This window comes from Musca autumnalis, unplaced genomic scaffold (genome assembly GCF_047663935.1).
Source record: "Musca autumnalis isolate F117 unplaced genomic scaffold, ASM4766393v1 scaffold_3, whole genome shotgun sequence".
NCBI classification, from domain to species: Eukaryota; Metazoa; Arthropoda; class Insecta; order Diptera; family Muscidae; genus Musca; species Musca autumnalis.
Genome location: NW_027411866.1, coordinates 219,382,322 through 219,509,400, shown reverse-complemented (window position 1 = coordinate 219,509,400; position 127,079 = coordinate 219,382,322). Strand labels below are relative to the sequence as shown.

At 37.0% G+C, this 127,079-nt stretch overlaps 4 protein-coding genes across 8 annotated transcripts; 3 read left to right on the top strand and 1 right to left on the bottom strand.

Moving 5' to 3' along the window:
• Window positions 1–5,579: 5,579 nt before the first annotated feature.
• On the top strand, window positions 5,580–30,092 carry FucTC (alpha-(1,3)-fucosyltransferase C). Of its 3 annotated transcripts, none has more exons than XM_073976882.1 (3): window positions 5,580–6,892; window positions 24,243–25,764; window positions 29,348–30,092. In XM_073976882.1, the coding sequence occupies exons 2-3, from the start codon at window positions 24,872–24,874 to the stop codon at window positions 29,784–29,786; spliced, it is 1,332 nt and encodes a 443-aa protein (XP_073832983.1). In that variant the 5' UTR covers window positions 5,580–6,892; window positions 24,243–24,871; the 3' UTR covers window positions 29,787–30,092. The 3 variants fall into 3 exon arrangements, with proteins under 3 accessions (XP_073832983.1, XP_073832985.1, XP_073832984.1); XM_073976884.1 differs by having other exon boundaries at window positions 5,644–5,742; XM_073976883.1 differs by having other exon boundaries at window positions 5,795–6,200.
• Window positions 30,093–35,741: 5,649 nt separating this feature from the next.
• On the top strand, window positions 35,742–40,571 carry stnA (stoned A). 2 transcript variants are annotated; one of them, XM_073976879.1, is made up of 4 exons: window positions 35,757–35,942; window positions 36,252–36,341; window positions 37,147–38,452; window positions 38,517–40,571. In XM_073976879.1, exons 3-4 carry the CDS (start codon window positions 37,177–37,179, stop codon window positions 39,668–39,670), a joined length of 2,430 nt encoding a protein of 809 aa, XP_073832980.1. In that variant the 5' UTR covers window positions 35,757–35,942; window positions 36,252–36,341; window positions 37,147–37,176; the 3' UTR covers window positions 39,671–40,571. The 2 variants fall into 2 exon arrangements, with proteins under 2 accessions (XP_073832979.1, XP_073832980.1); XM_073976878.1 differs by lacking the exon at window positions 36,252–36,341 and having other exon boundaries at window positions 35,742–35,942.
• Window positions 38,770–71,122, top strand: stnB (stoned B). Of its 2 annotated transcripts, XM_073976875.1 has the most exons (8): window positions 38,770–41,874; window positions 52,225–53,298; window positions 53,361–53,529; window positions 53,609–53,860; window positions 54,303–54,338; window positions 63,860–64,041; window positions 70,157–70,367; window positions 70,444–71,122. In XM_073976875.1, the coding sequence occupies exons 1-8, from the start codon at window positions 39,711–39,713 to the stop codon at window positions 70,583–70,585; spliced, it is 4,230 nt and encodes a 1,409-aa protein (XP_073832976.1). In that variant the 5' UTR covers window positions 38,770–39,710; the 3' UTR covers window positions 70,586–71,122. The 2 variants fall into 2 exon arrangements, with proteins under 2 accessions (XP_073832976.1, XP_073832977.1); XM_073976876.1 differs by lacking the exon at window positions 54,303–54,338 and having other exon boundaries at window positions 39,711–41,874.
• A 36,015-nt stretch (window positions 71,123–107,137) lies between these two features.
• On the bottom strand, window positions 107,138–108,104 carry LOC141397129 (farnesol dehydrogenase-like). The gene is made up of 2 exons (XM_073973055.1): window positions 107,498–108,104; window positions 107,138–107,376 (listed from the first exon to the last, which is right to left on the bottom strand). Exons 1-2 carry the CDS (start codon window positions 107,735–107,737, stop codon window positions 107,200–107,202), a joined length of 417 nt encoding a protein of 138 aa, XP_073829156.1. The 5' UTR covers window positions 107,738–108,104; the 3' UTR covers window positions 107,138–107,199.
• Window positions 108,105–127,079: the final 18,975 nt, after the last annotated feature.

Genomic DNA, 127,079 nt, shown 5'->3' with positions numbered 1-127,079 from the left:
TTGTCGAGAATTAATAATGATGCTTCACTTAAGTCGTGGTTCGTCGTTGTTGCTGCAACATTGTTTTATTTTGTGTTTGTAAGTTCATTTTCTGCTTAATTTGGCTCTGGGTTTACCTCCAGTTCTAGGAATGTGGCTGCTTCGATGGGATGTAATCAAAGATCTACCGGAGTTAGTTGAGTAGGTTTGGCAGGGCAGTTCAACATGTGCAGTGTATCGTGCGGGCCTGTGTGAATGTTATTTAAACCCGTTCATCTATGGTTCTCTCTTGTAACTTTGGACCTCTCTCTCTCTCTCTAGATCATGAAGATCCCTCCTGACAGTCCTGGTGATTAGGTTGGCTCTCTCGATACTGGAAGAATCTTTGTCTTTTTATACAGATAGCCCACTGAAGAAATGATGATGTACCCTGTTGCATTTCTCAGGGCGGCATTCTGACAGACTTTAATATTTTCCCATAACGTTGCACTTATATTCGCTGACCATACGGGCACCGGATAGCATATTACAGACAGACTCCCTTTTGCGCGTCTTGACTCCCTTTTGCTCGTCTATAAAGACCCTCTTTAGCTTGTCTATAAAGGCTCTCTTCTGCTCGTCTATAAAGACTCCCATCCGTTCGTCTGTAAAGACTCCCATCTGCTGGTCTATAAAGTCTCCCTTTTGCTCTTTCTTTTTTTCCGCTCGTCTATAAAGAGTTACTTCTGTTCGTCTATGAAGACTCCCTGTTGCTCGTCTAAAAAGGCTCCCTTTTGCTTGTCTATAAAGAATCTCTTCTGATCGTCTACATAGACTACCTTCTGCTCGTCTATAAAGACTTCCTTTTTCTCGTCTATCAGAACTCTATTCTGCTCGACTATAAAGACTCCTTTGCGCTCGTATATAAAGACTTACTTCTGCTCGTTTATAAAGACTCCCTTCCGCTCGTCTATAGAGACTCATTTCTGCTTGTCTATAAAGACCCTCTTCTGTTCGTCTATAACGACTCTGTTTTGCTAGTCTATAAAGACTTCGCGTTCACCCATAAGAACGTTAAAAACTTGGGCTTGGGCGCAGGGTTAGTAACCTTCCCCTAGAAAAAGCAGCCTACTATGAAAAAAATCCCTCAAAAGTTGATGACCCCCGCAAACGTTTTAAAGACCATGACCTGCGAATCTGCACCTGGAGTGTTCGCACTCTTTATAGAGAAGGTGCAGTTTACGCATTGGCAGATGTACTTGAAAAGTATAAGGCCGACATTACTGACAACAACACCTAAAGGTGACGCACTGTATTATAGCTGCCATGACATAAAGCATAAGTTTGGTTGTAGTTGGTCGGTGGTTGAAACACCTGGTCTCCAGCTTCACACCAGTAAGTGAAAGACATGCTACAATTCGAATAAAAGCTAAATTCTTCAATATCAGCTTTATTTGCGCTCATGCTCCAACTGAAGACAAGGACGAACTGACCAAAGATATATTTTATGAGCGCTTAGAAGAAACATATGACCGTTGTCCTGCCCATGACATTAATATTATTCTAGGCGATTTTAATGCCAAAATTGGAAAGGAAAATATCTTTGGCCCGGAAAATTCAGTCTCCACATCAAAACATCTGACAATGGTATGAGGCTGATAGACTTCGCAGCGGCAAAAAACATGGTAGTTAGCAGCATCAGATTTCAATATCTCGACATCCATAAGGGCACCTGGCTGTCTCCAGATCAGAAAAACAAGAAATCAAATTGATCACATTGTGATAGATGGAAGACATTCATCGAGCGTGTTGGATGTGCGTTCGTTCCGAGGAGCAAACATAGACTCGGACCACTACCTTGTTGCAGCAAAGGTACTCACCCGGTTGAACGTAGCCAACAAAGTACGAACAGATACAGCACGAAAGTTAGACATCGGTAAGCTGCAATCACAACAGCATATTCCACTCAACTAGCCCAAATGCTTAATCAAAGTGCTCCTCATCCCGATAACATATCAGCGCAATGGCAAAGTATTGCCCACTCCATGCAAACAGCCGCAAAATCCATACTTGGATGTCAGAGATCTCCACCAAGGAATCCATGGTATGATCAGGAGTGTCGTGCTGCTACCGAAGAGAAAAATGCGGCATATAGGGCTACTTTACAATCCGTAGCAACGTGTAGCGCACGAGAGAGATATCGGGAGAAAAGGAGAGAGGCGAAACGTCTTTTCCGCAGGAAAAAGAGGGATATGGAAAAGCGGGAGTGTGAAAAGAACGAGATGTACAGGAACCAGAATGAAGTCCGGAAATTCTACCAAAGAGCTAAGCATCAAACTGATGGCTTTGGTACATGCACATCCTCCTGTAGAGACCAGCAAGGTAATTTGGTAACTGATACAGATAGTGTGCTCAGAATATGGAAAGAACATTTTTCAAAACTGTTGGTATCCAATAGCAGCGAAGACGACGAAGATACCACAGACCCAATCCCAGAAGATGGTATTGAATGTATACCGCCCAGCCAAGATGAGGTAAAGAAAGCAATAAATCGGCTGAAGAATAATAAGGCAGCAGGACCGATGGCTTACCAGCCGAGCTGTTCAAAACCGGAGGCGACACGCTGATAAGGTGTATCCATCAGCTAGATAGCACCATCTGACAGGAAGAACGAGTACCCGACGATTGGAACCTGAGTGTCCGCAAGAAGGGAGATAAAACTGTATGCTCTAACTATAGGGGCATAAATCTACTCTCTATTGCCTACAAGATCGTGTCAGGGATATTGTGCGAACGACTAAAGCCTATGGTCAACGGGATAATTGGACCATACCAATGCGGCTTTAGACCTGGCAAGTCCACCATTGACCAGATATTTACCCTGCGGCAAATCCTAGAAACGACCCTAGAGGTGCAGATCGACACATACCACCTTTTTGTCGATTATAAAGCAGCCTTCGACAGCCCGCTGCGTTAAACGTTATTCCAAGCCATGTCTGAATTTGGTATCCCCGCAAAGCTCATCCGGCTTTGTAAAATGACTTTAACTGACACCAGGTCCTCAGTTAAAATAGGAAAAAACTTCTCCGAAGTGTTTTGTACCAAAAGAGGTTTCAGACAAGGAGACAGTCTTTCGTGTGATCTTTTCAACATCCTGCTGGGTCTGTCGGTAAGCGGTGAGAAGACCAAGTTAATGGTGTCGACGCGCAATGCGTCCATTGAGATCGAACCAACTGTGGAAGTTGGTTCCTATAATTTTGAGGTAGTAAAAGACTTCGTCTACCACGGCACCTCCGTAAACACAACAAACGACATCAGTTGTGAAATAAAAAGAAGAATTGTATTTGCCAACAGATGCTACTTTGGTTTAAGTAAGCAGTTTACAAACAAAGCCACATCTCGTCAAACAAAAATAACGCTCTACAAAACACTGATACTACCCGTGCTGATGTATGACTCCGAAGCCTGGGTACTTGCGCAAGCAGACATGGCAGTGCTTGGTGTGTTTGAGAAAAAAATTCTTCGAAAGATGTACGGACCAATCTGCGTTGACGGTGAATATCGACGTCGCATGAACCACGAGCTGCATCTGCTATACAACGACATCAATACAGTTAAACGTATCGAGATGCAGCGATTGCGTTGGCTACGCCTTATCATATGCGTAGAAATACGGACCGCTTGGCGGTGCACGCAGAATTGGCAGGCCAAGGAATAGATGGAGCAAACAAGTGGATGAAGAGATGAAAAGGCGCGGTATTCCAGAGTGCGAAGCAACAAATAGAGAGAAATGGAGGTCTTTTCTTAGTTCGGCCCATGGAACAAATGTTCTGTAATGGGCCAGCTAAGTAAGTAAGTAATAAAGACTTCCTTCCGCTCATCTATCAATACTTCTTTCTGCTCGTCACGGTGCTCTTGAAACAATTTTAAATGGAAGGTGCTTACACCTCGGAAGTATTTGAGGATTCTGAAACTACAATGTTTATAGATGAGAAAAATCAAAAAACAAAAAAATCGCCGGAGCGCTTTTTAAATAAATCGCGATTTAAGTTGACATTTTTAGGGGTTGTTTAGGGTTTCACGATTTAGCTTAGAAACCGCAGGTCCTATCAAAATGGGATTGAAGAAAATGTTGTACCTATAAAAATTCTCTACAAGGTTGACCTTTATGGTTTTCTCGTCGATTTTACCGTTTTTGAGATATAGAAGTTCAAATTGGGACGATTCAAATTCACTTCAATTCTGTATCGCCCCCTTATAAAACAATGTCATGACTGCAAATTCATAACTTAAACTTATATATCTGAAAAAATGTTACAACTAAGGATAAGTTACTTAAGCCAGTCTTGTAGAGAATTTTCACAGCTTTAAGATTTTCTCAGGTCCCATATCGATAAGACTTATCGTATTCAAGCAAAATCGCGAAACCCTAACAAAAAAACCTAAAAATGTAAACTGAGCTTCTTTATCTCAAAAATGGTACCGGCTGGGAACAAATGATAAACGTCAATCCTCTAAAGAATTTTCACAGCTACAAAATTTTTTTAGCTCCATTTCGATTGGACATGCGGTTTCCAAGGAAAATCGTGAAAACCTAAAAAGCACCTAAAAATGTGAATTTTGACCGCGATTTATTTAAAAATCCCAACAGCTATTTTTTCTTGTTTTTGGATTTTTCTCATCTATGAGCACTGCTGTTTCAGAGTTCACAAAAACTTTCCCTGTGTAATCGGTTTTCATCAAAAGTTAGTTAAGGCGCACCCTTTATGACCTTGTTTTATAAGGGGGCGATACAGTCAGTGCATTGTCCCAATTTGAACTTCTATATCTCAAAAACGGCAAAAACTACGATAATACCATTAAGGCCGATCTTGTAGTGAATTTTCATAGCTACAACTTTTTCTCAAATCCCATTTAGATAGGACTTGCGGTTTCTAAGCACAATCGTGAAAACCTATACAACCCCTAAAAATGTCAACATAAATCGCGAATTATTTAAAAAGCGCTCCTGCGATTTTTTTTTGTTTTTTGATTTTTCTCATTTATAAACATGGTAGTTTCAGAATCCGCAAAAACTTCCGAGGTGCAAGCACCTTCCATTTAAAACTGTTTCAAGAGCACCGTGTCGTCTATAAAGACTCTTTTTTGCTGATAATTCGTTTTTGTAATTATGTCGTAGACAACTTAGCTTTGAAGAACGTCACTGCTCGATGTTTATATTGGATTACTTAAGGGCCAAAGTATAAATATATTTTCCTGAGACTCTAGATATATATTCACAGGACTTCATATGTGTAAGTCTTCAACACCAGAGAATTTGATTGGAGAAGCTCCTTTTATATTTCCAGCGTAGAATCAGGCCATATAAAGTTTGTCCTTCTGTATTAAACCATGCGAAATAATCATTTTAGTTTTATGTACAAAATGAATACTAAATATTCGAGTATAATTCTAAGTCGATATAGTCACGTTCTATGTCCCACAAACACCCCCGAAGGTATAATTAGAGACTTCTTAATTCATATCAATGATTGCAACGCGATTCCAAACAAATCATACGACCCTCGTTGACTAAATACAATGTGCATATAAGCTAAATAAGTTAGCCTGCCAAAGAATTCAGCTGTAGTCAGACAGTCAGTCAGCCAGTCATACAGGCCATCCATCCATCCAATCCATTCATTCACTTATTCATTTACCCACTTCACTTTCACTTCGAGGTTTTTTGTTCGGGTTTTGTTATTCTACTGTGTTGTTTATTTAGAATATAGAATGAAAGTGTGTGTGAGTGTGTGACTGTTCTGTTTTGGACCTCACAAGTCAGTTGTGGCATGCCGATTAGTAAGCATTTTAACGTTGAAGAGTTAACTAACGGCCTACCACAATAAAGAAGTGTTCTCTCCTCGGTTTTTTCTTCTGTTTTGAACTTTAGTTTGATTTTTTTTAGTTCAAATTTCAGTTCTTGTTGTTGTTATTGTTATTGGTGAAAAGGCAAATTGTTGCTACAGAGAGTGTGCCGTGATTGCCGTGGTTAATTTGCACGCAATTTAAATGGTGTGACAGGTTCAATGAAGGATACAAAGGACATTCGTTGAGTGGTGTCAGCTTTTAATCGCTTTGTGGGTTAATTATAACCAATGTGCCTTAATTTGCCAAATGGACTCCAGAAGTGACCTATATTCAGTGATTTGTTGTTGTGTTTATTGGCAAAATACCAAAACACTTCGTCATACTCTAAATAAGTAAATATTGAATGTAAACGGAACTAACTAAACTATAGTATATTGCAAATACAAAAACAAAACAAAAAATCTAAAACAAAATTCAAAGTCACAGCCAACAAAAAGTGATTCATTGTAGCGAATGACTTCACTCTTTCGCATTCAAAACAAAACATTATTTGAGAATTCAATATAGAATTTATGAAGCTCTCCCTGAATACTATTATAAGCAACAGAATAACATTTAACAGTTGATGTGGAAGCTAGCTGAAATTCTCCTACCACAAAAAACCGCGAATCAAATATCACCAAACAAAATTGTTGCTGTTGGGTTTTTATTGATTTTCGTTATTTGGTGAACGACGTGCCCAGGGAACCCACTGTTTGCCGCCACCATGATATTTATCTTTGATTTGTTAAAACCTCTACTCGTTTATGGTTTTGTTGTTATTTTCACAATATTGACTCACATTTTCAAAACTATCGTTTATCAAGTGCACTCCATAGATATTTGAAGCATGTGTGTATCATCGTCACTTGTTAGCGTTCGAGTTTTGTTTTGAAATTCTTGTTGGTGCTGCTTTTGCCGGTCTTATCAGAACAAAAAAGTGTAAATCGCTTAAAAATAAAGATGTTTTCGAAAAGTGTTAAGAGAATGAAACAGCACAAACAAACCTACACTAACACACCCACACGTATTCACATGGAGAAAGGTAAAAAATAATAATCATCTTTTAATCGTAATTATATATTTTGTATGACATTTATAAAGAACGAAGACATGTTGATATCGAACACTAGCCAACAAATCAGCTAAAATAAAGTACAAAATTTTAAATGTAAAATACAAAATATAAACTATAAAATATAAAACATAAAATATAAAGAATAAAATAGTTAAATAAAAATATAAAATACAATATATAAAAAATAAAATATATGATATAAAATATATAATACTAGCTGAACCCGGTGCGCTTTGCTGCCCCGACTACGACTTTTTAATATTTTAACGAATAAATATAGGAGATATGAAGGCGTTATATACCTATTCAGGGTTGTTATGGAGCTACTATGGTATTTTTGTATGTTTCAGGAGGTAACACTCCTCCGAAAGCCTTTCCGCCTATAAGTATTCCTAATGATTTAGATATATCATAATAAAACATAAATCTTAAGAAGTCTCTCAAAGACATGATACTTAATAGATGTAGCCTTGGTCAATCCCTTCCCGACTATAAGTACTTCTGTAAATAATGATGACTTTTACTGACTGCTAAGTCTTCAAAATTTCATTGAAATTGAACATACGTAACAAAAACATGAAATCGACCGAAAATATGTATATATAGGTAGCTATATTCCTATATGAACCGCTCTCGATATAATTTGTCAAATTTATTTTTAGACCAAATCCCGTCTCACATTCACATTTTGTGCATAAAAACAGAAAATCAGCCGAAAATATATATGGGAGCTATATTCTAATCTGAACCGATTTCGGTATAATTTGTCCCATTTATTTCTAGAACGATTTGCGTCACGCTATCCAAATTTCAGTGAAATTGGACATATACAGCGTGTTTGGTGCAAAAAATGTGGAAAACCGGCCGAAAATATATATTGGAGCTATATCCAAATCTGAACCGTTTTCGATATAATTCGGCACATTTATGCCTAGACCAAATTCCGTTACACATTCCAAATTTTAGCGAAATTGGACATATATAGCGTGTTTGGTGCATCAAATGCGGAAAATCGGCCGAAAATATATATGGGAGCTATATCCAAATCAGAACCGATTTCGATATAATTCGGCACATTTATGTCTAGACAAAATTCCGTTACACATTTTAAATTTCAGCGAAATTGGACATATATAGCGTGCTTGGTGCATAAAATAATGAAATCGGCCGAAAATATATGTGTATGGGAGCTATATCCAAATCTGAACCAATCTCAATATAATCTGGCACAGTTATTTCTAGAACAAATTCCATGAGAAATTCAAAATTTCAGCGAAATTGGACATATATAGCGTGTTTGGTGCATAAAATAAGGAAGTCGGCCGAAAATATATGTGTATGGGAGCTATATCCAAATCTGAACCGATTTTGATATAATTTGGCACGTTTATTTCCATGACCAAGTTCCGTCATACATTCCAAATTTCATCGAAATTGGGCATAAATAGCATGTTTGGTACATAAAATAAGGAAATCGGCCGAAAATATATGTATGTGGGAGCTATATCCAAATCTGAACCGATTTCAATATAATTTGGTAAATTTATTTCAACATCAAATTCCGTCACGCATACAAAATTTGGAGATTGTATCTGTAACAGTTCTAAAGATATTTGCATACAAAATCTAAATTTTTTGGAGGTACCTCCGGTTTTGATGCTATATCTCTAGGTCAACGAGAAATTTCAAAAAATGATATAGCCTATTTTCATTCCAGACCATGTAGCAATGTACCCTAAACATTTCAGAAAGATCTGTTCAGCGGTTTTCGAGTCTATAAGGCACAAACAAACAAACAAACAGACAAACAAATTTCAATTTGATATATATAGAAGAAGATATAATATAAAACATAAAATATAAAATAAAAAATATAATATAATATATAAAATATTAAATGGAATAATTAGTTTCCTTTCGTGTATGAAGAAGACTTAATACTAAATTTCAGCAATTTCAGCAATGTGAGGCACATAGAACGGGGGCTATTTCAAAACGTCGATCTATACCGACAAATTTCTGACGGAAAATTGTTAGACTCAAAGAAGACTAAATACCAATTTTCCTATATTTCGGTAAGAGAATGTGGCTAAAACTTAAAAAATACCGAAAATCATGAAGTACGCTTCTATGGGGATATAGGAAGACGTGGACCTATACTGATAATACTCTTCTGGAATATTTTATAACCCTTGGAAGACTAAATAACGAATTTAAACTCTTTCGGTGGGATATTGTCGTCACCATCTTCAGCATTACGAAAATCGGGAGGTACCGTTCTAAGGGGGCTATATCGAAACATGGACCTATACCGACGAATTTTAGTCGGAAATGGGGCAATATGAAAGCGTACAGACAAATTTCTGGCGAACAGTTTTATATCACATTGAAGACTAAATACCAAATTTCAGCCATTTTGGTGGAATATTGAAGCCACAACCTTCAAAATACGGAAAATCGAGAGGTACCTCTCCATGGGGGCTATATGAAGGCGTGGACCTATACCGACAAATTTAAAGGGGAAGTTTGAGTACCCCTAACGAAGTCTAAATACCAAATTTCAGCCATTCCGGTGGAATATTGAGGCCACAATGTTCAAAATACCGAAAATCGGGAGGAAATGAAGCTAAAACCTTCAAAATACCGAAAATCGGGTGATACCGTTCTATGGGGGCTATATGAAGGCATAGACCGATACCGACAAAATTCTAGGGGAAGTTTTATACCCATAAAGCAGACTACGTACCAAATTTCTGCCATTTTGGTAGGATAATGAAGCTAAAACCTTAAAAATACCGATAATCGGGAGGTACCGTTCTATGGGGGCTATATCAAAACGTGGACCGATATATCCCATTTTCAATACCAACCATCCTGCAAGTAATAAAAACTTCTGTACCAAATATTGACTATCTTCAAAATTACGAGCTGCATCTTGATTTCAATAGACGGGCGGATATACGGACTAGGGTGTCCAAACAACCGGTTTTTTAAAACAAAACGGTTTTCGGTTAATTGAAATTTTCAATTTTTTCTAAAACCGGTTTTCAAAAATGTTTAAAACTGATAGCCGGTTTTGTAAAAAAGGTACAAAATTACTCATAATTAAAAAATTGATTAAAAATATGCGGAAAGGGGTAAATTCAGTATAACGACTTCGTTATCATATGATTATTTCATAATGAAATTCTACCCCGAATTGTGCTCTAAGAATAGTAAAAACCCATACATATATAAAATTGTGTACCCTCATGCGTTGAGAACCTCAAATTATCGTATCGGCCAAACATGCATTTTGTTATCGTTACCCTTTACAACCTTAAATGTGACGATTTCTTAGTTTACTGTACTAATTCTACGTTGTGTACTACCTTGTGATATTACGTATACACAGTTTTTTCATAGATCGTTCAATTGAACTAGATTGGACCAACTACATATACATTTTACACAAAATATTTTTCAAATTTAAATGTATCTGACATTTACAACTTTGCCTGTACCTTGTGTTACTTAAGTTTAGTTCACTTTCAAGAATACAATTATAATTTAATATTAAAAATATTACTATTTCTTTAAAACAGGTTAACCGACACAAATTACTGTTTTTTCGGTTAATCGATAAAGACGTTTTTGGCGAAAACCGGTTTCGATTTTGTAACTCAAAACCAGTTAACCGGTTTCGGTTTTGGACACCCTAATACGGACAGACTTAGAATTTTACGCTGATCAAGAATATATATACTTTATAGGGTCTCCGATGAAAATTTCGATGTATTACAAACGGAATGACAAATTTAATTATACCCTCCATATTATGGTGGAGGGTATAATCAGTAGAAACTTGTGCTTGTGACTTGTTTCCATGGCCTGAACTGTGAACTGTGGGGTAGGTACCAGAGGGAGTGTGCCGATATGAACCATGTTCAAACTTAATCTAGGTTGGAGAGCTATGGTGCACACAAACAACATACATACGTACGCTAAATCAACTCAAAATTTTATGAAACGGATTTTGTTCAAACATACTTGGATCTAAAACAATTACGTTAAGGGTATAACCAGTGTTCGAATTTGCTACACCAAAAATATGCTGTTGCTATGCTACGCTAGTTTTTTATTTCAATAGCAGAAGCTATTCATGTGCTACAAACATTGAAACAGCATAGCACATAATATATGCTGCAACTTGAAATCTTCACAGCACATAGCATAGCATAGTCAACAAAATCAAAAATTAATGCATTGCTATGCTGTGCTGTTTTCAAAAACAAAAACGAAAACTTTTGCTGTGCTATGCTACGAACGTAAAAGTAGAATAGCACATGGTCAATGCTGTGCTGTGAAATCTTCATTGCACATAAAAAAGTACAAATGCGGGCGATTTCCACGTGTAGCTCTTTCAATATACATTTCATTCTCATTCCTCAGTGTAAGGCAATGATGAACACAAAGAGAGCATTTATGGCGAATCGCACGAAAACGTAAAGGCGAGTGCTCATTTTGCTCATCTATGGTGTAAGGAAACACTGAACAACTTTCTGTGTCTTTACTGAGTACATATTAATGATGCTAACCTATGTCGAAATGTTCAAATGCAATCGTTTTTTGATTTCATGACTGCTGTGAAATTTTCATAGCCCTAGCATAGTCAACAGCATTTTATGTAAAAATATTCGTAGCTCAGCACAACAATAGTTTTCGTTTTTTATTACGCTGACTATGCTATGCTATGTGCATAGGACAGCAACAGTTTTCGTTTTTGAAAATAGCACAGCATTGCAATAACATTCGTTTTTGATTTTGAAGACTATGCTATGCTATGTGCTGTGAAGATTTCACAATCACAGCATAGACCATGTGCTTCTTTCATGATCGTAGCGCAGCAACAGTTTTCGTTTTTGTTTTTGAAAACAGCACAGCACAGCATAGCAATAGCATTTGTTATTGTTTTGGATGATATGACTACCCAGCAAACCAATCGTACCGACATCGTAACGAAATCGTTCCTTTTGTCTGACATCAGACATTTAATTTGCTGGGTATGTACTATGCTGCGACACTTTCACAGCACCAGCTAGACCCTGTACTATGTTGTGAAAAACTAGAAAAAAATCCAAACACTGGGTATAACAGCTTTCTAATGTTGGAAGTAGTTAAATAGGTTTGCTATCGGGAAAGACCGAGAAGCCTATAGTTTCAGATATCGCAAGATATCCTGATGATTTGTCTTATTTTTTATATCCTACTCCACAATGTTGGAAGGGTATTCATTATAAGTTTTTTTTTGCTAAAAATTCATTTAACACCGCGAAATATTCGTCGTAGACCCCAAATGATATTCCAAAATTCATATGTCGACAATATAAAGCGATTTTGAGATGTGTGCCCGTGTGTAAAAATATAAATCAAACTTCAGGCTGCAATTATGGACCTTCAGACCACAATAGACAACTTTTGTTATTGGTTATGATCGTAAAATATTAAGGGGTTGAAATGGACCAAAAAGAAATTTTTTATCCGACTTTGTATCTGCTCTGTAGATCGCAATAATAGTCCGATCAGCGCTAAATTTGACATAAGGCTTGGGTTTATGACAGAAAAAAAGCTTGCAATTTAATATGATGATCAGACAGTATTTAGCGGGTAAAATGAACCGAAACTTGTGTGTGAAAATTTGTGAAATTTTTAGTATATATACAGGTATTACAGGTAGATACATACCGCCCAAGTGAGTTATATTTGGAACACGATCTCTCGGCCATTGGTGCCAATTATACAATTATATTGCAGATATAGTTCGCAGTTATAGTTTAATTTTGACAAATTTTTGCACGAGGAAGGAGTTTTGGTCAAATGGAGATGGCAATAATTTTGCATAATGGGATAGTATGTAACGTGTGAAATTAACTATAACTCTTGTGGAAAATTATCCAAATTTAATTTTTGGTCCATATTTTAATTTCTAGGGTCCGGCAAATTACGAAACCTGAAAACCAGCTCTTGACCTTTCACTAAACTATCGCTAACATATGAATGGGATGAATGAATGGGAATGATATAGAATTTGCCAAATTAACAGGGAGTTTTTTAATTGACAAATTAACAGGGAGTTTTTTAATTGATACAAATTACAATGATGTACGGGGTCGTGTTACCTTTTGTTCAAATGTAATGTAATATCTCGAAATATTGGTGGTTTTTTCATTGGTCGATTCGGTGAACATCATCGAAATCTATTTCCAAAAGTCTTCAATATAGTTTTTTTTTTTTAATAGCCAAACAGGTTACGTTTCCAGTAATGGTGTATGTTTGTGATATATATCTGGTATGTTATCGTGTATATCAACATATGTATGACCGGACGGCTAGACTATATCGCAATCATACAGAATAAAATCCGTTGAAAACTTGTGCCCAGGGGTAGTGGAGTAGGGTATCACATGCTCGGCTCAGTCCGACTATATCTTTCTCTTACTTGTTTTTTTTTTGTTTCCGTACAAACAACTAAGAGAGCTGATGAGGATGTGGCGGTATTTGAAACTATACTCACCCAGCTATTCCCGAAAACAAATCAATTTAAATACCTCCTCCCACTTTAAAACATCAATTTCTTCTTATCTTAACAGAGCCCGCACTACTCAATATTGTTGTTCTCCCACTTGCTGGTCATGGATCTTATGCTACAGCGAAAAGCGAGGTCTCCTACATAAATTGTGATTTTTGCCTTAAGACCCTTACGACTAACTCACTGTAGTACTTATTGAGTTTATCAATATTGCAGTTCTCCGGTACCCAATAAAATTTATCAACCCTATTATATATGTATACCGTGGCCACTCTACCTTCACATTGTTCCACAACATCCCATACGGGACAAGGGAGACTTCTCTCATATCAATGAGTGCACCCCGATTCATATTTAGCTCAATGATATGGGACCTACTGTTTATCGCCGAGTCCGAACGGCGTGTCTTAAGACACCACTTGTGGAGAAGTTTTTCAAGGCTGAAATACTCAGGAAATGTCGCCAACATTACTGAGGGGAATTTTTGCCACCGTTGAAAAATGTTTGATGTTGCTTGGCCGGGGAATCGAACCCCCGACCTTCTACGTGCAAGGCGGGCGTGCATACCATTGCACCACGGTGGCACCCACTCTACCTTCAAACTCCGCAATTCTCACTAACAGTTCTAAAGCTTTCAGCATTGAAAAATTTTCTGTCTAAAAACACGGCAGTTGTCGCTAAGTTTGCAAATTGTTCAAGTCTTGACAGTATATAACACAATATTTAAGACTTCTCGTTCCCTCTTCCATATTCGATCCATTGGTAAAAATTGGTAACCTTTAAGGGATTGGCCTGCAATGTATCCACACATTGATTTGCGGAAGGTTAATAGCAGCTATATTGAAATCCAGAGTCTGCGAAATGTAGTTAGTTCTATTTGGTTAGCTATCTGTTGCAGAATGCTTGCATGCCCAAGCCGTAAGAATCGCCACAGGTGTAGCTCCCTGAGCCTGTAAGCATCCTCAGATACCTGATACTGAACCTGCATATACAGGCGTAGAGTATTTTGGACATCGTATAAGGTCGCCAGAGAAGTGCTTTTTAGCGCTGCGATGCAGCATTAAAAAAAAAAACAAAATTGCAGCGATATATTTAAAAACACTAGCAACTAAAGCTATCGGCTTAGCCCAATCGAAGTATAACTTTGTACACTTTTCAGATTACAATACATGAATAGTAAACCAAAACCAATATGGGTCCATTTTTCCCTTTAGCCCCCATATAGCGGTACCACCCAATACCAGGTATTTTGAGGATTTTAACTTAATTTTTAGCCCGAATTGGCTGTAATTTGGCATTTGGAGTTCCCAATGGTAAATAAACTTTCCCATCAAAAATTGTGGAGATGGGTCCAGGTTTTGATATAGGTACCGTTACATTAGCACCCGATTTCAGACATTTTAAAGTTTTGTCTTCATTTCGCCCTGAATTGCATGTAATTTGGTTATGGTCGAAACAAGTAAAAAAGTATCAGGCGGCTTTGCCGACAGAGATATACCCTCTGTCTGTGTGTCCTTTTTGGAATTTGCCGACAAAAAATATAACTTTGTTATGTTTTTCGACCTTTTTATCCAATTATTAAAAATATATTTAGTTTGAAGCTCAAAAGTGTTGCGGAGGATGTATTTGAAGGCAAGGACAGACATAGTCCATTTTGGACGTGGATCTTATTGTGGGAGTCCTTCCTATTCATAGATAAGATATTGTGACCACCAGTCATTTCAGTTAGTCTGAAAGCAGCGGGCATTTTTACAGCATTCGGGCTATTTTCTCGGGAAGCATGGACTTGCCCCTGAAAATACTTGTAAATACAAGTTTTTACAACAAAAACCAAGGCGAACTTTTCCGAAATTTTGTGTGGTAAGTACCCGAAGGAGTGGACCGACAGAGTCCATATTGGAACTTTATCTATGTCTGGTAGAAATTTCACGATGTGTAAAGTATGGACCAATTCAATTGCTATCTTTAAGAGTTATCGTTCGCACATTTTTTTCCGAAAATTTTCCAACTTTTGTGCGGGAAGTACCTGAAGGAATGGACCGATATGGCCCACCTTCAAACTTAGACTAAGTTTGCACAAAATATTACGAAGGTTAACTTTTGAATCAAATCGTTTCATCCGTTCCAGAGTTATCATGCGCACCAATCAGACAGACAGGCAGACGAACGGACATTGTTAAATCGACTTCAAATTGTCTGAAACAGATTTTCTCCAGACATACTTGGGGTCTAAAACCATTATGCCCGTACGAAAGTGTATATACCCTCGTTAGTTTAAATGATGAGGGCATAACAATTAAGTTACATTGTTTTATTTATAAATGCACTAAAAACTAGATAAACGGCAGGTATTTTTATTTTTATTTTATTTTCTAGTTTTTAGTGCATTTATAAATAAACTTAATTTTTATACCCTACACCACTATGCGGAAAGGTTATTATAAGTTTGATTTGGCAAAAAATCATGTAACTATTATGGACCGATCGTCACGAAATTTTACATAAAGGTCGGGTTCAGACCAGAATATACACCAATTGTTAGTGGTGATGATCGTGAAATATTTAGCGGGTAAAATGGACCAAATACATAATTTTTATCCAATTTTGTAGCGGCTCTGTAGGTCACAATAATAGTTCGATCGCCTCGAAATTTTAAATATGGTAAGAGTATATCACAAAGAAGGAGCTTGCAAATTGAGATGTTGATCAGATAATATTTAGAGCGTTATATGGGCCACAACTGTTGTATGAAAATTGTGAAAATTGCTCAAAACATTTGCAACTCCGATGCCTATATCACATTCAATCTATTTTTAGGGACATTTTGAGTTTTGAAATTTTAATCAGAAGAAGGGGGCAAAAAGCTTTCATGAGGATTACTTTTATGTTTACTTTTGATAGACAAGTATGCCGAAAACAAGACATGTCCGATTTTTAAGAAAAACTTAAATTACGACCAGAAATTTTTATCAACGCTTTGCTAAAATAATAATTTTTGAAAATTGTGGATCCAACGAGGTCTAAAACTAAACATAGGAACATCACAATATCTAAAACAGAGCTGGATACCACGTAAAAAGAACTAAAATCGACATAAAATGGGAAGAAGATGCAAGGACAACAACATCTACTGCAGGGGATGATCAAAAAATTATACGAATTATTAAGCAGATCTCTCAGAGGTCATCAACAGATGTTAAAAAAAGACTTGACACCGATAAATCTATACAAACATCTCCGATACATACCAAAGACACCGGTATACCAAAATAGGCAAATTTTGGGAAAAGAGTAATTTCCGGGAAAAATGGAATTTTTCATAGAAATTATTCAAAAAATGTGTGGTTATATTTTTGGAGTAGTGAAATCGAGTACTTCTCCTCGATATAAATCAATATTTAAGTTATATGACTTGAAAAAATTTGATTGATCACCAGAACTGAAGATAATAGAATTTGTCCCCTTATACGAAAAAGTTGACCCAAAATGTAGAAGGTGTTTTATATTGCCCTGGAGGTATTTTTATGGACAGAAATGGTACAGGATACATTGTTCCACAACATCCCATACGGGACAAGGGAGACTTCTCTCATATCAATGAGTGCACGCCGATTCATATTTAGCTCAATGATATGGGACCTACTGTTTACCGCCGATTCCGAACGGCGTGTCTTAAGACACCACTTATGGAGAAGTTTTTCAAGGCTGAAATACTCAGGAAATGTCGCCAACATTACTGAGGGGTATTTTGCCACCGTTGAAAAATGTTTGATGTTGCTTGGCCGATGAATCGAACCCCCGACCTTCTGCGTGCAAGGCGGGCGTGCATACCATTGCAACACGGTGGCACCCCAGGATACATGAGGTCGAGATATTTATCAGATCCAAGAACTAACCGGACAGGTAGCATGTCAAAATCTCACCAAGCATACTCCAGAATTGGCGTATAACAGAATGTTTTGGCATAATACCGCTTCTAAACGTATATATAACCACGTAAAACTAGTAATTTCTTGAAAATATGCTTAAGTTCTTATCGGACGCAATCAGCTATAGTAATCTAAATTCATATAGGAGGTTCCGGGACTCTAATCTGGACTCTAGACTATTAAATATCGAAAAAACCTTGGTATTTAACAATTATCCTTAGAGCACAGGATTCCAAAGGATATATTAACTTATTTAGTTAACTGGTTTGCTTTACGATGTCTCCCGATAATAAATAAAATGTTTAATTCACAATATATTATCAAAACAAAAATAATTTCTTCAGATTTTGAATAAAATTTTCTAGTTGCAAATGTTTTGAGCAGAACCAAAAGTGAGTCCGAGCTTTGTTTTGTATATTTTTTGTAAAATAAGTGAAATTTTTGCAAATTAATTTTTAAATCTTTAAAAAGGATTCAATAAACAATCAATCTACAAAAATATTGGCATTTCAAATCCACAAACTATCTCAGAACTATGTATATAAAATATGAACTAGTCATTCCAGTTGCAAATGTTTTGAGCAGCACTGTATGGGCCACAACTGTTGTATGAAAATTGTGAAAATTTTTAATATACAGCTTAAATCTTTGTTTCTGGAAGACAAATTTCGAAGACGATCTCTCGACCTTTCCATTGATGCCAATTATGTTGATGTACGAGGTCAGAAAACAGAGCCACAGCCTAACATACACAGTTATTTGTTTGTAGTGTAATCGTAAAGACGCTAGAGGTCGCAATTATAGCTCAATAGTCACGAAATTTTGCACGAGGTAAGAGTTTAGGTCGATGAAGTTGCCTACAATTTTGGACGATTATCTAATATTATTTAGCGCGTGAAATGGACCATTAATTTTGTATGAAAAATATAAAAATTTAATTTTTGTCCATATTTTAATTCCTGAAGGGCATACAAGGGTCACTTAAAAACTTTCTGGTCTAGGCAACTAAACGTACTTAGGACAGTTTCATATGCAACCATTTGTTGGGTTGTTTTCAGTGGCTTGATTGAGACACCTCGAAAACATGGTTTTGAACGCTTTTACAGCATCTTCTGCAGACGAAAATCGTTGATCACGCATTTTTTTCTTGATGTGCTGCAATCAAATGAAGTCATTAGATCCCCATGGCGCATGACCCATCAATTCCACGTTTGTCGTTTAAAGCACCGCGCAAATCCACAAGAGCCTATTTTGAACAATTGACCAATTTTGCTGCATCTAGCGAGAAAACTTCATTTTTGCGGCCAAGTGTTCATGCAATATCGAATGGAAGAAGTATACAAGGACGCCTCTATCTCACGGTATATAACAAGGCGATCTTGCATTATCCGTTCACTCACGGCTTATTTTTATTCTGGCACAACGGCCTCACGACCTTCGTCTCTTTTGCGAGTGTCGGCCACGATTGAATTCATTAAGCCAGTTTTTCATAGTGATATAGAATGGCCCTTTATCGACATACACAGATTAAATTTGATTTGATATCGAGATGCTTAAATCTGGTACTGCTAACTACCATGTTTTTTGCAGCTGCAAAGTCTATCAGCCTCACACCATTGTCAGATGTTTCACTGTGGAGAATGAATTTCCCAACTGTTGGACCAAAGATATTCTCCTTTCCAATTTTGGCATTAAAATCGCCTAGAATAATTTTAATGTCATGGGCAGGGCAACGGTCATAAGTTGCTTCTAAGCGCTCGTAAAATATATCTTTGGTCTGTTCGTCCTTGTCTTCAGTGGGAGCATGAGCGGAAATAAAGCTGATGTTGAAGAATTTTGCTTTTAATCGAATTGCAGCGAGTCTTTCATTCACTGGGGTGGAGCCTCAGCATATTAATTGTCCAATTGGATTTTTATACATGTATTGCAGCATGGGGTCGCTTAGTCACTTTTTGAAAAATATACTCGGTGTAGCTGTCGTTAAAGTTTTTTTTAATATTAATTTTGGTGAAGGCGAAGGCACTCACAGCCTTCTGACGTTTAATTTAATATGGGTTTTTCCGGCCAGGAAACATACAATTTTTAATGGTGGCAAAATACCGCTTAGTAATGTTGGCGACATTTCCTGAGTATTTCAGCCATGAACAACTTCTTTAAATGTGGAGTCTTAGGACACGGAGATTCCACAAAGTTATTTCTTACAATAAATTTATGTATTTGTTAAATAAAGGAATTTTGATGTGCTAGTAGCTAATTGCAGGAGTAGCGATGTAGTGTGTATCACATGTTCGGCCCCGTCCGACTATAGCATTTGCTTCCTTGTTATACCCTCCACCATAGTATGGAGGGTATATTAAGTTTGTTTTTCCGTTTGTAACGCATTGAAATACTCATTTGCGACCCTATAAAGTATATATATTCTTGATCAGGGTAAAATTCTAAGTCGATCTGAGCACGTCCGTCCGTCCGTCCGTCCGTCTGTGGTAATCACTCTAGCATCCACAAAAATAGAGATAGGACGCTGAAATTTTGGGAAAATGCGTCTTTTGTTTGCAGGCAGGTCAAGTTCGATGATGGGCTATATCGGTCCACGTTTTGGTATAGCCCCCATATAACGGTACCCCCCGATTTACGGTATTTTGACGTTTTTAGCTACATTTTCAGACTGATTTGGCTATAATTTGACATTTAGGGTTCTTAAGTGTCAACAAACATATATAACAAAACTTGTGGACATAGGTCCACGTTTTGGTATAGCCCCCATATAACGGTACCCCCCGATTTGCGGTATTTTGACGTTTTTAGCTACATTTTTAGACCGATTTAGCTATAATTTGAAATTTAGGGTTCTTAAGTATCAATAAACTTATATAACAAAAGTTGTGGACATAGGTCCACGTTTTGGTATAGCCCCCATATAACGGTACCCCCCGATATACGGTATTTTGACGTTTTTAGCTACATTATCAGACCGATGTAGCTATAATTTGACATTTAGGGTTCTTAAGTGTTAATAAACTTATAAAATAGAAGTTTTGGACATAGGTCCACGTTTTGGTATAGCCCCCATATAACGGTACCCCCCCATTTTCGGTATTTTGACGTTTTTAGCTACATTTTCAGACCGATTTGGCTATAATTTGACATTTAGGGTTCTTAAGTGTCAACAAACATAATTAAAAAATCTTGTGGACATAGGTCCACGTTTTGGTATAGCCCCCATATAACGGTACCCCCCGATTTGCGGTATTTTGACGTTTTTAGCTACATTTTTCAGGTATTTTGAGAATTTTACCAACAAGTTTTAACCGAATTATCTGTGATTTGAACATTTGACATTTGAAATTCTTAGTGGTCACCACACCTCTCCACCAAAAATTGTCAAGAAAGCCCCCATATAACGGTACCTCCCTATTTTCAGTAATTTGATGATTTTAGCTACAACATTAAACCGAACAAGCAGTAATTTGACATTTGAAGTTCTTAGTGGTCACAACATCTCTCCATCAAAAATTGTCAACATAGGTCCATGTTCGGATATAGCTCCCATATAACGGTACCTCCCAATTTTCAGTAATTGGCAATTTTAGCTACAATTTTGAACCGAACTAACTCTAATTTGACATTTAAAGGTTGTAGTGGTCACCACACATCTGCATCAACAATTTTTAACACAGCCCCAATATAACGATACTCCCCGATTTTCGGTACTTTGAGGATTTTACTTAAAATGTTTAACCACGTAGGTCCATGTTTTGGTATAGCCCCAAAACAAACCTCCCGAGTTTCCGAACCTTAGCTTTATTTTTATACCCTCAGCATTTATGCTAACGAGGGTATATATACACTTTCATACGGGCAAAATGTGCCTCATCGAAATAATGGTTTTAGACCCCAAGTATGTTTGGACGAAATGTGTTTCAGACAATTTGGAGTCGATTGAGCAATGTCCGTCCGTCTGTCTGTCTGTCTGTCTGTATGCCTGTCTTGCTGGCTGGAGGGCACGATAACTCTCGAACGGATAAACGGATTCGGTTCAAATGTTGGCTTTCGTAATATTTTACCCAAACTTAATTTAAGTTCGAAGATGAGCTATATCGGTCCACTCCTTCCGGTACCTCCGCCACAAAAGCTTGAAAATGTTCGGAAAATTTCTGAGCACGATAACTCTTGAAGGGAGCAACCGATTTGGTCCATGCTTTGCCCATCGTGAAATGTGTCCCATACTTAGATAAGGTTTCAATATGGACTCAATCGGTGCACTCCTTCGAGTACCTCCCACACACCGTGTAAGGTGTTTGGAGCGCAAGATAACTCTCGAACGGATCTGCTGATTCGGTCCAAAATGTGGCATCCGTAATATTTTGTCCAAACATAGCTTAAGTTCGAAGATAAGCCATATCGGTACACTTCTTCAGCTACCTCCCCCACACAACTTCAAAAATGTTCGGAAAAATTGTGCGGACGATAACTCTTGAAGGGAGTGACCGATGTAATCCATACTTTGCATATCGTAATATATCTACCAGATATAGATCAGGTTCGAATATGGACTATATTTTTCCACTCATTTGGGTACCTCCCACACAAAATTTCGGTTGATTTCACTTTAAGACCTGATCTCGAATCACTTTGATTTTTGTTGAAACGATTTGCATTCGCTACCTTCACTACAATGGTAAAAGTTTTTTTCAGGGGCAAGTCCATATCACTTGGTAAACAGCACGAAATGTGTAAAAAACCCATATGTCACCATATGTGGAGGTCGGAGTTTGGATATAATATGACGAAGACCAAATCGGTTAAACAATTCGAGAGTAATCGTGCTACTCTCGAATTGTTTAACCGATTTGGTCTTCGTCATATTATATCCAAACTTAGTTTCATGGGGCAATACCGGCCCACAAAATTCTGAAGAGACATTAAATACATTCGATCAGTCCGTAGGTGAATGTTTCACTTCACACTGGCTGAGGGTATATATCTGTCGGCAACACTTTTTTACTTATTTGGACGAACTTTCTGTAATTTGAAATTTAAAAGCCAACAAAAATTCTGCAACAAAAATTGTTCATACCTCCGAACTAGCTGTTAATGAAATTTGAAGTTCCCACGTTATGTACCGATTTTAGGTATTTTGAGGATTCTATCTAGAATTTTTAACCGAATTAGGAGTTATTTGACATTAAAGGCTCCTATCAAAAACTGTCTACATAGGTCCATGTTTTACTATAACCCCTATATAACGGTACCTCCCAATTTCTCGCCCAAAAAAATTGTCAACATACATAGTTAGATATAGGCACCATAAAAAAGGGCCTCCCGAATGAAGCATTTTATGTACATTATCTGATATTTTAAAGTACCCACTTAAATTTGGGGACAGGAATGAAAACTAATTATTCCATTTTAGTTCAGAATATTTTATGGTGGAGGGTATGAAAAGTTCGGCCCGGCCGAACTTAACGCTTTTTTACTTGTTTTAATTATGTTTTATTTTATGGCAGTCTATAGGCGAGCAGGATGAGTTGCCTGGTGAATAGCATACCCATCCAGAGTTTTACCGAAGCACGTATGTAGCTTTAGGTTAGACAATGTACACAGGAATTTCCTAATGATTTAAATAAATTCTGTGTAGGCAACTACCCTATTTCCTATTTTGTCAAACTTCCTTAGTAGCAATCACCACCAGAAGCTAGAGTAATGGTAAACGAACCTTGCCCTTGTTGACGAATTTCTTTATGGGACTCTCCCAATGTTCGAATTGGTAACTCTGCTTGATAACATTCTGTCTGCTCTAGAGCCGAATGGATGGATTCTAGTTTCACATTATTAAGTAAACCTTCTTTGTGAAGGAAGACAACTAAGGTGTAGTTCGATTTCGTCATGTTCTTTTCTATAACTTAATGTGGAGTTGTTTCAGTCGATTTCACTATTTGTGTGAGATCTAAATTCCAAATTCAAAATTCTCAGTAGCCACAAAACTTCTCCATCAAATAGTAGTTCGAGAATGTTAACTACATTGTTTACGGAAGTAGCGGTAATTTGACATCTGTGGTTCTTAGTGGTCACCACATTTCTCTACCAAAAATTCTCAATATAGGTCCATGTTTTGGTACAGCCCCCATATAACGATACCTCCCTATTTTAGGTATTTTTAGGATTTTATCTACATTCTTTAGCTACCTGTTATTTTACATTTGAGGTTTTCAATGGTCACAAACCTTCTCCACCAAAATGATCAACACAGGACCACACTTTGATATAGTTACCGCCATTTTGAAGACGTTTTTAAATAAAATTTCTTACCTAATTTAGGACCTTAGGATATAGGACAGGAAAGGAAACTAGTTATTCCATTTTAGTTTAGAATACTTTATGGTGGAGGTTATAAAAATTTCGGCTAAACTTAACGGTTTGTTGCTTGTTTGTTTTTCGTTTTTCTTTGTTTTGTTTTCGATCGGAGCATGGACATAAATAAGGCTGATTTAATATAATTGGCATAGTGAATCCCTAAAAACGTATTTCCCTTATAAATTATCTATATAAAAGTGCAGAACTCTCTGGAAATAGATGGTGTTCATATTTTCAGATTCGAATTCTACACCATTGTGACTAATAAAATAACTATTCAATAAAATCCAAAAAAATGACGTTAAATGTTATCTAATCTTTTTCTTTTTGGGTGGGAAATCAAGGTAACACAATTTCATGAAAATGTCAAATCATTGTAGGTGTGCTATTTATCATAAACATCGCTTTACTATAACCCATGAAAAGTGTTACTTGCGATAATAATCACTGTTACCGTTATTTACAGAACTTTTTTTCCATCGGCAAACAAATTGATTGATCGTGGCTTGTGATAGCAGTCGCCGTCGTGGCTATTGCATGCAATTTAATCATCAGCAAGGGACAACGATGCCGACGACCACGACGACGATGGCGATAAGGATTTATGACATAGCTGAGCAGAGCAGAGAAAAGACACAAATTGGAATGGTTCTATTTGGATTGTTGCACTAATGGTTAGTTTAGTCCATGTCAACAGCAACAACTACAACAACAGCACATTCGCTACCATTAAACACATACGTGATATTTAGCGCTAGATAAACACTACCTGCAACTTGCTCTACGCATAGCCAATAATCCTAGCAAATGGTGACGATATTTCCAATAGTCGACAACGACAACAATTCATAAACAACTACAACTACTTAACAGAGTGCTGATAATTTTGACAACAGAAATTACCAACAATGTGTAATCTATTTTGTTGGTTGGTTTGGTTGGTTAGTTAGTTTCGATAATGTGGTCATTAATACACAAAGTGGAAGCAGAAGGGTGCTGGCAAGGGTGTTGCGTCGTCGATGGCGGTGGCGGTGGCATAATTAACAAAGTACTTATTGCCTGGCATGGCATTCATCATTCAGTCGTAGGTATTCAATGGACATGTTTGCCAGGTCTCAAGGAGAACCGCTGTTACGGAAAAACACCACCGCGGCCATTATCGAAAACGACAATATTCGCGCGAATGCCATACAAATCGAACGTTACGAACAGATGCAACTGAAAAGAAAGTGTAGAACAAAAGCTGTGCTAGTAATCTTGACCCTGCTGTGTATAACGGGTTTCTTAACGTGGCTTTATATCGATCACACTGTACCGGAATTTAATCAATATCGTTTGGTGCAGAGTTTTGAAGAATTGAATAGCAACAACAGCACCAGTGATAATGGCCAACAGCCGCGCATTATTTTGTTGTGGAATACGTTCTTTGGTGATGAACGTTGGTCTTTGCCGGATGATTTAATTGATCCCTCCTATTTTCACAAGGAGCTACAATGTCCGGTATCAAATTGTGTCCTAACCAATAAACGTGACCTATTTCCCCAATTACAAATGTATGATGCCATTTTGTTCCATACCGCCCAACCATTTTCGGTAATAAATTCAGTGCCTTCACAACGCAACCCGAGGCAGTTGTATGTTTTCGCCCTAATGGAACCACCGGGTGAAACAAAACACATTTTATCAGATGAGAGGAATTTCTATAATTTAACCATGACATATCGTACAGATTCGGATATTATTTGGGCTTATAATTGGTTTGTGGATAAGGAGACGGGTATGCGGATCTTACCAACCGAATATCCTAAATGGCGTCCTGTTCCGAATATCTATAATGATACGGCAATTTGGAAGTTATGGCCAAATAAAACCAAAATGGCGGCATGGTTTGTATCACATTGTGAGACATTGTCGAAGCGTGAGCGGCTGACGGCTGAGTTGCAGAAGCACATGGAAGTTGATGTCTATGGAAAATGTGGACCCATGAGGTATGTAAATATATTATTTATTGTTTTTTAAACCGCGGAGAGTATATTAACTTTGTCATTCCTTTTGTAATACTTCGAAATATTCGTCGCATATCCTATAAAGTATATTCTTGAACAGTATAAAATTCGAAGTCGATATGACGGCTCGATATATTTTAAATTTGGAACAGAAGTATCCATTACTCCTTGAATGTTTGGTATTGAAAACGGGCTATATCGGTCCACGTTTTGGTATTTAAAAGATTATATCGCTATTATCTTACCGACATTTGGTATTTAATCTTCATTGGGGCTGAAAAAACTTTCCCCCAGAAAGTTGTCGGCACAAGTCCACGTTCTCATATAGTCACTATTGAACAGTACCTTCAAATTTTAGGAATTTTGAAGGTTTTAGCCAAATTATCTGACCGAAATAGTTAAAATTTGTTACCGTCGTAGGCGCTGTAAAACTTTCCCCAGAAAATTGCCGGTCAGATCCGCGTTTTAATATAGCCCTCATAGAGCGGTGCCATCCGATTTTCGGAATTTTTCAGATTTTAGCCCATGCTTCCTAGCATACTGGTCCAAAATCTATACGATGACCCACTGAAACGACTAGTGGGCGCCATATCTATCGTAAAGATATGACTCCACTTCCATAATGGACTATGTCGGTCCATTCCTTCAAGTACCTACTCCGCAACACTTTTTAACTTTATTCCTAATCAACATTTTTGTCGACAAGTTCAAATGTCCGAAAAGGGCCACAAAATTCTGAAAAGACCCCAGACATAGACTGAGGGTATATCTCTTTCGCCAAAACCGACTGATAATTTTTTATTTGTTACATCTTTCGGGCCATTTTCTCAGGAAGTATGGACTTGCGTTTTTATATAGCCCTCATAGAGCGGTGCCGTCCGATTTTTTTAGTAGCATTACCCTATTGAAATGGATAAAATTTGCAGAATATTCAACCGAAATTACGAATATTTGTGTATGTATTTAGCCACCGTTGATATAGCTCCCATAGAACGTTTTGATATAGCTTCCATAGAACGGTACCTGCTGATGTTCTATAGTTTGGAGGTTTATTCTTATAATCCCACTTACTTACTTACTTAGCTGGCCCATTACAGAACATTTGTTCCATAGACAGAACTAAGAAAAGATCTCCAATTCTCTCTGTTTCGTGCTTCGCTTTTTGGAATACCGCGCCTTATCATTTTCTAGCAGGATGTTGAAAAGAGCACACGAAAAGCTGTCTCCTTGCCTGAAACCTCTTTTGGTACAAAACTCTTCGGAGAGGTTCTTTTCTATTTTAACTGAAGATCTTGTGTCAGTTACAGTCATTTTACAAAGCCGAATGAGCTTTGCGGGGATACCAAATTCAGACATTGCTTGTAATACCTTTGAACGTAGCGGAGTGTCGAAGGCTGTTTTATAATCGACAAAAAGGTGGTAGGTGTCGATCTGCATCTCTTGGCTTTTCTCCAGGATTTGCCGCAGGGTAAATATCTGGTCAATGGTGGACTTGCCAGGTCTAAAGCCGCATAAGTATGGTCCAATTATTTCGTTGACCATGGGCTTTAGTCGTTCGCACAATATCCCGGACACTATCTTGTAGGCGATAGGGAGAAGACTTATGCCCCTATATATAGTTGGAGCATAAATTCAGGATGCTCAGGTTCCAATCGTCGGGTACGCGTTCTTCCTGCCAGATGGTGCTAACTAGCTGATGCATATTATCAGCGCGTCGCCTCCGGTTTTAAACTGCTCGGCTGGTAAGCCGTCGGCTCCTGCTGTTTACTATTCTTAAGCCGGTTGATTGCTGTTTTTACCATCTTCTGGAATTGGATCTGTGGTATCATTGTCTTCGCTACTATTGGAGAAATGTTCCTTCCATATCCTGAGCACGCCACTTGTATCTGTTACCAGATTACCTTGCTGGTCTCTACAGGAGGATGTGCCTGTGCCACATTTCGGTAGAATTTTCGGACTTCATTCTGGCTCCTTTACATCTCGATTTGTTCACACTCCCGCTTTTCCGTTTCTCTCTTTTTCTTGCTCCCGATATCTTTCTCGTGCGCTACGCGTTGCTACTGATTGTAAAGTAGCTCTATATGCCGCATTTTTCTCTTCGGTAGCAGCACGACACTCCTGGTCATACCATGAATTCCTTTGTGGAGGTCTCTGGAATCCAAGTATGGATTTTGCGGCTGTTTGCATGGAGTGGGCAATATTTTGCCATTGTGTTGAGAACTAGTGCTCGCATTAAGCAATTGGGCTAGTTGAGTGGAATATGCTGTGCCTATCTGTTGTGTTTGCAGCCTATCGATGTCCAACTTCCGCGTTGTGTCTGTTCGTGCTTTATTTGCAACGTTTAGACGGGTACGTATCTTTGCTGCAAAAAGGTAGTGGTCCGAATCAATGTTTGCGCCTCGGAACGATCGTACATCCAACACGCTTTGAATGTCTTCGATCTATCACAACATGATCAATTCTGCTAACTACCATATTTTTTGCAGCTGCAAAGTCTATCAGCCTCATGTCCGATGTTTCACTGTGGAGACTGAATTTTCCGACTGTTGGGCCAAAGATATTCTCCTTTCAAATTTTGGCATTAAAATCGCCTAGTATAATATTAGTGTCATGGCAGGGCAACGGTCATAAGTTTCTTCTAAGCGCTCGTAAAATATATCTTTGGTCTGTTCGTCCTTTTCTTCAGTGGGAGCATGAGCGCAAATAAAGCTGATGTTGAAGAATTTTGCTTTTAATCGAATTGCAGCGAGTCTTTCATTCACTGGGGTGAAGCTAGAGACCATATGTTTTAACCTCCGATCAACTACAAATCCGCAACCAAACTGTGTCATGGCAGCTATAATACAGTGCGTCACCTTTAGGTGTTGTTGTGATGCCTTTCCCGTTCCATCGTATTTGCTGTATGGCAGTAATATCGGCCTTGTACTTTTCAAGTACATCTGCCAATGCGTAAACTGAACCTTCTCTATAAAGAGTGCGAACATTCCAGGTGCAGATTCGCAGATCATGGTCCTTAAAACGTTTTCGGGGTTCCTTAACTTTAGAGGGGTTTGTTTGTATTTTCTTTCGTTTTTTCATAGTAGGCTGTTTTTTCTAGGGGAGGGTTACTAACCCGACGCAAAAACCCAAGTTTTTCAACGGGTGTTAAAGGCAGTTCCCAGGTGACACCACGGGGAGGTCAGTGTCCACTTGAGATGAAAGAAGGACCAAAAAAAAATACTGGGCTTTCCCATGTTAAAACCGGTCAGGACCGTTCCATGGTATCTTCCATCCCCTACGCCACCCCCATGTTTTGGTATAGGCTCCATAAAACGTAACTCCCTATTTTCGGTACGTTTAGGGATTTAGCTACATTTTTGTACTGAACTTTTTCCATGTAAAGGTACCGCCCAATTGAAGACATTTTTAGATACATATCCTGAAACTAATTATTGCACTTTAGTTCAGAATATTTTGTGGCGGAGGCTATAAAACGTTAAAATGTTTTTACTTGTTTTCCAATATTTTTTGACTCAAAGAATAAATAAAAATAATTATTAATTTTTTTCTCTTATTCTCTTTCCAGCTGTCCAAATGGTTCCCCCGAATGCGACAAAATGCTCGATGAAAAATATAAATTTTATTTCTCATTTGAAAATTCACTATGCATTGATTATATAACGGAAAAACTCTATAAGGTTATGAAACGCAACATAATACCGGTGGTATTTGGCGGTGCAAATTATAAGCAATTTTTACCTCCCCATTCCTATATAAATGTTGAAGATTTTGCCACACCCTCAGAGCTGGCTGACTATTTGCAATATTTAGCTAAAAATCCTATCGAATATATGCGTTACTTTTGGTGGCGCCAACACTATGAGCTGCGCTTCTATTCACCATTCTGTGAGCTGTGTCAGAGGTTGCATCAACCTCAATACTATCTGAAAACTCAAAGTTATAGTGACATAGAAAAATGGTGGTTAAAAGGTAGCTGTCGCTTTAAGTCACGTATCAAATTTTAGATTAATAATTTTGTAAAACAAACCAAAAAAACATTTTTAATAAATTATTTGTTTTCTAGCTTTAAGTATAAATATTTATAAGAGAAAAATGTATTTTTCCTCTTTTTGACTAGGTGAATTAACGCCATAAACTATTTTTAAATTTTATTAGTACTTTGCTATACAACACATGCATACATGCAACACCTTTTCTTGTATCGGCATATACTACGTAAATGATGTGATATAAAAATTTTATTTTTTTATGTAAAAGACGAAAAAACCAAAACAAAAAACAAAGAAATTTTATTACATCGGCAATAATTATTTGATTGGTGTTTTAATGGCTCTAATTTGCATTTAGTAAATGATTTTCGAATCACGTCAGAAGAGTGAAAGGTAAGTAGAAAGGGGAATAATTTGGGAAACAGTTTTATAGGTCAGTATTTTCTGTTAAATAAAAAGAACATGTTTCTTTTAACGTGTGGGCTTCGGTGAATCACAGCTAAGTGCTAACGGACTCATCCTCAGGCCCAAGATGATGGATAATTCGGATGAAATGTTTGAGGGCATACGAGGGCTGCACGAAAACTATACGTACTCAGGACAGTTTATCATACGACCTTGTTTACAGTGATATGAAAAAAATACTTTGAAAAATAAAATGGAATTTACTTGTGAGCATTTTCGTCCGATAATTTTTCACAACTTTCGACGTGGATAATCACGGCAAGAGTGCATCGATCAAATAAGGTCTTTGTATATTGATAAAGGGTCATCCTATAGCACTATGAAAAACTAGTTTAATGAATTCAATCGTGGCCTACACTCGCCAAAAAACGAAGGTGCAAGAAAATATTAAGCCGTGCGTGAAAGGGTAATGCAAGATCGCCATGTTATGTACATTGAGATAGAGGCATCCTTTGGCATTTCTTCCACCAACTAACACCTGGCCGAAAAAATGGATTTTCCCGTTAGATCCAGTAAAATTGGACAATCGCTCAAAAAGATGCTCTTGTGGATTGGTGCAAAGAAATCATTAATAAAAACGATCCGTGTGCTTCAAACGAAATATAGAAGATCGTCACAGGCGACGATTCGTGGATATATGCTTAGACACCTGAAACAAAACAGGAGTCGACCGTTTAGGTCTTCGAAATCGAGCCAAATCCAACGAAAGTTGTTCATGTAAGAAACACTTCGAAGCAAATGGTAGCCTGGGTCTTCGATAAAACTGACAGTGTGGCGACTATACGGTTTGAGAAATGTAGGACGGTTAATTCTGAGTGGTACACTACAATTTGGTTGCCTGAAGTCTACTGAGAAATTCGAACAAGAGAAGACGAATCATTCTACGTCATGAGAGTGCGAGCTCTCACACAAATCGATTCAAACCAACGCCTGTTTGACGGGACAAAACGTGGAATTGATGGGTCATCCGCCGTAAAGCTCTGACTGAGGATCCAACGATTTTATTTGATTCCAGCATATCAAGAAAAAAGAAGCGCTCAAGGAAGAAAGCAAGAAAGAAAGAAAGAAATAAAGAAAGAAAGAAAGAAAGAAAGAAAGAAAGAAAGAAAGAAAGAAAGAAAGAAAGAAAGAAAGAAAGAAAGAAAGAAAGAAAGAAAGAAAGAAAGAAAGAAAGAAAGAAAGAAAGAAAGAAAGAAAGAAAGAAAGAAAGAAAGAAAGAAAGATAAATAGATAGATAGATAGATAGATAGATAGATAGATAGATAGATAGATAGATAGATAGATAGATAGATAGATAGAAAGAAAGAAAGAAAGAAAGAAAGAAAGAAAGAAAGAAAGAAAGAAAGAAAGAAAGAAAGAAAGAAAGAAAGAAAGGAAGAAAGAAAGAAAGAAAGAGAGAGAGAGAGAGAAAGAAAGAAAGAAAGAAAGAAAGAAAGAAAGAAAGAAAGAAACGTTCAAAAACCATGTTTTGGAGGTGTTTGAATCGGAGTGCAAAAATGGATTCAATAATTGGTTTGAGCGCATAAATTTCGCATGTAAATTTCTAGGGTCAATTTCGTATATGTCACCAAAGTCATTTTTTCAAAAAGTCATTTTTTCAATTCAGTGATTGAAATCAAATAATAACGGAATTATATTCTTAACACTATCAAACCTCCAAAACCAAAAAATTACAATCTGAAAACAGCCCCCGGCGACATGCCAAGCTGCCAAAGATGTCATAATTTTCATTCCGTTTATTTCTGACATTCAGTCGTAATTAAACAATTTAAGTATTTTGGCGCCAAAACCTGATCAGTTGATATTATATATTTTTTTTAAAAATGGAAAATACGGGTAATATTATGTAAATTAAGATTATTATTACAAATGTAAATGTAATATTAGATATGGTCAATAATTTGTTGTGTCAGTAAGTGATGTTTTTTGATGTAGTCTGTGGTATCGTCCAGGTGTTCTTTGGAGTAGAACTTTCGGTATCGGGGTGCATTCTCGTAAAAATATGTATCTGGTGAGAGGTGACAATGCCGGCTAACAGATTTTGAAAAGAAAATTTGCGTATACTTGCGAATAAAAAAATTATCAATTTCCAGATTTCATAAAACTTAAACATTTTGATATTTTTAATTTTTTGTTGCAAAATCAGCGAAACCCTAAAGACGTTATAGACTGGATTTCTGCGAAATTTATTCGAGGTGTCAAAGACAACTTCGTGACGGGAGTTAAAAAATAAGTTTAACCAAAAATGGATAAAACATTGGAGGTCAAAAAATCGTGTATTACAATTTGAAAGCTAGAACAAGGTAATGATACAAAGAAGAGAGGGCGACCTAATGTGGATTATAGTAAAGGAAGAAAACTTGCTTCGGAAGTCTCCTATAAACACGGCAACAATACCAAGCTCTTGATACAAGCCGCCTCTGTTTCGGCCAATTTGTCAAAAGAAAAATATACAAACTATGTTCTCAACGAAGTTCGGTATCAACCAACTAAAATGAGAAAACAATTAACTTCGACAGAAAAAAATTATGAACTATATATCCAAATCTGAACCGATTTCAATATGATGTCTCAATAATGTATTTTAGATTGCGTCAGATACTTTAAATTTCATCACAATTGGACATATATAGCGTGATTACTGCACGAAATACCTAAAATCGGGTGAAAGTATATATGGGAGCTATATCCAAATCTGAACCGATTTCGATATAATTTGGCATACTTTTTTCTAGACCTAATTCTGTCACACATTTTAAATGTCATTGAAATTGGACAGAATTTGCGTGTTTGTTGCACGAAATACCTAAAATCGGGCGAAAATATATATGGGAGCTATATCCAAATCTGAACCGATTTCAATATAATTTGGCAAACATATTTATAGACCAAATCCTGTCACACGTTTCAAATTTCATGGAAATTGGACAGAAATTGCGTGTTTGTTGCACCAAATACCTCAAATCGGGCGAAAATATATATGGGAGCTATATCCAAATCTGAACCGATTTCAAAATAACTTCGCAAACGTATTTCCAGTCCGAATTCCGCCAAATATTCCAAATATCATCATAATTGGACAGAATTTTCGTGTTTGGTCCATCAATTACTCGAAATCGGGCGAACATATATATGAGAGCTATATCTATATATGAACTGATATCAACCAATTTGGCAGATTAGTTTCTAGGCCGATTATAAACATCTGCACGAAATTTTTAAGGTATAGCTTGCCCCTGTGATTTTTTGCCTAAAAACCTGTCATCGGCCCCATCGTGCACTGTATTATTTTGAACCACGCCAAATCGTGTATGTGAGATCCAATATGACACTTATATTTTCACTGCACCATAGCCGTAGGCCTCTCTTGTATTTTCCTATATAATATAAGCAACCAATGGCTTATCCTAACTACGTAAATTAAGTTAAAATTACTAAAAATACACAATTTTACAACTACCGATATGGGTTTTCTATAGTTTTCAAATATACTCGTATATTCACCACAAATATTTCAAAAGCCGTTTAAATGGAGCGCACAACACCTTTCGTATGAATTCATAACAAAAACCATCAATAAAATATTTGTATTGTCCCATCACAACATCAATCTAAATAAAATTTGTAAAATATGGCCCTAAACCATATATCAAAAACAAGGGCGGTTACGAATGTTAAATGATATGGTTACAGATTTCTTTTATTCAGAGACCCATTGTGAAATTTGATTTGGAACATTTTTTCTTTTTACCATATCCCCAAAAAGTAAAGGATTTTGTTAGATTTTGATCCAGTATGGAATTATGTAAAATGAACAGTCCAAAATTAAAACAAATAATTTCATTCTAAAATATATAAAATTTTAATCTAATTTTCTTAATGAAAAATAGTATACTTAGAGATATAGTTTATTCTGACAATCATAGTGAAATTTTGTGTAGAATTTTTCTTCTTTTGACACTTTTCACCTAGAACGAAGTTTTATATTACTTTCATGTATCAACACGAAAAAAGAAGGAAATTGCATCAAAAAAATTGGGAAAATTTTCACGTTTTTTCAGCAATATTGATACTGATATTTTCATGATATATGTATTATAGGTTTGAATCAAAGCCATCAAGTTCTGTACCTAACAAACTGCGAGACGAAGTTCGCCGGGTCTCCTAGTAAATTATAATAAATAAAATTCCCAGCAAAATGTTCGATGCCAAAAGATGCTATTCATTTTTGGATCCAAAGCATGGTGAAAATGAAATGTTATTTCCACCAATGCTTTGGCATGTCATTTTCACCAACCCTTTGCAATGACATTATCATTACGACGAGAGTTTTTACAACGTTGGTTGTGGTTTCGAGTCTCCGACAACATCAAGCCTATTTTAAATAATTAATCTTATATATTTAGAAAATGTGTATAAATAAAAACACAAAATTCATCTCTATTGGATCGATGGAATGGGTTCAAATGCTGATGAAAAGATCGGATCTTTCACGACTTCGTTTGAACCAATGCAAAAGATGCCATGAATTCACGTCATCGCATGGAATCCATTCCTTCAAATTTTGCTGGGTTATAAAGCACTAAGAATAAAAGCTATCGGCTAATCTTCGAATTTTATACTGATCAAGAATATATATACTTTATATGGTCGCAAATGATTAGTTCTATGTGTTACAACCAGAAAAACAAACTTAATATACCCTCAATACTATGGTGGAGGGTATAAAAAATTGTCTGTTTTAATTTTATTGACCTTAAGCTAAATGAACACAGGGAGAAGACGAGACCAAAGTACTCCAATGTAGTAATTAAATAGAAGATGGGATCGTACAGCGTGGCATCCAAAGTTGGGGATCAAAAACCGTCAGCTCCAGTTTAAGAGGTTGTAACAGTACACTAGAGACTTTTTGCCGGGATTTCATTCTTTATGAGAGCTTAGAGATTACTGGTATTGTACGATGCAAACTGTTTGAAATAGTGCTGACGTTGCAGAAAGTAATTAGTGTAATAACAATTTTAGAAATCGTTGCCTTGTATCGTTTAGTAAATATTCCTTAATTTTCTACGGCTTTAGTAAAAATTAATCTCTGGGCAATAGATCGTTAACCTTTTTGCTACTTGTTTTTGAAACCACACAATTTCAAATTTAACGGTAATATGTATAAATTTCCAGACATGCGCGCGCATTGATACATTCATTTACAAAACATTACATTCCTTGAACTTCATACATTGACATTTAGCACACTTCATTGCCTTCCACTCAATTTCCAAACTTAGAACTTGGGCATGCGCCGTGCATACGCCTTAAACATAAATGTCAAATGTCACCTGAGGTCGTTGTTAGTTTGCAACAACCCTTAAGGACAGCAAATGTCACATGAAAATAAAACAAGCAAAAACAATGGCTTGTAAATGTCAAAATGAAACAACCCCCACTAAATATGGCTTTTTCGAAGTACCATGAAAAGCTTTTTTCCACTAAGAAAACTTTTGTGGGAGCAATAAAGAAATTTTCATCATTCAGTGTAGAATTTTCCGATAACTCATACGTGGTGATACGTAACCAGTAACGAAAGTGGTATATTTTGACAAAGAAAAAAGTGAAAAAATAAAATTACTGAGGAAATTATTTGCAAAACAAAGTTTTAAGAGAAATTAAATTAAATAACATTTTTTTGAATTATTATTTACGAAGAGAGACGTAAGTTTTGGTTTAGTAAAATTAATGGAATTTTGCCAAGAAGGCGAAGGAAAAAAATGATGATGAACTGTAAAGATTTTCAAGGAAGTTACTTTTTTGTACTTGGCTTGCCTTGAAAATTAAAATGGATTTTTGCAATGATTTGAAAATGGAAAATTGTTATTGGCTTAGTAATTTTCATTTGGTGTGGTATTAAGTGTTAATAATTAAATTTGAAATTTGTGGGCTTAAATCGATTTTTCCCTTTTCCAAAGAAAAAAAGAAAGAAAGATTTTTTTCATTTGTGTCTCTGTGTGTGTGTGCCTAAAGGAATATAGATTTTCCTGTATCTGCTGTATTGTCCAGCGCCGTTGTTGTAATCTTTGTCGCCGTCATTGCCATTCCTAGAGCGACAAAAAAGTGCGTGAGTGTGCTTTTTCGTAATTTGCCAGTCTCTCAAACATTCTCATTCGTTGGCCATTTTTCTCATTTGCTTTTTGTGTTTCCTGTTCGCCTACTTTTTCGAAGTAGCGGTATTATTATGATTATTTTTGTGTTGTTATTTCTCTGTGACATACTTTGTGTCACACATCATACCATGTAGTACCATGAACTGAGAAAGCAACGAGCGACAAGGAACCATAACAGCAGCTGCTGGCAGTAGTGCTGCGGGGTGGTGGTTGGTTGTCTGCTTGAAAAAAAGAGGCAAACACATGTTTGAAGTAATGCGGAAACCAACCAACCAACCAAACCGACCTCCGCTATGTGTGGTGAATTCTTAAGTGAATCTATTATCTTCTATCAATCATTGTCTTAGAAACCCCTCGAACACGGATTTGTGTGTATTGGGGTAGGAGGAGGAGGAGGAGAAGAAGAAAAGAGGGTTGTGCATGCCTTATAAACGTTTGTATGGTTTGTATTATTGGCAAGGATAATGATGGTAATGCTGGCATGGGTGAGTTGGCTAAAAAAACAGAAACAAAAACTTCCAAGACCCTGAAAACTTCCTTACGCATTACATGTATATACATATAAATATAATGTCCTTCAAGGCTATGTGTGTTTTTTCGTTGATGTTGCCTTCATAATCCTTCCATGAATTATGTCCTTTGTAGATATAACCATAACACATTCACTCCTTTCCAATAAAAACATTGAAAAGAATTTTGAAAAATTTAAAATTTTCTTCAACATTCTCCTTTTTTTCTTTTCTTCCCCTTTGTAGACCGTTTTTCGATGTCTCCCCAATTAGAGAATGCTTAAGCTACCCAAAGGTTTAAAAAAGAAAAAGAAGAAGTCCAAAAAGGATCAAGAACTTTTCACCGAAGAAGAACTAGCAGAGTATAAACGCCAACTAAAGGCCAAGCAGGAGGCTGCTGCTGCTAAATCAGATGCCGGTGAATCCGATGCAGCATCAGATGTTGAAGGTTTAGCAACAACAGCTACAACATCAAATACTGCTTCGACCTCTGAGTTAGCGCAAGCGAACACTGCTGCTGCCAGCGCTGCTGGCCAAAACGAAGAATCATCTAACGGTTCGCAGGCGGCTCCATCTACTGCAACTGCCGAAGACGACGAGTGGGCCAAATTTAAGGCCCTTACCTCCAAGGTTGATACTGTTCTCCACAAAACCCAAGACGAATTAGATCACATCAAAAAGGAGTCCTTCTATCAACGGCTTCCATCGGCGGCGGAAAAGAAACGCCTCGAAGAGGAGGAGGCAGCCAAACGTGAAGCCGAAAGGCTAGAGGAGGAGAAACGCAAGGCCGCCGAACTAGAGGCCCAACGCGACAAGCTTGCCGAGGCTGTTGTTGAGCTCTCCGATTCGGAAAACGAAGACGAGGCCGAAGTTGATGACATCTTTGTTACCGAATACGTTGATGCCATAACCAGTGGTGAAATACAACTAGCCGTTGTTCCCGATTCACCTGTCCTAGACTTCGACGACGGTCCTGACCCATTTGACACCGCCTACGCCGAAAAAGTCATAGTTGGAGCTGACAAGGCCAAGGGTAACAAGAAATTGGTAAGCCTTGGGGCTGCCGTTGAGGTTCTATCGGGTCGTGTAGAACGTGAAAAAGCCCTAGAACTTGCCAAACCAAAGCGGAAACTACGCAAGGGTATTAAAAATCTTTTACTCAGTGATTCGGTGGAACTTGCCGATGCTGATGAAGAGGATTTCATTGCTCCAGAACCACAAATCAATCTCTTGGATGAACTAGATGATGAGATACCTGATGCCCCAATTGATTTAAGTGTCTCATTGCATTTGAATTTTATACAACCCAAAAAACCACCATCTGAGGAGGAGGAAGAAGAGCCAGAACCAGCATTACCCGATTTATCGGAATTTGATACCCTCAAGGATCCAGAGGATGATGAATTTGCTGAATTAGCCGCAGAATCATTGAACAAAAAAGAAGAAGTAACTGTTATCAAAGAAATACCCTTACCTCCGGCGGAGGTCCTTACCGAGCTAGCAGCAGCCGATTGGGCTGAATTTGAAACACTACCTGAGGAGGAAGAGAGTGGTAACATAAACACATCAGCACCTGTATTAACAAACACTAATTCTCTCCCTCTTTCCCCTTCTAGGTAAACCCAAACGTCCACCACCTCCCAATCTACCACCCGGTGTGGTCTGGATAAGTGACGACGAAGACGAAGACAACCAAGACGACGATCCCTTCAACACAAATTACGCTGAGGACGTAATCAAAAAGACCACAGTACTTGAAGAAGACGACGAATTTGATCCCCGCGCCGAGGAGAAACCTGCAGCAATTGTTGCAAAAATCTTAACCGAAAAGGCGGATATAGATCCATTTGACACCTCCGTTGTTGGGGTGATAATACAAGCTTCAAAAACCACACTAAGGGAGTCGCTAAGTGACGACGATTTTGATCCCCGGGCAGAAGAAGTAGCTGCCCCAGCACCAGCACCAACAACAAACAACACAAACAAGGTACCTCCACCCAGGCCACCACCAGTTGTACCACCCACACCCGAGGCCAACAAGGATTTCGATCCCGTACGCCGCAAGTCATCACTAAGTCTTACGCTAAAAAACAAAGCAGTTGGTTTCCTGGTACCAAATCCCGATTTATTGGGCGCCGCAGAGGGTGCTAGCAATAACAAGAAACCGCTAACACCTTACTACGCACCCAGTGAGGCAGGATTCAGTGAAAACCAATCGTCAGAGGATCCTTTCGATACCTCTTACGTACCCGAAAGCAAACCAACTGACGTTGAGCTCAAACACCTGGAACACGATCTACTTTCGAATCCCACTTTGAAGCATAGCATTTCGGATCCAGATTTTGATCCACGGGCACCACCCACACCAGTACCTGCTGAAGATTTGCTAGCCGTTAAGGAAGATATTGCCATAAAAGTCTTAACACCGGCCCAGGAAAGTAAAGATCTACCCGACGATTTAGCTGCAGAATTTGTGGATCCCTTTGACACCTCCATTGCGGCAAATATCAAACCAGGTCAGACAGAACTTAAACTATTGGAAAACGAATTACTACCCCAAAGGGAGGCAGAAATCACCACCGGGGTCTTAGACACACAAACCGACGCCCAGGAACTGGGTTTGGGTGATAAGGTTCTGACACCCCAATTACCCCACAAGCAAATTGTGGTAACTGAGGAAATTGATCCATTCGACACCTCAATTGCAGAAAATCTACAACCAGGAGAAACTGAAATTAAACTTCTAGAAAACGAACTCATTGAGCACTAAACGCTTCCCAAGACCCAGCTCAACAAACTTCTCAACAAAAATGGCCAATCCCTTTTTAATGGACGATGATTTGGGGGGTATGGATGACCCCACCGTCAATCCGTTCCTCATACAATCGGCCAGCACTGATGGCGGCAATGATGACAACCCATTTGGTTCAGAAGCAGCTGTTAATCCCTTCGCCTTTGGTGGTGATGATGGCGATGCGGAGACAGATGGCCAAGTGGCAGACATAGATCCAGCAATGAGCTTTTTCGGCACCACCATTGAGGCCGAAGATGATGCTTTAAGCATTAAATCCACAGCCGATGAAGAGGAGGATGCCAAGCCAAAAGGTCCTCCGCCCCGGCCTGTGCCACCCCAAACCCAAGAACTCATTACCACTGTGTCACATCAAATGGAGGAGGCCAGCTCGGAACTGTTGGGTCGTATACCGGCTACACGCTCACCCAGTCCTGTATCGATGCGTGACCTACACTCACCTAGCCCCACACCAGACAGTGGTTTAGCCGACCTCCTTGATTGTTCGGACAGTGGTTCATCGGCCAATACCCAAGGTTTTGCTGATGCTGATCTTATTGGTTCAGGAACAAATCCAGGTCTTGTTGACAATCCCTTTGGCATACCCACGGGTATAGGAAATATACAAGGGGTTGCGCCACAAGCATCACCTGCCAAACAACAACCTCCCAGACCTCCACCACCTAGACCTGCACCACCAAGACCAGCACCACCAAGTGTACCGGGTCAACATGGCCAGCCAGGACCACCACCACGACCAACACCTCCAGCAGTATTAGCTCAAAATGATAATGCTCCAAAACCGCAACCGGAACCGGAACCCGATCTATTTATGTTTGATTCAGGTCCACCAGCCAAACCGCCACCTCCCAAGTCCAAAGAAGACATACTCAGCCTATTCGATAAACCAGCAGCCCAACCAGCCGCCAAACCTGATTTAATGAGTGATGATTTAGTTTTAGATCCCACAGCAGCTGAACCGGAGGCGGCATCGCAAGAGCCAGTAGACGAAACGGTAGATGATCCCATTTTCAATTCAGTGTTAACACGGCCCGATGATAGTACCCACAACATAACATCAGAGCCACAATCTGCTCAAATACAGCTACAAGGAGGCAACAATCACATTGCTCCCCAAGAGCTAAGCAATAAGCAAAGGGCACCCACGCCCGACATAGAAATAACCACGGTTGAAGATCTACCCAGATCAGATGATGAAGAAGAACCAGAACCTCCAAAGCCGGCAGAACCTGAAGCAGAACCAGAACCCGAACCTCAGCCACAACCTAAAGTAGAACCCTTGCGTGATGTGCCAGCCTTGGTTATTGAAACTGAACCAACACCACCTGCCGAAGATGATGATGAGGATAAATCCGTAGTACCTAAAAATGGCGATTCCGATCAAAGTCCTCCCACGGAAACGGCATCTCACTTTGGTGGCGATTCCCCGGTGGATGGTGCTCCCTCAGACATTGCTGCCAGCGACATAACTGGCCAGGAAAACATAATAGAAGATATGGATACAGGTTTAGATTTTGCACCACCCAGTGGTACAGCATCAGCCAATCCCTTTGCCAGTCCCGATGAAGAGGAAGAAACTTTCCCCCCAGCCGGAATGGTTACAAATATATTTGCTGCCGATGATGGTGCGGGTGGTGTTGAGAACATTTTCACCACAATGGCTGCAACAACAACGGCCGAAAATATCTTCACCTCTATGGCTGATACCGTGACCGTTAGTGCGGCTGAAAATATATTCACTTCAATGACTGATACAGCATCTGTGGCTGAAAATATATTCACCTCCATGGCAGATACTGGTGCGGCAGAAAATATTTTTACCTCTATGGCTGATGAGACAATTGCCTATACAACCGCAGCAAATATATTTACCTCAATGGCGGATAGTGTAACGACAACAGCTGCAGAGAATATTTTCACTACGATGGCTGATACAACACCAGCTGTACCAGCCGCTGCCATAAATATATTCTCTGCCGATCCTGAACCTGAGTTGGACACCACTCAAGCGGCGGCATATGGTACGAATATTTTTGCCGAACCGGATGAATTTGATGCGTTCGCTGCCAAATTTGATTCTGTCAAAAAGGATAATATTAGCATTTTAGATGGTTTCGGTGGTGGCGGTGGAGGTTCGGGTGCTGTTACTCCGACCGTAGATGGTGAGTATGTCTTCAAAACGCTTTTATTGTTTTTTTTTTCTATTGGAAAATATCTATATTACTTTTCTATAGAAAACAAAATATGCAATAATACTATACTTTTATAGAACAAAAACTGATATATTTTCCTATAGAACAAATGCAATATTTTTCCTTATGACATGAATTTTTTCCAAACCCCAATTTTTTATACACTTAATATTTTCCATAAGGAAATTCAATTTCTTCAATTAAACTGCAATATTTTTCCATAGGAATTATGCAATTTAGTTCTACAAAAAATATTGCATTTTTTCTATAGCAACAATTTCCTCAATTCAGTTCAATTTTTTAAGAAAAAATATTGTATCCAAAATATGCAACATTTTTCTATAGAGAAAACAAAATATTTTTATATACAAAATTTAATATTTTTTATAAAAATTCAATAATTTTCAAAAAAAAAAAAAAAAAAATAACTCAATATGTTTGCAAAAAAAATATGCAAAAAAATTAAATGTTTCTATACAAAAATTCAGTATTTTCTAATACTTGTTAAAAAAATCAATATTCTGCTATACAAAAATTCAAAATTTTCTATCGACAAAATGAAATAATTTTCTATAAGAAAAATACAAAACCTTTCTATTAAAAACGCAATATTTTTCTACACGAAAATTCAATAGCAAAAACTAAATTTTTCTGTAGTTAAAATTCAATATTTTCTATTAATATAATATTAATATTCTATAATATTAATAGAATAGAATATTCTACTTTATTCTATAATAAAGTAGAATATTCTATAATAGAATAGAATATTCTATTAATATTAATAGTAAATATTGAACTCTAACTACAGAAAATTTCAATTTTTATAGAAAAAAAAATTGTCTATAGCAACAAAACAATATCTTTTCGTTGAATGAAAAATATTCAATATTTTATACTCAAAATTCATTATATTTCTACAGAAAAATGTTCATATAAAAAAATCAATATATCTTTATATATAAAACTCAATTGTCGTTTGTTGGTAATTTAATCAGTTGAAAACGGCTGGAGCGATTTGGATAATTTTTTGTGGAAATGTTAGTCATAGTCCAGTTTAGGTTTTTATGCAAAGAAAAATTGGCCACGCCCACTTTTCCGCCCACTTTTATAAATATGTTATATCTACGAAACTACTCACCAGATTTTCCTGAAATTTTCAGGGAACGTAGAGTGATGACCCCCTGTTGAAATAGGCTACACATTTGGCTGAATTTCGGATCGGGCGGGGTACCTCCCCTATGCCCTATTTTTGTAAAAATGCAATATTTGCAACAATTACAAATGTATCGCTTTAAAAATTAATTTCCGAGTCAATGGCGATTGTGTCTCCGACCTTACGTGCTTATTTGGGGCATTAAGACTGGACAACGCCCACTCTTTTAAATATGTTATATCTACGAAACTACTGAATCGATTTTCCTGAAACTTTCAGCGAATGAACACGGTTGGTCCCCGATAAAAATAGGCTACATATATTTTGACTTTCGGATCGGGCGGGTACTTCCCCTATGCCCTATTTTTGTAAAAATGCAATATTTGCAACAAATACGAATGTATCGGTTTCGGAATTTATTTGCGAGTCAATGGAGATTGTGTCTCCAACCTTACGTACTTATTTTGGGACTTAAGATCCGACCACGCTCACTTTCTAATTAGGTTATATCTACAATACTACTGTAGGGATTTTCAAGGAAATCGCGATTTGTCTAAACTTTTAAATCTTTAAAAATAAAAATCAAATGTCGTTCGTTGGTCATGGCATCAGTTGCGATCGGCTGGACAGATTTCGATATTTTTTTATGTAAAGAAATGAAATTTTCAATTTTTATCATTTCTACAAAAACTACTGAACCGATTTTCCTGAAATTGCTAGGGAATGTACAAAGATGACCCCCGCTTAGGCCATAAATTCAGTTGAATTCCGGAAGGGGTGGGGTACTTCCCCTATGCCCTACTTTTTTAAAAATGTTATATTTACAATAATTACGAATGTATCTATTTCGGAAGACCTTACCCACTTTTTTAGGATCCAATGACTTGACCACACCCACTTTTTAAAATATGTTACATCTACAAAACCACTGAACCGATTTTCATGAAAATGTCAGGGAATGTACGGGCATATTTTCTTGAATTTTGAAGGGGGCATATTTGAAAAAACGCCTTACCTTTATGAATAAAAATCAAATGCTGTCATAACCCAACTTAGGTTTTTTGGAAAGAAAAGTTTACCACGCCCCCCGAAAACAGGTTACACATTTTATTGAATTCCAGAGGGAGCGGGGTCCCTCCCTATGTGATATTTTAAAAAAACGTTATATTTGCAAAAATTATGCATGTATCGGATTAAAAATTTACGGATTAATCTACAATCTAGGTACTTCTTTAGGGCCTATAGGCCCGACCACGCCTGTTTTTTTTTTTAAATGTCATAACTCCAATACTACTTAAGGGATTTCCATAAAATTTGCGACATAAGCTCAATGTTTGCCGTTGTTATGTATATATTATGAATTTCGGAAGAGGTGGGGTACCTTCCCCATGCCTTTCTGTTAAACGCTATATATAAGCCAAATGTATGATTATATCGGTTTCAGCATACATTTTGGTAGGCAACGAAGTTGTGTGCACCCTAGGTACATATTTGGAGCCAAGATACCGGACCAGGACTTCTTTTTTTATTGTTATATCTTGAAAATTGATGACCACGCCCAATATTTTCAAAACATTATTTTTCCAAAACTACTGAACCTAATATTCAGAAAATGTTCAGGAATGTCCCCTGGTCAAAAAGCTATATATTTGTAGACGAATTTCGGGGCCTATTATTTTATAATCGCTATATTTGCTAAACTTATGAGTGCATCGGGTTGCAAATTAGTTTTCGAGACAACGGTGGTTGCGCCCCCGATCAAGAAAAACTATATATTTACAAATTTACTTGAATGGTGAGGTTCAACGGTCCATCAGCCATGAAAAGCTAAAACATATAAGTCTCAATAAGCGGGAGAATTCGATTTAACCACTTTTTAACCTTTAAAATTAGATCGCTTTAGGATAAAGACAGGGACATGGACGATAATAAATCCTAAAAAGCATAAATTGGCGAAAAAATCCGACAAAGTCCGTAAGAGAAAAGGAAGGTTACAGACAAAAAATCCTTCTCGGTTTGACAATAGACCGAAGAAGTGAGGTAGAAAATACCTATTTTTGAATTTGCAAGCATAAAGTCGATAAAAAGTTGTCATTAAAACTCATTACGACGGGCCAGCAACGCGGACCGGGGTCTGCTAGTTCATTATAAAAACTCAAAATCAAAATTTTTCTATAGAAAAAATCAATATTCAATATTTTCTAAAGAAACAAATCATTATTTTTTTATTGAAATGAGTCAATATTTTTATTGAAATGAGTCAATATAGAAAGAAATTCTATATTTATCTATAGAAAAAATTCTTTATCTTTATATAGAAAAAATCCAATATTTTTCTATAGAAAAAAATTCAATAATTTTTCTATAGAAAATAGTACGTAGCTTTTTAGTGAAATGTTTTTAACTTTTTGGGGGGAGGTAACGGAAGTTGCGCACTGATAGTACCCATCTTCGAAATTAAACAAAGCTTAGTTTTTCTAAGCTTTACGAAATCCAAATTTTGGACCGAATCGGTTGATCCGTGAGTTATCGTGCGCTTCTTTCAGCCATTTTACATGGTTTTTATAGCTTTGGGGCTATTTTCTCAGGAAGTATGGATTTGCGACTAAAAACTTGTACTGTTGTAATGGGGGCACCGAAAAAAGTTATTACAACAAAAATCAAAGCGATTCGTTAGCAGGTCTTAAACTGAACTTATCCGAGAGTTGCCCGAAGCAGTGGACAAATATAGTCCATATTCGAACCTGATGTATATCTAGTAGATATATTAGGATGTGTAAAGTATGGACCAAATCGGTCACTCTCTTCAAGAGTGCTCAAAAAATTTCGGAACATTTCTGAATTTTTGTGGGGGAGGTACCTGAAGGAGTAGACCGAAATGGCTTATCTTCGAACTTAATCTAAATTTGGACAAAATATTAAGATGGTCAAATGTGGGACCGAATCGGCAGATCCGTTCGAGAGTTATCTTGCACGCTTGCACACGGTGCCAAGAAAATCTTTGCAACTTTCAGGCTATTTTCTCAGGAAGTATGGAATTGCCCCTGATGAAACATGTATCGTCGTAAGCGGGGCATTGAATACAAGTTGAATACAACAAAAATCAGAGCGATTCGAGAACAGGTCCTAAACTGAACTATTCCGTGGGGGAGGTACCCGAAGATGTGGACCGATTGAAACGTCATCTAGGTTAGGTTAGGTTAGGTTGAAAAGAGGGCGAGTAATCGCCACATGCCCTGGTGGACATACACATAAGCCATGATGTAGGCCTGTTGTGCGCTCTAGACTAGGTTTTTGAAGAAGGGGACTCTACTGTATTTTATTTAAGGAACTCTGTTCCCTTAACAAAATCCCGTAATTGTTTCAGGTCGTCTACAATTACCTGATTAAGATCTGGTATTGTGCCGTTCCCTAAAAACTGGGATCTGATGTTTGCGAAAGCGGGGCATTGGCAGAGAAAATGCTCCAATGTTTCGTCATCTTCTCCGCATGCCCTGCATACGCTGTTGTCTGCACAATTAATTTTGTGCAGATGAGCTTGTAAACCCAGGAGACCTGTAAGGACACCTGTAAGTCTACTCAACTCTGCCTTACCTAGCAGTAATAGGTTTTTAGTTTTTTCCTCATTTGAGTCTCCCCATAGGAATTTTGCGGTTTTCCCCAATTCCTCTCTATTCCATAGGGATAAGTGGGCATTTTTTACCCAAGTTTTTAACTCCAGCCGAGACGCGTTTAGTGGCTTTGCGTTCTCTAAGTTTACTGTTGCTAATTCCCTTCCATTTTTTGCCAGAGAATTTGCTATCTCATTGCCTCTATTCCCCGCAAGTCCCGGTACCCATATTATACGCAACGAGCCTTGTTGAGAATAGCTTGATTGAATTTATACAATCCAAGACTGTTTGTGATGTTACTGTTTTGGATGTTATTGCTTTTATTGCAGTTTTCTGTCCGTAACGACGTTTACAGTAATTGGTCTCGTGTTGGCATTAAGCCAGTTCAGACACTCTGTAATCGCTCGGATCTCCGCTTGATGGACCGTATTGTGATCCGGCAAACGAAGAGATATTTCGGTCTCTGGTTCTTCAATAAAAAGACCCAGTCCCGTTCTCCCACCTAGCATGGAGCCGTCTGTATAACAACAGTTTCCAGTCGGCATTTGTGCTAGAGTTCCGCCGATCCACGAGTCTCTGTCTGGAATTAATGCCTCGCATGAGGCAGCTACAATTGTTTCAGGCATACGGTCCGTTACAATGTTATCAATTGACTTTCCCGTTGTTACCCGTAGAATGTTTTGATGGTGTGTTACGTGGTCCTTACTGATCCACTCGTCCATCGCTTTAATTCGGATAGCTGCGACAGCCGCTTCATACATTATCTGGATTTCTATTGGGTGTATATATAGAATAGTTTCTAATGCCATCGTTGGTGTTGTCCTCATTGCGCCGCTTACACTCAAACAGCACATTCGTAGGACTTTCTGTAGTATTTTAATATTACACTTTTTATCCATAGCTGTCCACCAGACTACTGAAGCGTATGTTGGAATAGGTCTAACTACGCTTTTGTATAGCCAGTGTGTCATCCTAGGATTAAGACCCCACTTGGAGCCAATAGCTCTTCTACAGGTTGACCAACATGTATAAGCTTTGTTAGCTCTTTCTTGAATATGGTCTTTCCATTTAAGTTTCCTATCCAGGATTACTCCCAGATATTTAACTTTGTTGGAAATTTTTATTGTCTTGTTTAGGAAAACTGGTTCTCCAAATTGTCCCAGTTTAGTTTTTCTAGTGAACAGACATATTTCCGTTTTTTCCGGGTTTACGTTAAGACCTCTTGGTCTAGCCCAGTTGTACGCTAGTTCTAGTCATTTTGTTGTATTCTTTAAGTTTTGTGTGATAGTTGTCCCAGAATACAGCTAATTTTTTACGTCGAGCTCTGTTGAAAAGCCTTCGGACCTCTTTGCCTTTGTTTCGAATTTCACCTGTCATCTAGTGTTTTTCGTAGGCAGATTTCCTCTCTCGAAGGGGACAACTTTCTTCGAATGACTTTACTAAGACCTCCGTTATAATGTTGACATTTCTGTCTATATCTTCCGTGCTTAGTCATTCATAGCTATCGTGCCCTAGCCTTTATTTTATTAGTTTTCCAAATTTTATCCACTTGGTTTTGGATTTATTTCGGAAACGTATAGGTTTCGGCAGTGGCCGTGTTAGTTCAAATCTTATATACCGATGATCTGAGAAGGAGTGCTCTTCCGAGACCCTCCAATTCTGCACATCGTTTATACGATTTTCGGAACATATTGTTATATCTAATACCTCTTCCATAATCTTGTTAACAAAGGTGGCTTTATTTCCTATGTTAAGGGTAATTAGGTCGTTAGTATTCAAGAAATCTAAAAGGGCTTGGCCCCTTTTGTTAGTATTAGTACTACCCCATGCAATGTGGTGTAAGTTAGCATCACTACCTACTAGTACTTCGTTACCTGTTTGTGTTGCTTTCCTCACCAATCGCTGCAGCTCCGACGTAGGTGGTAGTGTCGGCGAGTCGAAAGGCAAATATAATGACGCGAGGTATATGTTGTCATTCCCCAGCTTCAGCACAGTTGCGTCCGATGTTGACAACTCTGGAGAGAAAAGAAAACATAAGTTTTTGCGACATATTATACAGGTTCTCGGTCGAGACCCTGTTCTCGGTCGAGACCCTGTATTTGCATAAAACTGTTGGTAGTTTATATGGTTTAGTCCAGAGACCTTGTTCTGAATAGTCTAAGGTTCCTGGATCAAGCCAATATGGATTTTACCTGTATTAATTTGCTCCATCAGGGCCATGGTTGCCGTCTCGCTCCGATGGAGGTTTATCTGGATGACCTCAATCATTGGTCCTCCAGTAAACGGGCTTCTTGAGAGTCGGTGATAACAGCATTTTTGCTGGGAGGTAAAACCTCTTCGCTGTTTGGTTTGGCTTCCTCGTTTTCGCCGATTACTGCCTTTCCAGCTTTGAAGCGGACAGCGTTGGAGATGTAGAAAGCCCTGCCTTAGTCTTTGTCAGACTGGTCATCTAAATCTGCTAGAAATTTTACGATGTGCAAAGTATGGGCCAAATGGTCTGGTGTTTGCGACATTGACGTGATGGATGTAATTGTGACAGCAGTGACAGTTTATCTGTTTAGATTTGCGAAGACTGGGAAGTTAGTGAACATTGTCTGATTGAGGTCATGGCGAACAGCGTCAGGGATGCAGTTATGTCATTAGAGGATTTTAAGACACTGATGTTATATGACCACGTCAGCATCTTGAGCAAGTGGATGAGAGGAGTGAATGACGTACATCTTGGCAGATGCCGCACAGTGGTTCAGAATAGTTTTATCCTGGTCAAAAGTCTGTAACTTTTGAACAGATAGAGACATATTTATAGTTATTTTTTTTGTTAAATAGATAACACAATCAGCTTTCAGACGAATTATAAGCGGTCAAATTCGGTCTGGTAGTTGCAGAAATGTGCAAAAATTACGTATTTCCCAAAAATGGGGAAAATGTTCGTCTTTAAGGCCACCACGCCCACACCTTCCAATATTTTGACCTAATTTTTTGGTTTCCTTAGTTTCAATATGTTTACTGTCGAACCCAAATAGTAACTAAATATCTTTGACAAAACAAAATTTTTATTTTTGGCCAGGAAAATCGATTCCTGAACCATTGTGCGCCGTTTGGTGAAGAAAAGTAAGGTCGAAAGGTAAACCCGTGAGCTGGGTCTTAGGCGGAGTGGAGTCTGAGGAGGCGAACCAATGCGGAGGATCTGGCTTAGTGTAAACCTAAGTACCTTGCTGTTATTAAGATGTATAAGGACATGATGTCTAGGAGTAAAGAAGACAATTGGAGGGGCTTTTTACATGACAACAGGGATGATCCCAGAGGAAAAGTACTCTGTGTGTTGACATAGTGGGTTTAAGCGTCACGTTGATATACAGGTGTTAACACGCAACCTCTCCCTCGGGGTGGACGGAAAATGTTTGGTACATTCTTTCCAGGGTTGGAGATTCAATCAATTCCTCCATTGTGTGGGAATTGGGGGAGCCTCCGGAGTTGAACAATTTTGAAGTTGTGTATAGTATTAGTTCTGATCTAATTAGTAGTACAAAATCTCCAGCTATAGACGATATGAAGGATGTAAATAGCCATCTGGAAAGTCATGTCTGAGTTTATTGAGTCAGTTCTCAGTGATTGCATTCATCATAGGTACTTCTTGCGTGTTTGAAAACAGCCTCGAGTTGTCGCCTGATCGTGTGAGGAGTAATCGCTTCTCGCTTCTATCGGGGCATAAGTTTTCTCCCAGTACTTGGAAATAGTGCTGGAGACGATTATCGTGGCAAGGCTTAACGAGTGCTACAGCTACGGATTGCCTCCGCATCAGTTTGGTTTTATCGAGGGTATAATTAATGTGGATGCGGGGATAAATATTCAGAATAGTCTGAGCGGGTCAAGTTTGTCCTTGGAATATTTGTGGACGTTAAGGGTACCATTGACTTTCTTTCTTTGGGTAGTGTGCTCGCTAAGTTGTCAAAGACAAGGTGTCGGGAGTTTGTTCTCTAGTCACGTTATATTAGTGGAAGAGTGGCTTGTGCCATCGGATCCAGTGAGACGGTACGGACAGATGTGGAACGAGTCTACCCTCAGGTATCAATCTGTGGTCCATTTATTTGGAACTCGTGATGGATTCTCAGCTGAGCTAGCGACTACTTTGAAAATATGTGCGTATGTTGATGGCCTGTTTAAGATGAATGATGGTGAGACTCATATCGAGCTGGACAGTTTTATTAAGCAGACCACAGGTATTGTGGAGGTCTGGAGTGACCGAGGTGGTGAGTGACAAGGTGGTGCTAATGCTGCGAAAGACAGAATAGCCCATAGTCGTCGACCCACATTCGGATTGGTGAATATGGCATACGGACTATGGCTGAGAAGATTAATTTCCTTCCACCTTTTGATCGCTTGAAGCTGTTTCCACTTGACCATACTCAGAAAGGTCTTGTGGACTGATGGGCTATTTGTTACCAGTGCAACATATGGTGCTCCTGTATGGAATGCTGAGTCTGTTTTAGATCGGCTTATGTTTTAAGTCGGCGAATATCTGTCTATGAGTCAGACTGAGACCACGGATGCATTGCAGGTGTTACTTGGAACCCTGCCGATTGTGCGGGGGCGTTGGTAGACGCATTGTATTCACAGTGTGATAAGTCTGTGAGATAAGTCGTAAGGTAGGTGCTCACATTGAAAGCTTCAACGTGTTTATATTTGCACTGCCTACGCAACTCCATCAGTGTGAATGCCATTCGAACCTGGTACTGCGTAGACAATATTTTGTTGCGATGATGTACCGGTAAAATCTTCATCCACTGCACACCACACTGGCGTCGCGTGGCTTACTTCATAATAGGTCTACCAGGTGAAGCTTATGAGGCACTTGAGAACCTTGCTCCTACTTCTGATCTTGTCGAAAATAGACGTGGCTTGAGCAGACGACGTTACGGTTCTTCGCCTTGTTATTTCCACACATACAGTTGATTGTTCAACGTTTCAAACACGGCTGCATGGAAGTCTTCTCAATGTCTACAGACAGCTTGTAATGGCTGACGACATCAAATGGTCTCCGATAGGTCAAGAGATACCATGACTGTTTCGTGTTTGGAAAAAGGCGTGTAATGCTAGATCAATAGGCTTGGAGTCAACAGGCTAGTAAGTGACCAAAGCAATGTTAACATGGGAACAGGACTGAGTAAATTGTGGACAACGCCCCTGCTAAGAAGTTTGTTCTATTTTCGAGTATTCGACTATATGGTATGTAGTGAGCGGCTAAAGCTGTGATGATATCCCGGAAAATTCTTAAGAAAAGAACGGTGTTCAGAGGTTATGCAGTTGGATGGACGACGATGATTGGAAGGGGGTCTGAGCCAAGCGAAATAGTTGCTACTACTGATCTAAGTTTCCAAAAAAATATTACGATGTGCAAAGTTTGAACTAAATCGGTTGACACTTTCTTTTGTAGTGTGGTGTAGGGTATCACATAGTCGGCTCGTTCGACTGTAGTCTTTTCTTACTTGTTTTTATGTGAAGAAGTATTTTTATAATCCAACATACTAACCTTAAATTATGTGTATCTTTCAGCATGGGGCGACAGTGCTTTTGGTACCCCGAAGTCAGGTGTCGATGCATTTGGTGATTCTGCAGATGGCTTTGGCAATGATGATGACGAATTCTATGCCATGAAAGCCCCGGTACGCTCAGAGTCCGTCGAGTCGGTAGAGAAAGATTTCAATGTTGTCATAAGACCCAAAACAGAAGGTGCCAGTGCTGTGGCGCCACAATTGGCACCACCACCTCCAACACGAGCCGCTCCCGCAGGACAATATGATGATGATGACACCTCAGCGGTTGTTAATCCCTTTGAAGATAGTGGCTTTCCAGCTCCGGGTGAAACAGATGCATCACTTAAACGCACAGATTCCCAAGATACACCACAGACACCACTCTTCGATGAGGATGTTTCACAACCACTTGAAGATTTCCCCCGGCTGCATTATGTTGGACCCGGTTGGGAGATGCAATTGCGTCAGCCAAATAAGAAAAAGATTACCGGTCAACGATTTTGGAAGAAAATCTTTGTGCGTTTGGTTATACAAAATGATATACCCGTTGTTCAGCTGCTCAATACCGCCAATGATAAGCAACCGTTCCAAGAGTTGCCGTTACAACCGTCGTATTCGGTGTCGGAAATTGGTGCCCAACAATACGATCAATTTGGGAAAATATTCACCATGAAATTGCAATATATATTCTATAAGGAAAGACCCGGTGTGAGACCTGGTCAGGTTACCAAAGCTGAGCGGATTACCAATAAGCTAACTAAATTTGCACAATATGCCATTGCGGGTGATTATGAGGGAGTCAAGGAGTTTGGCAGTGATCTTAAGAAGTTGGGTTTACCCGTTGAACATGCACCACAATCATCGCAGCTCTTTAAAGTTGGGTCCATGAACTATGAGGATATGAAACAATTTTCCGTATGCATTGAGGAGGCCTTATTCCGTTTGCCTGCCCTAAGGGAGAGGGCTTTGACCTACAAAATGGAGGAGGTGCAAGTAACTGCGGTCGATGAAATTGTTGTGGAGCAAGATATTGAGGGCAAGATTTTGAAACAAATTGCCCGTGTTAGGGTGTTCTTTTTGGCTTTCCTAACAGGTAAGGGTTGGGGAAGATTTTTTTTTAGGAATGACGGGTTAATTTTGTGAATTTTGTTAAAGGCATGCCCATGATTGAACTGGGTGTAAATGACATGTGGCGCCAAGGTAAGGAAGTGGTGGGCCGCCATGATATTATACCCGTGGCCACTGAAGAATGGATCAGACTGGAGGCAGTTGAATTTCATAGTGTGGTTGATCAGGAAGAATATGAAAAATCTAGGCTTATAAGGTAAACTGGAACTTTTTGATAAATTGAGATTATTTATTTGTTATACTTTGAATACTATTCTGCACTCCATCCGCCTTAGATTCCAACCCCCTGATGCAAATTATATTGAATTGCTGCGCTTCCGTGTAAGACCGCCTAAAAATCGTGAACTTCCTCTACAACTTAAGGCCCAATGGATTGTGATCGGCAATAAGGTGGAGCTGCGTGCCGATATTCTTGTACCGGGCTTTACATCACGTAAACTTGGTCAAATTCCCTGTGAAGATGTTTCTGTACGGTTTCCTATACCCGAATGTTGGATTTATTTATTCCGTGTAGAAAAACATTTCAGGTAAGTTGAGGAGAGTTTTTTCTTTTCGAAGTGATATTTGTAAGTTGTTTTAAGGGTTTCGTTGGGCCACTTGTTTGGAAACACTAATGTTTGGCACTTTTGTGTGAATTTTTCCAAATATTTCAGCACATTTAACCGAACAGAAAAAATGCAACGTGTTAGGTGTTCAATACCACAAATTTTTAACTTCCACTAAGTTTTTCTAATAAACTATCCTTCAACGAAAAATCTTGAATTTCCTCTCCTCTTCAAGTTCAAACAATCTTATTGAAATTTTACACAATTTAATCATTTACACAACAATTTTTTTATCCACCACCACCACCACAATTTTCAACAACATTAAATTTAACATACTAATTAACCATACATACATACCTACCTACTTTGGGTAAATATCACCAATTCTAAATATCTTCAATTTTTCTCGTCCTTTGCTTAGTATTTCAACATCATCATGGCCAAATATGAATTCAAGGTAATTTCTTTGTTCGTTCGTCTTGCAGTCTGAAATTGCAGGACTGTGTGTTTTTTAATTAATTAATTGTTAATTAATAATTCTAACAAATATTGGAAATACTAATTCATTTTATAAAATTAGGTTTTGAGAATTTGTATTAATTGGGGCCGATATTGTTTATGTTTTTTGATTGTTTTATAAATTATTAATTTGAAAACTATCGGCACATAATGTTATTTAGTAATAATAATAATATGTAATGATGATAACAATATTTAACACCTAACCCCAAACCCTCCCCCCAATTTGTAAATCTGTAGGGATCTACACATTTATCCCGCCTCTGTTTTCGTCTGCACATCCCTAAAGTGGTTAGAGAAATGCACTGTAAGAAGTACATTGAATTTGAATTTACATATTAGAGATGGAAAGTGGGTAAATTGGGTATATGAGGGATAATATAAATTAATGCCGGATAAATACTCACTTCTGGGTATTTATATTTGGTGATTTCTGAGTGAAATCGGACACTTTTTCAAACTGAGGTGTTTGATTTCCTTAATTTTTTGCTGTGGTGATGCTGCTCATCAGCAAAATATTTCAGTATATCTTCAGATTTTTTTGACCAAAGGCTCCAGAGATATCGCGCCTTGAAAAAGTCGTAAAGTAAAAACTATTTGTAATGAAATACTCATAACTTCTTTAATATTGGTCCAATTTAAAAAAAAAAATATTTTTAGTATGTTTTGTTGTTTTATCGGCTATTAACTTAAAATAGAAAAAAAAAAATCATATTCATATCCTCTTTAGTAATTAAATAATCATCATTTGAAGAAAATATCCCTTTAATATTTTGTAGATTATTTGGTTCGGATGCTCAATCATATAATTCCCGAGCAGTAGTTCACTCGAATCCCACTTTTTTGTAATTGATCATATTTTAATACAAAAAAAAAAAAAAATCAAAAAAACGCAGGGGTCAATCATTGTTAAAATTTGATTTTAAATATTAAATCGCGAAAATTGCATTCAAGTCCACTGTGCAGAATTTTTTTCCATTTTTTATTAGATAACTGATAAAACAACAAAACATAAAAAAATTATTTTTTTTCAAACTGGACCAATATTAAAGAAGTTATGAGTATTTCTTTGCATATAGTTTTTATAGAATTCGACTTTTTCAAAAAAATACTGAAATGTTTTGCTGATGGTAGCAGCACCACAGCAAAAAATAAAGGAAATCAAAAACCTCGTTTGAAAAAAGTGTCCGATTTCACTCAGAAATCCCCATTTTTATTTTGTGAAACAATTGGTGGTAAACAAATGAATTTTTCCGTGTCTGTTTTTTTGCTTTGGTGTTTCTTTAGTTCAAATCTAGTAACTCATTTTCCACGCATTTGCAGTTGACCAATCGAAATGAAACCAAAACCATATTTTTCTATAGCCCCCATATGGCGGTACCACCCGATTTCAGGTATTTTGAGGATTTTATGTTATTTTTCAGCCCGAATTTGGGGTTCTCAATGGTACAGAAAGTTCCCCACCAAAAATTGTGGACATAGATCCAGGTTTGGGTATAGCCCCCATATAGCGGTACCACTAAGTTTCATGTATTTTGAAGTTTTTATCCAAATATTGGCTGTAATTTGATTATGGACTTCCGTTGAAGGCGGAAATGGCATGTTGTTCGGAAGTTCAGAGGAGGTTATTCGTAAATTCGGAGGTTCGGTGGAGGTTGTTGGGTGGAGGTTGTTCGGAAGTTCGGAAAAGTTTGTTCGGAATAGTAAAAATATAAAAGTAAAACAATCCAATGGTACCGAAACTTCCCCACAAAAAATTATGATCATAGGATTTGGGGTGACGTAGGGGATGAAAGATACCAAGGAACGGTCCTGACCGGCTTTAACATGGCAAAGCCCAGGATTTATCTTTCATATCAAGTGGACACTGACCTCCTCGTGGTGTCACCTGGGGTAAAATGTGCTAAAACGTGCCGCGCGTTCACCCAAAAGAACGTTAAAAGCAGGGTTAGTAACCCTCCCCTAGAAAAAGCAGTCTACTATGAAAACACAAAAGAAAAGAAAAATAAATCCCTCAAAAGTTGACGACCCCCGCAAACGTTTTAAGGACCATGATCTGCGAATCTGCACCTGGAATGTTAGCACTCTTTATAGAGAAGGTGCAGTTTACGCATTGGAAGATGTACTTGAAAAATACAAGGCCGACATAACTGCCATACTGGAAATACGATGGAATGGGAAAGGCGTCACATCAACACCTAAAGGTGACACACTGTATTACAGCTGCCATGACACAAAGCATGAGTTTGGTTGCGGACTTGTAGTTGGTCGGAGGTTGAAACACCTGGTCTCCCGCTTCACACCAGTGAATGAAAGACTTGCTACAATTCGAATAAAAACAAAATTCTTCAACATCAGCTTTATTTGCGCTCATGCTTCCACTGAAAACAAGGACGAACTGACCAAAGATATATTTTATGAACGCTTAGAAGAAACATATGACCGTTGTCCTGCCCATAACATTAAAATATCTTTGGCCCAACAGTCGGAAAATTCAGTCTCCACAGTGAAACATCTGACAATGGTATGAGGCTGATAGACTTCGCAGCGGCAAAAAACATGGTAACTAACAGCACCAGATTTCAACATCTCGACATTCATAAGGGCACCTGGCAGATCAGAAAACAAGAAATCAAATTGATCACGTTGTGATAGATGGAAGACATTCATCGAGTGTGTTGTATGTGCGTTCGTTCTGAGGAGCAAACATAGACTCGGACCACTACCTTGTTGCAGCAAAGGTGGTTAAATGTAGCAAACAAAGTACGAACAGACACAACACGAAAGTTATACATCGGTAAGCTGCAATCACAACATATGGAAATAACATTTTTCAAAACTGTTGGTATCCAATAGCAGCGAAGATGACAAAGATATCACAGACCCAATCCCAGAAGATGGTATTGAATGTATACCGCCCAGCCAAGATGAGGTAAAGACAGCAATAAACCGGCTGAAGAATAATAAGGCAGCAGGAGCCGATGGCTTACCAGCCGAGCTGTTCAAAACCGGAGGCGCTGATAAGGTGTATTCATCAGCTAGGTAGCACCATCAGGCAGAAAGAACGAGTACCCGACGATTGGAACCTGAGTATCCTGTGCCCCGTCCACAAGAAAGGGGATAAGACTGTATGCTCTAACTATAGGGGCATAAGTCTACTCCCTATTGTCTATGGTCAACGAGATAATTGGACCATACCAATGCGGCTTTAGACCTGGCAAGTCTACCACTGAACAGCTATTTACCCTGCGACAAATCCTGGAGAAGGCCCAAGAGATGCAGATCGACACCTACCACCTTTTTGTCGATTATAAAGCAGCGTTCGACAGCCCGCTGCGTTCAAAGGTATTCCAAGCCATGTCTGAATTTAGTATCCCCACAAAGCTCATCCGGCTTTGTAAAATGACTTTAACTGACACGAGATCCTCAGTTAAAATAGGAAAGAACCTCTCCGAAGAGTTTTGTATCAAAAGAGGTTTCAGACAAGGAGACAGTCTTTCGTGTGATCTCTTCAAAATCCTGCTGGAAAAGGTTATACGAGAGGCAAATTTCAAAAGAAGTTTCACAATCACGTTACTTGCTTAATATAGACATCATGGAACGATCAGTACAAGAAGTAACTGATACCTCTATGAAGGTCTGGCGGTAAACGATGAGAAGACCAAGTTGATGGTGTCGACGCGCAATGCGTCCATTGAGCTCGGACCAACTGTGGAATTTGGTTCCTATAATTTTAAGGTAGTAAAATACTTCGTCTACCTCGGCACCTGCGTAAACACAACAAACGACATCAGTAGGCCTATTCTGTAACTTTTATCGATTGAAAAGTTGTTAAAATTTCTTTTGTAACAACTACAAAACAAACAAATGCAATTGTTGTAAAATAAACAATGAGTAAAGTTGTTAAAAAGTTACAGAATAGGTACCCAGTTGTGAAATAAAAAGAAGAATTGCTGATGTATGGCTCCGTGCTGATGTATGGCTCCGAAGCCTGGGTACATGCGTAACAGTGCTTGGTGTGTTTGAGAGAAAAATTCTTCGAAAGATCTACGGACCAATCTGCGTTGACGTCACACGAACCACGAGCTGTATCTGCTATATGACGACATCAGTATAGATAAACGTACCGAGATGCAGCGATTGCGTTGGCTAGGCCATTTCATAAGAATGGGCGAAGATGAACCCACTAAAAGGCGTATAAATACGAACCGCTTGGCGGTGCACGCATAATTGGCAGGCCAAGGAATAGATGGCGCAAACAGAGATGAAAAGGCGCGGTATTCCAGAGTGCGAAGCAACAAATATAGAGAATTGGAGATATTTTCTTAGTTCGGCCTATGGAAATAATGTTCTGTCATGGGCCAGCTAAGTAAGTAAATAAGGTTTTGGTACAGCTCCCATATAGCGGTACCACCCGATTTCAGGTAATTTGAAGTTTTTTATCCACATATTCGGCCCGAAGTGGCTGTAGTTTGGTTATGGGGTTCCGTTTAACTTCGAAATGGCATGTTGAGAGGGTGTTTTTGTTCGGAGGTTCGGAGGAGGTTGTTCGGCTGTTCGGAAAATTTTTCCGGAATAGTAAAATATGCTCTAACTTAAAAAATTTAAAAACATTCGAACATCAGACATGCCTTGGAATACCTTTGAAGGTGGAGGATTGTCGAAGGCGGTCTCATAATCGACAAAAAGATGTTTAAGGTCGATCTGCATCTCTTCGGTCTTTTTCAGGATTTGCCGCAAGGTAAATGGTGGATTTGCCAGGTTTAATGCCGAATTTGTAGGACTCAATTATTTCATTGATCATAGTCTTAAATCGTTCACACAATATCCCAGAAACTTTCTTCTATGCAATAGGGAGCAGCCCCTACTATCCCCTACTATTTGAGCACACATTCTTATCTCCTTTTGTGAACGGGACAGATGATGCTCACTTTTCAATCATCGCTACGCGTTCTTCATTCCAGATTGTGCAAACTAACTAATACATACACCTTATCGGCGGGTCGTCTCCAGTCTTATACAGCTATTGGGCAAGTTGAGTGCAATATGATGTGTTGTTGTTGTTGTAACAGCGTTATTTTGCTCTATTTGGCTCTGGGTCTATCTCCAGTTCCAGGAATTTTGCTGCTTCGATGGGATGTAAACCACAGATGCTGCGCAAATGTTTTGCCTTATAAGAATTTAGGCGACTGCAATATCCCGAGCGTAGTTGAGCCAAAACTACTCTGGTGTACTCCGAATACTTTATTCACTCTATAGTCGCTTATGGCCTTAGTAACTGCGTCCGTGTGAATGCTTGTCAATCCTGCTTGATATGCTTGTAGATCTTGATGTACCTGGGTGTGTCGGGTCTACCACCACATGGCTCTCACGGTAACACCCAAGCAAGTACGTCAACGAAAGCACCTCATTGCGTTGCTGTACTTGAAGAAACTTCGCCTGCTTATGTAGATGGTACACTGAAGTCATGAAGAGGTACACTGTTGCTCAGAACGGAATTTTGACAGGTTTAAATATTATTCCATTGCGTATCACATAAACTCGCGGAGCAAACTTGCGCCACATAGCACACCACAGACCGACATATCGCGTTATATGTGGTCAACCAGGTTTCTTTATCTGCACCACAAGTGCTGCTAGGAACTTGAGGAGCATGTTCATACATTTCAGCTAGTCGCAGATAGCTGTGGTATGCGCGGACGACGAGAACATGCTGTCGAATATGACCCTAGAGTCTTGGGGTAGTTGGTGATCGGAGTTCTGCTACCATCGACCATGACATTCAACTTAGGGCTCACCTCTGCAGTCAATGTGGTGAACAGGGTGGCCATAGATTTAGAGGCGGATATTTGCATATTTCTCGCGTGGAAAAAGGTAGTAAGATCAATCAAATAGGAGATCAGCATTTCACAAATGACATCGGAGAAGGTACGTACAATCATCCGAATACGTTATGATCTCGTTGGAGGGGGTGGAATACAGGAGAGGACTCCCCGTTTCACTCTACGGGGATTGGACTTCTTGTTCCTGAATTCCACGTACGACAGGCGTCCAAACATATAATTGATTATCCCACATTTTAAATGGGCGGAAAAAAACAATCGGGTGCAAGTGTAAATAGTGAGGAAGTATGATAAATAATTATTTGTGCATGTGTATCAAAACTATTTCATGTATTATATGTAAGGAAAAACAATCAACTTTTTCTGTGTATATGTATGTAAAGGACCATAAAACAAGTAAAAAAGTATCAGTCGACTTTGCCGACAGAGATATACCCTCAGCATGTGTGAATTGAAACACTTTGTTCCTAAAAAATGTATGTATTAAGAGGGTTTTCAAAAGTTTTGCAGGGAGGTACCTAAAGGAATGAACCGACATAGTAAATTTTGGAAGTGGGTCTTATTTTAGGAGTCATTCCTCCAGAATGGTCATCATATAATTTAGAGCTTTTATTATATCATGAATCATGGACTTGCATACGAAAAACATAATATCGCTGTAAACAGAGCCACTAGGAGTACCTTCGGTGAAATTTGCCAAAGTATCCTCGAACACACCCTTAAAAGCACAAAAATTTTTTGATTTTACCCCAAGGAGTAGACCGATATGGTCCACTTATGCACATAAACTAAGTTAGGACAAAATATTTGGAAGTTCGGACCAAATCGGTTGCTCCGTTTATAAGATATCGCGCGTACCTTTTTAGCGAATATTTTCGAACTTTTGTTGGGGAGGTACCAGAAGGAGTGGACCTTTAAGCACCACCTTAAAATTTTATTTAATATTCGAAGAAATCAGTAGGGGTTTTTTACAACTTTCAAATCATTTTCTTAAGAAGTATGCCACTTAAAAAACTTGTACCATCGTAAAATCAAAACGATTCGGGAGGAGGTCCATAACTGCACTTTTCCGAAATTTTTGTGTGGGTGTAACCCGAAGGAGTTGACATATATATAGGCTATATTCTTAATCTATGATCTATGTCTCGTAGAAGCATTATCACGTCCAAGGTATGGACCAAATCGGTTACTGCCTTCGAGAGTTATCGTCTGCACCATTTTAACGAGAAGTTTTGAACTTTTGTGGGGGAGGTAGCCGAAGTAGTGGACCGATAAGGTCCATCTTAGAACTTGATTTAACTTTAGGCAAAATATTACGATTGCCATACCGGGTTTCAGCTTTCATGCCATTTTCTCAGGAAGTATGGACTTGCTCCTGAAAAAAAACTTGCACCGTCGTAATGGGAGCAGCGAATACAAGTTGTTACAACAAAAATCAAAATTCGAGAGGAAAAAATGCATTTGAATGAAGAAAAGTTCGATGACAGAGAAGCCGCTCCACAGCCGATATGTCTGAAGAGCGTCTACCAAAGGCGAAACATGCATGTCACATAGTGGTGGTTGTGTGGGTTCGAATCTTTGGCTTTCCTTTTTCATTTGCAAAAATAAACGGTCATTAAGCTCGATTCCAACGAGAAATTAATTAAAACATAAACTGCACTTTTCCGAAATTTTGTGTGGGAGGTTGGTGATACGGCTGTTATATATACATACGTCTAAACATACCACCGTGCGACGAGAACGTTTGCAACCCCAGTTCAGTGACTCTCTTCACCAGTTGTCAACTTATGACCGTACACGCCATACTGAATCGTTACTTCGCCGGCTACCCAGTTCAACAGAGTAAGATTTTTGAAAACGTCAAATACTTGGCTTGTCATACAGGGCCTCACTGGCTCTCTGACTTTTCTAGTTTTCGTGACTGGAATCCAGCTGGTCTATCTGCAACCTATGAACGCAACCAAACTAGCAGGAATTTTTATATTAAAGATTTTAACAGCATTTTCCAACCAAATCAGCAGTGAGTTCACATTTCGAGTTCTCTGGATTACGGAAGTCCATGCTTTGGCATAGTCCCCTAATAAGGCTTCAGCCACGACAAAAAATATTTACACCAAAAGTTGACCAAGACTACATTTCATAATCAACCGAATCAGTTGCATTTCGGTTTATCTCTCAGAGAATCTCCTCTCAAAATAATTTTGTTATTGGTCCATGTTTAAATATAAGTTGGCGGTTTTAGTTATTAGAAGATTTTAGACACATTTTCCAACCGAATGAACTGTAATTTGCCATAGCGATTTATCTGTCTATCAAATTTATTGACAAAGTTTTACGTTTTTTGGAACGTCCACAGTTGTCATGATAAAGACTTCAAAGGTTCCAAAAACACCAACAGATTTTGCAAGTTGAAACTTTTCAAAAATGGGTTTAAAATTCGGAAGCCCCTTTGGTGAAAACTATATCGGTTGTGTAGCCCTTAATCGATCTGACCATAAACGAAATTCTCAATTTCTGTCCAATATCTGGCTTACAGGGATATATAGTCCCATTTCGACGAATGTAAAGGTGAATAACTCATTGCAATGTCTAAATCGAACTGAAATCGTGGAATGTTAATAGGAATGTTAATCGTTTGAAATCAAAATGCTATATAGTTAGTAGAAACTTCCTTGATTTAAACTTTATTTCATAGATGTTAGAAGTAAAAAGTTTGTGATAGCAAAGAACAGTCCAGACTGAGGTCATTTCCAATAATTTTTAATTCATTTTTTAATCACTACAAGTAAATCTTTTTGGTCAATTCGCCATTATTATTACAAAATATTGAATCATATCAGATTGTGCGAGGAATGGTTGCAATAATTATTTTTTTAAACTATTTAAATAATTTTGTTCCTTTGATATACTGCTTCAATAAAGACGTATATCGCGTGATTGTAGGTTTAATATTTTTGTGATTTTATTGGGTAATTCTTACAGAATATTTCTAATTGTGTCAATAAAAGCTTTTTCTATCTCACGGTTTTTGAATTAACATTTTATAGTTTGTAGCAAGCGAGGGTCGAGAAAAGTTGAATTAAATGATTTTCTTAATAAAAATATTTTGTATAATTTAACTTAACGAAATGATAAACATTCGTGTCTAGCATAAACATGGATAACAAACACAAAAAACAGTAGTCTAAACTTACAGAAATCTACTCTCTACTCCACTATATCTCTATCCTTTCGAATTGTAAACTAAATACTAAACTGACATTTTGAAAATGCTGTTGTAAAATTGACACATTATGTAAAAATAACTCATTCTAAAGTAAATTAAATTAATTGTACTAACAAATAGTGTACAGAATTAGAAACAAACATTTATTAATTTATTATTTAAAACAAAAATAGTTGCGAATTGTAGTTTATTTGTTGATAAAAACATTCTTATTTTTAACAAATTTTAAAATTAACTAAAATTTCATTTTGAGTAACATGAACATGTTTTATCTAAATACATATCAAAATAAATATTTTTGCCTGCATTTTATTCATTCATACATATTTTCTTCTTTCTACCATTTCATGTGCATATTTTTTGAATATTTATTAATTTTTTATATTCCAGATATGGTTCGGTAAAATCAGCACACAGACGTACCGGTAAAATTAAAGGTATTGAACGAATATTGGGTGCTGTTGATACGCTGCAAGAGTCATTGATTGAAGTAACTTCGGGTCAGGCGAAATATGAACATCATCATAGAGCCATTGTTTGGCGTTGCCCACGTTTGCCAAAAGAAGGTCAAGGTGAGTTGATTGATTGATATACCCAACATCATAAGAAAGTGTGTGGTTACTTTAATCAACCATCGAAATATTGGTCAGAGACATTACAAAATATTCTACGTGTTTTTCATCTGGTCTGCTGAGTATAGTAAAGTAGATGCCCAAATTCCAAAAATTCTTGGCCTAAAAATCCTGCAAACTACACGAATAAAAAATTCTGGGGTACAATGATTTTGGTTGTAGATAACAGTCACAATTTCTGGTAGAAGAGCTGCCCATAGTCTCTAAAAATTATTTTCTGGTCAGTGTTCAATTCATTTCCGGTTTTGTTTACTGAAGAATGTCAACGTTCGCAATTGATAGTTTCTTCTCTCGTATTAGTTTAATTAATGTTAATTTCGGCCACAAGCCCAGCTATATATAAAAACACGTTTTCATAGCTAGCTGCATCTTTACAATGGAGTTAAACTACTACTTTGAACCCGCGTCCTTGAAAAACATATGAAAAATGTTGTCACGGTGTGTTAGCGTTCAAAGCCAAACTCATAACTTCAAAGGCAGCGCAAAAAAGCGTTTGTCATGAAGAAATACAATTCTACGGCCAAATATCCGTGAAATGTATAAAAACACATTTGCATTTGAAAAACCAAAAGTTCTAGGACAGAGAAGCCATCCCACAGTCGATACGTCTAAAGAGCTACTTAACTAAAAGCGAAACCAGGTCACGTAATTTGGTGACTGTGTGGGTTCGAGTGATTGGTTTTCCTATTTCACTTGCAAAGAATTTTCGATCATCAAGCTTAACTCTAACGAGAAAATTAATAAAAGGGAGTTAAACTACATTTTTGTATTATCAGTGTCATTGCGGCGACAAGCAGTTAGTCAACCTTCACCGTCTGTCTGGTGCCCACTCTGTACATAGGATTATTTGCTCCACACGTATACTAAGATCAAAGCTAGAGCATGCCATTTCACTCCTGCATTTAAGGTCTGAAGATACGTTGGTTGCCGCGGAGGTCTTGCTCGTTTTCTGGAAGAAACGACATGAACTATTTTGAATTATGCTGCTTCAATGTAGTCTGATTATTGCACCTTTTTATACCCTCAGTATTTATGCTAACGAGGGTATATACACTTTCATACGGGCAAAATGTGCCTCATCGAAATAATGGTTTTAGACCCCAAGTATGTTTGGACGAAATTCGTTTTAGATAATTTTGAGTTGATTTAGTCATGTCCGGCTGGCTGGAGCGCAAGTTAAGTAATTGTAAAATCAAAGACTTTTTATTTCAATTTTAATATTTTTATTTAAGACAAAATTCAACATTATCATTTGAGAGTTACAATTAGACTAACTTAAATCTAAGAATACACAAATTTATAACTGATGTTTAGTACTAAAAATTGGAAATGAGAGTAATTGAATATGGAGAAATGTTTGAATAAAGAAGTATGGATAATTAGAGAATTATAATAAGAATGAAGACTAAAACTAAGTAAAAGCAAATAAAGAATAGCTATAAATAGAATACGAGGGAATGTAATGGAATAACAATATTTATTTTAAAAGAGGTTTGATAAAATAATAATGTGTCATAACTCGCACGATAATTCTTTAACGGATCAACCGATTGGGTCCGAAATTTTGGCCAAACTTAGTTTAGGTTCGAAAATGGGTTATATCGGTCCACTCCTTCCGGTACCTCCCCCACAAAAGTAAGAACATGTTCGGAACATTTTTGTGCACGATAACTCGTGAAGGGAGTGGCCGATTTGGTCCATACTTCACATATCATAAGATATCTACCAGATATAGATCAGGTTTGAATATGAACTATATTTGTCCACTCCTTTGGGTTCCTCCCACACAAAATTTCAGAAAAGTTCGCTTTAAGACCTGCTCTCGAATCACTTAGATTTTTGCTGAAAAAACTTGCATTCGATGCCTCAATAACGACGGTAAAAGATTTTTTTTTCAGGGTCAACTCCTTACTTCTTGAGAAAACACCCCGAAAGGTGTGAAAACCTCCTATGGCACCATATGTAGTGGCTGGGGAGCACGATAACTCTCGAACTGATCAACCGATTTGGTCCAAAATTTGGCCTTCGTCAAATTTTGTCAAAACATAGTTTCAGCTCGAAGATGGGCAATACCGGTCCACAACTTCCTGTAATTTTTCCCAATATTTAAAAAATGTCACTAAAATGGTACGAGGGCTGCAAGAAAACTATCTGGCCTAGGCAACACCGCGTGTTGCCAGGCGCCATTTGAAAATTTCTTTGGAAAGTCTCGCAGTTGTTAGACTTGACGTACTCAGGACAGTCTGTCGTATGACCATGTGATGTTTTGTTTACAGTGAGTTAAAAAATCACTTTGCAAAATTGGAATTTACTCGTAAACATTTTCGTCCACGACGTGGATAATCACGACAAGAATGCATCGATCAAATTAAATCTTTTTATGTCGATAAAGGATCGAACTATAGGACTATGAAAAACTGGTTTAATGTATTCAAACATGACCGGCCCTCGCCAAAAAACAAAGGTCGTCAGGGTCGCCCAAAATCTACCGTTGTGCCAGAAAAGAAATATGCCGTGCATGAACGGATAATGCGATATCGCCTCGTTATATACCGTGAGGTAGAGGCATTTTTCGGCATTTCCTCCACAAACTAATATTTGATATTGCATAAACACCTGGCCACTAAAATGGATTTTTTCGTCAGATGCAGCAAAATTGAACAATCGCTGAAATAAGGCTCTTCTGGATTGTCTCAAAGAAATTGTGCATAAATTCGCTCGCGGTGCTTCGAACGACGTTTGTAAGATCGTCAGAGACGACGAATCTAGGAACTATGCTTAGTAGCCCGAAACAAAGCAGGAATCGGCCATCTGGGTCTTCGAAAACTAGCCAAATCCAACGAAAGTTGTTCATGTAAGAAGCACTTCGAAGCAAAAAGTCGCCTGTTTCTTTGGCGAAACTGACCGTGTGGCGACTATACAGCTTGAGAAATGTAGGACGGTTAATTTGTTTGCCTGAAGTCTCCTGAGAAATTCGAAAAACGAACAAGAGAACACGAATCGTTCTGCATCATGACAATGCGAGCTCTCACACGTCGATTCAAACCAGCGCCTGTTCGACCGGACAAAACGTGGAACTGATGGGTCATCCGCCGTACACCCTGACTGTGGATCCAATGACTTCATTTGATTCCAGCACATCAAGAAAAAATGCGGGGTCAACGATTTTGTAGCCTGAAGGTGCTGTAAAAGCGTTCAAACACCATGTTTTGGAGGCGTCTCAATCCGAGTGGAAAGGTGTTTCGCCAATAGGTTTGAGCGCACGAAAAAGTGTATAAATAATGGTGGAGACTACTTAAGAAAACAACAAAACCGCATTTGATGGTAAATATTCGCGTTTTCATTATTTGGCCAGATAGTTATCGTTCAGCCCTCGTATGCACGAACAGGCAACCGATTTGGTCCAAACTTTGGATACGAACATGTACATGTACACACTGAGGTGGCAGCCGCTGGCGGGAACATTGGTTTTGTGTTGTTCCGGGTCAAACCGGTACGAAAGAACCCGCTGCCTTCTGATGTTCGGGTAGCGGAAATGACGTTCCGGGACATCATCACTGCTGCAGCCGCTCGCCATATCGCTGCTGGTCGAATACCCGAAGTAAGACCAAATTTCCCAGCAGAGGCGACGGGATGAGCTTCGTCGTATGTGTCATAACTCGCACGAGGAGCGTCAGCTGCCACGACAAACCAGAGTAGTTTTGGCTCAACTACGCTCGGGATATTGCAGCCGCCTAAACTCGTATTGGGCGGAAATCGATCGCGCCGTGCAAGACATATGCCCAGTATGCGGCATGGGCCCGCACGACACACAACACCTTTTTAACTGCCCCGCCAAACCAACCCATCTAACTCCAGTGGATCTGTGGCTACATCCCATCGAAGCAGCCACTTTTCTGGAACTGGAGATAGACCCAGAGCCAGATTGAACAGAGGAACGAACAAATAAACATAATAAAAACACTGTTACAACAACAACAAACTTTGGATCTCCTAATATTTTGTCTAACTTGTCTAGTTTAACTTCTAAAGTGGTCCATATTGGTCCTATCCTTTAGGGTACCTCCCCCACAAAATTTCAACATTTGTGTCTAAGTGGAGTTTAGGGTCTGTTAGAAGATCCTTTGGAAATGTATACCGATGTCGTTCGTTGTGGTCCTGTTTACAGCGATATCGTGTTTTCCGTGGACAAATTCATGCTTCCTGGCATAATGGTCCAAAAGTTTTGGAAGCTGGACTTGAAGGAATGGACCGACATAGTCCATTTTGGAAGTGAATCTTATTTTGGGATTCATTCCTTTTTATAGATTTTGTGCTCACTAGCCATTTCAGTTGGATTTGGTCCACGATGCCAGGAAGCATGAGTTTGCCCACGAACAACATAAAACCGCTTAAACAGGACCACAAAGAATAGCATCGGTATAAATTTCCAAAGGTGCTTCGAAAAGATCCTAAACTGCGCTTAACAAAAATATTGAACCTTTGTGGGGTTATCATGCGCTCCAATCACTAAACATTGTGCCATAGGAGATTTTTACAACTTTCTGGCTATTTTCTTAGGAAGTATGGATATGCCCCTGATGAAACTTGTTCCTTCTTAATGGTGGCAGTGAATACAAGTAGCTACAACAAAAATCAAAACGATCCAAGAGCAGGTCCTAAACTGAACTTTTCCGAAAATTTGTGTCGGAGGTACCGTAAGGAGTGGACCGATTGAGTCCATATTAGAACCTCATCATGGTGTGCAAAGTATGTACCAAATCGGTTGCTCTCTTCAAGAGTTATCATGCGCACAAATTTTCCGAACATTTTCGAACTTATGTTGGGGAGGTACCCGAAGGAGTGGGCCGATATGGCCCATCTTTGAACTTAAGCTAAGTTTGGACAAAATATTACGAAAGCCAAATTTTAGACTAAATCGGCTCATCCGTTCGAGATTTATCGTGCGCACCAGACAGACAGACGGACGGACATTGCTAAGTCGACTCCAAATTGTCTGAAACGGATTTCGTCCAAACATACTTGGGGTCTAAAACCATTATTTTGATGAAGCATCCTGCAGACAAGCCAAAAGCTTCGCGGGATTAATGAATTGTAAATTATAATATACACTGAAATAAAGATGCATAAAATGCTGAGAGTATAAAAAGAGCAACAAAATTTTGAAAACACCCTAAATATATTTGATCTGTCCATAGATGAAATTTGCAATTCACATAGCCTGAGTGTATATCTCTGTCGACAAAGCCGACTGATACTTTTTTATTTGTTACACACTCTCTGTGATACGATCAAAAAGGTACCTCATCGAAATAATAGTTTTTGACCCCAAGTATGTTTGCACGAAACCGTATAGCCTTGTCTCTCCGCCTGACTAGCTGGCTAGTACGCACGATAACTTTCGAATAGTTCCACCGATTTGGATCAAACATTGTAACACGTAAACTTTTACCTTTCTCACGAAAGTTTAACATTCTTCGAAGGTAGTCGTTGTGATTCTGATTATAGATACATATATATTTTTTTCGTGGGTAAATCCATGCTTCCTGACATAATAACCCAAAAGCTCTATATGATCCTGATTACACCATTATATTTGTTGTTGCTGTTGCCAGAGGAACCCAATATATCCTGAAGTATGGACCAAAAATATCCAAATATGAAGGTCCAGTGCTCAATTAACCCCCGCACTAGAGTTATTCTCCATACTTATATCAAAATACCAGCCCAAATAGTTTCAGAACGTATTTTGTCACTTACGATGGTATTTGTTTTCAAAATTTAGATTCTGTTCATAGGACACGGTGCTCTTGAAACAAGTATAAATGGAAGGTGCTTACACCTGGGAAGTTTTTGCGGATTCTGAAACTACAATGTTCACAGAAGAGAAATATAAAAAAAAAAACGCCGGAGCACTTTTTAATTTTCTTTGTACGTTTGCAATGCGACTCTTCGTACTTTTTTGTCCTTAGATTTTGGTCGTTTTTCTTTTGAGTTAGCTAATATCTTTATTAGTGAGCTAATATCTTTATTATATATATTTCTTTTTTTCTAGGTGCCTATACTACACATCAATTGGTATGTCGCATGGCACTGACGTCATATGATCAAATACCCAGTGAATTGGCTCCATATGCCTTTGTGGAGTTTACAATGCCGGCAACACAAGTATCGCATACCACAATACGATCTGTTAGTGTACAAGAATCGGATTCAGATGAACCACCAGAGAAATATGTGCGGTATTTGGCCAGACATGAATACAAGTAAGTTAATGGAGCTAACAAAAAGAAAAACGATTCCAAATTGCATTAATTTCCATTTCATTTTGTTCAAATACAGAGTGGGTATTGAAACTACACATGGTGAATCGACAAATGCCTATTTGGCTGCAACGCGGCCCATACGTGAAGAACCAGAACCAGAAAAACCTGCAGCATCACCAGTACCGCCGCCAAGTGACTCAGATTCGGATTCAAATTAGATTTAGGTGAATAACTATTAATTTGAAAAAAAAACAAAACTGAAAAGTTTTATGGAACACAATGAAAACAAAAAGAAAAAAAAAACAACACATACAGTATTTTGTTGCTTACCCAAAAAAGTTATTTATTAGGAAAATAAATGAAAAAGAGGATTAATGTAGTTGAGTTATAAGTCATCGATTATAAACAAATGTTGACAATGAGGGATCTTGCTGTAACTTTGGTGTTAAAGATGAAAGTACCTATCCCCTTCAAGATTTCTTCGTAACGGTATCTTTCACTGATAAACATTTGTTTCAATTCAATGTTTTTTAGCTTAACTACATTTGTTCCGGTATAAAAAATAAAACCACTATTCTCAAATCCACTGATATTTATATATACATACCAAACAAACATACATACATATATACTGATACTCAAATAAAGAAATCATATAACAAATCATTACCAAAAAAAATATTAAATAAGAGAAATAATATAACTGCTATAATAATCTCTATAAATTAAGCTTAAACACTATTATTTAAAAGAAACCAAACAAACAAACGTAAACAGTAAACAAACTAAAGTTCCAAGAAGAAATAAAGAAATAAATTAAAGAATAATTGTTAAATGTTTAAAAAAATGACGAAATAAATAAAAATAAAAATTCAGATATATAATAACCCATAAATCTAAAACTTTCTCCTCAATAAATTCTTAATATACGAAAAGCAAAGCAAATATACCAACAACATGTTCACAAAGGCATATGAATTAAATATTTTTATTTTATTTTCATTGTTCATTATAACAATTACGTACATACATATATTTTATTTAGGTGAAAAAGAAAAACTAACTTGTTCAGACTCCTTATAGATAATATTTATTATACAAACATATATATTAACATATTTACATACATAAGGCAAAAACATACACATACTCTTACTTAGTTGACAATAACATTATTTAGAGATTTATGTATGTCACAATGCAACATACGGAAAACATATACATACATACAAAATACTTATATGACATATACACATTAGGCCTACAGACAAGCATAACTTACTGTTACAAAATAATACATACATACATACATCAATCACACACACACACATCTAATAGAAAGAATAAGTGAAGTATTAATAAATCACACTAGAAGAAGTATTATTAACAAGAAGGCATCTTTCGTATTTCTTTGAGCTTTTTCTTACATAGGATGAAAGAATATTCCTACAGCCGAACACAGAATAGACCTTCTCACAGTGAATGCGCCCAACGACAAAAGATACAAATCGCTTCAAAACATTCCAAACTTTTCGAATCTAAACTTTGTCTTTCCATTTTCCGTGGTTCCTAAGGATAAAAAGCCTTACAAACGTGACCAATTTTGGAGAAAAATATGTATTTAAAAATGAGAAAACAAGTTATATTAAACGCGAGTTTCTGAAACAAAGCATTATTATTCACGCCTTAACTTATGTTTAATATGTTAGTAGATTGTCTAAGCTTCGTTTCTCTACTTATATTCCTCTAAATTTCAAGGGTTGCCCCATATTTTGTTTATAATATTGGTCAAAATGAAAAAATTTAATATATATGTGCGGATTTCCTTAATGTTTTAGTTACTTTCCAAGCATATGCAAAAATCGCCACTAGTACCTAATGAAAGCCAAGGGTCTGTAGATTTCAAAACTGTTTAGACTTTTTGCGGACATTTGCGGTTTTGGCAATTATGGCCGAAAATTTAACTCTATTTATATGTGCTGAATTTATAAATTTTTTTTTGAATATTTTTAGGTAATTTGATTATCCTTTCTTACATTTATGGTCAATGTTTTTCTGTACTATTAGTGTTTTTTTTATCATGATAACTTGGAACCGCACTGAAAACTCGTGAAAGAAAAACAAGTAAGAAGGACGTTAAGTTCGGCCGGGCCGAACTTGTTATACCCTCCACCACAAATTGTTTTAAAGTAAAATGGAATAATTAGTTCCCTTTCGTGTATGAAGAAGACTTAATACTAAATTTCAGCAATTTCGATAAAACAATGTGAGGCACCATTCTATGGGCTTTTTTTTAAAACGTCGATCTATACCGACAAATTTCTGACGGAAAGTTTTTAGGCTCAAAGAAGACTAAATACCAAATTTCCTATATTTCGGAAAGAGAATGTAGCTAAAACTTAAAAAATACTGAAAATCAAGAACTACGCTTCTATGGGGATATAGGAAGACGTGGACCTATACTGATAGTACTCTTCTGGAATATTTTATAACTCTTGGAAGACGAAATAACGAATTTCAGCCATTTCGGTTGGATATTGACGTCACAATCTTCAGTATTACGAAAATCGGGACGTACCGTTCTATGGGGGCTATATCGAAACGTGGACCTATTTCGACGAATTTTAGTCAGAAATGGGGCAATATGAAATCGTGGACCTGTACAGACAAATTTCTGGCGAACAGGTTTATATCACATTGACGACTAAATACCAAATTTTTACCATTTTGGTGGAATATTGAAGCCACAATCCTCAAAATACAAAAAATCGGGAGGTGCTTTTCCACGAGGGCTATATGAAGGCTTGGACCTATACGGACAACTTTAAAGGGGAAGTTTGAGTACTCCACAAGGAAGTCTTAATACCAAATTTCAGCCATTTCGGTGGAATATTGAGGCCACAACGTTCAAAATACTGAAAATCGGGAGGTACCGTTCTATGGGGGCTATATGAAGGCATGGACCGATACCGACAAAGTTCTGGGGAAAAGTTTTATACCACCAACGTCGACTTAGTACCAAATTTCAGCCATTTCGGTGTGATAATGAAGCTAAAACCTTTAAAATACCGAAAATCCGGAGGTACCGTTCTATGGGGGCTATATGAAGGTGTGGATCGATACCGAAAACATTCTGGGGGAAAGTTTTATACCCCTAAAGAAGACTACGTACCAAATTTCAGCCATTTTGGTAGGATATGAAGCTAAAACCTTAAAAATACCGAAAAACGAGAGGTACCGTTCTATGGGGGCTATATCAAAACGTGGACCGATATATCCCATTTTCAATACCAACCATCCTGCAAGTAATAAAAACTTCTGTACCAAATGTTGATTCTCTTTCTTTAAAATTTCGAGCTGTATCTTGATTTCAACAGACGGACGGACATGGTATTATACGGACATGGTATAATAAAAGGTTTTGGGGGTATACACATTAATAAATATTTTTTCTTATGTGGGACACCCTAATGTTGCAACACGCTAAAACGTGGTAATTCTGTAGAAAAAGGTGATTAAACCTTATAATGTAAATGGATGTTAACCCTATGGAGGCTGTGATCAAAAGTGGGTTTTCAGAACTCTGAGTCCATTATTAAAACACATTGGGTTTGCTTAACATGTAAGTCGAGATATAAATCATTTATGAGTATACCAAATCACGGACCAATATTGAACATTTTTCTCTTATGCAATAAGAACTCCTGGCACCGGTTTATAGCAAATTCAATTGAACGATGCGATGGTAATTGTAAAATACTTCAATACAGGATGATTCGTTACATGGGAACTACGCGAAAACTTGGACCTAGGACTACAATATTTTTTTTAGTATATTCTTAGGCCACTAGGACCCATTGATAGAAATTTCAGTATGATATATTATCAAGAAGTATTTTTGTCATACCTTCCCATGTAAATGCCACCACTGTGCATTTGGATCCAGCAATTTTTAATTTCTTCAATTTATATCACACTAGGGGACCCGGCGAACTTCGTCTCGCAGTTTGTTAGGTACAGAACATTATGGCTTTGGTTCAAACCTATAATACTATTATTGCTATAACATTGTTCAATGGCAAATATTTCTTTGTTTTGAACTGTTTAGGACGATCTTTGAAGCAGATGCACATTAGACAATTGTCAGTTTGACGAAGAGAGAAGGTACTGAGAGGCAAAGTGTTTCTATTTTACTCGACTCTCTCTTCTATAAACTGACAATTGCCGCGAAAAAAATTAGGTAACTCTAAATCGGGACTAAGATATATTTTTTAAGCAAATAACACGTTTTGCGATGTAAATAAAAATATTTGGTAGCGCAGTTGAAGCAAACTAATATAACGCCCTACTCGTTTCATAATCGATGGTTTTCTGCAATTCTTGTTTCCACCACTGAACACGATATTTCAATCAAGCAATTGAATATGAATTTGAATTTAATGCTTAAAATAGTGCTTATTTAAATTTGCGTTTTAATCAATTAACCCATTTTAACCTATTTACCCATTTTGATTCGATCGTTATTAGGTAACCACCTTCGTCTGTTTTATACCCTCCACCATAGTATGGAGGGTATATTTAGTTTGTTTTTCTGTTTGTAACACATCGAACTAATAATTTGCACATATATTCTTGATCAGGATAAAATTCAAAGACGATCTAGCCATGACCGTCTGTTTGTCTGTCCGTCTGTTATAATCACTCTAGCGTTCGCAATAATTGATCTAGAGCGCTATATTTTTGCAACCCAGCTTATTTTTTCCATAGGCAGGTCAAGTTCCAAGATGGGTTATATCGGAACACTTTTTAGTATAGCCCCATATAACGCTACCTCCCAATTTACGGTTTTTTGTTGGGGATTTTAACTACATTTTTTGACCGAACTACCTGTAATTTCACGTTTGGGGTTCCCAGTGGTCACAAAACATCTCCACCAAAAACCGTCAACATAGGTCCATGTTTTGGTATAGGCTGCACATAACGGTACCTCCCGATTATCGGTATTTTGAGGATATTAGCTAAAATTTTTAACCAAACTACCTGTAATTTGACAGTTGAGGTTCCTAGTAATCACAAAACATCTCCACCAGTGGTTCCCAAAGTATATCCACTAAAAACAGTCATGGTCCATGTTTTGGTATAGCCCCCATATAGCGGTACCTCTCGATTTTTGAGTATTTTAGCTAAAATTTTTGATCGAACTATCTGTAACTTGACCGTTGAGGTTTCTAATAATCACAAAATATCCCCACCAAAAACTGTCAACATAGGTCCAGGTCTAGGTCTAGGTATAGCCCCCTATATAACTGTACCTCCCGCTTTCACTTTGATATAGTCCCATATAAGTTTCCTTACCGAAATTAACTCTGTTTTACTTATTTTTTCTGACTTCTCTATTTAATGTGATCTCCCGAATTCTACTTGCACTGCAAATTCGGTATTAGATGCTCTGGTAACATGGACAGAGCTATTCTATTAGTTGCCGTTCTTTGTGTGTTTCGGATGCTTGAAGTCTTGCCACACTAACACGTGACTGTTGTCGATTACTTGGTCACACTATATTTAATTTCGACGTAAACAACATAGTAAAATTAATATCACAAACTAATTAACGATTAATAAGTATTTACCTACTTATGTCGCCCATAAAGAATATTTGTCAGATAATTCGACCAAAAAAATCTCCAGTACCTCCGTTTTCTGACATACATACCGTGTACCAACAGTACCAATGTACATATTGTCACCATAAATGCCCGAAGACGTAACCCAAAAAACCAACATTTACAGGAGAAGAAAAAACGTTATAAAATTAAAAACTGTTTTACGGAATATTAATCTTATGAAGGCGAGTATATGGGATATTATCGATCATATACGAAGGGAAATAAGTAGTGAAACCAAAACCGCTGAATTGCTTAGTTTTGAGATCCTCCATTACAACAAAATCTGCAATATTATCCCATTTTCCGAAATGCCATTTCTTGAATAGGATCGTTGTTTTTGAACGTAGAAGCTTGCCAGAGCATGTATTTTAGCTTTATGTATCAGATTACGTCAAAAGACGAAGTTCGATCTTCATGTCGGTTACGTCTTCGGGAATTTATGGTGACGATATGCATGTTTGTATGTATGTATTTGGCCGTTTGTAATTGCCTTCCAGCTCTTCGGGAACTAAATTGATTGAATTCATACTCCTTTTACAGTGGGGTCATCATTTTCTTTTTTTGTATCATGACAGAATCTAAACAGTATCAAAATATATCTGGTACAGCTTAAATATTATACCGCATACATCGGAAGTTTATCTTTCGAAGATGTTTTTACCTACGGTTTAAAAGTAAAACTGTGAAAACCACTTTTGGCATTATCATCTTAGTCTTTTCAATCGGTATCTGACCGAAACCACCACTAATCTTTACAAACTCTAAACTAAGCCCTTTTAACCATTTTTCGCTGTTAATTTCCTAAAAAGACGCTTGAAAATAAATGAAAATCGATTTGATTGTGAATAAAAAATTCTATACAACTTTCAAAAATTGACAAAACAGAGGCGTACAATGAACCCTCACAGTAGGTGCAAATAAAATTTTCACCAAAAACTGTCCAAATGAGTGCCAAGATTTACTCCAAACGCGAAGCTCGATAGAAATTTGTGAAAAAATTGACTTTATTAAAAAAATATTTTTGCAAATTTTTCGCACATTTTCGCGATTTTTTTAGGTTTTATCCTTTTCTGCCATGAGACAATTCCGAATTGGTGCGAATTGTCAAAATCTGTTCAGCCGTTCTTGAGTTATAAGCGTAGTAACTAACATCATCCTTTTTTATATATATAGATTTTCCATATAGTTTTCCTCAATTTAGTTTCTTATCGAAGTTTTGACATTCTGTGAAAAGCCGATACGTTGAAATGATATTTGCTTAAAATAAGTCCAAAGTATAGTTCTATATTTTCGTTATATGTTTTTAAGTGTCCAGAATCCAAAGTGGATTCTGAATCCACTGAACGTTTAATGCCAGATCAACTTGAATAGACTCGTTTGTATACAACCCCGCACTTTTGTGTTTGGGCAATCGGCTCACGTGTCTCCCAATTTGTATACCCTACACCACCTTGTGGTAAGGGGTATTCTGTCTTTGTACATTAGTTTGTAACATGCAAAAGGAGCGAGATAGACCCTTAGTTCCTTTTAGGGATATACATAGAATCACTTTCTGAGTCGATTTACGCATGTCCGTCTGTCCATGTATTTTTGTAAACAAAGTACAGGTCGCATTTATTGTCCGATTCGTTTAAAAATTGGGGAAGATAGTTTTTTGGCCAAAGGACGAACGGTATTTATTTTGATAAAAATCGGTTCAGATTTGGATATAGCCCCCATATATACATATCTTCGCCCGATTTAAGGCATTTGGTGCACGAAACACGCTATATATGTCCGATTTCAATGAAATGTGGAATAAGCGAAGGAATTTAATCTAGAAATAAGTGTGCCAAATTATATAGAAATCGGTTCAGATTTGGATATAGCCCCCATATATATTTTCGCCCGATTTAAGACATTTGGTGCACGAAACACGCTATATACGTCCGATTTCAATTAAATTTGGAATGTGCAACGGTATTTAGACTAGAAATAACTGTGCCAAATCATATCGAAATCGGTTCAGATTTGGATATAGCTCCCATATATAGTTTCGACCGATTTGAGGTATTTGATGCAAGAAACACGCTTTATATGTCCAATTTTGATGAAATTTGGACTATGTGACGGAATTTGGTCTACAAATAAATGTGAGAAAATTATATCGTAATCTGTTCTGATTTGGATTTAGCTCCCATATATATTTTACATATTAACAGTGATGTAGGGTATTATATAGTCGGCCGCGCCCGACTTTGATGCTTTCCTTACTGGTTTTTTCTGGGTATTGTTGTTGTTGTAACAGTGTTTATTATGGTATGTTTGTGCGTTCCTTCTTCTGCTCAATTTGCCTCTGGGTCTATCTCCAGTTCCAGGAAAGTGGCTGTTTCGATGGGATGTAGCCACAGGTCCACTGAAGTTAGATAAGTAGGTTTGGCAATGCAGTCGAAAAGGTGCAGTGTGTGGTGCGGACATATGTCTTGCACGGAGTGATCGAGCTTAGCCCAAAAAAAAAAAAAAAAAAAAAAAAATTAGGCGACTGCAATATCCAGAGCGTACATGAGCCAATGGTTTGTCATCGCAGTTTGTGGTCGGAATTCTGCCACCATCGACCACGACATTTAACTCTCTTCTATACAGCGCCGCCCATGTGATGAACAGAGTGGCCGTAGATTTAATCACGGATATCTGCATATTCCTCGCGTAAAATGGTGGTAAGATCGGTAATATATATGTCATCAGGGTTGATACCTGACATTAGGAGCGTACAATCATCCGCATACGTTCCGATCTCCATGTCGTCTGGAGGGGCGGAATACAGGAGTGATAGATGTTAAACAGTTCTGGAGATATTACCCCACCTTGGAGAACTCTATGTTTCACTATACAGAATTTGAATTCCTAGTTCCTTAATTCCATGTACGACTGGCATCCACACATGTAATTGATTATCCAACGTTTCAAACTTGGCTGGAGGGCTGACCGCTCAATGTCCCCAAACAGCGTGGAGTGCCTGATAGTTTCAAAGGCTTTTGATACGGCTTATCCTAGTTGAGTCCTCGACAAATGTGGGTGGAGATGGCGTGCAGCGCTCTTGTCGTACTGTGCTGCTTACGAAATCCATGCTGATGATCGGTGACTGGATAGTTATTTCTGACGCTGGGGAGCCTAAGGCCTCGAGGATCTTTGCTACGGGCGACAAAATCAACGGCATGTACGATTTACTTTTGCGACTTAACCGTTGCCCACAATTCACATTTACCGAATCCATTGTTGGAACTCTTCAGATGATTTAACCACTTGTTAGCTCCCAGACTCTGGGGTCATTGGGGTTGGCTCGGCGAAGTTCTTCACGCTCGTTTGCTAATCCCGTCGTCTCTTCTAGGAAGTTTGATCTTACTTCAGGTACTCGACCAGCAGGTATATGGCGAGCCGCTGCGGCAGTGACGACGTCTCGGAACGTCTTTTCGGATACCAGAACATCAGAAGGATTGGGCAGTTCTCTGAAGCGGTGAACTCTGCCAATCTGCTTTTCCATGATTGACGAATGTGCGTCATTCAAAGGTGATGAAATCGGCTGGGTATTGTTCATAACACTGGCAATCCTTCCAACGAACCAAATAACAAGTAAAAAAGTGTAAAGTCATGTTTATATTATAGCCTTTCGCAGGGTTAACCTTCTCAATGAGGATTTATTTGACGTATACGCCAAGGAATTGACATTTGAAACCCAGTGGGTTTGTTAAATCTGGTGATATATAAACGTACTATAAGTCGGCTTTGCCGAAAGATATATAGCCAATAAGAAGAGAAACAAACTCAATATGGCCTTTAGGGCTTTTATATTGCCAATTATGGTCATTACGAATAACTGCGGACCTACACTAACAATGTTTGTTAAGGATTGTAAATAACAGTTAATTCGATTAGACTTTCGGGTCATTACCTCGGGAAGTGTGGACTTTCCTAAGAAAAAAATTAAAATGTTGCAATAAGAACAGTGACATCTAGTTTAAAGTTTTTAAGTGAAAAGGCTTCAACCTGTACGTAAGGCAAAACGTTTGATCTTTTGTTAGGGAGTTATAGTCCAACTTCGAATTCGATGTAAGTTTCGAAGAACCATTATTATCTGAACCGGTTCCAAACATACTTGGGGACTTGAGTTTGAGTGGATTCTGGAGTTTGTTTAGTTGGTTTGGCTTTGGGCGATGAGATGGTGCAGTGTGTCGTGCGTCATCATCAATATTGGCCCAATATAAATTGAGGCGCCTGCTCTATCCAGTACGTAGTTGAGCTAAAACTACAATGAGTTGTCTTCAGCTGCATTTATTGCGGGATGTATTCCGAGATAGCATTCACACGATAATTATTTATGACATTAGCTACTGCATCTGTAAGAATGCTATTTTTTTACTAAAATAAGCTTAATCCCTCTTTAAAAAAATTATTTAATTCTGTTTAAACGGCTTGTTGATCTGGGGATCTGGGATCTGGGGATCTTATCTGAGCAATCCATGTGGTAAACAATGCAGCTGTAGATTTATTGACGAGAGTTGTCCATACCTAACTAGCACCATGCCCATGTTGAAATACTAAATTTCATTAAGCAATGTTTTCTTCTCATGCTCGTTGATCACCCTGTTGACTTCCATTGTCAATTCCATAGCGGTGAGGTCATTAGGGTTGGTATGGCGAAGCTCATCACCATCGTTTGGTAGTCCCGCTGCATCTGTTTTGCCTTGGATATTCGACCTGAAGGAATTTAGCGAGCGGCTGATGTATCGGAAAATCCGTTCTGTTGGTCGATCATTAGAAATGTTGGCCAGTTCTCGGAAGCGTTGCATTTTCAGTGTTGTACTGTGTACACTAGATTCGACAGAAAGTCATATTTCAATTGAACGAATTTTTAGAAAAATATAATGCGAAGTAGGAAATCATGCCGAACATATGCGTAAAAGTTATAATATCCACATATGTACATACATAAGTATACATACATATATATGTAAACAATTTAACTGTAATAAATACAAATATGGACTTTGTTAACTGTACTGTACATTAAACACCCTAAAAAATGAGTCAAATCTAGTCACTAGCTGTAAGTTCTACACAAAAAATGGGCAATACAAAAACTATACACAAACCTAAAAAACACAAACGAACTCCTCCTTAGTGCTGTAAACTTCAAATATTTTCAACAAATGAAAACGGTTTATTTTACAAATGAATACGTTAAAATTTTCTTCTTCAGTTAAAGATTCCAAAAATATGTAGGTAACCTCAGTTCTAACTATTCGAAATAAAAAAGTGCACCTCAAAACTTGACCGTCGTGAATTTGTTTAAATTTTTTTACTAAATGTGATATATTCTATCTTTGAAAACATAACTTGTTCTAAAAGATTAAATTTACAATCAGAAAGTAACACCCATTGAAGAAAACCTGCAAATCACATATTACGATGTGTGCTGTATACCTTTAGGTGCTACATATGCAATTACTATGTATAGTAAATCTTCAAATTGTGCTAAACATTATTTATTTTCTAAATGTGTATACTACAACCACCACGATTACGTATTCGGCTATATAAATAATTCAATATAAAATCCTGTTCAATTTCCTCATGAACTCAAATCCCAAAAGCCTGCAAGACACAAACATCAACTCAAATAATGATATTAACCATATTCTAACACTCAAACATAAATACTTTCAAATCGTTTTATGTCTTTGCTAAACATCTTCTGTCAACTTGTTACCTTTTTCCATACATTTTCGAAATTCAATATCAGTAATTAAGATAATATTAAAAATAATAAAATAACTACCAACAAAATTTGATGTGAATGTATTTTTGATTGAATTTAGAAAACAAAATTAAAACTAAACAAATAAAAAAATACTGAATTAAAAACATATTGTTAAAAATATTTCAAAAAGCAAATTAGAACAATGATATTAATGATTATGTCTTATTTTAAATGTTATATATTGTAAAACGAATTTAAGTATAACGTTAACCCTTATTTCCCTAATAACAATGGTATATTCCCACAAAATTAATAATATGTAATAATAATTCATGTTCCCATTACAAAGAAAAATATAAAAAAATTCAATTCGCAACATCATAGCAAATATCCATAGCCACAAAACTAAAAAACCTACTAAATCTCCAACACGCAATTTAAGAGCAGAAGTATACAACTGAATCAGAATCAATATAACTCAATGTAAAATATCTAAAGAAATATTAAAAAAAACTAACTCAAAGTCCTCAATTTCGCAAAACCCTAAAAAAATATAATAATAAACCCAAATAATATTGTATGAAATTCAAAAAGTTTGTTATAAGTTTATTGGCAAAAAATGTGTATGAAGCGAAGAAAAAGAAGTAAACAAATATTTATTAAAGAAAAAAGAAAAAGGATAACGTATGTTATACATAGTATTTAAAAATAATAAATAAACCCATATATAAATCAATATACAAACTACTATACATATACATACGATATAATAAATATAAATCGATCTAATGCAACTAATAACAAATAATATTAACAAAGAAAAGAAAAATAACATAAACATTATGATGATTATTACAAAAATAAATAGTTAATTGATGAAATGACAAAAAAATATAAATGTAAATTGTGTTTCATTTTCATTGGTCTGTTATAGGTATGGTGACCAACCCTACTCTTTTATAGAGTTTGTTTGTTTTCTTTGTTTAGCTGGCCCATTACAGAACATTTGTTCCATAGGCGGAACTAAGAATAGATCTCCAATTCTCTCTATTTGTTGCTTCGCACTCTGGAATACCGCGCCTTTTCAGGTCATCATCCACTTGTTTGCGTCATCTATTCCTTGGCCTGCCAATTCTGCGTGCACCGCCAAGCGGTCCGTATTTATATGCCTTTTTAGCGGGTTCATCATCGCTCATTCTTATGATGGCTTAGCCAACGCAATCGCTGCATCTCGATACGTTTATCTATACTGATGTCGTTGTATAGCTGATACAGCTCGTGGTTCATACGACATCTATATTCACCGTTAACGCAGATTGGTCCGTAGATCTTTCGAAGAATTTTTCTCTCAAACACACCAAACACTGCCATGTCTGCTTGCGCAAGTACCCAGGCTTCGGAACCATAAATCAGCACGGGTAGTATCAGTGTTTTGTAGAGTGTTATTTTTGTTTGACGAGATGTGGTTTATTTTTAAACTGCTTACTTAAACCAAAGTAGGATCTGTTGGCCAGTACAATTCTTCTTTTTATTTCACAGCTGATGTCGTTTGTTGTGTTTACGGAGATGCCGAGGTAGACGAAGTCTTTTACTAATAGGAACCAACTTCTACAGTTGGTCCGCGCTCAATGGACGCATTGCGCGTCGACACAATCAACTTGGTCTTCTCACCGTTCACCGCAAGACCCACTTTAGTCGATTCTCCTTCGACCTTCATAAAGGTATCAGTGACTTCTTTTACTGATCGTCCCATGATGTCTATATCATCAGCATAAGCAAGTAACATGTGGCTATTGGTGTAGATTGTGCCATTTTTTAACGTTTGCCTCTCGTATAACCTTTTCCAGCAGGATGCTGAAGAGATCACACGAAAGGCTGTCTCCTTGTCTGAAACCTCTTTTGGTACAAAACTCTTTGGAGAGGTTCTTTCCTATTTTAACTGAGAATCTCGTGTCAGTTAAAGTCATTTTACAAAGCCGGATGAGCTTTGCGGGGATACCAAATTCAGACATGGCCTGGAATACCTTTGAACGTAGTGGGCTGTCGAAGGCTACTTTATAATCGACAAAAAGGTGGTAGGTGTCGATCTGCATCTCTTAGGGTTTTCCAGGATTTGCCGCAATGGAAATATCTGCTCAATGGTGGAATTGCCAGGTCTAAAACCGCATTGGTATGGTTCATTTATCTCGTTGACTATAGGCTTTAGTCGTTCGCACAATATCCCTGACACGATCTTGTAGGCAATAGGGAGTTGACTTATGCCCCTATAGTTAGAGCATACAGTCTTATCTCCTTTCTTGTGGACGGGGCACAGGATACTCAGGTTCCAATCGTCGGGTATTCGTTCTTCCTGCCAGATGGTGCTAACTAGCTGATGAATACACCTTATCAGCGTGTCGCCTCTGGGTTTGATTATTATTATTCTTCAGCTGATTTATTGCTGTCTTTACCTTATCTTGGCTGGGCGGTATACATCCAATACCATCTTCTGGGATTGGGTCTGTGGTATCTTCGTCGTTTTCGCTGCTATTGGATATCAACAGTTTTGCAAAATGTTCTTTCCATATTTACCTTGCGGGTCTCTACAGGAGGATGTGCCTGTACCAAAGCCATCTTTGGTAGAATTTTCGGACTTCATTCTAGTTCCGAGATCGAGATGTACGATTTTTTCACACTCCCGCTTTTCCATCTCCCTCTTTTTACTCCTCTCTCCTTTTCTGCCGATGTCTCTCTTGTACGTTACGCGTTGCTACTGGCTGTAAAGTAGCCCCATATGCCGCATTTTTCTCTTCGGTAGCAGCACGACACTCCTGATCATACCATGGATTCCTTGGTAGAGGTCTCTGGTATCCAAGTATGGATTTTTCGGCTGTTTGCATGGAGTGGACAATAATTTGCCATTGTGCTGATATGTTATCGGGATGAGCAGTGCTTTGATTAAGCAATTGGGCTACTTGAGTGGAATATGCTGTGGCTATCTGCTGTGATTGCAGCATACCGATGTCTAACTTTCGTGTTGTGTCTGTTCGTACTTTGTTTGCTACGTTTAACCGGGTGCGTACCTTTGCTGCAACAAGGTAGTGGTCCGAGTCTATGTTTGCTCCTCGGAACGAACGCACATCCAACACGCTCGATGAATATCTTCCATATATCACAACATGATCAATTTGAATTCTTGTTTTCTGATCTGGAGACAGCCAGGTACCCCTATGGATGTCGAAATGTTGAAATCATGTTTTTTGCCGCTGCGAAGTCTATCAGCCTCATACCATTGTCAAATGTTTCACTGTGGAGACTGAATTTTCCGACTGTTGGGCCAAAGATATTTTCCTTTCCAATTTTAATGTCATGGGCAGGACAACGGTCATATGTTTCTTCTAAGCGCTTATAAAATATATCATTGTTCAGTTCGTCCTTGCCTTCAGTGGCAATCTAATGTTGAAGAATTTTGCTTTTATTCGAATTGTAGTAAGTATTTCATTCACTGGTGTGAAGCTGGAGACCAGGTGTTTTAATCTCCGACCAACCAAAAATCCGCAACCAAACTCATGCTTTAATACAGCGCGTCACCTTTAGGTGTTGTTGTGACGCCTTTCCCATTCCATCGTATTTCCTGTATGGCAGTAATGTCGGCCTTAAACTTTTCAAGTACATCTACCAATGCGTAAACTCCACCTTCTGTATAAAGAGTGCGAACATTCCAGGTGCAGATTCGCAGATCATGGTCCTTAAAACGTTTGCGGGATTCGTCAACTTTGAAGTAAATCCAAATTATCCTGCCCCAGAGTCCGTAGAAAGCATAAAAATAAATTAAAAATATCTACAGAATCTAGACAATGCGTAGAAAAATATGAAACCAAATTTATAGAGATTGGGTGTACAAATTGCATATTATAGCAAAAACAAAAGAGAAAAACTTATTGTTGGAAAATATTGTTGAAAATATATATTTTTTGTTTTGATTCGAAAAATTAGAAAAAAAATATTTGAGAGTTCTCGAAATATTTCCCTAAAATCCCACGCAATAATTAACGTATTCTGTTAATGCTTCATTAAGAAATATGGTTTACCATCGCGAAAGCTTAGTTGCTTACTGGAATATCTTATAGAGATTGAAAAGTAAGAGTCATATTGAAATACAATCATTCAAATTATATGAAAATTAAAAAGCCTGTTATTCGCGAATTACTAAAATGTTTCACTCAGCGGTCATTGTGTGCCGTCAGTTGTATCTCACATTGCCAAAAACATTAAAGTGGGTAAAAGTCGCGCAATGTGCACACGATTTTGATGCACATCCGGTTTCATTAGCGCGCATCAAAAATACGTCAATATACGCCTATTTCAAAAAGATCCACATTAAAAAAACATCATATTACGCGCGTATCTCTGTAATGTATGGCACGCGTTTTCGCAAATATTATAATCGCGTATAAAGGATTTCATTTATGTAAAAATTGTTAAAGAAAATCGCGGTTTAGTACGCGGATTTGTCAAAATATATTTTTACTGATTTTCCTATTTTCAAGGTATCTATATCCGCGGTTTTAGTGGATGGATTCGATCGCGGAAGGACTCATTAGATTCGTCGCGTAAAAAACCTAAATTCACTCGAGGTTCGAAGGGGATTGAATGACACTTGTAAATTTTAAACGCAAAAAAATTGTTTTTTTTTTATTCACGCATCAAATGTTGGCCTTTAAACTGCAATTACTAGGATACTGTAAGATATACATTAAACGACGTAAAATCACGAGTTCTATAATCCTAGTACGAGTATGGAATATTATCTTGTTGCGCGTCCGAATTATTAAAAAAAATCAAAAAACCCCGAAATTCCGGCTTCAAAATGTCAGCATCAGTTTTAGGTGGATGCAGTAGATACTCGTATATCGAAAAAGGATGCACTAGTATCATATTGCCCATTAAGTATTCTTTGAGTCTTTCTTTGGGCATATGTCTATAAAATGTAAGGTTAAACCAGAAATCGGAAGGGAACATAAAAATTTGTTGGCTTCAAGCTATTTTTATCCACTTTTCTACATTGATGCCAACACAGCTTCCATGAAAATTAATTTTACTGGCCAATATTATGGGATCACTCCTAAAACAATTCGTTTTAAATAATTTCAGTCGTACTATATAGAATATGTTAACAGTTCGCGAATTCTGAATGGGTTAAACTCGGATTCATCGATTGTAAAACATTTTTGGTTTTTACCATATCGAAATAATGGTTTAAGACCCCAAGTATGGTTAGACGATATGTGCTTCAGACAGTTTGGAGTCGATTTAGCAATGTCCGTCCGTCTGTCTGGCTTGTGCGCACGATAACTCTTGAACCAAGCAACAGATCGGCTCCAAAGTTTGGCATTCGCAATGTTTTGTCCAAACTTAGTTTAAGTTCGAAGATGGACCATATCGGTCCACTCCTTCGAGTAACTCCCCCACAAAATCTCAAAATTTTTCGCCAAGATTGTGCACACAATAACTCTCGAAAGGAGTAACCGAATTGGTCAAAGCTTTTTACATCGTAATATTTCTATGAGACATAGATCAAGTTCGAATATGGGATATATCGGTCCACTCCTTCGGGTACCTCTCACACAAAATTTAATTTTTGTTGCAGCAACTTGTATTTGCTGTCCCCATTACGACGGTGCAAGTTTTATCAGGGACAAGTCTACACTTCCTGAGAAAATAGCCTGATAGCTTATGGCACCATGTGTAGTGGATTGAGTGCACGATAACTCTCTAACGGGTAAACCGATTCGGTCCAAAATTTGATAGTCGTAACATTTTGCCCAAAGTTAATTCCTGTTTTAAAAATGGACCTTATCGGTTCACTCCTTTGTGTACCTCCCCCACAATAGTTCAAAACTTTTCGCTAAAGTGGTGCGCACGATAACTCTCGAAGGTAGTAACCGATTTGGTCCATACTTTTGATATCGTAGCCCCTTTGGTACAGAAACTTCCTCACTAAAAATTATGGACATAGGTACAGGTTTTGGTATAGCCCCCATATAGCGGTACCACCTGATTTCAAGTGTTTTAATGATTTTATCTTAATTTTTAACCCGATTTGCAGTCCCCAATGGTACAGAAATTTCTCCACCAAAAATTGTTGATATAGGTCCAGGTTTTGGTACAGACCCCATATAGTGGAACCGCAAGATTTCAAGTGTTTTAAAGATTTTATCTTAATTTTTAGCCAGAATAGGCTGTAACTTGGCATTTAGAGTTCCCAATGGTACAGCAAATTCCCCACCAAAAATTATGGACAGAAGTCCAGGTTTTGGTGTTCATGCAATATCGAATGTAAGCTGGTGGAAGAAATGTTCAAGGATGACGCTATCATGGCGATCTTGCAGCACTGCTTTAATATTTTCTGGCACAACGGCAGTTTTTGGACGACCTTATCTACCTTCGTCATTGAGCAAACGTCGATTTCGATTGAGTTCATTAAACCAGTTTTTCATAGTGCTAAAAAAATGTTGCTTCATCGCCATACAAACACTTAATTTCATCGATTCACGGAAACAGACGGAAATGTTTGCAAGTAAATTAAAATTGTAGAGTTGGGCAATCTAGTTCACTGAACGGTTCGATCTTTCTCGTTCCTTTTATCAAAAGGAACTAGTTCCTTAATATCGTTCCTTCGTTCGTTTGACACTTAACTCAAATATTCTATTTATTTAAATCGCTCCTTTGGATGAATCGTTCGTTCAAATATAATTTTGTGCAAAACTCCGCCGTTCTTTTAATGTTAAACAAATAAAAACACATTTTTATATTTTTTTATTTTATAGAATTTATGCGCGCTTTATTAAAGACTAGTAACAAATATTTGTAAGTTTTTGTAAATGATAGAGAGAAGTTTTCACCTCATTATTAAAGGAATAATAATAATGATATGTGAGGCAATTTATGATCTGCTCCCAGCTCTTTAAGTTTTCTTACTCCTTTGCCATTTTACAATCTTTGCATTTTTTTTACAAGAACACACACTTTTTATGTTGAAAATCTATTATATTTTCCTACACATGTCGTAGTTAAACGCAAAACCCTTCACATACACACAAACACACGCATCGTCAATAACAAACAAAAATAGGTAAAAAAACTTTTTAACTTAAACGGTTTTATGTTAAACATACATTGCAATGTTTAAGATAAATGTACTAAAAACCAAAAAATAATAAAATAGATACAGTCGTGGGAATTATAAACATATGCATAGACTAGACTAAAATAAAACCGTGGGGCACGTCAATTGTCTACAATCGTTGATTAAAATGTTTGTTTGGTAATGTTGCACTATAATTAGGCAGTTGTTCAACCGACAACGATGGACGTGTGATAAGTAGGGCTAGAATGTGGAAACAAGCTAGCAGGCTCGATTATAAGCGAGTTTTAGGGTTTCATAGTGGTGAGCGAGTAGTACTTTGTCGATTAAAGACAAACTACGAGCAGTGAAACGATTCCTCGCCAGCCAGCAGTGTGAATGTCCAACGATAAACTAGTTAAAACATCTCTTTTATTTACATGGAGTGTATAACTATTGGAATTTCCTTGAGCTAGAAAATAGTAAGTAGTTTCCTCACCGTCTGCGGGCCAACTGCCTAACGACGAATTAAACGATTTTTCTATCGCACATTAAGTCGATAATTTGTAGACAATTGACGTGCCCCACGGTTTTATTTTAGTCTAGTCTATGCATATGTTTATAATTCCCACGACTGTATCTATTTTATTTTTTTTTTGATTTTTAGTACATTTATCTTAAACATTGCAATGTATGTTTAACATAAAACCGTTTAACTTAAAAAGTTTTTTACCTATTTTTATTTTCTAGTTTTTAATTTTTATTTCACATTCTGTTTAATTCATTTAGTGCTTCATTATTGCCAGGTTTTTTGCCCGTTAGTTTATTGCAGTCCAACTCCTCTATACGTAGTCCCTGCAAAGATCTTACTCTACTAGAGCCACGTAGGCTTGGCCTTCTTCAAACAGTTTGGCACCTAAGTATTCGACTGCGTGATCCACAGTGCTGCCCTGCATTTTATGTATTGTAGAAGCCCATGATAGTATTAAAGACAACACACATCTGTGTGTATCGCTCCCGTTGTTTTGTTAACCTGGCTTCATATTCTTCAGGCGTTTCTGACGCTATCATCTGTGTGTATCGCTCACGTTACTTTGTTAACCTGGCTTCATATTCTTCAGGCGTTTCTGACGCCGTCATATGTGTATATCGCTGACGATGCTTTTTTAACCTGGCCTCATATTGCTCAGGTGTTTTTGACGCTAATTGTTCCCGTCGTTTCTGTAATCGACTATTTCTATCGCCTTCACTTTCTTTAGCTCGTTTTGCTTTATACTTTTCTTTCGCTTTTTGAAGCCTTCGTTTACGTTGTGTTGCAGTTTCTGTTTTATTTGTGTTTGTATTTTTTATATTTTTTTACCATTTTGTTCCCACGAGTAATGGACATTTAAACGGTCGACCCCCCAGCGGTCCAATAAGGGGGCAAGGCTATGTACAACAAGATGCGCCTGAGTCTTGAGGGGAAAACGCTAACGACATATCATTTTTATCCACCCTAATGCAATACAGTTCTCGGCGCGTTTTAACCTTTCACCTTAACTTGGGTGGTGTACCGCTAAAGACGTATAATTTTTAGCCACCCTAACGCCACACAGTCCTCAACACGATAAAAAATCTTGACTTGGGTGGTGGATTCAGGCTGGATTAATCAGATACCTAAATTACAGATTCAATTTCTAAATTTAAATCTTAATTATACGCCATTTAGTGGCTGCGCCCATCTTAAATATTGAGGTCGTATAGTGCACTGTATTCTTCTTGTCAAGCCCTTTTATTAGATACCCATGTTGATGGGATTGATAAAACCTACGTTATCCGCCATTTTGTAGCTGCCGCCATCTTGGATTTCAATTTTTTATAGTATATTGTATTCTGCTTGTTGAGCCCTTTCATTTGATACCCATATTGATGGGATTGATAAAACCTACGTTATCCACCGTTTTGTAGCGGCGGTCATCTTGAATTGATAATGATAATGAATAAACATAATTGTATTGTCACCAAAATCCAAAGTGTAAACAAAATTTCAGATTAATCGGTTGACAGGAAGAGGGTGAAATTTGAATTACTAATTTGACCCAAGAATAAATAATAAATAAAACAAACGGGGTGAGCTAAATAAAACCATTTAATAAAAATAGAAACAGAATAGAAAAGAATTTCATACGTTCTTTTCTATTCTGTTTGTTATTGACGATGCGTGTGTTTGTGTGTATGTGAAGAGTTGAACAAATAGAACGAGATGGTCAAAAGGAACGAGATGAACGAAAGGAACTATATAAACGAACGAGTCGGATATCGTTCCGATCGTTCCAGTCTCGGAATAGTTCCAATGAACTAGTTCGTTCCGGTACTACACAACTCTATAAAATTTTTGGCAATTTGATTTTTCAAGCTGCAGTAGATGGTGATACGTCAAACCGTACTGAGTACGTTTATGCTAAAAAGTGTCAAACTTTTTAATGGAAATGTGAAATGGCGCCTGAAAACTCGTATTGTTGTATAGGTCAGAAACATATATAGTAGCCCTCGTATATGTACTCTGTTTTCATCCAAAAACATTGGTCACAAACAATAAAATATTACACATGTCTTTATAAAACCATTTAAATTGAAATCCCCTTTCCAATTGCCAGTCAAAAACTGATGTTGTTACATAATTATTAATTTCTTATAATGGTTGCAAACGATAGGTAGGCTTTCCATCCAGTGACTTGCTGATGACTTTAGATTGGTGGTGTTGGAGGTTGTAGGAGGTTTTTTTTAATGGAACCGAAACATCTACACCCTCATCACTGTAATAAACCACTCGCACCAAATCAAATTGTGAGCGCTTTTAAAGGGATTTGAAATTGGTGAGATAGAACTTATGCGCAACTAGACTAGGGGAAGCACAGCTCACATTCAGACACTTGTATAACTTTGGAAACCGTTATTCCAAAGTATCCACTTTTTCCCCACACATCATTATGAAATACAGTCATGCTTTACACTTTGTCTTTTATACTTATATAATCCATATGTACAGTTTGACAAAAGAATGTTTTCACAATACAAAATATTATACAATTAGAAACTGAATGAAACGCCTTTTTATTGTAAAAAAAGTTAATAGAGCGGGAAAATCCTGGATTGTGGATTTTCCCGCAATACACTCATTTTGCAAACATATTATTGGATCCAAAAAATCATGTAGCTACATGTAATTGATGGTTGTTCTTATTTCTGGCCTATAGTTTTAGGGGATGAAAGATACCAAGGAACGGTCCTGACCGGCTTTGTTGGTGCCAATTTCATATCAAGTGGATACTGACCTCCCCTTTAAGGACCATGATTCGCACTCTTTATAGAGAAGGTGCAGTTTACACATTGGCAGATGTACTTGAAAAGTACAAGCCGACGTTACTGTCATACGATGTATTGGGGAAAGCGTCACAGCAACAGTATTATAGATGCCATGACACAAAGCATGAGTTTGATTGCGGATTTGTAGTTGGTCGGTGGTTGAAACATCTGGTCTCCAGCTTCAACCCAGTGAATGAAAGCCTCGCTACAATTCGACTAAAAACAAAATTCTTCAACATCAGCTTTATTTGCGTTCATGCTCGCACTGAATATTAGTCCCAATTTACATTAGGTGAGTTTACTTGCGGCAATTGTCAGTTTGTCGGTGAGAGAGGGTGTTGAGAGGCAAAGGGTTACCATATTCCTCACCCCTCTCTTAATCAAACTGACAATTGCCGCAAGTAAACTCGCCTAATGTAAATTGGGACTAAGTAGTAACAGATCAAAGATATATCCTACGAGCGCCTAGAAGAAACTTATGACCATTGCCCTGTCCATGACAATAAAATTATTCTAGGCGATTTTAATGCCAAAATTGGAATTGAGAATATCTTTTGCTCAACAGTCGGGAAATTCAGTCTCCACAGTGAAACATCTGACAATGGTATGAGGCTGATAGACTTTGCAGCTGCAAAAAACATGGTAGTTAGCAGGACCAGATTTAAGCATCTCGATATTCATAAGAACACGTGGCTTTATCAAGTTAAAAAAAAGTAATCAAATTGATGATGTTGTGATAGATGGAAAACATTCATCGAGCGTGTTGGATGTACGATCGTTCCGAAGTGCAAACATAGACTCGAACCACTACCTTGTTGCAGCAAAGGTACGTACTCGTCTAACATTGAAAATAAAGCACGAATAGATATAACACGAAGGTTGGACATCGGAATGATGTAAACACAACAGATAGCCACAGCATATTCCACTCAACTAGCTCAATTGTTTAATGAAAACACTCCTCGTTCCGATAACATATCAGCACAATGGCAAAATATTGCCCACTCCATGCAAACAGTCGCAAAATCCATATTTGGATATCGGAGACCTCCACCAAGGAATCCATGGCATGCCCAGGAGTGTCTTGTTGCTACCGAAGAGAAAAATGCGGCATATACGGCTACTCTACAATCAATAGAAACTCGTAGCGCATGAGAGTGGTATCGGGAGAAAAGGAGAGAAGAGAAACGTCTTTTTCGCAGGAAGAGGAGAGAAATGGAAAGGCAGGAGTGTGAAAAAATTGAGATGTACAGGAACCAGAATGAAGTCCAAAAGTTCTACAAGAGAGTGAAACATCAAACAGATGGCTTTGGTACGGGCTCCTCTCCTGTAGAGACCAGTGTGTTCAGTATATGGAAAGAACATTTTTCTAATCTGTTGGTATCCGATAGTAGCGAAGAAGGCGAAGATACCACTGATCTAATCCCAGAAGATGGTATTGAATGTATACCGCCCGGCCAAGATGAGGTAAAGACATCCATAAACCGGCCGAGGTTTTCAAAACAGGGGGCGACACCCTGATAGGGTGTATTTATCAGCTAGTTAGCACCATCTGGCAGGAAGAACGAGTACCCAACGATTGAAACCTGAGCATCCTGTGCCCTGTCCACAAGAAAGGAGATAAGACTGTAAGCTCTAACTATAGGGGCATACGTCTTCTCCCTATTGCCACGCGCTATGCATCCATAGAGATCGGACCAACTGTTGATGTTGGTTCCTATAATTTTGAGGTCGTAAAATAGTTCGTCTTCCTCGGCACCGCCGTAAACACAACAAACGACATCAGTTGTGAAATAAAACAAGTAAAAAAGTGTCAGTCGGCTTTGCCGACAGAGATATACCCTCAGCCTGTATATATTGAAATAATTTTTCCCAATAAACGTATGTATTTAGGGGGTTTTAAAAATATTCGGAATTTGAACCGACAAAAATGTTCATTAGGATTAGAGATCAAAAGTTTTGCGGAGGAGATACTAAAAGGAATGGATCTACATTGACCATTATGGAAGTGGATTTCCAGCCACTACATATGGTGCCATAGGGGGCTTTTACACCCTTCGGGATGTTTACTCAAGAAGTATGGACTTGCCCCTGAAAAAACGTTTACGATCGTAATTGGGACAGCGAATGCAAGTTGCTTCAACAAAAATCAAAGTGATTCGAGAGTAGGTCTTAAAGTGAACTTATCCGAAATTTTGTGTGGGAGGTACCGGATGGAGTGGACAAATATAGTTCATATTTGAACTTGATCTATATCTAGTAGATATATTAGGATGTGTAAAGTATGGACCAATTCGGCCACTCCCTTCAAGAGTTACCGTATGAACAAATTTTCCAAACATTTTTGAATTTTTGTGGGGGAGGTACCTGAAGACTTATCTTCAAATGTAAACTATGTTTGGACAAAATGTTGCTAACGCCAAATTTTGGACCGAATCGGCAGATCCGTTCTAGAGTTATTTTGCGCTCCAACCGCCTCACACGGTGTCATACGGGTTTTTGCACCTTTCAGGCTATATTCTCAGGAAGTATGGACATGTCCCTAATGAAACTTGTACCGTCGTATGGAGGGCGGTGAATACAAGTTGCTAAAACAAAAATCAGAGCGATTCGAGAGATGGTCCTAAACTGAACTTTTCCCAAATTTTGTGTGGGAGGTACCCGAAGGAGTGGGCCGATTGAGCCCATATTGAAACATTATCTAAGTCTGGTGCACACTTTACGATGGGCAAAGTATGGACCAAATCGGTTACTCCCTTCAAGAGTTATCGTGCGCACAAATTTTCCGAACATTTTCGAACTTTTGTGGGGGAGGTACCGGAAGGAGTGGACCGATATAGCCCATCTTCGAACTTAAACTAAGTTTGGGCAAAATATTACGAAAGCCAAAATTTGAACCGAATCGGTTCATCCGTTCGAGAGTTATCGTGCGCTCCAGCCAGCCAGACAGGCAGACGGACGGACATTGCTCAATCGACTCCAAATTGTCTGAAACACATTTGGTCCAAACATACTTGGGGTCTAAAACCATTATTTCGATGAGGCACATTTTGCCCGTATGAAAGTGTATATACCCTCGTTAGCATAAATGCTGAGGGTATAAAGAAGAATTATATTGGCCAACAGATGCTACTTTGGCTTAAGTAAGCAGTTTAAGAACAAATCCACATCTCGTCAAACAAATATAACGATTTAAAAACCACTCACACTACCCGTGCTGAAGAATGCCTCCGAAGCCTGGGTACGTTTGCAAGCAGACAAGGCAGTGGTTGGTTTGTTAGGGAGAAAATTTCTTTGAAACATCTATGGACCAATCTTCGTTGACGGTGAATATCGACGTCGTAGGAACCACAAGCTGTATCTGCTATACAACGACATCAGTATAGATAAACGTATTGAGATGCAACGATTGCGTGGCTAGGCCATATCATACAAATTAGCGATGATGAACCTGCTAAAAAGCGTATAAATACGTGCCACATGGCGGTGCACGCAGAATTGGCAGACGTACGCTTAGATGGAGCAAACAAATGGACGAAGAGATGAAAACGTGCGGTATTCCAGAAAGCGCGAAACAACAAACAGAGAGAATTGGAGATCTTTTCTTAGATTGGCTTAAGGAACAAATGTTCTGGAATGGGCCAGCTAAGTAAGTATTAATTGTATTCACTACAGTGTTATAGTCTTGAGCAAATAAAGCTGCGTATATGAACCCAATAGTATTGATGTATTTTCATGTTGCAATTTTTAATTGAAAATCTATCGAATTCATGGTTTGTAAATATTTAGTTGTCTAACTGTGTGGGTACCAGCGGCGCAATCACACAGCATATTATAAAAACCGAAAAGCAGTGAACATGAATGTTTTAAAAGAATATTATGCGTATGTAGTGCAAAGGATTTGAAAAGGATTTACCATTGGATTTGTGTATTTCGACTTTTAAAATAAATGTATATTCGTGTCGTTGCCTTTTTTCGTTTCTTTTTTTTTGTGCGGAACATTATATAAGTGGGGTTGTCTTAAAACCACCTACTTTGTCCGTTCATGAAGTTATTGTGCGGTTCAAAAGCACCACGAGAGTGATGTGGCCAGGGATAATGGAGGATATGGTATGGATGTGAGTATGGTAAGAGCCACATTATAAAAAATAAATTTAAATTATAAAGCATTTCCTTTTTGTTTTTTTTTAAACTCCGTCTTCTTAATGTTTTTCCATTTATTTTATTTTAGTGTTGATTCACAAAAAATGTGAAATTTAATTAAATGAAGTATATAGTAATTTGTTAAATGATATATAACAAACCATACATTTGACAGAATAAATAAATGACTGGAGGGCGAGTAATTTGTAATCCATTTCAAATATACACAAATTTATATAGACGGATGATAATTTACAATTGGGGATCTAAATAAATTTAATTGGAATTTAGAAATGATATGGGGAAAATATAACACATATTGTAATATTCTTTTAAATGAAAAATATTTTAAATGAAAATTATTTGGAGAACAACCTTTTTAAATGCAGATCGAGATTCCACCCATTTTATGTTCTAACAGTTGTACAATGATAGTTCAATGACCATCAGACCAACAAACGTGGATTTTTAAAGAATACTTTTTTTCAAGGGCTATCAGACCAACAAACGTGAATTTATTAAGAATATTTTGTTTAAGGACCTTCAGACCAACAAACGTGGATTTTTAAAGAATATTTTTTCCAGGACCATCAGACCAACAAACGTGGATTTTTAAAGAATTTTTTTCAAGTACCATCAGACCAACAAACCTGGATTTTTAAAGAATTTTTTTCAAGTACCATCAGACCAACAAACCTGGATTTTTAAAGAATATTTCTTTTTTAAAGAATATTTCAAAGACCATCAGACCAACAAACGTGGATTTTTAAAGAATTTTTTTTTCAAAGACCATCAGAGCAACAAACGTGGATTTTTAAAGAATTTTTTTTCAAGAACCATCAGACCAACAAACGTGGATTTTTAAAGAATATTTTTTTCAAAGACCATCAGACCAACAAACGTGGATTTTTAAAGAATATTTTTTTCAAGGACCATCAGACCAACAAACGTGGATTTTTAAAGAATTTTTTTTCAAGGACCATCAGACCAGCAAACGTGGATTTTTAAAGAATATTTTTTTCAAGGACCATCAGACCAACAAACGTGGATTTTTAAAGAATATTTTTTCAAGGACCATCAGACCAACAAACGTGGATTTTTAAAGAATATTTTTTTCAAGGACCATCAGACCAACAAACGTGGATTTTTAAAGAATATTTTTTTCAAGGACCATCAGACCAACAAACGTGGATTGTTAAAGAATATTTTTTTCAAGGACCATCAGACCAACAAACGTGGATTTTTAAAGAATATTTTTTTCAAGGACCATCAGACCAGCAAACGTGGATTTTTAAAAAATATTTTTTTCAAGGACCATCAGACCAACAAACGTGGATTTTTAAAGAATATTTTTTTAAGGACCATCCGACCAACAAACTTGCATTTTTAAAGTAAAATTTTTTATTAGCTATCAGACCAACAAACGTGGATATTTAAAGAATATTTTTTTCAAGGACCATCAGACCAACAAACTTGGATTTTTAAAGAATGTTTTTTCAAGGACTATTAGACCAACAAACGTGGATTTTTAGTGGATTTTTTAAGAATATTTTTTTCAAGGACCATTAGACCAACAAACGTGGATTTTTAGTGGATTTTTTAAGAATATTTTTTCAATGACCATCAGACCAACAAACTTGGATTTTTAAAGAATATTTTTTTTTTCAATGACCATCAGACCAACAAACGTGGATTTTTAAAAAATATTTTTTTCAAGGACCATCAGACCAACAAACGTGGATTTTTAAAAAATATTTTTTTCAAGGACCATCAGACCAACAAACGTGGATTTTTAAAGAATATTTTTTTCAAGGACCATCAGACCAACAAACGTGGATTTTTAAAGAATATTTTTTTCAAGGACCATCAGACCAGCAAACGTTGATTTTGAAAGAATATTTTTTTCAAGGACCATCAGACCAACAAACGTGGATTTTTAAAGAATATTTTTTCAATGACCATCAGACCAACAAACTTGGATTTTCAAAGAATTATTTTTTAAGGACCATCAGACCAACAGACTTGGATTTTCAAAGAATTATTTTTTTTAAGGACCATCAGACCAACTAATTTGGATTTGCAAAGAATAATTTTTTTCAAGGACCATCAGACCATCCATCAAGCGTGCATTTTTTCAGAATGATTTTTTCAAAGACCATCAGACCATCAAACGTGGATGTTTTAAGAATAATTTTTTCAAAGACCATCAGGCCATCAAACGTGGATTTTTTAAGAATAATTTTTTCAAAGACCATCGGACCATCAAACGTAGATTTTTTAAGAATAATTTTTTCAAAGGCCATCAGGCCAACAAACTTGGATTTTTAAAGATTATTTTTTTCATGGACCAACAGACCAACAAACGTGGATTTTTTAAGAATAATTTTTTCAAAGACCATCGGACCATCAAACGAGGATTTTTTAAGAATAACTTTTGCAAAGACCATCGACCATCAAACGTGGATTTTTTAAGAATAATTTTTTCAAAGACCATCCGACCATCAAACGTGGATTTTTATACCCTACACCACTGTGTGGAAAGGGTATTATAAGTTTGTTTTGGTAAAAATTCATGTAACACCGCGAAATATTCGTCGGAGACCCCCAATGTGGTATACCAATCTTCATATCTCGGCGAGATAAAGCGATTTTGAGATGTGTGTCCGTCCGTCCGTCCGTGTGTCCGTCTGTCCATTATAAATTGTAATCAAACTCCAGGCCGCAATTATGGACTGACGTCACGAAACTTGGTATGGAGGTCGGTTTCACATCAGAATAGATCGCTATTTTAATTGGTGATGATCGTGAAATATTTAGCGGGTGAAATGGACCAAAAACATAATTTTTATTGGATTTTGTAGGTGCTCTGTTGGTCGCAATAATAGCCCGCTCGCGTCGAAAATTCGAACGAGATAACAGTATATGACAAAGAAAATGCTTGCAATTTGAGATGGTGATCGGATGATGTTTAGAGGGTTAAATGGACCACAACTTTTGTGTGAAAATTGTGAAAATTTTTTATATACCGGTTATATCTTTATTCCTGGAAGACACATTCCGGCCACGTAAATAATATTTGGAAGGCCAACTCTTGATCTTTCCATTGATACCAATTATGTCGGTTTACGTGGTCTGATAACAGTGTTACAGCCTAATATACCCAGTTTTTTGCATGTAGTGTAATCATAAGCACGCTAGAGGTCGCAAATGTAGCTCAATAGTCACGAAGTTTTGCACGAGGTAAGGGTTTAGGTCGAAGAAGATGTCTAAAATTTTGGATGAAGATCTGATATTGTTTAGCTGGTGCAATGGACCATTACTTTTGTACGAAAAGTAAAAAAAAATATTTTTGGTCGATATTTGAATTCCTGGAGGGCATAGGTACACCGGCAAAGTCGTCTATATATGGAAAAATAACTACTGACCTTTCCTCTGATGAAAATTTCAATAATATGTGTGTTTGATAACGGGCCTACTGCCTAATATATAATGAGTTTTCTGAAGAAGGCCACATCTTCCTCCCATGCTACAAATTGTCTCTATCATGACAGAGAAATTCCCAGTTTTTTTTATTGCGTGGAGCGTATTACTGGTCCAATTGTCCAAAAGTAAAAAATGTATCAGAAGGGACTAAAGAACGCCAATTTTCAAATTTAAGATCATTTATTAGAAATGTATAATATATAACTGTTCCACTCATATCAGTGAGTATACCCCAATTAATATTAGCTCAGTGATATGTAGACATCGGAATTTTATAAAACCTCTACTTTTGTCAAATTTTGGGACTGGGCATATTTTTGGCTTCTGATTAAATTGCAATTGAAATATATCACAGAAAAATTCGTGTATTTTACAAATTTTCGAATGCAATAAATATTTCAATAATATCTTCTAAAATGTTTGTGTGCACATTTTTTCTGTTAAAATTCTCCTAAGACAAATCAATAAAATAGGGAAATCTGTAACCACAGCCACAACCTTCAAAATATCGAAAATGGGGTGATATCGTTATATGGGAGCTATATTAAGATTTAGATCTATACCGACAAATTTCAAGTGGAAAATCTTATACCCCCAAGGAAGACTTAATACCAAATTCCAGCCATTTCGGAGGGATATTGAGACCATAACCTACAAAATACAGAAAAACCGCAAATTTCAGGTTGAAAGTTGTGTATCCGCAACGAACAATTAATAGAACATGTCAGCCATTTGAGTGGGATATTGGACCACACCCTTCAAAATGCCGAAAATCGAGAGGTATCTTTCAATGTGAGCTATATGTTGACGCGGACCTATAACGACAAATTTCAAACGGAAAGTTTTATACCCCCAACGAAGGCTTAATACAAAATGTCAGTCATTTCAGTGGGATATTGAGGCCACAGTCTTCAAAATACCACATATCGGGAGGTACTGTTCTATGGGAGCTATATGAAGACTTGGACCTATACCGATAAATTTCAGGTCGAAAGTTTTATACCCCCAACGGAGATTTAATACAAAATTTCAGCCAATTTGTGGGATATTTGGGCCACAAATCCTTGCATATGTTTTTGCATATGTTCATTTTAATGGGAATATGACAAAATATGCAAAAAATAGGTCCAGACTATTATTATTTTATTATAAAACGATTTTTTGTCTAATCACATTACCTCTACGACATTCCCAACCATATATGCATTTGCATAGGATTACGCTGTCTGATGATATGGGACCTACTGTTTATCGCCGAGTCCGCAAGGCGTGTCCTAAAACACCACTTGTAGAGAAGTTTTTCATGACTTAGTTACTCAGGAAATGTCACCAAACTTACTGAGAGATTTTTTGCCATCGTTGAATTTTTGATACCATTGCACCACGTTGGCACCCTATTAGAAATGTCATAACATGGAAATTTTACATTTTCTGATTTTTAAAGAATAGACGTCCTATGCATTTAATATGATCAATGCCAAAAAAATCATTACGTATCTTCGTTTTTAATATTATGCCACAGAGTGGAGCTATATCAACTTCCTCAAATTTCCATGGTAAAATTATTTATTGGCCACCGTGGTGGCAAAATATCCGTCAGTAAAGTTGGCGACATTTTTTGAGTATTTCAGGCATGTAAAACTTCTCTACATGTGATGTCTTAAGACACGCTTTTCGGACTCGGCGATAAACTGTTGGCCCCATATGATTGATGTAATATGAATCGTGGTGCACTCCCTGTCCCTTCTGGGATGTTTGTGGAACAATTGGTGGCAGACTCCACAAAGTTATTTCTTTCAATAATATTTGTCCTAAAGGAATTTTGATTTGCTAAAAGCTAATTCGCAGGGTGGTGGTGTAGGGTATTGCATGGTCGGCCCTGTCCGACTATAGCCTTTGCTTACTTGTTTAAGAATAATTTTTTCAAAGACCATCCGACCATCAAACGTGGATTTTTAAAGAATAATTTTTTCAAAGACCATCAGACCATCAAACGTGGATTTTTAAAGAATAATTTTTACAAAGACCATCAGACCGTCAAACGTGGATTTTTAAAGAATAATTTTTTCAAAGACCATCAGACCATCAAACGTGGATTTTTAAAGAATAATTTTTTCAAAGACCATCAGACCATCAAACGTGACGTGGATTTTTAAAGAATAATTTTTTCAAAGACCATCAGACCATCAAACGTGACGTGGATTTTTAAAGAATAATTTTTTCAAAGACCATCAGACCATCAAACGTGGATTTTTAAAGAATAATTTTTTCAAAGACCATCAGACCGTCAAACGTGGATTTTTAAAGAATAATTTTTTCAAAGACCATCAGACCGTCAAACGTGGATTTTTAAAGAATAATTTTTTCAAAGACCATCAGACCATCAAACGTGGATTTTTAAAGAATAATTTTTTCAAAGACCATCAGACCATCAAACGTGGATTTTTAAAGAATAATTTTTTCAAAGACCATCAGACCATCAAACGTGGATTTTTAAAGAATAATTTTTTCAAAGACCATCAGACCATCAAACGTGGATTTTTAAAGAATAATTTTTTCAAAGACCATCAAACGTGGATTTTTAAAGAATAATTTTTTCAAAGACCATCAAACGTGGATTTTTAAAGAATAATTTTTTCAAAGACCATCAGACCATCAAACGTGGATTTTTAAAGAATAATTTTTTCAAAGACCATCAGACCATCAAACGTGGATTTTTAAAGAATAATTTTTTCAAAGACCATCAGACCATCAAACGTGGATTTTTAAAGAATAATTTTTACAAAGACCATCAGACCGTCAAACGTGGATTTTTAAAGAATAATTTTTTCAAAGACCATCAGACCATCAAACGTGGATTTTTAAAGAATAATTTTTTCAAAGACCATCAGACCATCAAACGTGGATTTTTAAAGAATAATTTTTTCAAAGACCATCAGACCATCAAACGTGGATTTTTAAAGAATAATTTTTTCAAAGACCATCAGACCATCAAACGTGGATTTTTAAAGAATAATTTTTTCAAAGACCATCAGACCATCAAACGTGGATTTTTAAAGAATAATTTTTTCAAAGACCATCAGACCATCAAACGTGGATTTTTAAAGAATAATTTTTACAAAGACCATCAGACCGTCAAACGTGGATTTTTAAAGAATAATTTTTTCAAAGACCATCAGACCATCAAACGTGGATTTTTAAAGAATAATTTTTTCAAAGACCATCAGACCATCAAACGTGGATTTTTAAAGAATAATTTTTTCAAAGACCATCAGACCATCAAACGTGGATTTTTAAAGAATAATTTTTTCAAAGACCATCAGACCATCAAACGTGGATTTTTAAAGAATAATTTTTTCAAAGACCATCAGACCATCAAACGTGGATTTTTAAAGAATAATTTTTTCAAAGACCATCAGACCATCAAACGTGGATTTTTAAAGAATAATTTTTTCAAAGACCATCAGACCATCAAACGTGGATTTTTAAAGAATAATTTTTTCAAAGACCATCAGACCATCAAACGTGGATTTTTAAAGAATAATTTTTTCAAAGACCATCAGACCATCAAACGTGGATTTTTAAAGAATAATTTTTTCAAAGACCATCAGACCATCAAACGTGGATTTTTAAAGAATAATTTTTTCAAAGACCATCAGACCATCAAACGTGGATTTTTAAAGAATAATTTTTTCAAAGACCATCAGACCATCAAACGTGGATTTTTAAAGAATAATTTTTTCAAAGACCATCAGACCATCAAACGTGGATTTTTAAAGAATAATTTTTTCAAAGACCATCAGACCATCAAACGTGGATTTTTAAAGAATAATTTTTTCAAAGACCATCAGACCATCAAACGTGGATTTTTAAAGAATAATTTTTTCAAAGACCATCAGACCATCAAACGTGGATTTTTAAAGAATAATTTTTTCAAAGACCATCAGACCATCAAACGTGGATTTTTAAAGAATAATTTTTTCAAAGACCATCAGACCATCAAACGTGGATTTTTAAAGAATAATTTTTTCAAAGACCATCAGACCATCAAACGTGGATTTTTAAAGAATAATTTTTTCAAAGACCATCAGACCATCAAACGTGGATTTTTAAAGAATAATTTTTTCAAAGACCATCAGACCATCAAACGTGGATTTTTTCAAAGACCATCAGACCATCAAACGTGGATTTTTAAAGAATAATTTTTTCAAAGACCATCAGACCATCAAACGTGGATTTTTTCAAAGACCATCAGACCATCAAACGTGGATTTTTAAAGAATAATTTTTTCAAAGACCATCAGACCATCAAACGTGGATTTTTTCAAAGACCATCAGACCATCAAACGTGGATTTTTAAAGAATAATTTTTTCAAAGACCATCAGACCATCAAACGTGGATTTTTAAAGAATAATTTTTTCAAAGACCATCAGACCATCAAACGTGGATTTTTAAAGAATAATTTTTTCAAAGACCATCAGACCATCAAAAGTGGATTTTTAAAGAATAATTTTTTCAAAGACCATCAGACCATCAAACGTGGATTTTTAAAGAATAATTTTTTCAAAGACCATCAGACCATCAAACGTGGATTTTTAAAGAATAATTTTTTCAAAGACCATCAGACCATCAAACGTGGATTTTTAAAGAATAATTTTTTTAAAGACCATCAGACCATCAAACGTGGATTTTTAAAGAATATTTTTTCAAGGACCATCAGACCAACAAACGTGGATTTTTAAAGAATATTTTTTTCAAGGACCATCAGACCAATAAACGTGGATTTTTAAAGAATATTTTTTTCAAGGACCATCAGACCAATAAACGTGGATTTTTAAAGAATATTTTTTTCAAGGACCATCAGACCAATAAACGTGGATTTTTAAAGAATATTTTTTTCAAAGACCATCAGACCATCAAACGTGGATTTTTAAAGAATATTTTTTTCAAGGACCATCAGACCAACAAACGTGGATTTTTAAAGAATATTTTTTTCAAGGACCATCAGACCAACAAACGTGGATTTTTAAAGAATATTTTTTTCAAGGACCATCAGACCAACAAACGTGGATTTTTAAAGAATATTTTTTTCAAGGACCATCAGACCAACAAACGTGGATTTTTAAAGAATATTTTTTTCAAGGACCATCAGACCAACAAACGTGGATTTTTAAAGAATATTTTTTTCAAGGACCATCAGACCAACAAACGTGGATTTTTAAAGAATATTTTTTCAAGGACCATCAGACCAACAAACGTGGATTTTTAAAGAATATTTTTTTCAAGGACCATCAGACCAACAAACGTGGATTTTTAAAGAATATTTTTTTCAAGGACCATCAGACCAACAAACGTGGATTTTTAAAGAATATTTTTTTCAAGGACCATCAGACCAACAAACGTGGATTTTTAAAGAATATTTTTTTCAAGGACCATCAGACCAACAAACGTGGATTTTTAAAGAATATTTTTTTCAAGGACCATCAGACCAACAAACGTGGATTTTTAAAGAATATTTTTTCAAGGACCATCAGACCAACAAACGTGGATTTTTAAAGAATATTTTTTTCAAGGACCATCAGACCAACAAACGTGGATTTTTAAAGAATATTTTTTTCAAGGACCATCAGACCAACAAACGTGGATTTTTAAAGAATATTTTTTTTTAAAGAACCATCAGACCATCAAACGTGGATTTTTTAAGAATAATTTTTTCAAAGACCATCAGACCATCAAACGTGGATTTTTTAAGAATAATTTTTTCAAAGACCATCAAACGTGGATTTTTTAAGAAAAATTTTTTCAAAGACCATCAAACGTGGATTTTTTAAGAATAATTTTTTCAAAGACCATCAGACCATCAAACGTGGATTTTTTAAGAATAATTTTTTCAAAGACCATCAAACGTGGATTTTTTAAGAAAAATTTTTTCAAAGACCATCAAACGTGGATTTTTTAAGAATAATTTTTTCAAAGACCATCAGACCATCAAACGTGGATTTTTTAAGAATAATTTTTTCTAAGACCATCAGACCATCAAACGTGGATTTTTTAAGAATAATTTTTTCAAAGACCATCAGACCATCAAACGTGGATTTTTTAAGAATAATTTTTTCAAAGACCATCAGACCATCAAACGTGGATTTTTTAAGAATAATTTTTTCAAAGACCATCAGACCATCAAACGTGGATTTTTTAAGAATAATTTTTTCAAAGACCATCAGACCATCAAACGTGGATTTTTAAGAATAATTTTTTCAAAGACCATCAGACCATCAAACGTGGATTTTTTAAGAATAATTTTTTCAAAGACCATCAAACGTGGATTTTTTAAGAAAATTTTTTTCAAAGACCATCAAACGTGGATTTTTTAAGAATAATTTTTTCAAAGACCATCAGACCATCAAACGTGGATTTTTTAAGAATAATTTTTTCAAAGACCATCAGACCATCAAACGTGGATTTTTTAAGAATAATTTTTTCAAAGACCATCAGACCATCAAACGTGGATTTTTTAAGAATAATTTTTTCAAAGACCATCAGACCATCAAACGTGGATTTTTTAAGAATAATTTTTTCAAAGACCATCAGACCATCAAACGTGGATTTTTTAAGAATAATTTTTTCAAAGACCATCAGACCATCAAACGTGGATTTTTTAAGAATAATTTTTTCAAAGACCATCAGACCATCAAACGTGGATTTTTTAAGAATAATTTTTTCAAAGACCATCAGACCATCAAACGTGGATTTTTTAAGAATAATTTTTTCAAAGACCATCAGACCATCAAACGTGGATTTTTTAAGAATAATTTTTTCAAAGACCATCAGACCATCAAACGTGGATTTTTTAAGAATAATTTTTTCAAAGACCATCAGACCATCAAACGTGGATTTTTTAAGAATAATTTTTTCAAAGACCATCAGACCATCAAACGTGGATTTTTTAAGAATAATTTTTTCAAAGACCATCAGACCATCAAACGTGGATTTTTAAAGAATAATTTTTTCAAAGACCATCAGACCATCAAACGTGGATTTTTAAAGAATAATTTTTTCAAAGACCATCAGACCATCAAACGTGGATTTTTAAAGAATAATTTTTTCAAAGACCATCAGACCATCAAACGTGGATTTTTAAAGAATAATTTTTTCAAAGACCATCAGACCATCAAACGTGGATTTTTAAAGAATAATTTTTTCAAAGACCATCGATGGTCTGATTTTTTTTATTTTTTTTTCTATTTTTATAATTTAAAGAAAATCGAATTTATGGGTTTGACAAATGATATATCCACACATGATTACCGTCATCAATTTATTTTAAACTTAAAATTAAACTTAAATCCCATCTCAAATCATATCACCCGCAGGTTTTATAATCAATTCATAAATATTAACGTGTGGTGGTGAGGTCAGGGCAAACATAACCGCTCTTGACACATCTTCCGGCTGTAGAATAATGCCATGGCAAATCTTCTTTTGCTCTTCCGTTATTAATTCGGTATCCACTAGACCAGGACTAATGCTCTGCAATACAAAGAAATAACATTAGTGTAAGTCCGACGGCAAGTAACTGTGTATGTGTATGTAATGCCTTCCTAAAAAGAAACCCCCCAAAATTGCAAAAAGAGTTATGAAAAGTCATTACCGTAACTTTGATACGTGTTCCCAAAGCACGAAACTCTTGACGATAAATTTCATTTATAGCCGTTAGTGCATATTTGGTTGCAGGATAAATGTTTAACGATGGAACATGACCGGGAATCACTGGTACATTATGGCCCAAAATGCTGTTGATTAAAATAATGTGACCACGCGGCTGGTCCTCCGTTCCGGCTGCCTCTTGCATTGCGGCGAATGCATTTCGGGTACAATTGACAATACCCATAACATTGGTCTTGATCTTTTACCAAGGCAGCACCAATACCCGAACTGGCACCAGTGACCACGGCTATTTTCGATTTTAATTGTTCCATCCTGCTGTAACGTTGCTGCACACTTTGCACCCGTTATATGTGACGGCAATTGACTTTGTGTGTGGCGCGCTCTATTTGATCCAGGTGACCTAAGGGATTGCTACAATGCTGTTGGGAGGGGTTTCGGCACGGTGGCTGATGTCGGTTATGTTGTGAACTAAACCGGTGCGTGTTTTCAAAGCAAAAGTACGTTGTAAACTGTTTTATGGTTTTAAAGTGAATTTAAGTTTTTATTAAGTGACTGCAGGCAAACCGTGTGTGTTTTTGGTTGGTTGGCTGGCTAAGTCAATCTGGGTAACAAGCAAAAAATTCAAGTCTATGAACGAGTTGAATGCTGTAGACGCATCACTTAAACCGCATTGAAATATATCAATTTTCATTTCAAGTACGTGTTGCTATAGAACTGGTATAGCTTTACACTGGTTGTTGGTGATGGCAGAGAGGGGTGAAGTGCCACCTTTTCGAGACAATGGAAAATCTTAGTTTTTCTTCACTTTTCTATTCAAATGCGTCATTTGGACTTTGGTAAAAGGCAAAGTTAGATTTAATTTGTATACCCTCAGCCTTAAGGCTAAAGAGGGTATATACACTTTGATACGATGAAAATGTGCCTCATCGAAATAATGGTTTTAGACCCCAAGAATGTTTGGGCGAAATGTGTTTCAGACAATTTGGAGTCGATCTAGCCATGTCCGTCTGTCTGTCTGTCCTGCTGGCTGGAGCGCACGATAACTCTCGAACGGATTAAGCGATTCAGTCCAAATTTTGGCCAAAATTTGGACATCGTAAAATTTTGTCCAAACTTAGCTTAAGTTCCAAGATGGACGATATCGGTCCATCCCTTCAGGTTACTTCCCCACAAAAGTTCGAAAATGTTCGGACATTTTGTGCGCACTATAACTCTTGAAGGGCTTAACCGCTTTGGCCCATATTTTGCACATCGTGAAACTTCTGCCAGACTTATATAAGGTTTCAATATGGACTCAATCGGTCCACTCCTTCGGCTACCTCCCACACAAAATTTCGGAAAAGTTCAGTTTAGAAGCTGCTCTCGATCGCTTTGATTTTTATTGTAACAACCTGTATTCATCAGGGGCAAGTCCACAGTTCCTGAGAAAATAGCCTGAAAGTTGCGAAAAACCCCAATGACAGCGTGTGCAGTGGTTGGAGCGCAAGATAATTCTCGAACGGATCTGCCGATTTGCTCCAAAATTTGACCTTCGAAATACATTGTTTAATCTTAGTTTAAGTTCAAAGAAAAGCCATTTCGGTCCACACCTTCTGGTACCTCCCCCTCAAAAGTTCAAAAATGTTCGGAAAAATTGTGCGCACGAAAACTCTTGAAGGGAGTGACCGATGTGGTCCATACGTTGTACATCATAACACTGTGCAACATTTTTAAGGTCGTCTTGTGCAAACATTTCGAACTGAGGATTTTTTGAAAGTATAGACCCAAACGAGAAGAAATCCTAATTGGGTTTTGTTGTGTCAGATCCAGCTCGGATTTTATGGCCCCATCTCAACATGGTTAAATATTGAGTTTTTAAAGAAATTCGGGGCTATATCTCTGAAACCAATGCGAATCTTCTTCTGACCTCTGAAGCAAATTTGTAGATAAGGACAAGAATAAAATATTTAGAGAAATAATGAACTCGAAAAACTACATTTATATATGCAAAAATTCCACATTTTTTATACATTTCGCACCGTATCTCCAAAACCGTTATTTTTTTCTGAATAATTTCCTTTGGAAAAATATTTGCTGGAATGTAATACACAACTCTTCAGAACATGTCATTGTTGTAAAATGCCTCTATGCCGTTGTTTTCAGTACATTTTTCAACGACGATTTAGTAAAAATGTCAATAATGTACACGGTGAGCCTTAACTAATTTTAAATGGAAGGTGCTTACACCTCGGAAGTTTTTGCTGATTCTGAAACTACAATGCTCATAGATGAGAAAGATCATGAAACAAAAAATCGCCGGAGGGATTTTAAAATAAATCGCGATTTCACATTTTTAGGGGTTCTTTAGGTTTTCACGATTTTGCTTGGAAACCGCGAGTTCTATGTAAATGGCACTAAAGCAAATGTTGTAGCAGAGAAAATTCTCCACAAGATCGGCCTTTATGATATTTTCGTATATTTTACCGTTTTTAAGATATGGAAGTTCAAATTGATACAATGCACTGACTGTATCGCCTCCCTTATAAAACAATGTCATTACTGCAATTTCCCAAATAAAACTTATATATCTTGAAAATGGTACAACCTAGGAAAAAATGTGTCATCCAGTCTTGTAGAGAATTTTCACAGCTTCAACATTTTCTTTAGGCCCTTTTACATAGGACTCGCGGTTTCCAAGCAAAAACCTAAAAAAACCCTAAAATTGTGAATTTTGACCGCGATTTATTTAAAAATCCCTCCGGCGATTTTTTTTTGTTTTCTTTATTTTTTTTTTTTATCAATGAACATTGCTGTTTCAGAATCCGCGAAATCTTCCCATGTGTAAGCGGTTTTCATCAAAAGCTGGTTAAAGCGCACTGAGCATGATATTGTTTTATAAGGAGGCGATACAGTCAGTGCATTGTCTCAATTTGAACTTCTATATCTCAAAAACGGTAAAACCTACGAAAATATCATGAAGAGCAATCTTGTGGTGAAATCCGAAATGCGAGAATAAACTGTTGGTGTTGACTGTGTTTGAAATACGTGTTGTAAAAGATATGATGCAAAATACCGCAGAAACAACATGAAGTAAGCATTTTAGAGTTTCAGAATGTTCTAAAGAATTGTTGAGCACTTTATTTGGAAGATTTTTGCAAAAGGTTACTTGGTTCAACTCCCAATAGTTTAGCCGATAATGACCAGAATTTCAGTAATTCTGTAAACTTTTCTATATTTTATAGATTTTGATGCACTAGATGGAGTTTTTCTTATGTGGTTTTTTCAAAAGATAAGTTCTACTAGTTTAGGGCTACAATATTGCTAAAGACAGCAAGGCCAAATTACTATTCGTTTCTGAGATAAAGGCCTGATAAATGCAAAAAAGTGTAGATTTAGCCCGGTTTAGATGAGGCCATAAAATCCGAACTGGATCTGACAGGACAAACCCCTACTAGGGTTTTTGTAGTCTAAATATGTACTTTCAAAAAATGCGTACTAGAAGTTGTTTGCATTTTCAGTGTTGCATAGTGTAATCTTTCTGACAAATGCCCGCCTATAAAGCACTGTTTTTAATAAAGCAGTTTGTGGTACCCACTGTAGTTTGAAAAATAATAAACCGATCAGCATATATTTGGGGATCATTACGAACCTAATAATCTTGTCCATTATCGAAACGGAATTAAAAAAATCAATTTTTAAAAATTTCGAGCAGTAAAAATCAAAATCTCGATTTAAAAAAAATGGACTCGGTTTTTTAAAGACTCTCTCGGTTAAGCACATGATTTATGTGTAAATCGAAGCATCCGAGCTACAGTGGGCACCGCTTTCAAAAGTGCCACTTCGAGGAAAAGACGTTTTAAGATAATATGCAACGTGCAGAACACAATAAATGTTTCCCTTCTAAAGCTAATATCTCGTTAAATTTTTATCCGATGGACCGGAAAATTTTGGCACATAATCTATTCTACATGTACTTTAAAATGAGCCAAAAATTTGAATTTTTCGAATTTTATATGAAATTTTGGTACAAAGTATATAAATTCAATAGAAAGAATTCATAACATTTAGGATACAATTTTAAATATTTACAGAGTAGGATATTTAGAATTGAAAATAGACAATATAGGGCCACATTCGGTAAAGTCGCCATGTAAAATTTAAGCTCCGTTTTCAGTATATTGAAATTTTTAATCATACAGGCCCACTTTAAGTTTATCGCAGAATTTTACAACCACAAAGAATTGTCGTTGTCTTTGCTCCCGGGGCCCAAAATGAATGTCTCGACGAGCTGAGTCAATCTGACTATGTGTGTCCGTCCGTCCATCTAAACCTTGTAATCACGCTACAGGTTGCAATTTTGATCGGATCGTCATCAAATTTTGGGTGTTGATGAAGGTCCCGGAGGGGAAGAGCCTATTGATTTTGGTGATGGTCGGATAATATTCAGGGGTCGTAATGGGCAAAAAACTTATTTGGAGAAAAAGTCAACGTTTAATTTCAAAGCAAATATTTTCGCATCTATAGGGGGTATATCAAAAGCAACCTGCTAATGAAAGTAGAAAATATCACCTTTACAACGATGTATAGTAGGTTGTCGTAGGTGGTCAAATAACGGAGATGTAGCAATAGTCGCTAATACAACCTATCTTTTCATTTTTGCGATTTTAATTATAATGACGAGTATCACAGCTTTGGTTGGGGAGCTTCCAAAAACAAAGCCTGACTATGAAAGTAGAATATCCCACTTTTACAATGATGCAAAGTAGGTTGGCGTAGGTGGCCAAATAACGGAGATGTAGCAATAGTCGCTAATACGTCCCATTTTTAAATTGTTTTCCAAATCGCGGTACAGATCGCAATTTTGATCGGATCGTCACGAAATTTTGGGGGTTAATGGGAGTCCCACAGATGAAGAAGCCTATTGATTTTGATGATGGCACTGTGCAACACGAAAATTATTAACCATATTCTGACACCGCAGTGTGATAGAACACCAAAAATGGGGAGACACGTGTCTCGCCGTTTTTCCCTATCTCATTAACTTTCGCGGTTATAGGCCTCCAAAGGTTTGAGGCTTTGATGTAGAAAGGGTCATTTAGTCAGGACTATATCTTTCAAACCGTTAGGAAATTTGAATTTATCACGGAGGCAAAGTTGTAGCTCTTCTCTTAAAGAACAAAAATTGTGAACACATATAATCCATCAAGCTTCATCTGCAAGGTCAAAATCGCCATGGTCAAATTTCTTTTAAAATTGTTCTCAAGTTTTGTTATACAGCTATCAAACCGATCAAATTTGAAGCAAACAACCAACTACAAAAATGTACCTCAGATCTTAGAAACGGATCTTAATGGTCAAAATAGCAAAACAATTGCGGGTTTTATCCTCTTTTCTAGGATTCTGTCCCATAGATATTAAACCGTTCAAAATTCAAGAAAACAATGAACCACAATAGCATAGCAAAGGCATTAATAAACAACTTTCTGGAATATGCGAAATCTCTTTGAATGGTTCTTAATGGTAAAAATAGCAAAAATCTTTTGAAAATATCTAATTTTAATACTTTTTTCTCCGACTCTGTCCAAAGATACGCAACCACCCAAAAATTAAGAATACCGTCAACCAAAAAAATGTACCTAAGATTTCAATAAACAACTTTTTAGAACATATGAAAATTCCAGGAATGATTCTTAGGGCTGAAATTCACGAACAATTAATTTTTTTTTAACATTCCCCCTGCTCAGGTTTGGAAATAACAAGCTGTTAAAAACTCAAGGAAATTTGAAAGGTTTGTTATTTACGGACCTGTATTGCGATTCTCTAACACATATTTTGAGTTACCGACAAAAATCGGTCAAACAAAAAAACCAAAATTATGAATGAAAAGCTCAAATAAAAGTTGACAACACTCTTGCTATTGGTAGAACTTTACGACTGCTTTTTATTCGTCGCCATCTTACCAAAAATGATCGTTAATTACCGAAATTATAAGCACTTTAATTATACCATCAATTGTAGGTAACTCAAAAAATGAGTTAGAGAATCGGACTACTGAACATGAAAGAATGATCTAAAATAATCGAATTTGGAGCTTGAAGAATTTGTTCTAGAAACTTGTTTGTTGAAATCTAAGGTACATTTTTGTAGTTGACTGTATCCTTAATTTTTGTGCGGTTGCTTATCTTTGGACCAGAGTCGGAGAAAAAAGTATAACAAGTAAAAAAGTATCAGTCGGCTTTGCCGACAGAGATATACCCTCAGCCTGTGTATATTGAAACAATTTTTCCCAAAATACGTATGTATTTAGGGGGTTTTAAAAATGTTGGGCGTTTGAACAAACAAAAATGTTGATTAGGATTAAAGATCAAAAGTTTTGCGGAAGAGATACTAAAAGGAATAGATCGACATTGACCGTTATTGAAGTGTATCTCCAGCCACAACATATGGTGCCATAGCGGGCTTTTTACACTCTTCGGGCTGTTTGCTCAAGAAGTTTGGACTTCCCCCTAAAAAACTTTTACCATCGTAAATGAGGCAGCGAATGCAAGTTGCTTCAACAAAAATCAAAGTTATTCGATATCAGGTCTTAAAGTGAATTTATCCGAAATTTTTTGTGGGAGGTACCGGATGGAGTCGACAAGTATAGTCCATATTTGAACCTGATCTATATCTGGTAGATATATTAGGATGTGTAAAGTATAGACCAATTCGGCCACTACCTTCAAGAGTTACCGTACGAACAATTTTTCCGAAAATTTTTTAACTCTTGTGGGGGAGGTACCTGAAGGAGTGGACCGATATGGCGTATCTTCAAACTTAAACTATGTTGGGACAAAATATTACGAAGGCCATATTTTGGACCGAATCGTAAGATTCGTTCGAGAGTTACCACCTCACACGGTGTCGTAGGGGTTTTTTGCAACTTTCATGCTATTTTCTCAGGAAGTATGGACTTGCCCCTGATAAAACTTGTACCGTCGTATGGAGGGCAGTGAATACAAGTTGCTAAAACAAAAATCAAAGCGATTCGAGAGATGGCCCTAATCTGAACTTTTCCGAAATTTTGTGTGGGAGGTACCCGAAGGAGTAGACTTATTGAGACCATATTGGAGCCTCATATTCCTCTGGTAGAAAGTTTACGCCGTACAAAGTATGGACCGAATCGGTCACTACCTTCAAGAGTTATCGTGCGCACAAACTTTCCGAACATTTTCGAACTTTTGTGGGGGAGGTACCGGAAGGAGTGGACCGATGTAGCTCATCTTCGAACTTAAACTAAGTTTGGGCAAAATATTACGAAAGCCAAAATTTAAATCGAATCGGTTCATCCGTTCGAGAGTTATCGTGCGCTCCAGCCAGCAGGACAGACAGACAGACAGACGGACGGACATGGCTAGATCTACTCCAAATTGTCTGAAACACATTTCGTCCAAACATACTTGGGGTCGAAAACCAGTATTTCGATGAGGCACATTTTCATCGTATCAAAGTGTATATGGTAATATTCAAAAAAGTTTTACAATCGTTGAAGTTGAGGTTCACCATTTAATAAGTCGCGAACTGTTAATATATTTTATAAAATATGGATACATTTATATTAACTGAAGTGTTTTAGCCAAGATCTCATAATATGGTCCATAACAAATAGTTTTCGTGGAAGCTGCGTTGGTGGTAATATAAAAAAATCGGAAAAATGTCTTGAAGTTTACAAGTTTTTTTGTATTCTTTCTTGATTTCTGGCCAAACCACGCAAAATTCAAACCTGTTCTCAAAGAAAGAACTAAAGAATACCCCTTGGGAAACATGGTTCTAGTGCATGACTTTTCGATATATACACTACATCCCACTAAAATTGATGCTGACATTTTGAAGTTTTGATTTCAGTGTTTTTCGAATTTTTCTTTTAATTAGATGGTGCAACTGGATAATATGTTCAAACTAGTTACAGGATTGTAGAACTCGCGATTCTACGTCGTTCGATGTATATCTCATGAGTGTGCTCCGTACAGCTTCCTAGTAATAGGAGTCCAAAGGCCAAAATTTGGTGCGTAAATTTTCTGAAAAAACCTATTTTTTGGCTTTAAAATTTACAACTGTCGTACAGGTACCCCTGAACCACGCGTGATTTTAGTTTTTTTACGTGCCGGATCTAATAAGACCTTTCGCGTTCGAATCCATCCACTAAAACGCCGGATATAGATACCATGAAAGTAGGAAATTCTGCAAATATATATTTTGACAATTCCGCGAATTGAACCGCGATTTTCTTTGATTATTTTTACATAAATGTAATCCTTTATACGCGATTATAATATTTGCCAAAAAGAGGTGTCACAAATTACAAAAATTCGGGAGTAACATCCCTATTTATCCCAAAGTAGGATGTGGTGGCACATCCGTAGTTGTTGACGAATCTGTCTAAAATCATTTATATTGACGTATTTTTAATAGGCGGCCATTGAAATCGGATGCACCTTATAATCATATGCAAATCGCGTAATTTTTGTCCACTTGAAGGTTTTTTTGAATAGTAAGATGCAACTGATGGCACACTTTGGCCGCTGAATGAAACATGGGAAAATCCATGCATATTGATAGACATGGACTCCCTGTATCCGAAAAGCACATGCACCTCAACTGATTTAAACGGATTCGCGAATTACACGCTTTTTAACTTTTGTGTTTTTTCTTTGATTGTGATTTCAATATTACTCTGTACTTCTTAACTCTATTGCTTATCATTCTAAGCAAATATACTTTTACGATGACAAACTATTTTCCTCGAAGAAGTTTTAGCAAAATACTTAAGGTTTTGTATGGAAATTTAGCGAAATAATAGAATAACTCCCAACATTTATTTTTCAAATTTTTCGTATTTAACCAAAAATATATTTTTGAAATAATTTCCAACAATAAGTTTCCGTTCTTTGTTGTTGCTGTAATATGCAAGTTATAAACGCGATCTATATGATTTTGGTCTCACATTTTTCTACGCGTTGTCTAGATTCTGTACCTATTTTTAAATTATTTTTTTAGAGATTTTTTGGACTCTGATTTAGAATAAATAAAATTTATTCCAAGATTTCTTCAATATTTCTTGACTTTCCGCGAAAATAAAAATAAATTTAGCAACTATTTTAGCATCTCCGGATAGACATCAAATGCTGCTAACTATTCATATATACATGTTCTTATTACAACACAATAGGAATTTTTAAATATTTTTTCTTTACAAGAGAGTAAAACCGCATATAACTTTTGAGTGCAGCATCCAATTTTGTGAACGCGAACAAATTTGAAACCATGATTTTTTTCGTAACCCATGTACCAAAAATGGCGGATGTGCTCGCCAAAAAAGTTTTTAATTTTTTTTTCTATGTAATTGTAAAGGAAATTTGAAATTTACCATATACCCTCCAGAACCTAAAGGCTGAGGGTATAAAAATTGGATATTTTCAAAAGATTTTTGCTATTCTTACCATTAAGAACCAATCATAGACATTTCACATATTCCAGAAAGTTGTTTATTGAAGTCTATGCTACAGTATTGTGGTTGATTGTTTTCTTGAATTTTGAATGGTTTAATATACATGGAGCAGAAGCCGAGAAAAGAGGATAAAAATCGAAATTGTTTTGCTATTTTGACCATTAAGACCTGTTCCATCAGGGTTCGTATATTCTAGAAATATGTTTATTGAGATCTGAGGTACATTTTTGTGGTTGGTTGTTTGCTTCAAATTTGATCGGTTTGATAGCTGTATAACAAAACTTGAGAAAAATTTTAAAAGAATTTTGACCATGGCGATTTTGGCCTTGCAGATGAAGTTTGATGGGTTATATGTGTTCACAATTTTTGTTCTTTAAGATATTAGCTACAACTTTGCAACTGAGATAAATTCAAATTTCCTAACGGTTTGGAAGATATAGTCTTGACTAAATGACCCTTTTTACATCAAAACCTCAAACCTTTGGAGGCCTATAACCGCGAAAGTTGATGAGATAGGGAAAAACGGCGAGACACGCGTCTTCTCATTTTTAGTGTTCTATCACACTGTGTAGTCGGAATATGGTTAAAAAAACATGACTCAAAAAATTACACACAGTGGTTTTTACACATATTGACATTTTTTACTATATGAGTTTTTATAAGAGTCACATGAGTTTTATGAAAACCCAAGGAGTATTTTTTAATTTTTGGAAAAAAATTAAAATTTTTTAATAAATTATAAATAATTTTTTTTTAATTTTTTGTATTTTTAAGATTTGTTCATTGATGATTGACCTTTTTATACCCAGCAAAATTTGAAGGAAGGGGTTCCATGCGATGACGTGATTTCATGGCATCTCTTGCGTTGGTTCAAACGAAGTCGTGAAAGATCCGACAGTATTTGAACCCATTCCATCCATCCAATAGAGATGAATTTTGTGTTTTTATTTATACAATTTTTTTTAAATATATAAGATTAATTATTTACAATAGGCTTGATGTTGTCGGAGACTCGAAATCACTACCAACGTTGTTAAAACTCTCTCGTAATGATAATGTCTTTGCAAAGGGTTGGTGAAAATGACATGCCAAAGCATTGGTGAAAATGACTTGCCAAATCATTGGTGAAAATGACATGTCAAAGCATTGGTGTAAATGACTTGCTTTCGATCCAAAAATGAATAGCATCTTTTGGGGTCCACGCTCATATAAAATTCATCGATGAAGATACTAAAAAGATGATATGCTAGATCATTTTCACCCATGATTGAATGGTATCTTTGGCATCGAACATTTTTCTGGGATACCCTTAGCATTTATGCTAATGAGGGTATATACACTAGAGTTATAACTTTTGGGTTTGGTCCATACTTGGCACATCATAATATTTTTACCAGACATAGACAAAGTTCTAATATGCCTAAGAAAACATATTAATAAATATTCTTATGAAGAAATCGGTAGAAATAATTTATAAAGTCAAAAGTTTATACTGAATTGTGTTCAAAAATTTCAAAACAACAACAAAATTACAAAGAAGTCACATTTGATAGGTTTATACGTCCAAAACAGAGGAAATATGGTGAATATAATTAAAATTTCTGCCATTTCCATTCAAAAGTTAATATTTTATCTGTGGAAAATGTATGCAAATCGATGGGTTTCGCGCGGTTTTGTTGCCTGTGGACATCTAGAGCGCTGAATGCTAAAATATGCATACATTTGCATAAAGCGAGTAAAAAGTGCTGTTTTAAAGCATATGTGTAACATGTTAGTTATTGAAAAGTTCCTAAATGTTCACAAAAATATAACTAACAATTCCTCCTTTCCGTTAGATTTAACGGTATTTGTAAGTTCAATCAAGTTGGTTTTAATTAGATGAACCGGATGTATATGTAGTGCTATTTTTATATCTGGCCGCATATACTCTGGCATCTCGTATGACCTTTTCCAGTAGGATGTTAAATATGTCACACGATAGACTGCCACCTAGTCTGAAACCACGTTTTGTGTTAAAAGGCTTGGAACAACTTTGATCTACTTGGGCTGTTGAAGGCGGCTTTATAGTCGACGAACAGTTAATTCAGCTGTCATGACCTCGCTTTGGCTAGGTGGTTAACGCTCAATGCAGATTCCCTTCATCATCAATGTTAACTGCACCATACCACTTCAGTCTGGAGTTTTAAATCCTGGTAAAATTGTCGGATTTCATTCTGTCTTCTGAACATGACGAGTTTCTCATTCCAAAATATCCCAATTTGTATACACTCATCCAAAATATGGAGGGTGTATTTGTCATTCCGTTTGTAACACATTGAAATATAAGTCTGAGACCCCATAAAGTATACATATTCCACGGTGCTCTTGAATCAAATTTAAATGGAAGGTGCTTACACCTGGGAAGTTTTTGCGGATTCTGAAACTACAATGTTCATAGATGAGAAAAATCAAAAAAAAAAAAAAATCGCTGGAGCGCTTTTTAAATAAATCGCGATTCAAGTTGACATTTTTAGGGGGTGCTTAGGTTTTTGCGATTTTGTTTGGAAACCGCAAGTCCTATCAAAATGGGACTAGAGAAAATGTTGTAGCTATCAAAATTCTCTACAAGATTGACCTTAATGATATTTTCGTAGGTTTTACAACTTTTGAGATATAGAAGTTGAAATTGGGACAAATCAAATTCAATTCAATTCTGTATCGTCTCATTATAAAACAATGTCATGACTGAAATTTCCCAACGTAAACTTATATATCTAAAAAAATGGTACAACCTAGGAAAAAATTCATAAGCCAGTCTTGTAGAGAATTTTCATAGCTATAAAATTTTCTCAGGTCCCATGCCGATAAGACTTGCCGTATTCAAGCAAAATCGCGAAATCCTAACAAAAAAACCTAAAAATGTAAACTGAGCTTCTTTATCTCAAAAATGGTACAGCCTGAGAACAAATAATAAACGTCACTTCTGTAGAAAATTTTCACAGCTACAACATTTTCTTTAGCTCCATTTCGATAGGACTTGCGGTTTCCAAGCAAAATCGTGAAAACCTAAAAAACCCCTAAAAATGTGAATTTTGACCGCGATTTTTTTAAAAATCCCTACAGCGATTTTTTCTTGTTTTTGGATTTTTCTCATCTATGAACATTGTTGTTTCAGAATTCACAAAAACTTCCCTTGTGTAAGCGGTTTTCATTAAAAGCTAGTTAAGGCGCACCCTTCAGTACATTGTTTTATAAGGGGGGCGATACAGTCAGTGCATTGTCCCAATTTGAATATCAATATCTCAAAAATTGTAAAAGCCACGAAAATACCGTAAAGGTGAATCTTGTAGAGAATTTTCATAGCTACAACATTTTCTTCAGTCTCATTTTGGACTTGCGGTTTCTAAGCAAAATGGTGAAAACCTAAACAACCCCTAAAGATGTCAACTTGAATCGCGATTTATTTAAAAAGCCCTCCGGCGATTTTTTTAGTTTTTGATATTTCTCATCTATGAACATTGTAGTTTCAGAATCCGCAAGAACTTCCTAGGTGTAAGCACCTTCCATTTAAATTTGATTCAACAGCACCATGATTCTTGATCAGCATTAAATTCTGAGTAGATATAACCTTGTCCGTCTGTCTGTCAGTTTAAATCAAGATACAGCTCGCAATTTTAAAGATAGAGCTTTATAATTTGGTATAGAAATGTCTATCGGGGTGCGTTCGGACTCGGCAATAAACAGTAGGTCCCATATCATTGAATCGGGGTGTACTCATTGATATGAGAGAAGTCTTCCTTGTCCCGTATGGGATATTTGTGGAACAATTATATATAGAAATTTCTATCACTCCTAAGATATTTGCAAGTGGACTTTCTACCATTGAACGGTACCTCCCGATTTTATGTATTTTGAAGGTTGTGGCCTCAACATCCTACCAAATTGGCAGAAAATTGGTGTTTAGTCTTCGTTGGGGTACAAAGCTTTCCATTTGAAATTTGACGGAGTAGGTCCACGCCTACGGGTAGCGCCCACCCGATTTTCGACATAAAGAGTGTGGCCTCAATCTCCAAAAATTTATCGGAACAAGTCAACGTTTTGAACAGCCTTAATAGAACGGTAATCCCGATTTTCGTTATTTTAAAAGTTTTAGCCGCATTATTCAAGCGAAATAACTAACATTTGTTATTTAGTCTTCTCTAGTGGTGCACAACTTTATTACAGGTACAGAAAATCCCTTGCAAATAGACAGGTAGTATAGGTCCACGTTTTGTTATATCCCCGATATAAGGGTAGCCCCCATTTAAATTTTCTTGAAAAGTTTAGCCACATTTTTCTACCGAAATTGTTGTTAATTGGAATTTTGTGTTCCCAGAAGATAGAAAACTTACTCGCAAATAAACTATCCATATATATTTAAGTCTAGCCAATATTTTCCAATTTGTTGTAATATTTTCGAACCGAGATTGCTGTAATTTAATATTGTGTGTTACCAGACACGGTGCGCCTTAGCCAACTTTAAATGAAAGGAGCTTACACCTTAGAAGTTTTTGCAGATTTTGAAACTACAATGTTCATAGATGAAAAAAAAAATTAAAAAACTAAAAAAAAATCGTCGGAGGGCTTTTTAAATAAATCGTGGTCAAAGATCACATTTTTAGGGGTTTTAGGTTTTCACGATTTTGCTTAGAAACCGCAAGTCCTATGGAAATGGGACTAAAGCAAATTGTTTTTGAGATATAGAAGTCCAAATTGGGATAAATGCACAGACTGTATAACCTCCTTATAAAACAATGCAATGACTACAGTTTCCCAACTTAAACTTATATATCTCAAAAATAGTACAACCTAGGAACAAGTTACAATTGTCAATCTTGTAGAGAATTTTCACAGCTATATGATTTGCTCTAGTTCTATGTCGCTACGACTTGCAGTTTTCAAGCAAAATCGTGAAACCCTAACAAAAAAACCTAAAAATGTGACATAAACTTCTTTATCTCAAAAACGGTAAAACCTACGAACAAATCATAAAGGTCAATCCTCTAGAGAATTTTTACAGCTATAATATTTTCTTTAGTCCCATTTTGATAGGACTTGCCGTTTTCAAATAAAATCATGAAAACCTAAAAAATCCTAAAAATGTGAACTTTGACCGCGATTTTTTTTGGATTTTTCTCATCTACAAACATTGCTGTTTCAGAATCCTCAAAACCTTCCCAGTTATAAGCGGTTTTCATTGAAAGTTAGCTAAGGCACACCGAGCATGTTATAGTTTTATAAGGAGGCGTTACATTCAGCGCATTGTCCCAATTTGAACTTCTATATCTCAAAAACGGTAAGGCTCACGTTCTTACTTTTTTCTTCTTAAAATACGCTTCTCCTTTTCTCCCGACATGTTTTCCCGGCAATTTGTGTTGCGACTGTTTGCAGAGTTGCCATGTATGTCGCGTTCTTTTCTTCGGTAGCCTTACGACACTCCTGATCGTACCACGGATTTATAGTTGGATTTTGGTAGTCAAGTACGGAGTTTGCGGGAGTTTGAAGAGAATGGGCAATTCCGAAGCAAAGAAACCCTCTTACTAATGCAAACCTCTTTACTAACGCATTATTTTAAAAAAGGAATGTTGCAGGAAGTATGTTGTTGTTGTCTGTTTTGTGTTGGATCTCACTTTTGACTCAAGCTTTCGAACTTGGCGGCTGAAATATTCGGAATCTATATTCCTCCATCGTTTTCCGTCTATCACACATGATCGATTTGGTCGCTGGTTTTTCCATCTGTGGCATACCACGTGGACTTGTGTATGTCAAGGTGTTGGAATCTGGTGCTGCCGGAAGGCTGAATTTATTTGCAGTGAGCAAAAGATATTTTCCCTCTCAATGTTAGCATTAAAATCTCCTAGAACTCCTTGGAAATAGGTCTTGTATCATATTTTACACCAACAGGAATATGGCGAGAGCCTGCAGCAGTGATGATGTCTCCGAAATTCTTCCCTGCTCCTGAAAATCAATAGTGAAATTCTGTAACACATTTTTCGGAAGTACACAGCCTCTACTTCTCGTACGACCAATGCGCAGGTATTTGTATGTACTGCATAAAATCCGGAATCTCAGTCATCTTTCTTCCAAGATATTCATAATTAAAGTACACAAATTAACAGGAACAACAATAAGTGACCTTGACTGGTACTTTGTAAGGGAAATTGTGGAGTGTTTTAGAATCTGAAAACATCGACGAAGACTGAACATAAAACCAGGTGTGTACAAATCTTAAAATGTGCCCATTCACGATATCCTTTGCATTTCACCGGTAGCTACCTACATATGACGTATTAGAGGGTGACAAACGGAGCAAATTCGTGGTTATTTATTTCTATCTTGGAGATGCTCAGAATCCGGAGCAGACACTCTGGGACAAGCCATTTCCCAAATAAAAATATACTCGAACATGTAGGTATTGGGGTTAAAGATCCATGCGGATTTGGTGTTATTTTTGATCGTGGTAAAGTATATACCTTCTGCAGCCATTAGGTTGAGTGTATAATAAGAGGAGAGTCAGAGGAGAATATAGCGTAAATTAATTTGCTACATTCACTGTTTTACTTTAGTCATCGCTACGTTTTTGGAAACTCTTTTCAAATATTCAATTGCGTTTTTACCATTTAAAACTACATATATTTATACCCTAAGTCGCAAGCAAGGTCAGTTCAAGGACTCAGAAACCTTAAGTTGAAACAAAAGTGATTATGTTAGGTTGGTTGTTCCTTGGCTTGAACATATTCGGCATCGTCTGGATGACACTTGAGGTTGGCAGTAGTCTGGCTTAAGTAGCTTTGTTGTATTTGTAGAGCAGTTTAGTCGGGTTGATGATGTTCGGTTTGGATTTATTCGGCTGTAGCAATTGGGCGATGTTACTAGGCCTGGATATTTTCTGTTATGGTAGTTTAAATGATGTTACTCCGCTGTAACAATCGTCCCGATGAAGCCATTTAGAATTATTTCCCATTAAGGTGGAGTGTATGTTAAGTTTGGGGAACAACTGTTGTGGAAAAAAATCAAGATGGGATGTAATGAGGTGGAACGGGATTACCATACCATCAATTGCTTTTGATGGACAGATCCGGTTTAAAGATTTTGAAATAGCTTGAAATACCCGAAATCTGTATTACCGTCGATTTCCTACGATTTTCGTCGGATCATACATATAAATAATTCCAGCAATATACCGCAATTTCATCCCGCATTGTAGGGTGGTGACACAGAGTAAACATATTTTTTTACATTATTAAATTGATTGAAACCACAAAAATAAAATTTCTGGTTGTTAACAATAACAACATAACGAATAATACTGATATTAATATCCCATTTATTTTATTTGATCTTCAATTTAGCCATTTTATATAGAAAAGCGTTACGTGCAAAAAAATACATGTGCATTATCCCAAACCACATATTCACATACAAACAGCAATACACATGCAAAAATAAAATACAAAAAAAAAACTGTTGCTGTCATTATTTCATTCAATGACGATGATGACGCTGGCGTTTGTCTGTTGGTGTCTGTGGTCTCGCATGTCAAATATTTCATTTATTCAAAACTTATCGCATGTGACTGATTTTTTGTTGTTGTGGTTGGTTATTGTTATTTTGCATTGAGGTTTTTCATATGAATCGGGATTTTTTTGTTGTTCTGATATGATGTTCAGTTGATATTCTCATGAGGAACGTGATGAAAATATGCTGTCAGTATCTGAGAGAAAAAAGAGATAGAAAAAAAGAACTACGAATTCGAATGCAACAAATGTAGTAGCAACAATAAGCAAAGGATTAGAAGAAAAAATTGCTACGTTTTTGTATTGGTTACAGTGCGAAATTGTGCTGGTGTGTGTGTGTTGTAGGGTATGAAATACTCTTACAACACGTCAACAATATAGAAATGGTTTCTGTTTTTTTTTTTTTTTGGTAAGATTTTTTTCGTGATTTGGTCTTTGTGATATGTATTCGGATATTTTGTTTGTAAACGTGTTGCCATGTATTTCATTGAAATACAAGAATTTTAAAATCGACTGTTGATTTTTTTCCTATTTTGGTTTAATTCTATCAAACACGAACATGACATGATAGCATTGTCACAGTTGATATTGGTGGGGGAGAGATAAACATACACGAATGTGGTTATATTTAAATGGAATTGAATGTTTGATCATTATTTAAAAAGTTTTATTGAAAAGAGGTTTAAAAATGAGATGATTTGATTAGTTTAGATGCGTATATAGAAAAGAAGTTGTGTAAGGCACCACGCTTATAGCTTAAGAACGTCAGGATTGATTAAATTAGACAAAATTAAAAAACCAAACCCGAACTTGTTATACCCTCCACCACGGGTTGTACTGAAGTAAAATGGAACAATTGGTATCCTTTCGTTTATGAAGAAGACTAAATACCAAATTTCAGCATTTTCGGTAAAAAAATGTGGTTAACCTTAAAAAAATACCGAAATTCGGGAGGTACCGTTCTATGAGGGCTATATCAAAAAGTCGATATATACATAAAATTTTCTAGCGGAAAGTTTTTAGACTCAAAGAAGACTAACACCTCCAAAATACCGAAAATCAAGAGGTACGCTTCTATGGGGGATATGGGAAGACGTGAACATGTACTGATAATTCACTTCTGGAATATTATATAACCCCATGGAAGATTAAATAACAAATTTCAGTCTTTCGGTGGGATATTAACGTCGGAACCTTCAGAATTACAAAAATCGGAAGGTACCGTAGGTTAGGTTAGGTTTTAGGATGCGCAGCTGCTGTGAGTAGCAGCCACTCCAGTCGGAGACCTTGTGGTCCATTGTGATCATCCTGGGTATTGAGTAGTGTTGAAAGTTGGTATGTAGTTGATGGTTGTAGGTGACGTAAGTAGTTGCAGATCCGTGGTGGTGATGATTAATACTGGTGATGGAGTGAAAGATAAGGTAGGGAGATGAAGATTAGTTTTGGATAGGAGAAAGTAGATAGAAAGTGAAGAGACAGGGAGAAGTAGAAAAGGTAATAAGAGAGTAAAGGAGAGGAAAACAGACGATATTTAGAAGGTAGATTAACTAATATACTCAAGTTAACCCGCCCCATAGCCATTTGAGGCCTCTGCAGTATGTTAGCAAGGCTGTGGGGTCGGAAGAGGAGAAGTGAGACAGGGATTCCGTCATGTGAACGCCAAAAAGCCTGTGCCTTTTGTCACTCAATCTGGGACACAGACAGAGAAGATGTTCAATTGTCTTCGTCTCCTCCACGTCCTCACACAGCATACAGTAGTCACTGCTGCTGTTATCCCATTTGCAAGTTATAGATCTAATGTTGCAGTGACCAGTAATGATCGCAACAACAACTCTGATCTCCGACTTGCACAACGAGAGAAGGGAAACAGTTCTACGCGCCGAGATTACCGGCCAGATTGACTTTGCAACCCGACATCCAGGAGCATCTAGCCAAGTTCTTTTGGTTTTCTCAACGTAGAACCTGGTGAGTTTGTCTGTGAGTTTTCACACCAACCTCCACTTGAATGTTGGTTGATTGTGATCCCCGCCTCGCCATTTCATCCACAATCTCATTTCCCTCAACACCACAGTGACCAGGTACCCAACAAAATCTTACTGACATACATACCACGGGTTTTCAAGATAGACCTACAATCTCGAACGATCCTAGACTTTATTGTGAAATACCCTACTACTTTTAGCTCTGCCTGGCTGTCTACATATGTAGTGACTGCCCTGTTTGCTAAGTCCGTCCTTCCCACTAGGCCTTCAATATTACAAAGATCTCTGCCTGGAAAACACTACACCCAGAAAAATTAAATGGACGTGATTCCATGTGAAATCATGATTTCACTGGTTCTTTTGCATGAGTACGAAAGATGTCGTGAAAGATCCGATCTTTTTCATCGAATTTTCATTAGTGCAATTGCAGTCGTGAAAGATCCGATCTTTTTCATCGAATTTTCATAAGTGAAATTGAAGTGGTGAAAGAATCGATCTTTGTCATAGTATTGTCATGAGTTTAAATAAATTGATAAGTACCCGCACAATAAATTATCAAATACTCATGTACCCGAATAATTG

Bases quoted from the DNA above. Each gene is read 5' to 3' on its own strand.
- FucTC (XM_073976882.1), top strand. From the start codon at position 24,872: ATGGACATGTTTGCCAGGTCTCAAGGAGAACCGCTGTTACGGAAAAAC. The intron at 25,765-29,347 runs GTATGTAAATAT...TTCTCTTTCCAG, and splicing joins GGAAAATGTGGACCCATGAG to CTGTCCAAATGGTTCCCCCG.
- stnA (XM_073976878.1), top strand. From the start codon at position 37,177: ATGCTTAAGCTACCCAAAGGTTTAAAAAAGAAAAAGAAGAAGTCCAAA. The intron at 38,453-38,516 runs GTAACATAAACA...TTCCCCTTCTAG, and splicing joins ACCTGAGGAGGAAGAGAGTG to GTAAACCCAAACGTCCACCA.
- stnB (XM_073976875.1), top strand. From the start codon at position 39,711: ATGGCCAATCCCTTTTTAATGGACGATGATTTGGGGGGTATGGATGAC. The intron at 53,299-53,360 runs GTAAGGGTTGGG...ATTTTGTTAAAG, and splicing joins CTTTTTGGCTTTCCTAACAG to GCATGCCCATGATTGAACTG. The intron at 53,530-53,608 runs GTAAACTGGAAC...CATCCGCCTTAG, and splicing joins GAAAAATCTAGGCTTATAAG to ATTCCAACCCCCTGATGCAA.
- LOC141397129 (XM_073973055.1), bottom strand. From the start codon at position 107,737: ATGGGTATTGTCAATTGTACCCGAAATGCATTCGCCGCAATGCAAGAG. The intron at 107,377-107,497 runs GTAATGACTTTT...TTTGTATTGCAG, and splicing joins GAACACGTATCAAAGTTACG to AGCATTAGTCCTGGTCTAGT.